This window comes from Tachyglossus aculeatus, chromosome 5 (assembly GCF_015852505.1).
Source record: "Tachyglossus aculeatus isolate mTacAcu1 chromosome 5, mTacAcu1.pri, whole genome shotgun sequence".
Taxonomy (NCBI): domain Eukaryota; kingdom Metazoa; phylum Chordata; class Mammalia; order Monotremata; family Tachyglossidae; genus Tachyglossus; species Tachyglossus aculeatus.
The window spans coordinates 72543817-72665712 of record NC_052070.1 but is presented as its reverse complement, the minus strand read 5'-3'; the positions used below and the strand labels follow the sequence as shown (position 1 = coordinate 72665712).

At 44.3% G+C, this 121896-nt stretch overlaps 1 protein-coding gene and 1 non-coding gene across 2 annotated transcripts; one reads left to right on the top strand and one right to left on the bottom strand.

The window, feature by feature from the left end:
- Nucleotides 1-5725: 5725 nt before the first annotated feature.
- On the bottom strand, nucleotides 5726-106622 carry ARIH1 (ariadne RBR E3 ubiquitin protein ligase 1). Its single transcript, XM_038746261.1, has 14 exons — nucleotides 106168-106622; nucleotides 64726-64793; nucleotides 48540-48684; nucleotides 33566-33658; nucleotides 32510-32565; nucleotides 26698-26764; nucleotides 22627-22733; nucleotides 21383-21425; nucleotides 20041-20112; nucleotides 14912-15042; nucleotides 14022-14079; nucleotides 12978-13238; nucleotides 10722-10834; nucleotides 5726-9004 (listed from the first exon to the last, which is right to left on the bottom strand). The coding sequence occupies exons 1-14, from the start codon at nucleotides 106558-106560 to the stop codon at nucleotides 8920-8922; spliced, it is 1692 nt and encodes a 563-aa protein (XP_038602189.1). The 5' UTR covers nucleotides 106561-106622; the 3' UTR covers nucleotides 5726-8919.
- On the top strand, nucleotides 37636-37778 carry LOC119929308. The gene has a single exon (XR_005451439.1). It is a non-coding gene; the product is annotated as a small nucleolar RNA SNORA7 (small nucleolar RNA).
- Nucleotides 106623-121896: the final 15274 nt, after the last annotated feature.

Below are 121896 nucleotides of genomic sequence, written 5' to 3'. Positions count from 1 at the left end.
ATTAAGCGCTGGGATAGATTCTAATAACGGGGGCATTAAGCGCTTACTATGTGCCCAGCGCTGTTCTATATTCATATGAATTAAAACATTAATTGCGCTATTTGGTAGGCACTTAACTTCTCTGTGCCCTAAATTACCTCATCTGTAAAATGGGGATTAAGATTGTGAGCCCTAAGTGGGACAACCTGATTACCATGTATCTATCCCACTGCTTAGAACAGTGCCTGGCACATAGTAAGTGCTTAACAAATACCGTAATTATTGTATTATTGGGTGGGGAGCAGGGAAGAGACGCTGTCTTCTAGTTTCCAGTCTTTCTGGTTTTATTTTATCCTTCTAAGTGCTCACTATTAGCCTTTCTCAAGGAAGTTCCATGACCTGGTGTAAGGACCATGGGCCTGAGAGTTCCTTGCCTGCTGTGTGACCCTGGGCAAACCACTTAACTTCTCTGTGCCCTAAGTGACCTCATCTGTAAAACGGGGATTAAGATTGTGAGCCCCAAGTGGGACAACCTGATTACCCTATATCTATCCCAGTGCTTAGAACAGTGCCTGGCACATAGTAAGCACTTAATAAATACCGTAATTATTGTTAGTATTATTGGGTGGGGAGAAAGGAAGAGAAGCTGTCTTCTAGTTTCCAGTCTTTCTGGTTTTATTTTATCCTTTTAAGTGCTCACTATTAGTCTTTCTCAAGGAAGTTCCATGACCTGGTGTAAGGACCATGGGCCTGAGAGTTCCTTGCCTGCTGTGTGACCCTGGGCAAACCACTTAACGTCTCTGTGCCCTAAATTACCTCATCTGTAAAATGGGGATTAAGATTGTGAGCCCCAAGTGGGACAACCTGATTACTTTGTATCTATCCCAGTGCTTAGAACAGTGCCTGGCACATAGTAAGCGCTTAACAAATACCGTAATTATTGTTAGTATTATTGGGTGGGGAGAAAGGAAGAGAAGCTGTCTTCTAGTTTCCAGTCTTTCTGGTTTTATTTTATCCTTTTAAGTGCTCACTATTAGCCTTTCTCAAGGAAGTTCCATGACCTGGTGTAAGGACCATGGGCCTGAGAGTTCCTTGCCTGCTGTGTGACCCTGGGCAAACCACTAAACTTCTCTGTGCCCTAAGTGACCTCATCTGTATAACGGGGATTAAGATTGTGAGCCCCAAGTGGGACAACCTGATTACCATGTATCTATCCCACTGCTTAGAACAGTGCCTGGCACATAGTAAGCGCTTAACACATACCGTAATTATTGTATTATTGGGTGGGGAGCAGGGAAGAGAAGCTGTCTTCTAGTTTCCAGTCTTTCTGGTTTTATTTTATCCTTTTAAGTGCTCACTATTAGCCTTTCTCAAGGAAGTTCCATGACCTGGTGTAAGGACCATGGGCCTGAGAGTTCCTCGCCTGCTGTGTGACCTTGGGCAAGTGACTTTATTGATCGATGCCTCTGTTTCCTCATCTGTAAAATGGGGATTCATGGCTGAAGCAGGAATCCTGCTCCCCAGGTCTTGAACCCCACCACGGAATCGGCCTGGGCTGGGCCGTCCCCGGTCCTCTGGTGCTCTTCTCCCACAAAGGCCCTGCCAGCCCCTAACCCCGAGGCACCTCCGTGGCCCTAAACAGGTAACAGAAACCTTCGCAAGCAGCTAGCTTTCTTCATTCTGTAAAGGATCTTAAGGAATGGAAATTCCATAACCTCCCTAGGTTAGTTTCAGTGATTTATTCCCCGATAGCAAATTCTTCCTCGTATCCACTCAAAATCTCTCCTGCTTTAAAGACATTTCCATGTTTGTCAGAGGAAATGGAAAGCAACTGCCTCTCCAAAACTCCCTTCATTCCCATTCAATATCCCTTGCCCTTTTCTACTCCAGGTGAAGGAAGTCTAATTCTTTAAATCTCAGAGGACCTAGGTTCCAGCCCAATTGGTCACCCTTCTTTGGGGCCTTCCCTGGTTTCTCTACAGCTTTTTCAAAATTATTGGTTTATTATATAACACTGCAATTGAGCAATGCAGAAAACACATCTACCAAATCTACCGTATTCTCTCCCAAGTGCCTGGGACAGTGCTCGGCATACAGTAAATGCTCAATAAACACTGTTGATTAAAAGATTGAAAATTTGGGGTCACCCAGTTCAAGGGCAGTAAAAACTTCTGCAAGCTGACAGATGGGCCTCACCCAAACCTAACAGGATGGGCACTCAACCTGGGACTATCAACTGTATATATCTATATATATCTATATATATAGATATATTATATATATATCTTTATATAGATATATCCATATATATATTATATATAGATATATCTATATATAGATATATCTATATACATATACACATATATGTATATGATATATATATGTATCAACTGTATATATATATATATATCCTGTATATATGTATATATGTTTGTACATATTTATTACTCTATTTTTATTTATTTTACTTGTACACATCTATTCTATTTATTTTATTTTGTTAGTATGTTTGGTTTTGTTCTCTGTCTCCCCCTTCTAGACTGTGAGCCCACTGTTGGGTAGGGACCGTCTCTAGATGTTGCCAACTTGTACTTCCCAAGCACTTAGTACAGTGCTCTGCACACAGTAAGCGCTCAATAAATACGATTGATTGATTGATTGATCAACTCAAACGGCAAATGTGTTCCCGGGGTCTGGAATGCAGACTGCTATCCACCGGGAATGACTCAATCAAGTCATTCCATAGGCCAAATCCCTGGAAGGAGAGACACCAAATTCCTCTTTCCTCCTGCTCCTTCCTCCCCTACCCAAGTCTTCTCTTTTCCATAATGGTTTCACGTCTGCACCCAAATACAGATTCTTAACTTTAAAGATGCCAAATGGTCTTCAAGGATGTAGGGTAACAAAACTTGCGGTTCTCATTCGAACATATTCACCAAAACATGTCCCTCCAATGATGCAAAACCAGCAAACATTAAGAATCAACTTAGTTTATCACAGTCGACTAGACACTAGCTCAATAGTCAAAGTTCTTCGTAATATTTCTCCATTTAAAGGGAGAAACAAAAAGGCTAATTTAGGGATCAGGACACCTGGAATCTAATCCCACCTTTGCCAATAGCCTATGTGATCTTGGACAAGCCACTTCATCTCTTTGGGCATGTTTCCTCATCTGAAAAAATGGGGAAAAGATACCCAGTTTAGTTCTGGGGCAGGAACTCCGTTCTGCTCTGATTATCTTACATCTACATCGTATTTAGCATTTAATAAACGTTTAATACCGTAACTGATTTAAAACTAAAAAGCACCCCATAATTCAAATCCAGGATAATTTTCCAGCAGACTTACGTTGCAGCTAAGAGAAACATAATCAAAAGCTTGCCCCATTTTTTCCTACTAAAAGTGACTCGAACAATTGTGCTTTAATTTTAGGAGGAAAAATGTATGAGAGTAACGTCCCTCCCTCCGTCCCCCCAGCACCACACCTGGGGGGTTACATTTAAGTGTCACTTTTGTCTCGGAAAAAATATCCCAAGAAATGCCAAGCCAGATAAAATCATTCAATTCTATTTCCTATTTAAGTCTGGTATTATGCCCCAAGGGTAATCCAATCTGGAAAACGGGCATCTCCACCATACTTCTGAAAGCGTTTGAGCTTCTTCTCAAAACAGTCACTGAATGGAATCAGATCTTAGGAGGGGACTGGGGAATGAAGTAGTTTGGAGTTTTCGGAGACTAGCTATAAGCATAATAAGTAAACCAAGTTTTAAGCGCTTAGTACAGTGCTCTGCACATAGTAAGCGCTCAATAAATACGATTGATTGATTGATTCTACCCAGCTCAGCTTGATGAGAGGCATCTCTACCCGAGTGTTGAAACATCCATAGCACAGTTCTACGGCAAACAGCATTTCATCAAGTCACTACTGCCGTTCCCTCTGCCAGGAGTAGCATGAACTCCTGGAAATTTGTGGGAGAGCCAAGGGGCTTGAAATTTCCAAATTAATTTAGATACGGAAGCTAATGCTCTACCTACCATCTTAGGAAATGAGAGTATGACCGCTACATTAATCTAGGGCACGAAAATACTCCTATAAAATTGTCTCTGCCTTTGGGGACAGACACTCCCCCATTATCTCCACTCTCTGAGGGTCATTGTTTCAGAGCTTAATCAGTAGTCAGAGGGAATGGACATGATATGCCCATTTCAAGGTTCATTTTCCACTTCATGTGCAACACTGTGACAAAGCAAAAAACTCCTCTCCTTCCCCTCATGTTATACTAGCTACTTTAAAATGGTGCCATCACTGATTACTACTTCAACCCTCCAAGATTTACCCTAGTGAAGAGCTGATATCCCATCAGTAGTTAACCGGAGAAATTGCTTGACTCTCTCACATAAGGGAATCACATTAAAAAAATTTAGTGGGCAAGTTTCCCAAGTTCACTGTATTTTATTTCTCTCGACAAACTAGGAAGCAACCCAGCCAATTCATGAAGTTTTAGAGAGAGGTCTGCTCAAAGCCCCCAGGGTTTTGCATTTTTCTCACCCCTCTTCCCTCTCCAGCATGGGTTTTTTCCTGTAACCCAGTCTTTTCTTTCTAAATCTTGTATCTATGGCACTGTTTCTCTAACTTGTACAATTTAGAAAAGCGATATTTTGAGGTATGAGTCGTTTTGCTCCTCAGCCTGGGAAAAGGCAAAACATCTGAAGTGGAGATCATTCAGTCCTGCACAGAAGTATGGACATTAGCCAGTCATTTAACTAATTAATAATAATTTAATTAATTAAGCCATAGGGCCTACCCTACAAAAAGGTAAAAAAAATCTTACTACTCACAGATGGCATCAAGGTGTTCCCAAAAATTATCAGGGATGTTGCAAATTTTCTCATTACCGTGTACTGCCCGGTACAATATCTAGGACAGCAAAAGTAACAAATCACTCGTACTCCAAATTTTGCACTGAGGTACTCTTGAACTATTTTTTTGTACAGAGTCATTCATGGAGAAATTGTTCTCCCTGGTCTCGAGTTTGGAATCACCGTAGAATCAAATACAGCACAGACTGGGAATCTGTCAAAACGGAAGCTTAATTGAGAGAAATGGGTCAGGAGAACCATACATCATGTTGGGACTCAGCGAGCAGAGACCCACAGCTTTAACCCTTGACAAGGAAAGCTCTTCCTCCACTCCGACCAAAACTAAAGCTCAGAAAAATCCATTGCTGAAATAACAAGAGGATGAACTTTAAAGGAATGCTTGGAAAAAATTAGGGGGTAAGATTTTTCCTCATTATCAAAACAGTTCTATGGGCATAAAAGAGACTGTAAGCTCCTTGTGGGCAGGGAACATGTCTACCAACTGTTATACTGTACTCTCCCAAGCGCTCCATACAGTGCTCTGCACGCAGTACGCACTCAATAAATACGATCGATTGAAATGAGAATAAGTGGCTCTATAAAGGTATTAATTCTAAGTTGGAAGAAAATGTTGTAGGGGTATAGTCAAAACTGCAAGTGGGGATTCTGCAAAAGTTTCTCAAGACTTCTGGGCTTGAGTAATTTGTGGGGAGAGAAAAGTAGGTCTCATTCACAGTTCATCTGGGAGAAATCAATTTTTGATTTTTTTTTTTTTTTTTAAATACCAAGTCAGAACAGTGAATAAGGCACATAATGCAAGAGGCCCCTTCTGGCCAGCAATACAATTTTTACTATAAAACAAAACATAAGTAACTAATGGAATAACAAAATAAAAGTTTATTTTATTAGAATTAGGAATGTTCTTTCCCTCTGGGCAACCTGAACAGTCCAGTTACAATGAAAATCTAAGAACAGTTATTTCCACAGCACAAGGTGCTCTCTATGCACAAAATTACAGGGTTAGGAGCATTAATCAATCCGCCGATCTGATTGTCTCACAATCCCCAAGTGCTTTAGAATGGGATTTGTAGCGACTTAGGACCTCAGGACACTGAGTAGAACTGAAGTTTCTTTACCTTCACTTGTACTAATTTCAGTTTCTAACAATGGTTGGACGACATTTAACACTACAGATTCAACCGTTTTGAAAACTGAAAGTCTGCCATTCCGGATGTGTGAGTGTGTGTGTGCGCGTGTGTGTTATTAAAAATTCAAGATTCACACAACTAGACTGCAGTGAATTACACAGAATTGGGGTTCCGATGACACACGCCACTCAACTTTGCTCTTGCGGTCCGCACCCTGAGTTCTGGGCTGGTACTTTCTTGTAAATGACTGAAATCCCACCTACTGCTCTATATATTGCTTTGAAAAAAGCATCCACTTTGCCGGTGACTGAATGTATCTGCCCTTGAATAAATGAGGAAAGACCCTTATATCTGAAAAGCGCCTTCTGTTTAAAAGGCAAGTATCAGTGGATTAGGGAAGCTGGAACACAATATGCGGAAGCGCCCAACCAGCTCCAGGCACTGAAGCCATCATTGAAAATAGTTAAAGCGTGGAGGATTTTGTCAAATCTGGAGGCAAATGCCATAACGGGTGGGGCCGTCGGCTCCAGATCGGACAGACCGTGTCGAAGTTATCGTCCTCACTCAATAATATCCTCAAATTGTCATCAGTACCGTAGCCGGGAAGCATTTCCATAAAGCAGTGTTCCTTCATCGCTGGGAGCTGAAGATACAAGCCGTTGCATACTGTTATTGGTGGCAAGGGGAGAGTTTAGAGAAGTGACTTTATTATACTCAAACCTAAAACCTGCAAAGTTAACCGGTAAGATAAAACACATGTAAAGCCATTGTAGAGACCAGCACATCCACGTAAAAAAACATCGGCTAACGTCCCTGATTCCCTCAAGGACGGGACCTCACTTCCACTCGCGTAAGTGTATTTCAGAGTTGCTGCGATTACCGAATGAGAAATGTAAAAGCACTTTAGGATAGCTCAGGTCTGCACCTACCCAGAAGGGAACGCAATCCTAAAAGATGGTCTGCTGAAAGAAGCAGCACAATATAGGCTAGACGCTCACGCTCACGATGATTCCCACTTCAGTTGGACGGTGAATGCCTTAAAGGATACCCACTTTCCGGAGGGAAATGCAGAGTGCGAGAGTAGATTCAGCAAAACCCCAGGAAGGGACAGAGGCTGAAGAAAACCAATGCCTAACTGAAGAAATAATATGCAGGGTGTCAGAAGTGGGGGAAAACCCACCTTACGTGGGCCGTTCACAGATGGAAGTCTCCAGGCGCAAAAGATTTAAAGGACAAGAGTAAGAGGTTCTCAGTTGAAATTGGTGTTTAATACCAAGACCTCTTTATCCATGATTTTTCACCATTCTTTTCCCCGCCCCACCCCGGCTTAAAGTGATGAAATAACAGATGAAGTTTAGGGAAGCTAACCTGGTGAAAAATACCACAGTTGGAATTGCCTAAACAGGTGTAAATTTAATAAAAACCACCACCAATCCTTTACTTTTAACATAGCTCTTGGTACAGAATTCATAAAAATGGACACCACAACTAAAATGAATCAATTATCCTAACCTCTTGAAGTTGAAAAGAGCAAGTCCAATGATTTCTATTTAAATGATAGATGAAAACATGATGTTCTTCAAGGCTGTTTGCTTTTATAATCGAACCAGCCTGACCAGGCAGGCAATTTCGCTCTAATCCTTTTCAAATTCACAATGATATACAGTGAACCCTTCTTTTAAAATAAAAAATAAAATAAAATTAAAAAACCCCCAGCAAAAACATTCTAATGGATACCTAAAAAAGGGAGCGGGGAGAAAAAAGCCCTAGCTGAAATCTTAATGGGGATTAAGTAGTGTTAAAAAGAATGAAGAAAAGTCTCCAATGGTTCCTCTGGAGAACCGACGCTCAGCTAACTGGAAGAGATATATGCCATCTTTAATAGAGACCACACAAAGATGCTTGATGTGGGCAAAACACAAGAGTGGCATCTGGAGCAATAAAAAAAAAAAAGAAAAAGAAAGAGGAAAAAAAAAAGAGGGCAAAGCTTCTATGTTCGAGCCTTTATCAGAACACTCCATTCACCCCAACTGCACTGCACGCCAGTTGAATCATTTTATGCCAGGAGTCGGAAATTCCAGGTGTGATGCCCACTGCCAGCAATGGATACACCAAAACTAGAAAGGGCAAAGAAGGGAAATCAAATTAAGCTAGTCGAGCCTTCCACAGAATCGCCAGACCAACACACCTGCCCCCCGGACCCTGGGAAAATAAAGCCAACTGAAAGAAAATGCACAGCAAATAGGCATAATCTTGAAGATTTTAAAGAATAAATATTTTTGTAATTAAACATTATGCAAACACGTGCCACGCTTGCTTTGTCCATGCATATGCGCTATATACAATTTTGAAAAATACTGTGTTGTCCTCTTGTTTTTAAAAGTCATATACAAAGTTTTCTCTCTGCTGCTGCTTACCCACTTCCCCTCCCCACTGTTTATCTTTACAGGGAGCCAATCCACATTCATTCTTGAATATGTGTGTGTTTGTGTGGTTGCGTGTGTGCGTGGTCAGGGGGAGGGGACGAGATCCCTTTCCAAAGTACATCAAAATGGCTGGGTTGGACATGAGAAGCAGTGTCAAGAAACTGTTTTAGATTTTATCTGTACTACACACAGGGGGAAAATAAAAGGAAAGAAAGTCAGCTTTGAGAATGAAGCTACGTTACAAGTTAAAGTTGGAGGGCTTTTTAGTGCGTCTGTCACACTTTTGTTGGCGGCCTAGAATACTGTTGTACAATGGTTTATCTACCTTTTTTATTACAATATAATTTACTTAAACTTTCCGTTAACAAAACAGAATTCCGGTACTACAGACCAGCGGTTTCAGCACAGGCTTACTGCCTCCTTTTTTTTTTTTTTCGTTTTTGTTTTAATTGCATGAGCACTCTAGATGGAAAAGTTTTCAGAGTTCATTATATGCAGAGCCATTCTCAGTCCTCAATGTACTCCCACAGGTCTTTCTCATAGCCTTCATGCACGTGCTGTAACAAAACCCTTCGTCGACTCTCACAGTATCTGCAGCAAATGAAGGGGGAGAAGGGGAAATAAATTGAGACCTTTGTTAGAACATTTTCAGTGATGAGTAAAAATGCCACAGTTCTTAAGAGATGAAATCGCGTGACCTAGACCCTGAGGTTATATATACCTTTTTACAGGCCACTAATATTCTCAGGAAATACTGAAAAATTAGGGAAGTCATATATAGGGTGGCATTGTGGGCCTGGACGTTGAGAAATCTACTTGCCTGCTGTGCGACCTCAAGCAAATCACAAGCTCTCTGGGCCTCAGTTTCCTCAACCCTGGGTGGGATAGGGAATGTCTGATCTGATTACCTAGTATCCACCCCTGTGCTTAATATAATGCTCAGCACATAATAAAGTGCCGAGCAAGAAGCAGCGTGGCTCGGCGGAAATGGCACGGGCTTTGGAGTCAGAGGTCATGGCTTCAAACCCCAGCTCTGCCAATTGTCAGCTGGGTGACTTTGGGCAAGTCACTTAACTTCTCTGGGCCTCAGTTACCTCATCTGTAAAATGGGGTTTAAGACTGTGAGCCCCCTGTGGGACAACCTGATCACCTTGTACCCTCCCCGGTGCTTTGCACGTAGTAAGTGCTTAATAAATGCCATTATTATTATTATTATTACTAGGTATCATGATTATCATTACCGAATTAGAATGTCTAGCTTTCATGTCTATTTTAAATTGGGGAGAGGACGGAAAATAGCCACTGGCGCCTCTTGATATATTATTGGCAGTATATCTGGTGTGACAAAAATGCGAGGAGGTACTAGGTAGTACTTTCGCTCTGTGCTTTCAATAAGTACTGGTGATGGTGGCTACAGCTGGGGTGGGGACATCAGTTTCCAGAGTTCATTTTAGGCCAAAGAAGGGGCCGAAAGAGGTTGGCGAGAGATAGAGGAAGGTCAGGACAGAATCTAGGAAATAAAAAAAATGTGATTTTGCCAAGGAAGGTATAAAACCAGGGAAAAGTCCAGAAACACATGCTGCAGTCATTGGGATCATCACAGTCAGCAATAATCCTGACAAGTTAACGCAAGGCTTTTCCCACAAGATAAGTAGAATTCCGTCCTGACCGTAAAGGATGGAAAATCTGGGAACGTTTAAAAGATATGGGAGCTCTCTTTCTCAGTACCATTGGAAAAGGCACCTACTGATTTACTTATTGGTGGCCTTAATGGTAACCTACCACCACAGAATTTGGAAGTTCACTTTTATTAAATCCACACAATTCTCAGTGGGAAATCAGCACTAGGGCCGGACTCTGATTTCATTCCCCTAGCCTAATGGCCACCCCGCCTCATATTCAGGCTCTTTCTTCCTTGCAAAGGCGGCAACTAAGTAGATATAGCTGATTTTAGACTGTGAGCCCACTGTTGGGTAGGGACTGTCTCTATATGTTGCCAACTTGTACTTCCCAAGCGCTTAGTACGGTGCTCTGCACACAGTAAGCGCTCAATAAATATGATTGATTGATTGATTGATATAGCTGAACTGAAGAGAAGAGTTGGCTGGTGGCATAAACAGCTGGACTTTACTCTCAGCAGCACTGCGATAAGTAAATCCTAGCCCGATGGGTACAAGCAGTCCATGAGAAACATGGCGGCGGCAGCTCAGTAACCGGATTTGCTTTCTCAAACCCATTATCACCTACCACATCAAAGCGGCACGGCTAGAAAAACTTACTTTTCAATACTGCCTGATGAACTGCTCACCTGTACTTATCCTGTACTTTCTGCTTTATGTCCTGCAGCGAATCTTGGGATATGTCTCGCTCCAGGTAGCCCGAAAGCACCTCTGTAGCATTCTCTAAGTCAGCTTGGTTATTCTGCAAAGAAGAGAGGGGGAAAAAAAAAAAAAGCTTTCTTCACTACACGAAATGCCCTTCAATGGCTCCCTCTTATTTTCCTCAGGCACAAGTTACTTATACTTCCTTGCCAAGAGGAAGGTCTCCTCCAAGAGGCCTTCCCTGACTGTGCTCTCATTTTCTCTTCTCCCACTCCCTTCTGCGTCGCCTCTGCTCTTGGATTAGCTCCCTTTATTCAACCATCCCTCCCTCGCAGCCCCACCGCACTTATGTACATAGTCATAATTCATTTATTTATATTATTGTCTGTCTCCCCTTCTAGACTGTAAGCTCGTTGTGGGCAGGGAACATATCTGCCAACTCCGTTATGAGAGCTTATCGCTCTGCACACGCTCAAATAAATATGACTGATTGCCTTCAGAGCCCTTTTTTTCACTTTTCTAAGCCTCCTTCTGCTTCTTGTCTCATCTTCTACTCCTGCTCGAACCCTAGGTTCAAATCAATTCCTTTTCAGTTTCTTCAGGGCCCTCACTCCACCTTCTGTGCTGTTATACTTGAGAGCTACAAATCACTTTCCTTTGTCCATTCAGCAACTTACTTCCCATTTGCCCGGAAATCTTTCCTCTCTTTTGAGAAATCTATCCTGTCAAAACTCTTTGAAAGGATTATATACCTTCACTAACTTATCTTCTTCACCTGATACAAAGAAGATATACAAGCATTCCTGCTTTACATGGGGCTGCATTCTGAGGAATAATGGCAACAAAAGCAATTTGGTACATTGTTTATGAAATCAAACACAAAACAACCTCAAATACCCAAAAGTAATGAAGAGAGGAAAGGGAATCCATGCAAGAGTTACTTTATTTAAATGATTTAAGCTACCAAAATTTCTTTTGTCCTCCTTCATTCAGGATAATTGCACCCCTCCCTTGTCTATTTGTACAAAGCCCAACTCCAGGCGGGCAATCAGGCACTCTAGACTCTAATTCTCTGTTGGGTGCATTTTTTAATTAGTCTGAAGAGACCAGGCATCTACCACTTTCTTTAAAAGATCAGGGCAGTTGGCCTGGGTTGCCGAAATAGAGCTGTGCTTTACTGGCTCCTCTCCTTCTCCCCACCACGACCAGGGACAAAGGGAGAATTCACTGGGTGGAAGAAGTCTGGCTCCTCAGAGTACTTAACGGTCATTTTCTGCATCCACGACTTATATTTTTCTTTTGTTCCCTTCCCTGGAATCGTGCCTGATTTGTTACTACTACTCTTGTAATGGAAAGTTTAAAATAAAAAGATAATTTAGAAAATCACTGGTACCTCATGTTTTACAAACGTCCCCTTAGACCCATTTCCTTTTATTGCTGTGGCAGCTTTGAAAAACGACGGTACTGGAGCAAGGCTGGAGCAGGAATCATACGAACCCTGGCTTCCTCGACCCTACGGTGTTCGCGCCACCAAATTTACTTCCTTTCGGAAAGCCTCCTTAGCGAGGACTGGTTATCGCGAGCTCCTGCACACGTACCAGGAATTTCTGACTCTTCAACACCCATCCAGCCACTTTCCCCAAGGACTGACAGGATGAATGGGGAAAACAGCGGGGAGTTTTACGGAGGAGCAGCAGCGAGGCAGGATTTCTGCAAGGCCCCTTTGCCAATCTGGGTTTTTCTAGGGATCAACAGAAGGCTGGGGCGAGGTCGACAGAGTGGGGCTCTGTTGTCTCTCCCCCGTACACACACAACCTATTCTGCTTTGGCATTAAGACAACCAGGGCAAATCCAGTAGGGTGGTATGAAAAGGAAGACCAGCCCCACCTACTCTCTGAAAGCCCCTTCCTCCCATGACCCACCACAGACATTTATCAGCTGCTCCACGGCATTCATCAGAAAGCTAACCGAATCCTTAGAGGGCATCTTTCTCGGGAAGTCGACCAATATTAAGAAATGACGTGATCCGCTAAGACCGTGTAAAATCCCTTAAATCGCACTACGAGCTCCCTGACCGCATTTTCACATTACACACCCGACTCTAGCATCGGGCCAACTGGAGGCTTTTACTATTTTCTTCCTCAAACAGACCCACGCTGAATAAATGTTACGCCGTTTGCATCTCAAGGCTCGGCCTGCCCGCCGGGATGAGAGTGACTTTCTTGCTCGGAATGCCCCCCTACCTCAAAGATGATGGACTGATTATTCTTTTTGAGGTAGAAGGCGAAGACGTAAGTGTACATGAGTGTGGCACGACACTGGCAGAGGACGTCGACTGCTTTCTTCAGGAACTGCACCTCAATCCAGGACATGTTGTGCTGCTGCATCTCCTCCATCTTCTGCTTCACCTGAGCATACAGTTTGTGCTCGAAGCGCAGACTCTGCATGTGGTTCATGTAGCGGTTGCAGTAGAACAGGTACCTCTGCAGGGCTGCTCGGGATCGCTGTGTTAATTCCCATTAGAAAAACAAAGACGACCGGAGAGTTAAAACAAAGCAGTGGTTGAAGGCAAATGGCTACCAAACTGGTGCACCACCTTCCTGACTCTTTGGGGTAGCCCACAGCCCCCAATTCCACAAAACATTCATTCACTCATTCATTCAATTGTATCTACTGAGCGCTTACTGTGTGCAGAGCACTGTACTAAGCGCTTGGGAAGTACAAGTTGGCAACATAGAGAGCCGGTCCCTACCCAACAGCGGGCTCACAGTCTAGAAGGGGAAGACAGACAACAAAACAAAACGTATTAACAAAATGGTAATCAGGTTACAGAGTCCTTTAACATTCACTTAAACGTTAATTCATTTACTAACAGAACTGTATTTGTGTTTTCCCAGTTGGAACCTACATTACTTTGTCAATATACTACCCCCTGCAGATAAAATATTCCAGAGCTACTAGACTACAGAGGATAAAGAGGATAAGTTTGCTTTCTTTCTGCCCCACCCCCAGCTTTACCTTAACGGAAGATCAGGTGTAAAAGAAACTACGGCTACGTGAAGTTTTGGAATTCAAGTAGTTTTAATAGGACAAATTTGTTCCCTTTTCTAAATCAACACGCTTACCCAATTCTTATGGCCAGAAACAACTGCAGTTGCACCCAAGAACTATCATATTTGCCCTTTAGCTATTGTAAATGAGCCATTTCAAGATCCCCAAAGGGGCTTCAACAAAATTATCTGTGGGCTTCCCTTCAAGTCTCCTTTCCCCAAAGGTTATGCACTCACCTCCTGTGCATCTCTGGCTGCCTTTGCATCATCCTCATTGTAGCGATTGCAGTTGTACCTTAAATAGGGATTAATTAAAGTTTACTGAAATGGTGGATGTGGTGGTGGTGGTGGGAGAAATCAAAGAACTACCCACCCCAGATGATCCAGATGATGAATTCCCCACATGCTTATGAGGACTGGGACCTGCTATACATTCCCAAGGCACTTTCTCTTTGCCAGACCCCCACACTAACTTTCCTCATAATAATAATAATGATGGTATTTGTTAAGCGCTTACTATGTGCAAAGCACTGTTCTAAGCCCTGGGGGGATACAAGATGATCAGGTTGTCCCACGTGGGGCTCACAGTCTAAATCCCCATTTTACAGATGAGGGAACTGAGGCACAGAAGTGAAGTGACTTGCCCAAAGTCACACAGCTGACAATCGGCGGGGCCGGGATTTGAACCCATGACCTCTGACTCCAAAGCCCGTGCTCTTTCCACTGATCCATGCTGCTTCTCTGCAGGTGACACCACTGCTCAGAAATAAGCCCTGGGCTCCCGGCTGACTCCGGCTGATCTAGAATTAAGGTTTGAGGCTTAGCATGGATCAGTCACCAGAATTTCAGCCCATTTAGAGCTCTACCAGAAGCTCCCAGGGTTACTTCCTCATTCCTGGGAAAGGGGATGTGGATGTACACTGTGGGCCTCAGATTATTTCCTCATTCCTTCCAGGTGATTCCTGGGAGCAGACAAAGGAAATGGCCCCACAATGGCCTGAGCGCTGGATATAGGATCACCTAGTCTTCCGAATTAACTACATCATTGCTCCCTCCTGTTGGCATAGTTACATAATTCTGGGGTGGAAGTGAAAGTATTTCCTTTGGCTTTTATTCCACCAATTTACCAGGCAGATCCGTGGGGCTCCCAAGGGCCAAGACACACCCAGCAAAATTCTGCTTTACAGTTCTGGTTACGGCAGACCATGTGATTGCAACCTCCATCCTTCTCAATGGTGACATGACACTTGGGACATTCCTATGAAGAGAAACAAAATGTTGTATCAAAGTTAACATGGTCAAGCAGAACTCACCTCAAAATAATTCTTACTCTTAGTGAAAGGGAGTGAAGAAAACAGAATTCACTTCTACCAAGTCTGTCTAAAAGTAACCAAAATACAGAGTAAAAACAAGGACTTTCTCATCTAGTTCCTGTTTACTTTGCCATATATTGAGCAGAACCCCAGTAAAAACACACAAAAACACAACTAGAACTTCCCCAGAGTTATTCAGGCAGACTTTTCTCCCCAGAGCAAGTTTTCACAGGAACCTTTTTTTTTAAATGGCACGATCAAAGTATCTAAAATAGTAATCAAAGAATCTAAAATAGCATCCCATAGTTTTCAAAGAACTTGCAAATGAATTACAGCTTGAATCAAATGATGATAATGATGATGGCATTTATTATGCACTTACTATGTGCAAAGCACTGTTCTAAGCGCTGGGGAGGTTACAAAGTGATCAGGTTGTCCCACGTGGGGCTCACAGTCTTAATCCCCATTTTACAGATGAGGTAACTGAGGCCCAGAGAAGTTAAGTGACTTGCCCAAAGCCACACAGCTGACAAGTGGAGGAGCTGGGATTTGAACCCATGACCTCTGACTCCAAAGCCCGTGCACTTTCCACTGAGCCACGCTGCTTACTCCAATAGTAAAATCAATAGTAAAAAATCAATAGTATTTATTGACCACCTAATGTGTGCAAATCACGGCCTTACATTCTTGGAAGAAACAGATTTAGAAGACAATTGTTTTATGGCATTTGTGTGTATGTATAGTATTTTATATATGCATAAAATCCCTGCCTTTAGAAATGGTAAATTAAATTTACCATTAGAAAGTTTCTGTCAGCTAAGGGAATCCATTCATTCAGTAACTTAGAATTGTCTTCCTCCTGCAGATACTCAATAGGAAGACAGAAAAGCTCACTGAATATTGATACCATCTTGCATTAACCTTAGGCGCAGAGGCTATTCCAATAAGAAACAAAAACAAGATTTGAAATTTCTAGGGAAAATTATTTTCCACTTAATTAAAAGGAAGCAATTAATGCCTTCCCCTCTATATATTCTTCCCAGGTAGTCCACTTTTAACAAGCAAATACACTTTGTTCGAACTCTCTTCCTCTCCCCATGAATATTCTCAACTCTAAAGTGAATATTCTCAACTCTAAAGCTCTTGGGGTTTAATGGAGATGGGATTTTTTTTCCCCTTTTTTTCCAGGTGCAGAAAGTAAGCTAAAGTTTAATCAAATCGCAGTTACTATTTGGCAGATCCAACGTTCTTGGAAGTACAACATACCCTCCAAAAGAGCCAGTTTTACAAGCTGTGCTCAAGGTTTCCTTGTTTAAATTAATAATAGGGAGGGTTTTTTTAAAAAAAAAATCCAGATTTATAGACAACATTCCTGGCTTGGGGTGAAAATATTTTGACTTTTTTTACAAGCAGAGTGGACCTGCTGGCAAAATTCATTCAATCACATTTACTGAGCACTTACTGTGTGCAGAGCACTGTACTAAGCACTCGGGAAGTACAAGTCGGCAACATATAGAGATGGTCCCTACCCAACAACGGGCTCACAGTCACGTCTGTAAGGCCACTTGGCTTCCAGTTCACCACACTGCCTTTTAGAAAACAATGAAAATAAAGGCTGATTTTACCACACTCTTCCTAGAGCTGGAAATCCTTTTAAATCCCTGGACCAAAGATCTCTTCATCTATATATCCTAAATGGGAAAACTCGGCAAACCATTTAGTTAACGGTAACCGTCAGTTTTAATTTGGTCTTTTTATAAGATTATTAACCCGAACCAAATACAGGTTGGGCACAATTGTATTGAACAGTACGGCCTAGTGAATAGAGCAGGGGCCTGAAAGTCCGGAGACCTGTGTTCTAATCCAGCTCTGCCATCTGCCTGCTGTGTAATCTCGGGTAAATGATGTCACTTTTCTGTGGCTCAATTACTTCATTAGTAAAATGAGGATGAAAGATCTGAGCCCCGGCTGGGGAAGAGATGGTGTCTAATCTGTTTCAATTGTATCTACCTCCAGCATTTACTGCAGTGCTTGGCGCATAGTAAGTGTCTGACACATAGTAAGTGCTTAACAACTACCACGGGTATTACCACTTGTCTCAAGAAAAACTAAGGTTTGTTGTCATTATAAACAGGGCCAAATATACTTCATTTAATCATTTTATATGCAGGAGAACTAAATATGATTAAGGTTGATGCTAATTAATGCAATAACTTCATGAAGTGAATATACTGGCTTCATCGGATCCGTGGAGGTCCAGATTCCAAGCCAGGCTATGATGGGTTATAGGTAATGACAGTGCTCTGCACACAGTAAGCGCTCAATAAATACAACTGATTGATTGACTAGAGTAGAAGTTCAAGGCTGATAATAAAGAGGCTTGCTCAACCATGTTTGATGAGGAAACTGCCAACTGGCAAACCTCCAAAGGACTTACAGACATTGACATCGTGCCAAATAACCTTCGGAAACCAAAGACGGTTGCTAGCATAAGGGCAGATGGGTGACAGGGTTTCAAAGGAAGCGATGTTTTTTTTCATAAAGGTTTTGCCTTCAAAGATTTAAACTTAGGGATGCCTCTTCGGACAAACTCCTCATTTTACAATTAATCAGTTGTACTTATCAAGAGCTTACTGTGCGAAGAGTACTGTACTAAGCGTTTCAGTTGGTAGACACATTCCCTGTCCAAAAGGTGCTCAGTCTAGAGGGGGAGACGGACGTTAAAGTAAATTATGGGTGTGTGCATAATGGTGAGTGGGGCGAATAAAGGGTACAGATCCAAGTGCAAGGGAAACGCAAATGGGAGAGGGATTAGGGGAAATGAGGACTAGGGAAAGGCTCCTGGAGATGTTATTTCAATAAGGCTTTGAAGGGGGAGAGAGTGATGGTCTTGTCGGATATGAAGAGGGAGGGAGTTCCAGGCCAGAGGCAGGACGTGGGCAAGGAGTCGGTGACTAGATAGACGAGATCGAGGAAGAATGAATAAGATGGGGTGGGAGGGGGGTTGTAGTAGGAAATTGAAGATAGGGGAGGGCTAGGGGATTGAGTGCTTTAAAAGAGTTTCCGTTTGATGGGGGAGTGGATGGGCAACCACTTTTTGAGGAGTGGGGAAATACGGACAGCACAATTTTTTATTTAGAAAAAGGTCCAGGTAGCAGAGTGAAGTGTGGAGGCAGAGCGAGAAGGCAGACAGGTCAGCAAAGAGGCTGATGTAATAGTCAAGGTGGGCTAGGCTAAGTGCTTGGACCAAAGTGGTAGGAGTTCAGCTGTAGAAGAAAGGGCAGATTTTTAGCAATCTTGTGAAGGCAGAATCGATAGGGTTTGGTGACATTTGACTATATGGGTGGAAGCAGCATGGCTCAGTGGAAAAAGCCCGGCCAAAGAGTCAGGTGACCTAGGTTCTAATCACGATCCACCATTAATTTGCTGTGTGGCCTTGACATATCACTTTTCTTCTCTATGCCTCAGGTCCCTCATCTGCAGAATGGGGGATTCAATAACTGTGCTCCCTCCTACTTAGAATGTGAGCCCCACGTGGGACCTGTTTATCTTCTATCTACCTCAGTGCTTAGTATATTGCTTGGCACAGAGTGTTTAACAAATACCAAAATTTTTTAATTATTATTACTAATATTGTTATTATTTCGAATAAGGGGGGAGTTGAGGATCATTCCAGGGTTACGGACTTTTGAGATAGGGTGGATGGCGGTGCTGTCTACAGTGATGGGAAAGTCACGGGGAGAACCCGGTTTGCGTGGGAAGATAAATTATGAGTTTTAATTCAGTCTAGATTTAAGACATGCAAATTTATGGTGAATCTTGACACCTTGAAGAATACTCAATTTTTCATACTAAAGCAGTTTTATTTGGCCACATGACCTTATAATGATCTCATGCTATTACATATGTATCAAACAGGAACTATCTCCCTTGAATATATCTCAGCCCTATTAGGCCAATATTTCTGGGAAGAAAGTTTAAAAGACACCAACGATACTCAATAAATTAGAAATCAAAGGTCTGAAAGTAGAACCGCGCACCCCACAAACGTATAATGATTTGAGAGGCAGCATGGCCTGGAGGGAAGAGCACAGGCATGGGGGTCAGAGGATCTGAGTTTTAATCCCCACTTTGCCACTTGTCTGCTGTGTGACTTTGGCCATGTCTCAGTTTCCCCATCAGTAAAACAGAAATTCAATGACCCGTTTTCCCTTGTATTTAGACTGTGAGACCCAGGTGGACAGGTCAAGTTTATTTCAAACCAGTGCCCTCTCCAACTTCTATTTTTCACAAAAAGAAAGCTAACATAAAGCTAGAATCTGAAAAATATCTTTCTTTTGTAAACTAAATATCTTCAGGGCAAGGACCACATACCAACTCTATTCTACTGTACCTTCCCAAGCGCTTACTTAGTACAGTGCTCTGACCATGTTAAACGCTCAATAAAAACCACTGATTGATATAGCGAGACCCAAGCCTTTTATATAATAAAATCTTAGCAGCTAGCTGTTCTATCAGTCTCCAGCTGGAATCTGGCCCAGCAGAAATGACTAACTCCTGAAAAGGCAATCTCAGGGGATTTTTCAAGGCAGTCATGAAAATTAATACAACATAGGCAAGTCACGAGTGGTATAAACATTATGTTAAGCACATCTGAGTAACAGACATACAGGAAAACACATTTGCTAAGAAAGCCGCACTGATCCATGGGCACTCTAGTACTGGTTTCCGTTGTCTCTGTCTTTCCTCTGAGCTTAACTGCGTGAGAAAGTTAGATATTTAATTCAATAAAAGATGATTTTGCTACTCCAAATAGGCTTGCGATAGCATTCACACGAAATCCTCTGAAACTTCCAGTTTTCCATTTCTAATTAGATAGCAGGAAGAATGAGAAAAAGGGAAGTCTCAGTACCATATCGTAGTTATTGAACGAACATACCAACCTTTGTGTTTGCTGCAATCCAATTGGATGTTTCACTGTCATCATCACACTTCTTAATCCATTTTTTTAACCACTGTTATGGAAAAAGTTGCAACAAAAAGCTTAGAAACAATAAGCACGCCTTTGAACTTACACCACAAACACTAAAAAGGCAAGAATAGCAAAGCATCGATGTTATGCTTTACTTGAGGGGAAAAAGACTAACAGTAATACCAAGCCCTTTTCTGTTCTGATTTACATGTCGTTTTCGGGTAACCCTCCAAGCAGCATGCATAGTTGATGGGGTGCTTTACAGTAAATGGAAATTACACTTTAAATGAACTACGCTAACTACACTATATTATTTGGAATGTTAGTTATAGAGGGGGAGAAAGAAATACATATTGTAAATCCAATCGTTAGAAATTTTCTTCTCATTCTCAGCGTTTTCTTGAGGTGTGCAAATAGTTTTAGAATACGCACAGGACAACTGCATAAGCTAATTTATCATTAAGATCGGTAACTTAATAATGTGGGCGGTTCTTTTATTTTGAATTAAAATGACAGAAACTTAACAATGAGGGTATTTCTAAATTGCACTTAAAGTGCCTTCTTTGGTACTGACCGGACTTTAGGCACAAAAATATCACTTTAAAATACGCTTAAAACACTTCTGCTTTAAGCTACCTACGTTAAGAGTTAAAGTAAAGCAAACCATCAGGGAGAAACTTGGAAAATAGATTTTAAAACTTTGTCAAATGCTTTTGCGGGGGGCTGTCATTCAGTACACTGCTTATATTAAGCAGAAGCAGCGTGAGAAGCAGCGTGGCTCAGTGGAAAAGAGCCCGGGCTTTGGTGTCAGGTCATGGGTTCGAATCCCGGCTCCGCCACATGTCTGCTGTGTGACCTTGGGCAAGTCAGTAACTTCTCTGAGCCTCAGTTACCTCATCTGTAAAATGGGGATTAAGACTGTGAGCCCCACGTGGGACAACCTGATCACCTTGCATCCCCCCAAGCGCTTAGAACAGTGCTCTGCACATAGCAAGCGCTTAACAAATGCCATTATTATTATTATTATTATTATTATTATTATTATTAAATCTTCACCACTGGACCAACTCCTTGTAAAAATGTACGGAAGCATCATTATTCCCCTCATTACTGAGGAATGTTACCCACATGCCTTAAGTACCACGTGCCAATGTGCTTCCAATGTAAACCAGGCCTGATTTTACATTTGGTGAGAGAGCCAAGCACCTGTGACTTACACCTTCTCACACACACACGAAGCTGCCATTTGTGGAGGTCAAGCAAGGGTTCTAAATACAAACATTTTCAGAAATGAATGCATCTGGCACACTCACCTTACACTTAACAGGATCGTGCCAATTTTCTCCACAGTTAAAGCTGCAAGTGACACAGAGGTAGTTAGGCACACTCTAACAGAACAAAATCACAAAACCTGGATTTCACTTAGCATCCTATGTTTCTCTTGACTATTATATCAACAGGAGCATGGAATTGGGCCTTTTAAGGCAATTTTAATTTTTTTCTTTAACCACTTTCTGAACGATGACTATTTGGAAGCCATTTTAAAAGTCAGGCTGGTTGGACCAAATAAAGATTTTAGGCCCAATGCTCCCCAGGGATTTGTTGCTTCCATTTTAGTAGTGAGGAAAAGTAATCCTTTAAATCCACTTCTTTCTTGGGCAAATTCTGGGCCTGTTTAGGAAGCTTGAGCATAGTCAAGTGATTATTTCAAGAGGATTAACCAAACAGTTCATAAGAAATTAAAGCAATGGCCATCTGGGCCTATAATTTAAAAAAAAAAAACCCTGAACAAAAACATCTCACACCTTGTCAGGTAAGACAAAGTAGACAAACTGCATTCCCACTGAAAGTGTATGGAATATAAATGTAACATATTTAAGTGAGGGTAATTCCCCTACCACATATAACCTGCCATAATGCATGCCAAAAAGTTTTCTTTTCTCTAATCACGTTTCCTATAGAATTAACTTCTGCTCAAACTTTAGTTGCTAATTAAAATGTGCTTTCAAAACCCTTAGTGCTTTACAACATTAGGGGGCAAGGTCTTTAATAATTTTTCATTCTAAAATGTATGGGCATTTATGAATTTTTTATATAAATTTCAAACGTCTTTAGCTTAATCAAAAGCATATCTCCTTCAAAAAGGCTGTTCTATGCTTATTTCTTCCCCTCCCCTCATCTGCTTCACAATTTGATAGAGCTAGAAAGAAGCTCTTCAATTAATTTGAAAGAATAGGAGTGTAACCCTGACCAATTAAAACTTCAACCATTAAAAATGAATATCATCTAAAAACATTACTTTTATCAGCAAGAAAGGAGAGAGAAAACATTTCAAGGTAGACACTTGTCCTTCTTACCCCCTAGAGCCTAATTCAATCGTTCTTGTTTAAAAAGAAAAAGAAAACGCGGACAAAATCGACGATCAAGATCGAGAACCTGCCTGTGTTAGAGACACAATGGTTCCCTGATAATCTGCTGAGAATGAGCAGGAAAATCAAGCAAAGCAGAAACTTTTTGGGGGGGCGGGAGGGAATATTATAGCCAACCATTAGCTTACCAAAACTGGCGCCCACATTTGCAGCGAACAGGCTTAGCATCAGGATACTGTACTTTAACAACATGGTGGCAGTCTGGGGCAGGACACCACTTTAACAGTCGATTGCACTAGAAAATAGTAAGTGAGGCCATAAGGTAGACTAGTCAAGAACTGAGGTCAATAAATTATGCTTATTTTCAACTTCATGCAACAGCACCCTTTATTTTAGTTTACCTTCACAAACAGTAGTAGTGATAGCATTGATTAAGGACTTCACTATAGCAACTGTTGGGAAAGGATACATTCCTTGTATATATGCTTGTACATATTTATTACTCTATTTATTTATTTATTTTACTTGTACCTATCTATTCTATTTATTTTATTTTGTTAGTATGTTTGGTTTTGTTCTCTGTGTCCCCCTTCTAGACTGTGAGCCCATTGTTGGGTAGGGACTGTCTCTATATGTTGCCAACTTGTATTTCCCAAGCGCTTAGTACAGTGCTCTGGGTAGGGACTGTCTCTATATGTTGCCAACTTGTACTTCCCAAGCGCTTAAGTACAGTGCTCTGCACACAGTAAGCGCTCAATAAATACGATTGATGATGATGCTGATGATGATGTAACAGCATCCTTTATTTTAGTTTACCTTCACAAACAGTAGTAGTGATAGCATTGATTAAGGACTTTACTATAGCAACTGTTGGGAAAGGATACATGCCCTGTATATATGCTTGTACATATTTATTACTCTATTTATTTATTTTACTTGTACACATCTATTCTATTTATTTTATTTTGTTCGTATGTTTGGTTTTGTTCTCTGTCTCCCCCTTCTACACTGTGAGCCCACTGTTGGGTAGGGACTGTCTCTAGATGTTGCCAACTTGTACTTCCCAAGCGCTTAGTACAGTGCTCTGCACACAGTAAGCGCTCAATAAATACGATTGATGATGATGATGATTCAGTGTAGGGGCTCACAGTCTATGGAGGAGGGAGAACAGGTTTTGAGTCCCCAATTTACAGATAAAGCAACTGAAGCAGACAGAAGTGAAGTGATTTGCCCAGGCTCACATATCACTGACCGATAATCAAAACAAAGCACATTAAATATTCATTCCTTCATTCAATCGTATTTATTGAGCGCTTACTGTGTGCACAGCACTCTATTAAGCGCTTGGGAAGTACAAGTTGGCAACATACAGAGACGGTCCCTACCCTACAGCGGGCTCACAGTCTAGAAAGGGGAGACAGACAACAAAACAAAACATGTGGACAGGTGTCAAGTCATCAGAATAAACAGAAGTAAAGCTAGATGCAAATCATTAACAAAATAAATAGAATAGTAAGTATGCATAAGTAAAATAAATAAATCTGTACAAACATATATACAGGTGCTGTGGGGAGGAGAAGGAGCTTGGGCGGGGGGGGATGGGGAGGAGGAGAGGAAAAAGGAGGCTCAAAGTGTGGGAAGGTTCCTGGAGGAGGTGAGCTCTCAGTAGAACTTTGAAGGGAGGAATCAATCAATCAATCAATCGTATTTATTGAGCGCTTACTGTGTGCAGTGTACTAAGTGCTTGGGAAGTACAAGTTGGCAACATATAGAGATGGTCCCTACCCAACAGTGGGCTCACAGTCTAGAAAGAAGGAAAGAGGAAGAGAGCTATCTTGGCGGATGTGCGGAGGGAGGGCATTCCAGGCCAGGGGGAGGACGTGGGCCGACGGCGGGACAGGCGAGAACGAGGCCCAGATTTCTCTTTACTTTCTCCGAGGATTCCCAGTGGATATTTAAAGGGCCCTTGCTCTTCTAAGTGCTAGCCCTGTCAATCAATGTTATTTATTGAGTGCTGTGCACACAGCATAGTCCTAAGCGCTTGGGACAGTACCATTCAACAGAGCCGATAGATATGTCCCCTGTCCGCAACGAAGTCAATACGATGTAATGGACTGGGAAGCAGCAGGGTGTAGTGGACAGAGCACGGGCCTGGGAATCACATGGTCATGGGTTCTAAACCCAGCTCTGCCACTTGTCTGCTGCGTGGCCTTGGGCAAGTCACTTCTCTGTGCCTCAGTTACCTCACCTGTAAAATGGGGATTATGACTGTGAGTCCCATGAGGGACAGGGACGGCGTCCACCACTTAGTACCGTGCTTGGCACGTAGTAAGCGCTTAACAAAAACCACAATTATTATTAGATCTGGGTGATGGGCTAGCCAAGCCTCGGTTGCTTAATATCCTGTTGGGTTCCAGCCTCAGTTGGGCCCCCAAGTCTTGTATGTGCGGGCAGAATCAACCTCTGGTCCTTTTTTCCCTATGTTTTCACAGCAGTTCTTTGAGGGGCATGTTTTTGCTACAGTTAAATTGCATTTCTTCTTCATAGAATTATCTAACCTTCTCATTCTTTTTGGAATGATTAATTCATATGTCTTCTCCTGTTCCACCTTGTAAGACACCCCCCCCATCTTCTCAGAATACGTTTAAGTCATCTAAGCCCTCATCACTGAGCAGTCTCAAGTACCTCATGAGCTCTTCACCTCTTTTTCTCAAACCTAAAATCAATTCAGACAAAGGTATCTTAAGGTGCACCCTCCAGGAAGTGCAATGAGAGAATTAAATATTGAAATGTTCTCTAAAGGACGCCCGCTTGGCACTACACATGGAATTTACTTCTTTCCTCTTTCATTAAACCCTTTCCATACTTTTTGAGAGAAAAGTCCTGCTCTTCGACAGAAGCCACCCATTTCAGTCTTCTTCACTAGTACATTTTATAAAGGTATTTTTATGAAGACTATAACACTGGCTTAACAGCTAATATTTTAAATGAGGTCTCTGCAGTACATCTTATTTATCCCCAGTCGGTTTGAAGGTGCAATTTTAACCAGTGTCTTCCTGAAGATATTTTTGCATTTAATTTTACCCTCCAGGCCAACAATTAAGTCTTCCTTAAGTTGCCTCCTCTAGGAAGTACGATAAAGTGATTAAATATGGAAAAAATATATGAAGGACATATATATTTAATACTCTCTTCAAACAATAGGAAATACAAGCAAAAAGTTCTGCTCTTTGACAGAAGCCACCCGTTTCAGTTTTCTTTCTTTACTAGTACATTTTATAAAGGTATTTTTACGAAATAACACTGGCTTAACAGCTAATAATTTAAATGAGGTCTCTGCAGTACATCTTATTTATCCCCAGTCGGTTTGAAGGCGCAATTTTAACCAGTGTCTTCCTGAAGATATTTTTGCATTTAATTTTACCCTCCAGGCCAACAATTAAGTCTTCCTTAAGTTGCCTCCTCTAGGAAGTACGATAAAGTGATTAAATATGGAAAAAATATATGAGGGAAATATATATTTAATACTCTCTTCAAACAATAGGAAATACAAGCAAAAAGTTCTGCTCTTTGACGGAAGCCACCCATTTCAGTTTTCTTTCTTTACTAGTACATTTTATAAAGGTATTTTTATGAAGACTATAACACTGGCTTAACAGATAATATTTTAAATGAGGTCTCTGCAGTACGTCTTATTTATCCCCAGTCGGTTTGAAGATGCAATTTTAACCAGTGTCTTCCTGAAGATATTTTTGCATTTAATTTTACCCTCCAGGACAACAATTAAGTCTTCCTTAAGTTGCCTCCTCTAGGAAGTACGATAAAGTGATTAAATATGGAAAAAATATATGAAGGAAATATACATTTAATACTCTTTTCAAACAATAGGAAATACAAGCAAAAAGTTCTGCTCTTTGACGGAAGCCACCCATTTCAGTTTTCTTTCTTCACTAGTACATTTTATAAGGGTATTTTTATGAAGACTATAACACTGGCTTAAGAGACAATATTTTAAATGAGGTCTCTGCAGTACATCTTATTTATCCCCAGTCGGTTTGAAGGTGAAGTTTTAACCAGTGTCTTCCTGAAGATATTTTTGCATTTAATTTTACCCTCCAGGCCAACAATTAAGTCTTCCTTAAGTTGCCTCCTCTAGGAAGTATGATAAAGTGATTAAATATGGAAAAATATATGAAGGAAATATATGTTTAATATTCTCTTTGAACAATAGGAAATACAAGCAAAGAAAAGCCACTTACCTCTACAAAGCTATTAGTTATTAAATGCTGGTACTTTAATTTAACTTTTGAATCTGTGATCAGGCGCCTATTAAAAGGAAAAAATGAAAACATGTATTGGAGATTTACATCAGTGACATTTACGCTCCACAATTATACAAAAAGCTCCCAAGTTTTGGTCTCGTTGACGCCTATGCATAAAAATTGAACCCGTGAGGGAAGGAGTTGGGAATAACACCATTTATATCCTGATTCTGAGATGAAATCTAGTAACACTAATGAAATACTTATTAACAGTATCATCTCCGTTCTTCTGGATTTGAAATCCCACTTCTGGGATATGCCCTTTCCCAGGAGTAAACCAGAGAATGGTGGTAACTTCTCGCTGTACCATCCTTTTAACTGAGGCTGGTAAAATTTATTAAAACTGTGCAACCAAATTGCTCTATTTACTACAACAAAAAAATAAGGACAGTGGAAACAGCACACAAAAAACTTTTGTTGTTGTCTGTCACACTGATACCTGTAAACGAGTTTTAATAAAGAAAATTCAAATGTTAAAAAAAACAACCCACAAGATCAAAAGTCTAACCTGCTCAGACCTAAACTCCAGTGAGTACTGAACAATAGATTCTAAGTAGTGATGAAACACCCTGAGCATTATCAAAGAAAGCAGTCTATGAAAGCAAGCTAAAGTTTAATACATCTCCTACCTCACGTAAGATGTCAATAGCTACCAAGCAGCCCGATTAGTAAAGGACCATAAACTCGGTATTTAAATCACATGCAATCTTGGAGTTTAGCAATTCAACAGATTCACATCTAGAAAAGAAGCAGTTTCCAACAGTAACTTCGGTTCTGACCACACCAGAACACAAAGCTTTTGTGCATACTTCCTCTCGCCGTCATATCCTTTGTTTGGAACTTCCTAGGTGTACTGTTTTTGGGCCCTGCACTTCCTCGAGGAGAATGAGCAGTCAGAAATCAGTTGATTCCATTGTGCTGCTGAACTCTCACAGACAGCAGAATTTACAGCCGTTCAGAAAAGAGAAACACTATAAGACAAATAAGATAAACACAGCCAAACAAACACGACAGAGACTTTTTAGCTTTCCATCTTTTCTACCCCCAGCAATTTCATTTGCAGTCTACACCTGGGGTCTAAACTGGACTTTCTCTACAGCTGGAGTAACTACCGGCAGCAATCAATTCGGTCGTCTTTTATAAGTGTCTACTTTTTTTAAGGTATTTGTTAAGCACTTGCTACGTGCCAGGCAATGGACTTAGCGCTGGGGTACGTACAAGCTAATCCCACGTGGGGTTCCCAGTCTCGATCCCCATTTTACAGATGGGGTAACTGAGGCCGAGAGAAGTAAAATGTCACACAGCAGACAAGTGCGGGAGGCAGGATTAGAACCCAGATCCTCCGCCCAGGCCCGTGCTCTACCCACTAGGCCGCACCGCTTCTGGGCGCCGAGCACGGGGCTAAGTGTAAGCAGTGGCGTTTCGTGCTTTTGGAGAGATCGCGGGGATCAACACACCCGGAAGGCAGTGTTGTTGTTGTTCTGTGTTGCTTCACAGGATCACCACTTGAATTTCAAACACTCCACCTCTTCCCTAATGGGTTTTATGTTTAAGGACCCAATTCAAAACTCAAGCTAATGCCAAGATAAGCATTAACAAGGCAGACACAGGTACGTTCTGCTATAGTTCTTGTCAAGGAGCCTTCCCTCTATGAAATGGGCAGTAGAGGCTCATTAAAGGACTGTCATTTTACATTTTTTCGCACTTTGTCATGCAAGAAGAGAAAAACTTTCCCTTTGAAACTGAAATCAGATTTCTTGAATTTTTTTACAAAAGTTCATTTCTAACGCAACTCCCCAAGCCAAGCGCGTAGTACAGTGCTCTGCACATAGTAAGCGCTCAATACGATTGATGATGATGATGATGATGAAAAATATGCATATAATGTACAATTTACCTGTGCTGAACCTCAACCTAGGATAGGCAGCGCCACAATCAGGGTCCGCTCCCTGCCAGGCTAAGCTCGTAAAGCAACACATGACACATTTCGGACACTTAGGTCAGCGGCTGACTGGGAGGCCTCTTTCCTGTTCACTCTCACACTTGGACCGAAAATTATTAACAGAGCAAAAGGACAAAGACACGGCCCAAAGATGGCCAGGCTCCCACTCTATGATGGCAAAAGTTACAGTGTGCATTCGGTCTCTTCCACCTCACCTCGTCCCTCACCCCGCCACGGCGCCTTGACGCGAACTCTCGGGAATTCGCCATGGCGGTCCCTCTCCGGGCAGTTTTGACCTGATCTGGACGAAATGGGACGGGGAGTAGGGCCAGTTTTGACTAAACCCTGACCTGTGTTGAGCAAGCAGATTCCTGGAGGAGTTTGGCGTTACTGGGCTCCGCTGATTACATGACGGCAAGCGGTAGTTCAGCACCAGGAATAAAGTGGCAGACTGCACTTAATACAGAAGAACACCACCTCCGGATGTAGGTTAAAGCAATTACTGACAGCATAAGCGAGGGTGACGGGGGGATAGAAAGAGATTACCTTCAGATTGTTTGAAGGTCTTGAAAGATTTTTACAGATACACACGTTCTGCCTCCCCAAGAATATAACTATTGGCTACTGCAGAAATGAAAAAATTCAGATCCAGCACAATTAGCTGCAAAAACAACAGCTTGTATGATTAAACCCCTGAGTAAAAACTGAGCTGGTCTTAAGGAATACACCTCTGCGTTGCTCCACAGAATCACCACTTGAATTTCAAACACTCCAACTCTTCCCTAATGGGTTTTACGTTTAAGGACACAATTCAAAACTCAAGCTAATGCCAAGATAAGCATTAACAAGGCAGAAACAGGTACGTTCTGCTATAGTTCTTGTCAAGGAGACTTCCCTCTATGAAATGGGCAGTAGAGGCTCATTAAGGGACTGACATTTTACATTTTTTCGCGCTTTGTCATGCAAGAAGAGAAAAACTTTCCCTTTGTAACTGAAATCAGATTTCTTGAATTATTTACAAAGGTTCATTTCTAATGCAACTCCCCAAGCCTATGAAAAATATGCATATAATTTACAATCAAATAGAAAAAGCAACTTCAATGTTGGTATCTCTGCTGCTATAAGCTTTAGGTTTGATCACCAAAAATTAACTATTAACCTGATCGGCATTATTTAAGATAATGGGGCCTCACAATAGCAGGGAGTACCTATTGAAGCTTTGATCAAGACAAAAGGAAACAATTCTTCTTCACGCAACAGTAAATGAGCGTGCAAACTCATCACCTCAGGAAGTTGCAAAATCCGAATGGGTTTACAAGCCCAAATTATGAAGATGGATACTCATCCTCCTTCTCGAAATAATAATATTTATAACTGTAGGATTTGTTAAGCACTATGTGCCAAGTGCTGTATTAAGTGCTGGGGCAGATACAACGAATGCTAGTTGGACACAATCCCTGTCCCACATGAGGCTCACAGTCTATGGGGGAAGGAGAACAACTCCTTAATCCTCATTTTGCTAATGAGGCAACTGAGGCACAGAGAAGTTAAGTGACTTGCCCATGGTCACAGAGCAACAGCCGGGCAGGTGCTGGAGCTGGGATTCCCCATCTACAGGCCCAGGATCTTTCCACTGGGCCACACTGTTTTGGTGACGCTGAGGAGACAGAATCTAGGGCTGAACTGACCTCTGGTCTAACATTTACGCTCTCATGGATAAATAAAAGCCATGGATAACTAAAAAACAAATCCAAATTTCACCTTTCCCCACCAAATCTTTTCACCAGAGCTATTAAGCAGCTGACTGGTTCACTTCTCTTTCCTTCCTCTGCCCTTTTCCCAGTTGAGCTTTGATTGAATCACAAAGGCAAATCCAAATTTCACCTTTCCCCACCAAATCTTTTCACCAGAGCTATTAAGCAGCTGACTGGTTCACTTCTCTTTCCTTACTCTGCCCTTTTCCCAGCTGAGCTATTATTGAATCACAAAGGCAAATCCAAATTTCACCTTTCCCCACCAAATCTTTTCACCAGCACTATTAAGCAGCTGACTGGTTCACTTCTCTTTCCTTACTCTGCCCTTTTTCCGGTTGAGCTATTATTGAATCACAAAGGCAGCAACAGCAGGGGTAATGAGAAGCAAAGGGCTTGGATAATCCACTTGCTGACAATCTGTCCATAAATAATCAAACTGTAGTTTAAATAGCATTGCTGTACAACAATGACAAATCTTAAGAGTATTTACTCCCAACAGCAGCTTTCCCTTTCAAGCCCAAATTTTTCAATATTGACATATAATTGTGTGTAGTGAGATGAACAGAGGCCTTCAAACGTGAGAGCTGAAAGGAGTTAGACTTTTTGTAAAATGAGGAAACAATGATGTAGAAAAGAAATACGTTTCACAATAAATATGGTTTCTATTAAACACTGCACTTATGTACATATCTATATCTATAACTTAAGCATTACACTTATGTACATATCTATAACATTTTAATGTCTGTCTACCCCTCTAAAGTGTAAACTCTCTGTATGTACATATGTACATACTTACATCTATAACTTCTATTAAGCATATACTCATGTACATATCTATATCTATAACGTATTTTTAGACTGTGAGCCCACTGTTGGGTAGGGACTGTCTCTATATGTTGCCAACTTGTACTTCCCAAGCGCTTAGTACAGTGCTCTGCACACAATAAGCGCTCAATAAATACGATTGGTTGATTGATTGATTTTAATGTCTGTCTCCCCCTCTAGAATGTAAGCTCTCTGTGAGCAGGGAATGTGTCTACTGATTTTTTCCCCCTATGGTATTTGTTAAGTACTTACTATGCGCCAAGCACTATGCACTGAGGTAGAATCAAGTTAATTGGGCTGGACACAGTCCCTGTCCCACATGAGGCTTACACTCTTAATCTCCGTTTTACACGAGGCCCAGAGAAATGAAGTGGCTTGCCCATGCTCTGTATAATAATAATAATAATAATAATAATAATAATACTAGCATGTGTTAAGTGCTTACTATGTGTGAAGCACCGTTCTAAGCACTGGGGGTGGATACACGGTGATCAGGTTGTCCCACGTGGGGTTCACAGTCTTAATCCCATTTTACAGATGAGGTAACAGGCTCAGAGAAGTTAAGTGACTTGCCCAAAATCTCACAGCAGGCAAGTGGCGGAGCCGGAATTAGAACCCAAGACATCTGACGCCCAAACCTGGGCTCTTTCCGAGTGCCACACTGCTTCTAAGCCATGCTGCTTCGCAAAACTGTTACACTGTACTCTCCCCACAGCTTAAAACAGTGAGAAAATGCTCACTAAATGAGTATTTGTAAATCATCCAGCTGTTGGCATATTCTATCACCTCCTTCAGGCTGCCTTGGAACCAGTTTCACTAGATTGGGCAAGAAGAAGCAAGAAAATCACAAATCTTCAAACATTTTATGAAAAAGAGAGGACTAAAATGAGTTTTCTGCATTATCTGTAAATCTTGGGTAACCTCTTTCCTGTCCACTGATAGCACGGATGATCACAGTTGGTTGCGCCAGAGTTCAGAGTTCAAAGTTCGCCTGCTTCTTTGATTCCTCAGTAACTGCAAACTAAATGTTTAGCAATTTCCTAAATGCCACAGATAAAAGTTGGATGTGTTCTGGCCAACTAGGACAGCAAAGGGATTTAGTGACCCACACCCCTTAGTAACTTGGAAGTGAAACAGTTTTGAGCAAGCGCTCTGAAAAACACAGTTTTTCCGGGTAGTCCAACAACAGAAAGTTAACATGCGGTCATCTAAACACAATACTTACATAACCGTGTTGTCGTCCACTAAGATGTCACAACCATGAGCGGGACAAGAGATAGTCTGAAAAATATTGAACGCAATTCAAAAATATACGTTGAGTTCTTCTGTAACACGAAAACGGGGGAGGGGGCTTCCTTTCCTGTCAAACCCCACATTAAGAAAACTTGTTATAGTTTGTGTGCCTTAACCAATCTCGTTAACATTTGCACAACCACTTCTCCTAAAACCGCATTGCTTTCTATCTAGACAGACGCACCTCGTCTGAAGAATATTCCCCTAGCTGCGCTCTATCCAAAATGCCTACTGAAATCATGAGAACTAAACATAGGGCAACTTTGAGGGATCTAGTGAAAAAACTTTAAGACCACAACTCAAAGTGTCATTTTTGTGTGCCTTCACCCCAAACCTCAGAGGAACAAATAGTGGACTTAAAATTTCAGAGCACAACGGCAACAGGGAAAAATCTCATTTTCAATCTCTCTTCCACACCCTTGGATTAAGGTTTGGGTCATCTCCTAGGATCCTAGGCCTATGGAGCCAGACTAAACCTAAAGGATTAGCCTGTTTTTCCAACATTCCTCCCATTTAGACCATTTAGGTTCAGGAGGACAAGTGCTCGCACATGGTTGCGGCCCCAAAAAGCGCATCCAGGGCCCCTGCCTGCCACGACAGCCCAGACTTGGCACGTGTGTGGCGGTCCCATTAGGTAAATCGGGCCAGGTTAGGTCAAATAATGCCTATAGTGTTATAGTGGATATTATGCAGTGGGGAAACTGGCCAACACATTCAGTTTGGGTACATAGCATTTGCATACTAATTTTTAATTTTCGTAACCACAAGGTGGGGAAGGGGGAGTTGACTGGAGTCAGAAAGAGAATGATTATCTATGTGGGGCTTGTTTGTTCATTTTCGAAAGTATTCTAGTATCCCCTTGCTAAGTCCGATATTAAAACTTGGACTGGAACTCGTTTCCACTTGGGTAAGGGCCTGAAGGCTGCAGGAGATAAAAATGCATTTGGTTAGTGGTGGCAATTTTCATACGAAGTAACAGCCTCTTTACCTGTCCCATGCCTTCCTCCATTATTTTGGTAGTTAAATATTCACTCCAGCACTGCATACAGAACTTATGCCCACACTCAAGGCCAGTGAAGTACTGCAACAAAAACAAAACATGGACTTTACAGCATCATTCGGTCTCATCGAGGCCCCTCTGAACATTGCGTTTATTTTAAGAATCACTCCCAGTGAATATTTTTTTTGAGATTCTGCTAAATACTATTGTTAAATCTCCATTATTAGCACCACGATTAGCTGGGGTAGTATTTATCAGCTCTGTGTGGCTCCTACGTGGCTAACAGTGGCACAGACTACTCAATCACCAGTTTTTAAAATGATTTCACTGCCTACATCCAATATCGTAAGAGTATCCTAGAAGAAAATTTCCACCCCCTCCCTCCCACTCCTTCTAGAAAGACAGTCAACTGAACTCCTAGGTTTGGGACATCCTGGGTAGGAATGTTGTTCCTTTCACTGATTAAAAGGTAGGAAAGAAAGGGCATTATCCTGAGTGAAGAAATATAACACATATATACATATATGTCATATATATAACATATATAAATATAAGACATATAAATATAATAAGAGTGGGATCCTCCAGAGAGTCTTTATCTCTTGAATGTTTTCTTGAATGTTCTCAAAAATAATCTGCAACAAAATCTCCCATGCTTGAGGCAGCACTAAACTTTTCCCAATGGCAAACTGCTTGCCTAGGTTAAGAAAACATATATAGTTGGAGTTTTCAGAGTTAATAATAATAATAATGATAGTATTTGTTAAGCTCTTACTACATGCAAAGCACTGTTCTAAGCACTGGAGAGGTTACAAGGTGATCAGAGTTGAACCAAGGGGTAGAAAAATGGTAAATGCCTCCAACGTGAATTGAAAGCCATCTAAAACAGAAATAAACCCAAGCTATTCCTGTAGCATGAAGGATATGAGCTAATGGTTACAGACCAGGAAAAGTATCTCATCTCTACTGACCACTCCAACAAATCCCTTACTCCAATATGTAGAAACAGCCCAAAAGCTCCATAATATGCACCATGCAGAAAGAGCACTGAAAACATAGTTTTGCCTCCACACACAACTGTGCTTATATCAGCACCTGGAATACTGCCAGGATTTTGCATCACTGTTTTAAAAAAGTTCCAGAGGACCTAGAGAAAAAAAAAAAACAACTACAGAGACAAGCAACTAGGATGACCAGGGAAGTGCAGCAACTTCTGTATGCAGAGAGGCTACAAAAAGTTGGTATGATTATCTTGTATCGATCCCATGGCACATAATAAGCACTTTAACAAATACCACTAATCGGATTATCATCAATCGTATTTATTGAGCGCTTACTGTGTGTAGAGCACTGTACTAAGCGCTTGGGAAGTACAAGTTGGCAACATATATTATTATTGTTATCCATGCAAATTGGAACTGTGGTTCAGATCCCAAGCACCTGACAGCCACTTTCACTAGGTAGGTTCAAGACAGACAAAAGTAGACACTTTGCTCAATGGGTAGTAAACATATAGTATGCACTCCAAGAAGATGTGCATGCAGCTGACAGCATTTAATTTAAAGCTTTTAGCTATATGCATGGCGAACCCGATAATGATAGGCTAATAGAGGGAAAAGTTAAGGATAAAGAGGACGGTAATCACCACATTCTTTTTTCTTCTTCTAAACAAAGATCTTTGGTGTCATTGGTGGCTACTGAATCCTGGGCTACATATAAGTCGATCATTTGATCTGAGTTGGTCTGGCACTATAATTTTCTTATGTTAGAAAAGTGAATTTTGCATGTGCAAATTCTACCTTGGATACTTTGCATTGATCAAAGGCATTCACTGGTCTGATGTGTGGACATGGTCATAGTTGACCATTGTAATTAAAGGAGGTGGCAGGAATCACGTTTTCAGTAGAGTGCTCTGCGCTCAGTAGGCGCTCAATACAATCGACTGATTCAAAGAACTCAATCTCTAAACCACTCGCCTCCATTATTTTCAGGAGAAATGGAAATACTCCACTGAATGTTGCCTAACATTTGCTTAACCCACCATTCTAAAGCACCTAGAATTTTACATATTGCTCCAGTTTCCATATTAATGTTCCAGAGATTTAACTCCCCATCTCATCATTCATATACACCCAACTGCCTAACTTTAAGAGACGAAAATATCCATTAAAAATTCTACTGTAATTAACCGTAATCTTTAACAAGGGAACAAAAAGGCAACATTGGTTGACACTGAATACGGGAGGGGGGAGTTTACATAAAAAACTAACTGCTAACATTTAACAAATCTACTGGAACTCACCATCTCTTCCTTTTATCATTCCCTTACGCGGATGAAGAGTCAGAGAACATTATTTCATTCATTCATTCGATCGTATTTATTGAGCGCTTACTTTGCGCGGAGCACTGCACTAAGCGCTTGGTTACTAGTTTGGAGACTTGATAGAAAGGACTATCAGCGTGGCTCAGTGGAAAGAGCACGGGCTTTGGAGTCAGAGGTCGTGAGTTCAAATCCCGGCTCCGCCAATTGTCAGCTGTGTGACTTTGGGCAAGTCACTTAACTTCTCTGTGCCTCAGTTAACTCATCTGTAAAATGGGAATTAAGACCGTGAGCCCCCCGTGGGACAACCTGATCACCTTGTAACTTCCCCAGCGCTTAGAACACACAGCAAGTGCCTAATAAATGCCATTATTATTATAATTTATATAATTTATATATTTATATAATTTATATAATTTATATATAACAATTACATATATTATGTATAACTATATAATTTATATATAATTTATAATAATTTATAATTTATATATTATTATAATGCTATTATTACAATTATAATATAATGTATTATAATTTATAATATATATAAATATAACATAATTGCATTATAAATGCCTAGACACCAAGGCCTAAATCTTCCAGATTTGGTGTTCAAGAATTTAGGTGCGGTCTCAAATAGGGTTATGAATGAATAAACAGTTAACAGAATTTTTGAAGGTGTATTACTAAGGAAATGATGTTCCCTCTGTGGCCTAATTCACATACATACTAATTGCCATCACTGGGCCAGACCAACTGACCATCCAGCACACTGGGCAAAAGGACTCTTGGAGGAACCAGGCGGCACCTGCCTTCCTCAGGATCCACCTTAACGTTTAGGGATGACCATCCAAACGCCCCTAACTTTCCCTCTAGAAACCCACTCAAGCACATTTTTTTGCATAAAATCTCTACACGATTCTCAATTAAGACGGCCTTCCATGCTGACCCTAGACATTAAAAAGCTTCATAGTTGGCAATACAGCCTGGGCGCGTGCCACTTAAAAAACATGGTCAGGTGTCTTCAATTTCAGTGGTGTGGGAGAAGAGAAAGTAATTCCTTCAGAGGTTGTCATTTCCGAGATAAAGTGCTTTTCCAGATACATCAACCTTCGCCTCATATCCAAGTTGAAGGCTGAGTAGGCAAGCAGAAACGGTTATGATAATGGATGAGAGAGAGAGACAGGATGCAGGGAAGGGAAGTATGAGTGATTTTTGAAAGAGGACCTCTACTTTTTTCCAACTTTTATCAATATCACATTCATGAACAGCTGCAGCCAAAAAAACATTTCCTTTTTATTTCTGCTGGCAGAAATAATTATTTGTTAATGCCTGTCCTCCACCTAGACCCCTCACCCCCCGCCATCCTCCCGTCTTACCTCCTTCCCTTCCCCACAGCACCTGTATATATGTTTGTACATATTTATTACTCTATTTATTTATTTTGCTTCTACATATCTATTCTACTTATTTTATTAATATGTTTGGTTCTGTTCTCTGTCTCCCCCTTCTACACTGTGAGCCCACTGTTGGGTAGGGACTGTCTCTATATGTTGCCAACTTGTACTTCCCACGCGCTTAGGGCAGTGCTCTGCACACAGTAAGCGCTCAATAAATACGATTGATTGATTGATTGATCTAGACTGTGAGTTCCTTGTGTGCTGGGAACTTGTCAACCAGCTGTATGGCACTGTACTCTCCCAATCTCTTAATATAGTGCTCTACACACAGTAATCCCCTCTCAGGGTTGCATCTGGAGAGTTTCCAGTACTCTACCAGTCTCGACCACGGAAGGGAGAGTCAAGCAGAGGCCTGTCCGTTCCACTCCGTTCCTAGTTTGGGCAGTGGCTAGCGAGTGGAAGACAATCTGCTACAAGTCAAACCTCACCTGCGCTGGGCAGCAGCGGCATGGGCGAAAGTCAAGGGCGGAGACTCAAGTCTACTGCACGGAAGGAGGCAATGGTAAGCCACTTCCATATTTTTCCAAGAAAACTCCATGGATACACTACCGGAACGACTGCTGATGGAGGTGGGGCATTCTGGGAGAGAGGTGTCCGCGGTGGCGCTATGGGTCGGAGATGACTCGACAACATAATAATAATAATAATGATGGTATTTATTAAGCGCTCACTATGTGCAAAGCTCTGTTCTAAGCGCTGGGGGGATACAAGGTGATGAGGTTGTCCCACGGGGGGCTCACAGTCTTAATCCCCATTTTCCAGATGAGGTAACCGAGGCCCAGAGAAGTGAAGTGACTTGCCCAAAGTCACACAGCTGACAGCTGGCGGAGCCGGGATTCGAACCCTTGACCTCTGACTCCAAAGCCCGGGCTCTTTCCACTGAGCCATGCTGCTTTTCGTATGAAAGAGGGGAGGGGGGGTGGGAATAGGGGGAGGGGGTGGGGGGGGACTGCCTCTCTTTATTGCTGAATTGTACTTCCCAAGCGCTTAGTCCAGTGCTCCGCACACAGTAAACCCGTCCTTTGGACTGTGAGCCCGTTGTTGGGTAGGGACTGTCTCTGTATGTTGCCAACTTGTACTTCCCAAGCGTTTAGTACAGTGCTCTGCACACAGTAAGCACTCAATACGACTGAATGAATGAATGAAAGTAAGCGCTCAATAAATACAACTGAATGAGTGAATAAGCGCTCAATAAATACGACAATGAATGAATGAAAGTAAGCCCTCAATAAATACAACTGAATGAGTGAATGGTGATAGGGGATGAAAGGTGTTTGTGGGGTGGGGGTGGGGGGGGGTCCTCTAGCTTGTGAGCCCTTTGTGGGCAGGGCTGGTCTCTGAACTGTACTTCCCAAGCGCTTAGTCCAGTGTTATGCGCGCAGTGAGCGCTTAGCACAGTGCTTGGTCCCGGGAAGCGTTTAACAAATGCCACTAAAGACGACTTTTATTTTCTTAATATGTTTGGTTTTGTTGTCTGTCTCCCGCTTCTAGGCTGCGTAAGACAAGACACACAGCAAGCTCTCAATAAACACCGCTGACTGATTATGGATACGCACACAAGCACTGTGGGGCGGAGGGTGGGGTGAATATCAAGTGCTTAAAAGGGTAGAGACCCAAGTGTGCAAAGATGATGCAGAAAGGAGGGGAAAAGAGGGTTTAGTCAGGGAGGGCATCTTGGAGGACATGTGATTTTAATTAGGTTTTAAAGGTGGGGAGAGGGGTAGTGTGCCATATGAAGAGGGAGGGGGTTCCAGACCGGAGCAAGGACACGGGCAAGTGGTCCGTGGTGAGTTAGATGAGAGTCTGTGGTGAGTTAGATGAGACCGAGATACAGTGAGTGGGTCAGCTGCTAGAGAAATGAAGTCATGAAGTGGGAAATTCATATTGATGTCTGTTTCCCCTCTAAGCTGTAAGCTCATTATGGGTAGGAAATGTGTCTACTAATATCTCTGGTACTGTACTCTCCCAAGTGCTTAGAACAGGGCTCTGCACATAGCAAAGGCAAGCAACGGCTTTAAAGCCAAGAGAGGGGTTTCCGTTGGATGCAGAGGTGGATGGGCAACCACTGGAGGGTCTTGAGTGGAGACATATGGTCTGAACAGTTGCTTAGGACATGATCCAGAGTGAGGCGACTGACTGGGGTGAGGAGAGACGGGGGAAGGGAGGTCTGTGAGAAGACTGACGCAGTAGTCAAGTTGGGACAAGTGCTCAGTACAGTGCTCTGCACATAGTAAGCGCTCAATAAACACGATTGATGAGGACAGGGTAACTGCCACGATCAGCATAGCAGCAATTTGGATGGAGAGGAAAGGGTGGATTTTAGCAATCTTCTGAAGGAATAAACAACAGGATTTGGTGACAGACTGCCGATATGGGCTGAATGAAAGAGCTGAGTCAATGACAATGCCATGGTTATTTACTATTAGAAGCAAAATTATTACTATGATTGGAGTATTTCTTAAGTGCTTACTATGTGTCAAGCACTCTTCTAAGTGGTGGGGTTAATTTCAAGTTAACTGGGTTGGACAGGGTCCCTGTATTACTTAGGGCTCACTATCTAAGTAGGAGGGAGAACAAGTACCTAATGCCCATTTTACAGTTGAGGAAACGGAAGCACAGAGGCATGGAGAAGTGCAAGCAATTGACAGATCATCATCATCAATCGTATTTATTGAGCACTTACTGTGTGCAAAGCACTGTACTAAGCGCTTAATCTGGGATTAGTATCTGATTCCCTGTCTCTGCTCTTTCAGTCATTCATTCAACTGTATTTATTGAGAACTTACTGTGTGCAGAGCACTGTACTAAGCACTTGAGAGAATACAACAATAAAGGGACACATTCCCTGGCCACAACGAGCTCACAGTCTAGAGGGGGAGAGGCAGACATTTCCATTAGGCCATGCTGCTTCTCCAAGTATGGGCCTGTGTTGTCTACAGTGAGGATAGGGGCACTGTCTACAGTGATGGGAAAGACGGGGGAGGACAAGGTTAGGGTGGGAAGAAAAGGAATTCTGTTTCGAACACGTTAAGTGGGACACTCCAGTAGGGAAGTCCTGAAGACAGGAGGAAATGTGAGACTGTAGAGGAAAGGGGACAGGGCTGGAGAGGAGGAGTTGGGAATCATCCACATAAAGATGAGAGTTGAAGCCATGGGAGTGAATGAATTCTCCCAAGGGAGTAGGTGTAGATGGAGAATAGAACGGGACTCAGAACTGAATCTTGAGGGTCTCACAGTGTTAGAGACTGAGGAGCCATCAGAGAGGTAAGAGGAGAAATATGAGGATGGTATCAGTGAAGCCACGATTCGATAATGTTTCAAGGAGGAGGTGGTCGACACTGTCGAAAGCAGCTGAGAGGTCGAGGAGGATTGGATTTGACAAGAAGGAGGTCATTGGAGACCTTATCTGAAGTGGAGAAGCCAGTGGAAAGTGGATGGCTGAAGATGGTGGTCAGGGACAGAGATCATCATCATCAATCGTATTTATTGAGCGCTTACTATGTGCAGAGCACTGTACTAAGCGCTTGGGAAGTACAAGTTGGCAACATATAGAGACGGTCCTGACCCAACAGTGGGCTCACAGTCTAAAAGGGGGAGACAGAGAACAAAACCAAACATACTAACAAAATAAGTAGAATAGATATGTACAAGTAAAATAGAGTAATAAATATGTACAAACATATATACATATATACAGGTGCTGTGGGGAAGGGAAGGAGGTAAGATGGGGGGGATGGAGAGATATCTCTCCCTGCAGGCAGCTCTCAGCTGAGATGCCTCAGTTGGCCCATCTAACTTTTCATTCATTCAGTTGTATTTCTTAAGCACTTACTGTGTGCAGAGCACTGTACTATGGCCCTGGGAAAGTACAACACAACAGCTTCTGCTGGGACACAGAAATCTCGCTCTGCTGAGCTGCCTCAGTCGGCCCAGGACCACCTAACATTGGAACCACTGCCCAACGCCTGCTGGTGACCCAAGGAATTTAATAATAATAATAATAATAATGGCATTTATTAAGTGCTTATTATGTGCAAAGCACTGTTCTAAGCGTTGGGGAGGTTACAAGGTGATCAGGTTGTCCCATGGGGAGCTCACACTCTTCATCCCCATTTTACAGGTGAGGGAACTGAGGCCCAGAGAAGTTAAGTAACTTGCCCAAAGTCACACAGCTGACAAGTGGCAGAGCCGGGATTTGAACTCACGACCTCTGACTCCAAAACCCGTGCTCTTTCCACTGAGCCGCCAGTTATTTTTTAAATTTTTATTCTGACGTGTAACAAGACCTCAGAATCAAAAAAAATTGTGTGTGTCTCAGTTCATCCCTATTCCGAAGAGGGCTTGCCCGCAGTGTCATCTGGGACAAAGATATTTAAAACACAAAAATCACCACTATGCACTAGCTTAAAAAAATTGCTCTTCCCATGTTACTGTATTTGAACTTCAAAACACATGCAGTCGGTTCTCCTCTAAAGGGAAGGCTTTGTTCTGGAGAAACAACACATCAAGGGAAACTTATGCCCTGACCGGTCCGTGTGCACCAACCCAACCGCTTCTTCCAACATCACAACACTCTCTGTTCAGACAGAAGCACATTGTCGGAAAAAAATGATCCCTAATTTCACATTACCGTTATATCCACAATGCACAGTGAAAATACACAATTGTGGGGGGGCATCAAGCTCGATGAATTTTAACAAGTTAACAGCCCAACTTTCCCAGAGAGAAAAATGATCATTAGCAGGTAGACCGTGTCTTATTTACTTATAAGTAGAGGGGAGTTTTATTTGACCCTTGGAAAGTTTCATCTGCCACAACACAAAGCTATGTGACGCTCATGCCAGAAGAATACCCGCCCAATTCTCACATTCAGACCTACCCTATTGCGGTGTTACCTCTCAAGTGAAATAGAAACTTTTAACTAAATGTTTTTACCAGATCCTACTAATCTGAATGTTGCTCATTCTGTGCTCTCTACTGAGAAATTCTCAGAACTGTTTTTAGCTTGCTAAGACTACACTGACATAAACACCATATTACCTAAGTCTCAGGAGGCTGCCATAATACCTCGCTTTTTTCCAGCAGACATTTTCCCAAGAAACAGACCCCCCATGATTTGGCTTGTCTAACAACCAGGTGAGCCATAAAGATGCTCAAGTTTCAAAACTCTGAAATCTGACTGTGAAAATCCTCCTGGCTTTACGGCAGAATGCCTTACGGTCAACTTTCCATGTGATTAAAGGAAGGCGTTTCTGGGAATTAAGGACTATCAGAATTATTAGAAAAAACTGTAACCGATTAATCAGTGGTATCTATTAGGTGCCTGTGTACAGAGCTGGAGAAGCAGCGTGGCTCAGAGCACGGGCTTTGGAGTCAGAGGTCATGGGTTCGAATCCCGGCCCTGCCACTTGTCAGCTGGGTGACTTCGGGCAAGTCACTTCACTTCTCTGGGCCTCAGTTCCCTCATCTGTAAAATGGGGATGAAGACTGTGAGCCCCCCGCGGGACAACCTGATCACCTTGTAACCTCCCCAGCGCTTAGGACAGTGCTTTGCACATAGTAAGCGCTTAATAAATGCTATCATTATTATTACATGGTGGGTAGAGTATAACAGTTAACATGCCCTCAAGGAGCCTGCAATCTAGTAAAATAGGTATTAACATAATTTACTGATGGGACTGATGCAAAAGGGCATATGTACATGAGTTGGTGCTTCAAAACTAATACGGCAAAACAGACCCTTAAGTGCTACACAAGTTGGGGCAGAAGTGCTGAGGGGGTGGGTTGGGGGCGGAGTACAACCTGGGAAAAAAAGGAGATTAATCAGGGAAGGCCTCCTGGAGTTGTAATTTCAGAAGGGCTTCAAAGATGGGGTGAGCTGTGGATTTGGAAGGGGAAGGAGAGTTCCAGGAAGGGCGTACAGGAATGTGCACTCTTGCTCATTGCCAGAGGTGGGAGAGAAGACAAGAGGAAATCTACAATGATAGTACGATCATTTTACAAGATCAACCGCTTTGGTCCTGTGCAAATATGGAAAGGGATTTATTGCCATGAGACTGTGGCAATAATGCCCTCCCTCTGCCCATCCGCCAAGCTAGCTCTCTTCCTCCCTTCAAGGCCCTGCTGAGAGCTCACCTCCTCCAAGAGGCCTTCCCAGACTGAGCCCCTTCCTTCCTCTCCCCCTCGTTCCCCTCTCCATTCCCCCATCTTACCTCCTTCCCTTCCCCACAGCACCTGTATATATGTATATATGTTTGTACATATTTATTACTCTATTTATTTATTTTACTTGTATATATCTATTCTATTTATTTTATTTTGTTAGTATGTTTGGTTTTGTTCTCTGTCTCCCCCTTTTAGACTGTGAGCCTACTGTTGGGTAGGGAGTGTCTCTAGATGTTGCCAATTTGTACTTCCCAAGCGCTTAGTACAGCGCTCTGCACATAGTAAGCGCTCAATAAATACGATTGATTGATTGATTGATTGATTGTGGGTTTGAATGAGACCAGGAGTCGTGCTTTGCACTCAGTAAGCGCTCAATAAATACAACTGAATGAATGACTGAATGAACGTTGGTGGTGGTTCTGTACTGTCCTGCTCAACTCACACCTCAGTCTTCTGGGACATGTCACGTTTGGGCTGGGAGAGTTAGAAACTCTGGGTTTCCCTCCTCAACAGGGCTGGCTTCAGATGGCAAGCAAAGTAAATGTTGGGTGTTTCTCTGTCTGTCTGCTTTGTACTTGTTAGGTGCTTAGTAGGTACCAGGCAGGCTCTATACTAAACGTCGGGGAAGATAGATGCTAATCAGACTGGACTCAGTCCATGTCCCACACAGGGCTTGCGGTCTGAATCCCCATTTTACAGGTGAGGTAACTGAGGCACAGATGAGTGATCTGCCCAAGGTCACGCAGCAAACAAGTGTCTGCCAACACTTAAAGAAAAATTGATGATTCATTCCAGTTTGAGATAAATGAGATTTGGGATTCATGGTTCAGTTTAAATATGAGTATTTAACCAGACTTCCTTCTGGGAAGTATTCAAACCATCAAAGCAGCTCATTGGAAAGAGATAATAATAATAATAATAATAATAATAGCATTTATTAAGCGCTTACTATGTGCAAAGCACTGTTCTAAGTGCTGGGGAGGTTACAAGGTGATCAGGTTGTCCCTCAGTGGGCTCACAGTTTTAATCCCCATTTGACAGATGAGGTAACTGAGGCACAGAGAAGTGAAGTGATTTGCCCAGTCACACAACTGACAATTGGCAGAGCCAGGATTTGAACCCACGACCTCCGACTCCAAGGACCGTGCTCTTGCCACTGAGCCACACTGTTTCTACAGTCCTCTAGACTGTAACCTTGTTGCGGGCAGGGGACGTACCTGCCAATTCTGTTATACTGTACTTGCCCAAGCACTTGGTAGAGTGTTCTGCCCTTAGTAAGCACTCCATAAATTCCACTGATGACGACGACGATGAAGAGGGGAAGCCTGGATTAGAACCCAGGTCCTTCTTACTCCCAGGCCCGTTCTCCATCCACAGAGCCATGCTGCTTCTCAAGTTTTTACAGCAGAATGTAAGCTTCCTTAGGTTAGGGATTGTATCTACTGACTCTACTGTGTGCTCAATAAATGCCGCCGATTGGCCTCGACCCACTTTTGTTGGCCACTGCTAGTAACATTAACAACATGGCAGCCTTATAAATACATCCACTACAGGTCCGCTGCATCCCCACTCAACTCCAGCTGCCTCTGATGTTGGGCAAGCAAAGCAGCCACCTTTGCTTAATTTCACCTTTCTTCTCCCCATTCCCAAATGTCACTCCTGCTGCCATCTGAACGAAGTCATCTCCACCTGGTTTCCCCTCCCTTCTGGTCCCTTTCCATCCCATCTCCAGTCCCGGAGGTTCCAGCAGCAGGGACGGGCGGCTTAATGACAAGAAGTGGGAGATGGTGGGAGTGACGGAGAGGCGGGTATACATCACAGCTAACCAGTCTGCCTCAGCAAGGCTAGGCACTACAGGGTCGTTGGGCCCACAAGGGACACCATGGCTGTTTTCTGATCCTTCCCTGCCCCACTTCTACTCTGTCCCTAGTGCCCAGGTACTGCCATTTACTGCCAGTCCTGGTGCCCATGCAAGTCCAGTACCCACCCTGCGTCTGCCATCCTCACATGCACCACCTCAGGGGCAGAAGTGGAAGCAGGAGTAGTGATACAGCCAGGAGCATCGTAAAAAACAAAAAAAGAGACCCAACAACAAAGGCTTCGAGCTTTCCATCAAGCTCCCACCCAACTATGAGCTGCGCCTTTTTTTTTCTTTTTACCTAATAGTGGTGTCACCCATACTCCAGCCCACCCCCTTCTTTTGAATGCCGCCATCGACCCCCGGCCCACGTCATCCCCCAGGCCTGGAATGCCCTCCCTCTGCCCATCCGCCAAGCTAGCTCTCTTCCTCCCTTCAAGACCCTGCTGAGAGCTCACCTCCTCCAGGAGGCCTTCCCAGACTGAGCCCCTTCTTTCCTCTCCCCCTCGTCCCCCTCTCCATCCCCCTGTCTTACCTCCTTCCCTTCCCCACAGCACCTGTATATATGTATATATGGTTGTACATGTTTATTACTCTATTTATTTATTTATTTTACTTGTACATTTCTATCCTACTTATTTTATTTTGTTGGTATGTTTGGTTCTGTTCTCTGTCTCCCCCTTTTAGACTGTGAGCCCACTGTTGGGTAGGGACTGTCTCTATGTGATGCTAATTTGTACTTCCCAAGCGCTTAGTACAGTGCTCTGCACATAGTAAGCGCTCAATAAATACGATTGATTGATTGATTGATTGAATGCATCCGTCTCAATCAAAACTTTCTCTCCTGAGGCTGGAAGGGCAGGAGGACTTGCTCCTCTTCAGCCAAGCCCTGGGCCCCTCTGATCTTTTATAGCAACTGCCACAAAGGCTGACTCTCAGGTGGGAAGTTGGAATGTGCCAGAGCCCCAAAAGATCCTTGCGCGGGGTGGGAGGGCCGGTGGGGCCACAGGGGCACACCCAAATCATTTCCACGGTGGGCAGCATCCACAGCGATCCACCTCACTCCACACGACGGCTCCAAAATGACAACCGTCACCCATCCAGCCAGACCCACGTGGGCGAGGGCAAGAGGTACTCCGATTGCACCCCGACCTTATCTGGTGGTTTGGGCTGATTCTGGGCAGGGGGAGTCAGTCTGGAACTGGAACTAGGAGGCCCCTTTTGCAAATTCGGCCCTCCCAGGCTGTAGTGATACAACAGCAGCAGGAACGAAGGCTGAGAAACGGTCCTCCAAAAAAATACGACATACAGAATCATCACACCACACTTCATACCCGGGGTGACGTGAGTATGTCACGCAGCATGATCAGGGGAGACAGACTTTGAATCCTGGCTTTGGGGTGGCCAAATATTTGAAGATCTTCTCAACCAGCTACTAGCCTGATTAACCAGACTACTAGTCTGGTCCAACTGACCCCATGTCAGACATCAAGGTAGGTTCGGGTGCCCTCAGTGACCCCCATCCACTCTGTGCCACGTTTGGCTTGGAAAAAGGAGGAGTTGGCCACCCACACAGGGGAAGGGAGTTTGCAAATGTGCAATGAGTTTGCTCACGCGATGAGGTCTCTAGGAAGGTCTCCACTGGAGGGGAAAGGAAGGCTCCTGGGGACATATTGTGGCATGCAACTTTGCAAATAACACTGCTTTCCATGGGAGCTCCTCCCCACGAATAAGTATCCAGCACCGAGGTTAGAGTGTCCCAAGGATTTGGATCAGAAACAAGTTGCCTATGAAAAAGCATTCTGTAAATAAATAAACGAAATTAAATACAAAAAATACACTGTCCCTGGTCAGATTCACCCCCCTTCAAAGGGAGTCGCTGTTTAGAGAAGGTTCTTTTCAGTATTGCAGGGAAGGTGAATAAAATGTTATGCTGGAGTTAAGACACAATAAATTTCTCAGCAACAGAGGGTGCTTTGTTGAAAGCTGAATTTAAGTAAATTATTTTTCGTATTAAAAATAGTTGCAGGGCAATTACTAGTCATATAATGACTTTATTATATAGTTACACCATTAGTTATTTTAACGTGATTGCTAAAAAGTTACAATGCTCAAATGAATTTGATATTTGGCAAATTCTAAGATTTAAGGACTTCTATTAATTATCAGGACACTTGCAGAAGTGACAACTAATTTGACTTAAAGCTCTTCCATTACTTCACTCCTCTCCAAAAAAACGCCTATTGTTCTTATTGCCACGGTCAAGATAGCCTGTGGCTTCAAGAGTTGCTGAACTGTAAGAATTTATAATAGCACTGATTGCATGAACAGGAAAAACTACTGTTGATCACGGCTCAAGAAAGCTACTTAAGAGAACGCTAATCCTGATTTTGCCTGTGCTTAAATGAAAAGCTACTTCAAGTTCTCATCTCCAATAAATTTAAGTAATAATAATAACAACAACTGTAGTATTTGTTAAGCACTCATTATACACCAAGCCCTGTAACTAAGTGCTGGGGTAGACATATGATAATTAGATAGGATGCAGCCCCCACCACTTCACAATCTATGTAGGGGCTCACAATCAATAATAATAATAATAATAATAATAATAATAATGATGATGATGATATTTGTTAAGTGGTTACTATGTGCCAAGCACTGTTTTAAGCACTGGAGTAGATATAAGGTAATCATGTTGTCCCATATGGACCTTAATGGTCTTAATCCCCATTTTACAGATGAGGTAACAGGCACAGAGAAGTTAAATGACTTGCTCAAAGTCACACAGCTGATAAATGGTGGAGTCAGGATTAGAACCCATGATCTCTGACTCCCAAGCCTGTGCTCTTTCCACTAAGCTATAGCAGAAGGGAGAACAGGAGGGAGAGGGAGAGAGGGAGAAAAAGGTAGAGACACAGAAGAGCTAAGGGACTTGTCCAGGGTCACAGAGCAGGCATTTTCATCTTTTACTTTATATACGGAAGTAATTCCACCCTTGCCTGCCTAGCAAAGATTTTTTTTCAAAGATATTCCTAAAATTGTCTTTTCTTGGTAAAACTTAAAAGCGGCTCCTAGAATTACTAGCCCTTGAACCTAAAATGTTGCATCAAATGAGATTAGAGAATTCCGAACTTTATCTTTCCAAATACTCACCGAATTGGGGTAGTTCAGGTAGCAGATCTGACACGGCATATCCTGTGCTGATGATCTTGTGTTCATCTGACGTGTTCGAGACTTTTTACTTGGATTGATTACATGGCATTCGGCAAACAGCTTCTCCAGGTTTCCATCGAAATACCTGCAGTAGGAAAAAGAGGATGAGAATCTTTTAGCATACTTTGAACTTTAAAAACTGCTATATTTTTATATTCTTCCACTGTCCACCTCCTCTCACTCCTCTACTCCAATGATCTCCGGCTTCAATCAATCAATCGCATTTATTGAGCGCTTACTGTGTGCAGAGCACTGTACTAAGTGCTTGGGAAGTACAAGTTGGCAACATATAGAGACAGTCCCTACCCAACAGTGGGCTCACAGTCACCCCATGTCATACACTCACAAACTTGGGCACACAACTGATTTTATAACCTCTAGACTCTGTACACTCTCCACCCTCACCAATTCTGAAATTCCTCTTTCAGACTACAACCTACTCACCGGCTCTCTCTCATATACCCATCTTCTACGCCTACCCCACGCCTCACAAATCTGTCCTGTTGCCCCACAGAGAATTCCGTTTTTTTAGACTCCCTCCAATATTCTATAGCCATCCAGCCCATTTGGTCTCCATACTCTAACTACCTTCTCCTGACACACAAATCTACGTACTCAACACCCCTCTTTCCAACTGAACTCAACTCCATTGCTCCCCTGCCCCTCCCCTGATCAGCTAACACTAACCCGCAACCCTGGATCACCTCCACATTACACTTCCTCTGTTCCTCGTGCAATCCAGACACCTCTCGGACCTTGTCCACCTTAAATTCATTCTTATCTGCTTCAGTTCGGCCCTCTCCTCTACCCAACAATACTTCTTCCTAATTTGCTCCCATAGTCCAGTCAGGATAGGATGAGAGATGAGGGGCAGCGGTTTGGATGGAGAGGAAAGGGCAGAACTTGGCGATGTTGTGGAGGAGAGACCGGCAGGTTTTGGTGACGGATTGGATGTGTGGGGTGAACGAGACAGCGGAATCGAGGATGACACCAAGGTTGTGGGCTTGTGAGACGGGAAGGATGGTAGTGCCGTCTACAGTGACAGGAAAGTCAGGGAGAGGGCAGGGTTTGGGGGAGAAGATAAGGAGTTCAGTCTTGGACATGTTGAGTTTTAGATGGCGGGCAGACATCCAGATGGAGATGTCCTGAAGGCAGGAGGAGATACGAGCCTGGACGGAGGGAGAGAGAGCAGGGAAGGAGATGTAGATTTGGGTGTCATCAGCGTAGGGATGATAGTTGAAGCCGTGGGAGCAAATGAGTTCACCAAGGGAGTGAATGTAGATAGAGAACAGAAGGGGACCAAGAACTGACCCTTAAGGAACCCCGAGAGTAAGGGGATGGGAAGGGGAGGAGGAACCCGCAAAGGAGACTGGATATTTTTACTTGGCTGTCTCACCAACACCTCAAACTCAACGTGTCCAAAACAGAACTCCTCATCTTCCCACCCAAACCCTGTCCTCCTCAACTTTTCCATCACTGCAGACAGCACCACCATCTTCCATCTCACAAGCCCGGAACCTTGGCATTATCCTCGCCTTATCGCTCTAATTCAACCCACTTATTCAATGTCACCAATCCTAACAATTTTATCTTCACATTACTAAAATTCACCCTTTCCTCCCCATCCCTACTGCTACCAGGCTGCTAACATTCTATTCCACCTTGACTCCTGCATCTGCTGACCTCCCAGCCTCCTGTCTCTCTGCACTCCATACCTTACTCTGCTACACAGATCATTTTTCTTAAAATAAAAAATAAACAAGACCATGTCTCCCCACTCCTCAAGAACTCCAACAGTTGCCCATCCACCTCCGCAATGAACAGAAACTCCTTACCATCAGTTTTAATGCATTCAATCCACTCTCCCCTCCTTTCTTACTTTGCCGAATTCCTACTAAAGCTCAGCACACTCATTTCACTCCTCTAATGCCAACCTACTCACAGTACCTCAGTCTCGTCTGTCTCACCACCAACCCCCTTGCCCACTGTCCTGACTCTGGCCTGGAATTCCCTCCCCCTGAATGTCTGACAGATCATCACCGTCCCCACTTTCAAAGCCTTATTAAAATTTCATCTCCTCCAAGAGGCCTTCCCTAAGACTTCATTTCCTCTTCTTCCTCTCCCTTCTGAGTTACCCTTGCACTTGTATTTGCACCCTTTAATCACCCCTCGCTCAACCCCAAAGCACTTATGCGGACATCCATAATTTATTTACATTAATGACCGCCACCTCTTCTAGACTAAGCTCCTTGTGGGCTTAGAAAGTATCTACCCACTGTTATATTGTACTCTCCTAAGTGCTCAGTACAGTGCCTTGCACAGCACACACTAAAATTTGATTGAGTATATAACTAAAGAGTGCATTTAAAAATCTCTATAAAAAAACAACTGTCCTTTTTATAAGCACTACCCCCACCGTACCATTTTTTACTTACAACCATGAGGCTTTCCAAGGAGGTGATATATACATTCCTGTCAGTAACATTTTCCCAATTTCTGTCAAAAAATTATTTTTTTCCTCACTGCAGATCAAACTACGAAATAGGGATTCAAAAGTAAGACCTCAAATTGTAGATTATGATGACCTAAATTTTACACAAAGAAATGTCACTAGCAGTTTCACTAAATACACTCAGTTGTTCAAGGTTTTGTGGTTTGTTTTTTCATAGTATTTGCTAAGCACTTTCTATGTGTCAGGCACTATGCTTTAAATAGATATTTTGGATACAATATCATTAAGGGAATGTTTCTCCCACGACTTATGTCCGTGTGGACAGAACAATGTGGTACTGGCAAAAATGGTTTGTGTTCCTGATATTCAAAGGGCACCTGCTGTAGCAGAAGTTTTCCGTAGCACAAGATTAATCAGGAATACAAACCCTGCATTATAGGAGAATGGGAGTGTAGGTTTGTTGCCATTTTATTACAGCATATTTAACAATATTATCTTTCTAAGGAGACTTCCACAAACACTCTAAGCAGGTCGTAAATTCCTCCTCCTACCCAAGAAACAAAAAATCTTGATAGACAGTGACATAAACATTTGTTACTCGCTAGGTTCCCCTGCCTCACAAGTGCAAAATAGTAGCTTTATCTCAAACATGAGACACTACAGTTGATGAATACCCTTGACCCAAACTTGCCAAAGTAGGTGTTTTATTAAAAAAAAAAAAGCTGGCTCTGTTAGCGTCTATATGGTGGAAAAACTTGAAAGCATTTTTCTAAAGTACAATCCACCCTCAAAGCAATCATAATCAACGACAACTTCAATGAATAGCTTAACCGGAAAGGAAGACTAAACACTGGCATTTATTGAGTGCTTACTGTGTGCAGGGCACCATGCTACAGGGTTGGGACATGATCCCTGCCCTGGAGCAGTTTACAATTGGGTGGGGGAAGAGATAGACACTAAAATAAATTACAGATAGGAGGAAGCAATAAAGATGTGTACAGAAGGAAATGGGGCAGGGGAGTGGTTTGGTATCCTGTGGAACCACCTGAAATGGCAGTGGGGGAAATACAATCCACTTATACACTTTAATAACAGGCTAAAAGTCAAGCGATGCTAAATGGGCTTTACTTAGGCCCATACTTTGGCTTGTAGTCTAAAGGAATGTTTCACTTCAATTTCTGCAATAAAGTATCGGAATAGAACGACGGCACAGAAACGTCCTAGTTGAATTCTTGTTACAGCGAAGGCCACCGATAAGAGGAAAATTTGCAAATTTGCAACCACTACCAGTAAGAACATAAAACTCAGCAGCCAGGGCCAACCCTCGCGGTGTGTGTGAAGGAATTTCAAGAAGCCGAAGTTGAACCTTTTTCCCTCCGCGTGGAAATTGTACGGCGGCAGGGTTCGCAAAAGTTGCTGCTGCTGACACTGCCACATTCAGGCACGGGGCCCTGGAGGGTCTCTTTGCCAGAAAGTGAGTTTCCAATCAATCAATCAATCAATCAATCAATCGTATTTATTGAGCGCTTACTGTGTGCAGAGCACTGTACTAAGCCCTTGGGAAGTACAAGTTGGCAACATATAGACACAGTCCCTACCCAACAGTGGGCTCACAGCCAGCTGCCCCACTTGCTCTCAAACAGCAAGGCCTGAGGCAACTGCCTGCCCTTGCCAGCAGCATCAGGGAACCAAATACTGAAGTGGATTTGGAAATAGAGCAAGAGTTTGAGGAAGATGACGTTACTACCAATCCAAAAAATAAAATGTTGTCTTGGGGTTGTTGTTTTTTTTTTTTTAGCAACTCTCTACAAACTACTCCGCTTGAGAGGTAGTTACGGTCAAAACTACCTCAGAGAAGCAGCGTGGTTCAGTGGAAAGAGCCCGGGCTTGGGAGTCAGAGGTCGTGGGTTCTAATCCCTGCTCCGCCACTTGTCAGCTTGTGACTTTGGGCAAGTCACTTAACTTCTCTCTGCCTCAGTTACCTCATCTGCAAAATGAGGGTGAAGACTGTGAGCTCCACTTGGGATAACCTGATTACCTTGTACCCGCCCCCCCCCGGCACTTAGAACAGTGCTTTGCATATAGTCAGCACTTGACGAATGCCATCATTAATTAATTAATTAATTAAAACTGAACTGGGAAGGAAAACAAAAGATATTCAGAAGGCATTAGCACAGCTTCAATTTTTTCCCCCAAAAGCCACAGGGAAAAATAGTAGTTGTTCTAGTATTTATGAAGCACTTACTGTGTGCAGAGTGCTGTTCTAAAAAGCCCAAAGTATACAGAGTTGGGAATAATGTACAGGAAGATACTTCCTAAGAAATGTAGTTGTACCAGAAGGATTACATTCAGCTGTGTGAGATATGTTTACAACAGGAATGAAATGGCAACTAAAAAGAACATCTGAACGTAATCCCCTCCTTGCCAAATCTAACAGACCCTATTCCACCCTAACCTTCCTTGATCTCTCAGTAGTCTAATATTGTGGGCCACCCCCTTTCTCTTGGAAACACTATCAAGCCTTGATTTCTCTAAAACTGTCTTTTTGATCTGGTTCTCCTCTTACGCCTCTGGCCTCCCTTACTGATTCCTTCTCTGTCTCTCATGGTGGGGAGGTGATGGGGGGGAAGGGGAGAGGAACAAGAGAAATGTGTCCCTCAAGGCTCAGTAGTTGGTCCAACTTACACCAACTTCCTTGGGGAGTTCATCCACTCCCACCTCTTCAAATACCATCTCTACACTGATAATTGCCACATCTACAATGCCAGTCCTGACCTCTTTCCCCTGCAAAATCACATTTCTTCCTTACCTTCAGAATATCTTCTACCTGGTTGTCCCTCTGACACCCCAAACTCAGCATGTCCAAAATGGAACTCATCTTCCCTCCCAAACCCTCTCCACCCCCAGAGTTTATTACTAATAAATATTAATGATTTCCAACTACAACCCAGTAGGCTCACTTTGCTCCTCTAATGCTAATCTACTCACTGTCCCTCGATCTCTTCTATCTCACTGCTGATCCCCCACTAACGTCTTACCTCTGGCCTGGAACTCTCTCCTCATTCATATCTGACAGATGATCACTCTCCCGACCTTAAAAGCCTTATTAAAAACACATCTCCTCCAATAAGCCTTCCCCAACCAAGCCCTTATTTACTCTTCTCCCTCCCCATTCTGCGTCACCCTTATGCTTGGATTTGTACCCTTTATTCACCCCACTCTCAGGACCTCAGCACTTAATATCTATCGGTAACTTATCTTAATGCCTGTCTCTTCCTGTAGACTGTAAGCTCCTTTTGGTCACGTCTACCAACTCTTGTAATATCCCTTCCCAAGGGCTTAGGTCAGTGCTCTGCACACAGAAAACATCCAATAAATACAACTGGTTGATAGTAATGATAGTGGTACATGATACCCTGTGACAAGCACTGTACTAAGCACTGCGGCAAATGCAAGAGAATCAAGTTAGACAAAGGCCCTTTCCCACATGGGGCTAAGTAGGAGAGAGAACAGGCATTTAATCCCCATTTTAAGGATGAGGAAACGGGCGCGTAGGTTAAGTGACTTGCCCATGGTCATGCATCAGGCAAATGGCAATAATAACAATAGAGATATTGGTTAAGTGTTTACTATGTGACGGGCACTGTACTAAGCACTGGGGCAGATACAAGCAAATCAGGTTGGACACAGCCCCTGTCCCTAATAGGGCTCATGGTGTTAATCCTCATTTAACATATGAGGCAACTGAGGCACACTGAAATGAAGTGACTCACCCAAGGTCACACAGCAGACAAGTGGAGGAGTTGGAATTAGTACCCGGGTCCTTCTGACCCCACCACAAACCATCACTGTTGGCACCACCACAAACCAACAACCATGACATTATCCTTGACTCACCTCTCTCTTTCCAACCTGCATAGTCAGTCCAAATCCCAACAGTCCTATTTTCCCATCTCCAGAATTCGCCCCTTCCTCTCCATCCAAAGTGGCACCGTACTCACCCAAACATCTGTCAAACCTCACCTCGACTACTAGCATCAACCTCCTTGCTGATCTTCCTGTATCCAGCCTTTCCTTCTCCAGTCCATAATTCACACTGTTGCCAGCATCATTTTTCTGAAACATTGTTCTCACTACTCTTCAAAAATTCCCAACCACCTCCTAACTATATCGGCTTTAAGGCATTCACTACTTATCCTCATTTCTTAGCCCACTACGAGCCAGGCTGTACACTTTTTTTATGGTATTTATTAAGCACTTCGTATGTGCCGAGCACTGTTCTAAGCCCTGGGGGAGATACAAGATTATCAGGTTGTCCCATGTGGGGTTCACAGTCTTCATCCCCATTTTACAGACAGGGTAACTGAGGCCCAGAGAAGTGAAATGACTTGCCCAAAGTCACACAGCTGACAAGTGGCCGAGTCGGCATTAGAACCCATGACCTCTGACTCTCAAGCCCGGGCTCTTGCCACGGAGCTACACACTTCACTCCTCTAATAACCGGCCTACTCAACATGCCTCTCTCACCTCTCGACATCATCCTCTTTCTCGTGGCTTTCCTACTGCGAGAGATTGTACCAACAAGGAAGTGGTTGGATGGAGAGGAAAGGGTGGATCTTGGTGATGTGGGGGTGAGACCGGCAAGTTTTGGTGATGGATTTGATGTGTGGGGTGAATGAGAGAGTGGAGTTTCTGTTTTCCAAGTAGCAGAGGGGATGAGGAATGGGAAATGGAATTTTCAGTGGTAATTTTAGTCCCTCTAACTTATAAAGCATTGTACTACATTTGGGAGACTAATAATAGTAATAGTGTATTAAGCGCTTACTATGGGCCAGGCACTGAGTACAATCAAGGGCCGATCTTGGTGATGTTGTGAACGTGAGACCGGCAGGCTCTGATGACGGACTGGGCACGTGGGGCGAATGAGAGAGCAGAGTCAAGGATGACACCAAGGTTGAGGGCTTGTGAGATGGGAAGAAAGGTTGTGTCGTCCACAGCGATGGGAAAGTCAGGGAGAGGACAGGGTTTGGGAGGGAAGATAAGGTGCTCTGTCTTAGACACGTTGAGTTTTAGGTGGTGGGAGGACATCCAGGTAGCGATGTCCTGAAGGCAGGAGGAGACACGAGCCTGAAGGGAGGGAGAAAGAGCAGGAGCAGAGATGTAGATTTGGGTGTCATCAGCGTAGATAGTTGAAGCCATGGGAGTGAATGAGTTCACCAAGGGAGTGAGTGTAGATAGAGAACAGAAGGGGACCGAGAACTGACCCTTGAGGAACCCCCACAGTAAGGGGATGGAAGGGGGAGGAGGAGCCCACAAAGGAGACTGAGAATTAATGGCCAGAGAGATAAGAGGAGAACCAGGAGAGGATGGAGTCTGTGAAGCCAAGGCTGGATAACGTGTTGAGGAGAAGGGGGTGGTCCACAGTGTCACAGGCAGCTCAGAGATTGAGGAGGATTAGGATGGAGTAGGGACCGTTGGATTTGGCAAGAAGGGGGTCACTGGTGGCCTTTGAGAGGGTGGTTTCAGTGGAGTGGAGGGGACAGAAGCCAGATTGGAGCGGGTCCAGGAGAGAGTTGGAGGAGAGGAATTCAAAGCAGCGAGTGTAGACGACTTGCTCCAGGAGTTTGGAGAGGAAGGGTAGGAGGGAGATGGGGGGATAACTGGAGGGGGCTGTGGGGTTGAGAGGGTTTTTTTAGGATGGGCGAGACACGGGCATGTTTGAAGGCAGGGGGGAAGAAGCCATTGGAGAGTGAGAGTTGAAGATGATAGTTAAGGAGGGGAAGAGGGAAGGGGCGAGAGTTTTTACCCACTTTTGGGTAGGGACCGTCTCTATATATAGTTGCCAACTTGTACTTTCCAAGCGCTTTAGTACGGTGCTCTGCACACAGTAAGCGCTCAATAAATACGATTGAATGAATGAATGAATAAGGTGCGGGGAATGGGGTCCGATGCACATATGGAGGGGGTGGCACTTGAGAGGAGGCAGCTCTCCTATGAAGACACTGCTGGGATATTTGTTAAGCTCTATGTGCCAGCCACTGTACTAAGCACTGGGGTGGATACAAGCAAATTAGGTTGGAAACAGTCCCTGTCCCATGTAGGGTTCAGTCTCAATCCCCATTTTACAGATGAGATAACTGAGGCAGAGAGAAGTAAGGTGACTTGCCCAAGGTCACACAACACAGAAGTGGTAGAGCTGGGATTAAAACCCATATCCTTCTGACTCCCATGCCCCTGCTCTATACACTATAATAATAATAATTATGGTATTTATTAGCGCTTACTATGTGCCAAGCACTGTTCTAAGCGCTGGAGCAGATACAAAGTAATCAGGTTGTCCCACGTGGGGCTCACAGTCTCAATCCTCATTTTACAGATGCCATGCTGCTTTTCTAGGAAATACAAAATCTTGCTCAAATTGCCATTAGGAACCCCAGAACAAGATTTCAAACAATTCCTGTCTACCTACTATGCTATTACTGTCTCTGGGCTGGTAAAATCAAGGGCTTAATATGAACTGGAAAGCCCAGAGTGAAATAAAACTTGTGTACTGTGTTCTTCGATACTTCAAAGGGAGAAAACAACCCCATCTACTTCAGTATGCTTTCTCTGGCAGCAATGCAAGGTTCAAAACAAGATTCAATACCCGCAGTTCTCCTCTAATACCAGGGTTTCATTCTTGGTGTTAGGAAAGAAAATATACATTGCAGTACCCATGCCCTGACTGACATTTCTGACATGCATGTAACATTCTTCCAACATTACATTTGGTGAAGGCAGATATGCACTGTCAAGGAAACTTTTCTAATTACCTAACGGCATTCTATCCATAATTTATAACGAAAATATACATTCTTGATCAGCCTTGGAAGCGTATTTCACTATATTAGGCCAGAACAGCTGGACTGGGGAACAGTTTTCTGCTAATACAAATCTATCTGGACTCAGAATGAAACAGTACTGTAAGCTCTAGACTGTAAGCTCATTGTGGGCAGGGAATGTGTCTGTTTACTCTCCCAAGCGCTTGGTACAGTGCTCTGCACACGGTAAGGGCTCAATAAATACAACTGACTGATTGACTGGAGGGTTACAGTTGTCCACACACGGGCGGTGGTGAACTTGAAATGAGTGTTACCATGCAGATTTTCCTTAATGTGGGGTCCTACAAGAATGCAACCGCACGTTATAAAAGTAGGGGTACATCTGTTAGGCAAAATGATCTTCTGCTCATCATCCCAGTCCCTTAGAGATAAAATTCAGGCAGAGGGCAAAAGAAAACCCATTTTGGATGAATAAAACTGAGCAAGAAATGCAATCCTGATCGGCTAGGATGCTTATTCCAGAAGCAAAATTTTATTTGGCCTTAATGTGCTTCCTTCAGATCTCACAAACAAACTGCACAGCCCATTTTCATAACAGGTAGTTCTTGCTGAAACAATAGGAAGCCCATTCTCTTAATTAATTGGGAATAAGGCTAACAAACAAAAGTTACATTTGGATCTTTTGATCACAACCAAAGCTCGATTCCTCCCAATTTTCTGAACAAGCTTCAGCTTGGTTAACCAAGACTCAAATAATTGACTCTACTATCTGTCCCTCACTTTATACTGAGAGGGCATTGTAGAAAAAAAAGAAAGATGGTGTTTTTGAAAAATGAACCTAGTTTTACATAGTACATGTTGAGATTAGGTTCTGGACCAATGAAGGGGATGCGTAATTAAGAACTGCTTAGTGCAGTGCTCTGCACACAGTAAGCGCTCAATAAATATGATTGAATGAATGAATGTACTGCTGAAACATAGTAGTGGAAGACTAACATGGTTATCACCATATTTAAAGATTCAGTTGTGTTATCAACGTGGGTTAGTTTATGAATTGTTTCCAAGTCCTAATTAAAAACAAAAACCAAAACAATAAATCAGTAAATAAAGACGGCATTTACAGCAAGGAAAACTCAAGAATGAACACGCAATGATACCATAATTTAGTGACAAAAGGCACCCATTCACAAACATTCTCTCCAAAAGACAGGAAAAACTGTGCTTCAGCTTTGAACAGTGGGACTTGAAGCTGATGCCCATTCTAGAAAAAAAAATATTCTAGTGCCGAGTGACTTCTAGTCTTCACTACTAACACGAAGCTGGAAAATAGGAAGCTGCTTGGCTCCCCACAGTTCTAAGGCCAGTCTGGTTCAATCCATCAATCAATCAATCGTATTTATTGAGCGCTTACTGTGTGCAGAGCACTGTACTAAGCGCTTGGGAAGTCCAAGTTGATGCTATCTGAAACTTCTGGACCTTGAAGGAGCCTGGTTCAGAACCCTTTTCCAGGGCCTTTAAGTGATGTGCAAATGAGCAGGAGGTCTGCCAAACCTCAGGGGCCACGCCAGTCAACAAATTAATGCTCTTCAACCCCTGGTCAATGAGCCTGGCCAGTTCTGAAACCTTAGGGCCTAAAAGAGGCATTCTCCGCCGCACCAGCAAATGGTTTTACGGAGTCCCCAATGGCCCCGAAAGTCTGACTGTTACCAGTCCAGTTCCAAGGCCGGGGGCAGAGGTCGGGGGAAAGGAGCAGCCATTAAATAATATTTGCTTCTAACGTCTACTCTCCCAAGCGCTTCATAAGAGTGCTCTGCAAATAGTAAATGCTCAATAAATACCACTGCTGATCGGGTTCTAATCCTGCCTCTGCCAAAGAATAATAACAATAATGATAATAATAATAGTCACAGTACTTGTTAGGTGCTTACTATCTGCCAGGCACAGTTCTAAGTGCTGGAGTAGATACAAGCCAATCAGGTTTGAGACAGTCCGAATCCCCATTTTACAGGTGAGGTTAATTAAGGCACAGCAAAGTGAAGTGACTTGCCCAAGGTCACAGAACAAACAAGTGGCAGAATGGGAATAAGAACCCAGGTCCTTCTGCCTCCCGGGCCTGTGCTCTATTCACTAAGCCAGGCTGCTTCCCTTCTCCCTTACTATTTGCCTGATATGTGACCTAACCTAAGTCACTTTAGCTTCTCTGTGCCTCAATTATCACCTCTGTAAAACGGGGATTAAGACTGTGAGCCATATGTGGGGCACGAACTGTGTGCAACCTGACTGTCTTGCATCTACCTCAGCGCATAGTATAATGCTTGGCACACGGTAACTGCTGAACAGATAATATTTAAAAATTTCAGTGAGTCGGATGGAGACATTCCACTAGCTGCAACTGGCTCCCTATGGTACAACTGTCACCAGTAGTCGTTCTCCAAACTGATTCAATTGGAAACACTCCCAGTGGCTGCAGACTCCAATCAGATGGAAGAAAGACTGTTTTTATCGCATGTGCTTGCTGGGTTGCCATGGAGAAGTTCCGTTTTCTGATCCATATTTGCCCACTAGCTCGACAGAATTCCATTACACACGAAGAAATACCTCGGCAAGTGATTTCCATCTGAGATATTTTCAGAACAAAATTCAAAGGATCAAGTTGTGGCTTTTCGATTTTCCTGGTAAAAGCTAAATATGAGCCAGAAAACATGCAGTCATTATTCATTAACAGAAGGTGCTACCGCAAACTCAAAATGCAACATTTGAAATAACATAGTTGGAATAACCAGGAGACAATCCCAAGATCATACTTCAAAAATCAAATAGACTATGTGTCTGCTTCCTTTCCCCACTCTTTTTTTAAAATGGTATCTGTGAAGCACTTTGTGTGGAGCACTGCTCTAAGCACTGGAGTAAATATATGTTAAGCAGGTCGGGGACGCCATTCCTGTCCCACACGGTGCTCACAATTTAAAATAATAATAATAATAATGGCATTTATTAAGCGCTTACTATGTGCAAAGCACTGTTCTAAGTGCTGGCAGGATACAAGGTGATGAGGTTGTCCCACGTGGGGCTCACAGTTTTCAGTCCCATTTTACAGATGAGGGAACTGAGGCCCAGAGAAGTTAAGTGACTTGCCCAAAGTCACACAGCTGACAAGTGGGGGAGCCGGGATTTGAACCCATGACCTCTGACTCCAAAGCCCGGGCTCTTTCCCACTGAGCCACGCTGCTTCTCTAAAGAAGAAGGAGAACAAATAGTTAATCCTCGTTCTGCAGGTGAGGCAACTGAGGCACTGAGAAGCTAATTGACTTGCCCAAGGTCACAGAGCAGGCAATCGGCTTAGCTGGAATTAGAACCCAGGTCCTCTGACTCTCGAGCCCATGCTCTTTCCACTATGCCATACAGCTATTCCGTAAGCCACGCTGCTTTTCTTAAATTCTCCCATCTATTCCTGAGGTTTGGCAAATTGCAAGGGGCAACAGCTCTGATTTTCAGGGATTAAAATACTACCTATCTCCCTTATGATATTAAGTCTACTGTTCAATAAAAATACTTCAGCCAGTTACTCGGGCTGGACTTTGCTAGAAGTGGAGAGCACCATAAGGACAGAAGAACAGTGCTTTGCACATAGTAAGCGCTTAACAAATGCCATCATTATATTATACGGCAATAATTGCTTTTGCATGAAAATTTGCACAGCCCGTTAAAGGCCCGCACAGGATGCAACTCTGCACCACAGCTTAGCCTGCCCTGGTTGAGTGAAACCCCTGACTTGAGGCGTCCAGTATCGGGCCCCTACTATGCCAAAAAGAAAGTAGGCATGGACACAATCCAAGATTGGCCCCACACCTTGCCTCTGGACGGCAGTTTCACAAATTCACTCTGTTTTCCTCTAGACTGTAAGTCTGTTACGGGCAGGTTCGTTCCTGCTGATTCTGTTGCACTGCATTTTCAGCTCTGCACATACGAAGAGCTCTATAGATACCACTGATTGATTGATTCATGGGTACGCAAATGTCCCGGTGAGCTTCTGGGATTTGTAATTAATAATAATTGTGGCATTCATTAAGCAATTAATACTCCCTAAACGCTGGGGTAGATACAAGATAATCAGGTCCCACACGGGGCTCACAGCCTGAGGAGGGACAACATACAATGAAACCCCATTTTGCAGATGAGGTAACTGAGGCAAAGAGATGTGATTTGCCCAAGGTCACACAGCAGGTACGTGGCAAAGCCAGAATTAGAACCCAGGTCCTCTGATTTTCAGTCTTCCACTGGAAGGTTTCCAGTCTTCCACTAGACCATACTGCTTCTCAGGGATCAGAGTGCTTCTTAGCAAACAGGTGGAACAACTGTGCAAGTGTGGAATTAGAGGTGCTGAACTGACTTGAGTGGTTGTTAAATCAATCAATGGTATGTACTGAGCACCTACTTTGGGCAAGGCACCGTACTAAGCATTTGAGAAAGTACAATGCAACAGAGTTGGCAGACGTGATTCCTGCCCACAAGGACCTTGCAAGATGCCTACTGTCAGTCAGTCAATAGTATTTATTGAGTGCTTACTATGTGCAGATGTACTAAACGCTTGGGAGAGTATGATAAAAACAAGATAAGGAACTCGAAATACATTTTAAAGTAATATTTTTCTAGCCAAGAAAAATGCAGCACATGCAGACTGGCCAAAGAACACCAGAACACCAGAAACATTACCAAATTCAATCAATCAATCAATCATATTTATTGAGCGCTTACTGTGTGCAGTGAAAGAGAAAAAAGTACAAAGGAACTTGTAACTGGAAGACCACAATTTCTTATCTGCAAGTTTAGCATTGCAGACTCTCATATAATTTTCACGGTTCTAATATTATTTAATTCCCAAAGGTGATTTGTATTTTCATCTTCCTGAAAAAATGTAAGTATAACAGCCTAGTTCAATAATCTCTACCTTTTTTTCCCTTTGAGTGGTATTTAAGTACTTATTATGTGCCATGCTCTGTACCAAGCACTGAGGTAGACAGAAAGTAATCACAGTCTTAATCTCATTTTATAGATGAGGAAACTGAGGCACAAAGAAACTAAGTGATTCGCCCAAAGTCACACAGCAGACGAGTGGCGGGGTCAAGATTAGAACTCAGGTCCTGGACTGGCAGGCCCGTGCCCTTTCCACTATGCCACCGTTTCTCGACAGGATAAAAGGAACAGTTCAAGTGGAGGTGGACGATGCTGCTGGGGTGGTTTTAAAAGCAGAGCAATAGAACTACTTGCTAACATGGCAATTCCATCCTTAAATCATTCCTCCCCTACACTCCTGGAGATGGGACCAAAACACCCATTCATCCTACCTACCCTAGGACTGAAATATCTATAAACTGGACATCATTTACACGCCATACCAAAATACTAAAAGACTGACTTTCAAAAAGAATTTTAATCTTTACCCAAATAAGAAAACAGACTGAGCTGTTGTCCTCTAAATTCTGATTGTCCCCTATTTTCCATTTACTTTTTCAATGGAGATTTTCCACGGGCTTCAAAAGTGCGCCAAAAAAATAATCATCCAAGATTTATCAACTGAAAATAAATCATCCGAGATTTATCAACCGAAAACTCCAAGCAGGGTGGTGACTGGAAATGAACATTTATCTACTTTTAGCAAACGGTGAAAGACATAACAAAAGAATGGTGCAAACCAAAGAGGCCAGTCAACTTCCGGCAGAAATATTAAACCCCGCTAGAGCACTGAATGACTAGTACTTTAAGATGAATTTTGCAAATTGCTGAGTGGGAAGTTAAACCTCTTTTCCAAATATGTTTTCAGGGGTGGGATATAACAAAAAAAGCTTAATTTCATCAGGGGTGGGATATAACAAAAAAAGCTTAATTTCATCTGGGCACCTTCTCTGAAAAGCGATGAGGGAGAGATGGCAGAAAAATGTCTCAGCGAACAAGAATTTCAACATTCCCAAAACTCGGATTCTAATTAGTGTTGTTAAGTTTCACCAAAATGTGATACTCTGGGAAATAACTACATCTTCCTCTTTCCTGTGAGGCAGTTCGGCAGAAAAGAAAAATCTTAGGCCATGCCTGCCAGGAAAACAAACCAGATTGCCAAAAGGTTAGTGTGTCATCCAGAAGGCACCCAAATATCATCATCAATCGTATTTACTGAGCGCTTACTGTGTGCAGAGCACTGTACTAAGCGCTTGGGAAGTATAAGTTGGCAACATATAGAGACAGTCCCTACCCAACAGTGGGCTCACAGTCTAAAAGATGCACCAGAAGGATTTGCCGTGACAGAGGCGTGCTCAAGCTTGTGCTAATCAAACAAGGCAATCTTTTGAACGGGAAGTTGCATTCTTCTGGCGATTTTGACACCTGTCTACATGTTTTGTTTTGTTGTCTGTCTTCCCCTTCTAGACTGTGAGCCCGCTGCTGGGTAGGGCCCGTCTCTCTATGTTGCCGACTTGTACTTCCCAAGCGCTTAGTACAGTGCTCTGCACACAGTAAGTGCTCAATAAATACAATTAAATGAATGAACAACAAAATTTCTGAAATATGTTTAGATGAGTCTTTGAAATGCCTTAGAAAAGCAGAATCCACATACAAAAGTCGCTCTATGGACAAGAAATCTATCAATGTAATATTTCAATCCTATACTGGCAAGTTTTTTTTTAATTTCAGCTTTTGAAAATGTTTTTTTAAACTGATTTAAGGGGTTAAAATGATTCTTTTCAATACTTGTTGCAAGTTGCTATTTAAATCAACATATTGTTCCATAAAAGGCTATTTTATACCAATGCAGCCCTAATGTTTATCAGAGAGAAGACTGGCACCACAGCTAACAGCTTACCGTTCCATCAGCTTCTCTTTATCCCAGTTGAAATGGCTAAGGAGTATTCTTGTGATCGTTGCTGGATTCTAGAGAGGGGAGGAAAAAAAGAATAAGGTCACTGAACAAATGAATCCATTATTAGTACGCTCCTAAGCTGAACCTGGTGATTAGAAAAATCCATATTATGAAACATCTCAAAATACTTAAGTCTTGGATGAAAGCTGAAGAATCAGCAGAAAGGTGATTAACTGGGACGCAGGCTAGTTGAGAAAATCAGAACCTTCGATAACTGAATTTCATTCATTCATTCATTCAATCGTATTTACTGAGCACTTACTGTGTGCAGAGCACTGTACTAAGCGCTTGGGAAGTACATGTTGGCAACATATAGAGACGGTCCCTACCCAACAACGGGCTCACAGTCTAGAAGAGGGAGACAGACAACGAAACAAAACATGTGGACAGGTGTCAAGTCACCAAAGCTAAATGCACATCATTAACAAAATAAATAGAATAGTAAATATGTACAAGTAAAATAAATAGAGCAATAAATCTGTATAAACATAAATACATGTGCTGTGGGGAGGGGAAGGAGGTAGGGCCGGGGGGATGGGGAGGAGGAGAGGAAAAAGGGGGCTCAGTCTGGGAAGGCCTCCTGGAGGAGGTGAGCTCTCAGTAGGGCTTTGAAGGGAGGAAGAGAGCTAGTTCGGTGGATGTGTGGAGGGAGGCCATTCCAGGCCAGGGGGAGAACGTGGGCCGGGGGTCGACGGCGGGACAGGCGAGAACGAGGTACAGTGAGGAGGTTAGAGACAGAGGAGTGGAGGGTGCGGGCTGGGCTGGAGAAGGAGAGAAGGGAGGTGAGGTAGGAGGGGGACAATGAAATGTGGGTCTTGTTCACATATTTGAATGCTTAAGAGAAATGAAAAGTGCAAGCTGGGGTATAATGGGAGAGAAGAGGGAATAAATAAAAGGAAGAGTTGATGGAGGGCCTTAAAGTCAATGATCAGGAATTTCTGCTTAACGGAGAGAGGTATGGGCATAGCCATTAAGGGTTTTAAAGAGTGGCGCGGTGAGTGCAGAATAACGTTTTATAATATTGTGCTGGCAACAACAGCGTGAAGAGGCTGCACAGGGTGACTGGTATGGGGGATGATACAGTAGCCCAGGCAGGATATGACAGTGTCGGACCCAAGGTGCCACCATTTGGATGGCGGGAAATGGGTGGATCCAGGAAGTGTCATGGAGGAAAAAACTGATTTAAATGAGACTAAATGTGGGAAGTCCAGGTTAATCATCATCATCATCAATCGTATTTATTGAGCGCTTACTGTGTGCACAGCACTGTACTAAGCGCTTGGGAAGTACAAGTTGGCAACATATAGAGACGGTCTACCCAACAGTGGGCTCACAGTCTAAAAGGGGGAAACAGAGAACAAAACCAAACATACGAACAATAGCAAGGCTGCAGGCTTCAAAGAGAGGAAGGGTGGTAGTGGTAACTATGATGGATGGGCAACTTAGGTAGAGGAGAGGACTTGAGGGGGAAGTTGAAGAGCTCAGTTTTAGACCTATCAAGCTCAAAGTGCTGTTGGAACATCCATAGAGTTGCAGAGACAAGAGCAAACGAGACACTACCGAGAAGATGAAAGGGTGGGTCTAATGTAACGGATTTGGGAGTCACCCTCAGAGAGGTGGTAGTTGAATAAGCTACCCAAGGGAGTTAGTGCAAAGAGTGAAGTGGAAAGTGGATAGAACAGAAGGGGACCAAGAGAATCAACGTGGCCAAGTGGAGAGAATAAAGGTCTGCTGCTCTACCGAGTGCTTGCTGTGTGACCTTGGGCAAGTCACTTAACTTCCTCGTGCCTCAGTTTCCTCAACTGTAAAATGGGGATACCTGCTCTCCCTCTTACTTAGTATGTGAGCCCCATGCAGAACAGGGAATGTGTCTGACATAATGTACTTGTACCTATCCCGGTGCTTAGAACAGGGTATGATACACAAGTGCTTAACAAATACCACAAGAAAAAAAAGAGTCCTGAGGGACACCCAGAGCAACACCCAGAGCTACAGGAGCGAGACGGAAGAGGAGCGAGTAAAAGTGACAGAGAAGCAGCCAAGAACCAAGGTCAGATAAGGCTTCTATGGACAAGAAGGGCACCTAGAGGGCCAAGAGGTCAAGGAGGATTAGAATAGAGATCATTAGATTTGGCAAGGAGGAAATCTTTGGTTACCTTGGAGACTGTGATCTCACGTAGTGAAACCAGTGTTTGAACTGTGCTTTTTAATATAGCCAAGTATAGATTCGGGTTTCTTGACCAGCAACTCACCAAACAATTCTGCCTCCGAATGGAGGCATCTGGGAGTGAAAGTCAATTAATTTTCTATATTGACCACATAGCCAAACCAATATCATTTTGACTGATTTTAAAAAAATGTTTTGGAAACCTCAAAGTGGGCGAGTGCCTGTCGGAGAAAGCCAAATTTGATGAATTGAAAGCCTGTTGATCTGAACCAGGCTCTGCTCCACAGATTTCACAGAACAAGCTTTAGTAGGGTGAAGCGAGGTCTGCAGGCTAGAGTGCCAAATAAAACCCCAAATCATCAATCGTATTTATTGAGCGCTTACTGTGTGCAGAGCACTGTACTAAGCGCTTGGGAAGTACAAGTTGGCAACATATAGAGACAGTTCCTGCCCAACAGTGGGCTCACAGTCTAAAAATGACAGAGTAAGATGGACCTTCCTGGACAAGACATATCCTGACTCATTGGCTCCAGTCAGCAGAGGGGCTGGAAATGATCTAGTTCTCAGGGATGAGATCAGGTGCTCACCTTTCCTAGCACTTAGAACAGTGCTCTGGATACAGGAGGTGTTCAATAAATACGATTGAATGAATGAGTCACATGGGGAATGTCTACTAGGCCTCACTTTCAGCAGATTCAATGAGCCTAAGTGCTCATTTTATATCAACATTTGCCAGCAGTAATCAAGCCCAGACCCATTTGTAGTTTTATCTGGGTCCCATCAAAGTATGGATTGGCTCAGTACCACAGTATGGAGCTGGAGCTAGGGCAGACCCTCAATTTCTTATCCATTCTGGGCTGCCTACCTTGGTTTGGGCTCTAGGCCTGAACCTCAGTCTGCCTTGGAGAAAGGAAGCCTGAAAAACCTTCCCTATCTGCCTCTTCAGAGCTCCAAGGGTTGTCCCAGGCTCTCCAGCTGTTGACACCATTAACTGAATGGGATAGATCTTTAATGACCAGGAAGAATGACGTAAAGGAAGTCGCTGGAAACTGGAAACCTGAAACCAATGAGCCAGTATAAATTACAGGGAATCCGGAGCACTTGGCCTGGCCGAGAGACACAATGGGGGCCTTGGGTCTAGAGTTATTATACCCAAGATCATTTAAGATTCAGGTGAGAAGTAAAGGCTCAAATTAGAGGGAAGTGAATACACGTTCATCTTGTGTGCAGAAAGAGTATTATTTGGGTATTCATTGATTTCTATAGTCTAACGTAGGCTGGAATAGGTTGCATTCTCTAAATGCGGAGCCCAGCATCATTATTTCTCCATCCTTGTTGAATCCCATGCCCACTGCCCACGCCAGTTGTTTCGGACATTTAACTCCCTCCTCAATCCCTTGCCCCTAATGACCTGGCCATGTACTATCCTGATAAAAACTGAAACCATGAAGTATGATCTCCCTAAAAATCTTCCCTCCTCCTCTCTGGTCTCTTTGCTCGAGTCCCCCCTTTGGCCTGGTACTCCGTCCCACTTCATAAGTCAAAACTTCATTCTCCCCACCTTTCAAAGCCTTATTAAAAATCACACCCCCTCAAAGAGGTTTTCTCTGACTCAGCCCTCATTTCTCCTACTCCCTCTCTCTCCAGCATCGCCTAGGCACTTGGATCTATACCCTTTGCACACCTGTTATTCACCCCACCCTCAGCCCTGCATGCACATATCCATAATTTATTTTAATATCTGCTTCCCCCTCTTAATTGTAAGCTTCTTATGGGCAGAAAACATGTCTATCACCTCTATTTCGGTACCCTCCCAAGCACTTAGCATGGTGTTCTGCACGCAGTAAGCACTCAATAAATAGTATTAAGGTAACAAACGGCAAGCTGATTGAGCGCTTTAAAAATCAATGGTTAGGAGTTTCTGTTTGATACGGAGATGGGAAGGCAACCACTGGAGACTCTTGAGGAGGGGGAAGATGTGGACTGGACTTTTTTTTAGAAAAATGACCTGGTCATCAGAGTAAAGTAAGGACAGGAGTGGGTAGAGGCAGAAGGCAGGGAGGTCAGCAAGGAGGCCTATGCAGTAGTCAAGGTATGATAGAACAAGCGCTTAGTACAGTGCTCTGCACACAGTAAGCACTCAATAAATATGATTGAATGAATGAATGAATAGTACTTGTTGACTACTTACTGTGTGCCAGGCACTATACTAAGTGCTGGGGTAGATCTACAAAAATCAGGTTGGACACTGTCCCTGTCCCACATGGGGCTTACTGTCTTAAATCCCCATTCTACAGGTAAGTTAACCGAGGCACAGCAGACAAGTGTGTGGGAAGCAGAATGACACAGTGGATAGAAATGGGCCTGAGAGTCAGAAGGTCATGAGTTCTAATCCCACCTTTGCCGCTTGTCTGCTGTGTGACTCTGGGCAAGTCTCTGTGACTCAGTTACTTTTCATTCATTCGTTAGTACTTATGGAGCACTTACTGTGTGCAGAGCACTGTACTAAGCGCTTGGGAAGTACAAATCAGCAACATATAGAGACGGTCCCTACCCAACAACAGGCTCACAGGCACAGTCATCTGTAAAATGGGGATTAAGACTGTGAGCCCTATGTGGGACAGAGACTCTGCCCTCCCTGATTTGCTTCTATCCACCCCAGTGCTTAGTACAGTTTCTGGCTCATAAGAAGTGCTTAACCAATACCATAATTATTATATTATATATAATTATTAGTAGTAGCAGTATTACTAGTAAGTGGCAGAGCCGGAATTAGAACCCAGGTTCTCCTGATTCCCAGGCCCGAGCCCTATCCATCAAGTCTCACTGCTCCTAAATAAAGGGATCAGCATAGTAACACTTTGGATGGAGAGGGAAGAGCAGATTTCAGCCTGTTGTTGGGTAGGGACCGTCCCTATATGTTGCCAACTTGTACTTCCCAAGTGCTTAATATAGTGCTCTGCACACAGGAAGCGCTCAAAACATACGATTGAATGAATGAATGAATTTGAGTGAAGTGTTCGAGCTGGACTGTAGTATGAAATCAGAGTAGGAAGGGGAGAGCTGAATGAGTGCTTGAAAGCCACAGATGCGGAGGTGGATGGGCACCGATTGGCAGTTTGGAAGAAATGGGGAGATGGGAACTGAACTGAAAAGGTCAAAAAGAGCAAGAGCCTGAAAGGTTACTTTCAAGCGGCCGAGTTCAAATAAAGCTGTTTCAGAAAGGGCTTAGTTAATCCCCCAGTCAGGTGCCCATGGCTTTGAGGTGGACAGCTGATGCACCAGATAAGATAGCTGACCGCCCTGATCTCCTGCTTCATTTCACTCATATTTAGGGTTCCAGCCTCGCCAAAATCCTGATGCCTTCTCTTTTCCCTCCTCCAAGTCATCACATCTCCCATTACTATTACTATGGTATTTGTTAAGTACTTACTAGGTGCCAGGCACCGTACTAAGCGCTGGGGGTGGATACAAGCAAATCAGGCTGGACACAGTCCCCGTCCCACAGGAGATCAGTCTCAATCCCCATTTTACAGATGAGGTACTTGAGGTACAGAGAAGTGAAGTGACTTGTCCGAGGTCACACAGCAGACCCTCACGCACCTTTCTCAAAACTACAGCTTCCCCTTTCTCACATCTCCTTCCAAAGCTCCTTTTTCATGGATCCCAAGCTGTGTTTCCCACAGCACCTTAAATGTCTGGGTCCCCCAGAGATTTGCCAATTTAGGTCCAATTATTTTATGCGGCAACCCTAGCTGCTCATATTATGAGGTAAACTCATTTGTTCAACCCAAAGTTTATAAAGGAAGAGCCAGGCATTTTACAGGGTTACAACTACATTTTGTTTAGGTATATACTTAAAATATAAGACATACAAGTGCAAACCTGTACTTTGGCCGTGAATACCTTTCCTGAGCTAGCCATAAAATCTTCAAAAGGATTAAGAATGTGCTAGGCTTTTGGCCTCCTTTAGATTAAACAAAAGCCAAAAGGTGATAGCAGTAGATGAATCACTTTTAAATCGTCTCATAAAAATGCCGGATTGCTATGTCGCTGAAATTCGAAGCATGTTTCTGGTAAGAAAATAGATCTCTTTACACAAATGTACACTGCAATTATTTTTTATCCTCTCGAAATAGGCTTGATTTACAGACAAGCCATGGATGCCTGAATAACTGTGTCCCTGCTGCCAGTCAGGGTTAAAAAAAAAAGGTGGGGGGGGGGCACCTTAATAATAATTTGTCTTTTAAATAATTGTTCTACCTTTACTGCTGCAACCTGCCTGTCCCCTTGCATTACTGAATTCATACTTCTAGAATTACCCATTAAGCACTGTAACAGACAGATGGACAGATCAATGGGCCGCAGAGGCACAGGTCAGACTGACACGCTTAAAAATTTTGTATGTGAGGGAGTGGAATCCAAAAGCTCTGCGCTGACTAGCCAAAAATATAAGTCTGGGACTGTGATGCCCAGCACAGTACTTCTCAAATGCAGCCATGGTGGCTTCGTTCAGATTTCCATGAGGAGGCCAAAGACAGGCCTGAGAGGCAGAGAGACGAAATGTAACAATCAATCAATCAATCGTATTTATTGAGCGCTTACTGTGTGCAGAGCACTGTAAAATGTATGTTAAAATACTATGTATGGTCCTATGGCATCTGCCGATTCTTCATCATTAGCTTAATTTTTACTTGAAAAATACCAAAATGTTCCCGTGGGCAGATACGTGGCCACAGTAAAATTTTCTCTGACAACGACTATCTGGACTTGGGCTGGTTTATCGGACTACTTCATCTTTTTTGATATAGACACAGAAAAGGTTAAGTAGACAATGAGATTCCAATATATGTTAATGGCCTCCACAACGAATGACTGGCTTTTGTCTTTAACCAACTATTATGCAATGGAAATTGCTCCTATTCCACTCAACTGCCATGGAATGCTTCTCATTTCACTGGTGGAAGGGAGTTGTCACTTGTGTCGATCCATGAATAAAAGACGGATCTCGGCATCTTATTCCATATTCCGCTTTCCTTTCAGTCCTTTCCCTTAAATTTACTTTAACAGCCTAATAACTCCTAATCCATTTTCTGGTGGGGCGAATCATCTCCCGATTTTGTACACGGGGAAAACCATCTTCTACAATTCTGTATACAAACTTTTATTTAGAATTCTACTCAAAAATTAAAAAAAAATAACTATCCTGGATCCATCTGGAATCTGACCCCATTTAATCTGGTTTCAAAGTTGGAGTTAAAATAAAACGGAGATCCATAACCACTACACTTTAAAACCCTTAAACTAGTGCTCCAATACCTTCACAAAATTTCAACTTGGGTTTTTGAAACACAAAACACTTTAACATCCTAAAGTTACTTTATCCAAGCAACTCCTTCTTTTTTTTTCCTAACCAAAGAGCTGTATCAATGGAAACAAAATATTATTATCATTATGACTGCCCGTGTTAAAGCACTTATGAGTCAAGCACTGTTCTAAATGCTGAGGTGGATACGATTTAATCGGAATGGAGATAAGAGCAGGGGCCTAGGACTCAGAAGGTCAAGGGTTCTAATCTAGGTTCCACTACTTGCCTGCTGTGTGACCTTGGGCAAGTCACTTTACTTCCCTGTGCCTCAGTTACCTCATCTGCAAAATGGGTATTGAGTCTGAGTCACACTTGGGACAGGGATTGTGTCCGACCCAATTTGCTTGATTCAACCTCAGCACTTTAGTACGGTGCCTGGAACATACTAAGCGCTTAACAAATGCTATTATTAAGTTGGACACAGTCCCTGTTCCACATGGGTCACTGCCTAAATAGACGGGAGAACAAGTATTTAATTTCCATTTACAGTGGAGGGAACCAAGATAAAGGGAAGTGACTGTACCAAGATAAAGGCAAATGGCAGAGCTGGGGTTAGAACCCAGAGCCTCTGACTCTGTTGCACTGTTCTCTATTCGAGCACTTGGTACAGTGCTCTGCAACACACAAAGTATCCCATGAATGTCACTAATTGATTGATTCCCAGGCCCGTGCTCAGGCCACGCTGCTCCTCTGATCAAGGAAGATAAACTTAAGAATACGGTGCTGCTACCTCCTCATTTGTGTCAGTTAACTTTGCCGGCAAATACATTTTATACCGCACTTCTTGGAAAGCTCAAAGGCAGACACGGTACACTCACACTGCCAGAATGTTTGTGTTGACCGTGTGTTTTAGAAAGAACGTCACCGTGGATTTAGAGAGCGCTTTCTCCCGACAACCCGTGCCTGATCTCAGACCCACGTCGAGGACTCCAACGTGAGCTCTCTGTAACCTAGGGTCTGTCGGACCCAGGCTGAGTACTGGGACATGAGTTTTTCTCCTGGTTGAGTCCTGCAAGAAGGCCACCTCTGTGTTACAGCAGAACTGGACGCACCCCCTTTTGGGTTGGATCGATCACGACGCACACTGGTGTGATTATTCAGCCACCTTTAAGCCAGACCCCCCACTCTTGGCTCTGAAAGGCCACCACTGGTGAAAATGAAAGCCAAGGTTGCTTGCTTCCTGGTGCGGAACTATATACTTGAAGGCCAGAGGCAATCATATTCACGGCTGCGATTCTAAGAAAAAGAACTAAGATGGAGCTGAGAAGAGGGGAAGGGAGAAAACACGCAAATGCAGTCACTTCTACTTTGGCATTACTGTTCTTGGGGTGGTGGAATGCCAGGGCACTGCCAACTGCACCAGGAAAGTTCGGAGTTCCTGTAGGCTGCTGTGGCTACCTTGGGGCCACACCAGATCTGGCCAATGGGCCACGTTTTGCCCAGCCTTGCTGTAGCATTTGGTACAATCGGGCAATTTCAAGTAGACTGGAAGACAGAACTGCTCTTTTTCTCCACTGACTCCAGTCCTTTATCCCTTCTCCCCCGCCTATTCCTTAAGAGTGAAAAATGCAGCTTACACTTCAGGTTCATGGCTGTTTAGTTTGATATAATTAGTCATATACACATATGCAATTTCAGGCCTAAACGAAAAACCTACAACTATTTTATTCAGGTGGTGTGCAACAAACTGCCTTTGTTACAGGTTGTGGAATGCCAGGGCACTGCCAACTGCACTAGGAAAGTTTGGAGTTCCTGTAGGCTGGTGTGGCTACCTTGGGGCCACACCAGATATGGCCAATGGGCCACATTTTACCCAGCCTTGCTGTAGCATTTGGTACAATCGGGCAATTTCAATTAGAACTGGAAGACAGAATTGCTATTTTTTCTCCACTGACTCCAGTCCTTTATTCCTTCTCCCCTGCCTATTCCTTAAGAGTGAAAAATGCAGCTTACACTTCAGGTTCATGGCTGTTTAGTTTGATATAATTAGTCATAAACACATATGCAATTTCAGGCCTAAACAAAAAAACCTACAACTATTTTATTCAGGTGGTGTGCAACAAACTGCCTTTGTTATAGGTTTAAATTACAATCAAGTGCTAGCTCATCACTTTTGTTTGCATGTGAATAGGCATACTTTACAGCTCTTCAAAGTAGCGGCTATTGAAAAAGTTCTGTAACACTGTAATAATAATAATAATAATAATAATGGCATTTATTAAGCACTTACTATGTGCAGAGCACTGTTCTAAGTGCTGGGGAATTTACAAGGTGATCAGGTTGTCTCACGTGGGGCTCACAGTCTTCACCCCCATTTTACAGACGAGGGAACTGAGGCCCAGAGAAGTTAAGTGACTTGCCCAAAGTCACACAGTTGACAAGTGGTGGAGCCAGGATTTGAACCCATGACCTCTGACTCCAAAGCCCGGGCTTTTTCCACTGAGCCACGGAACACGTTACTAATATTACTTGTCCTTTTAACAAATAGTTCACTTGCTCCTCATCCCTGCTGGATGGTCATTTTCCTTACATACAGAAGAAAAAATCACGTCAGCGATTGTGGTTTAGCTAAACATTTAATTAAATCACTGGGAAAATGGAGATTCCCATTATGACTTTAGGCAATTCTCAATCCTCAATAAAAGGTATATGTTCTTCAAATGGCATAATCAATGAAAATGAATTAGACCTAAGTCATAAGAAGTGGGTAAGTAGGATATTTGTGACAAAGCTGAAAAGGAGCTCTTCACTCAACCTGCTCAAGCCAGGAGTCATTTTCTTTCTTCATTTGTGGAGTGACTTCGATGACTAGAAACAAGGAACAGCACTTCAAGCTCTAATAATAATAATAATTGGCATTTGTTAAGCGCTTACTGTGTGCAAAGCACTGTTCTAAGCGCTGGGGAGGATACAGGGTGATCAGGTTGTCCCACGTGGGGCTCACAGCCTTAATCCCCATTTTACAGATGAGGGAACTGAGGCCCAGAGAAGTTAAGTGACTTGCCCAACATCACACAGCAGACATGTGGGGGAGTCGGAATTCGAACCCATGACCTTTGACTCCAAAGCCCGGGCTCTTTCCACTGAGCCACGCTGCTTCTCTAATGATTTCAGAAGGGTTTTCTACAGCTACGGGAAACCCCAAACTGTAACTCAGGTCTTACTGACAGGTAAGCAAGTTTTTCTGATATATTAACAAGTGAAACGAAGTTTACTGGGAACAAAATAAAAATAAAATTAGAGAGTCTGAAGTGCACACGGTGTCTTATTAAATAATACTTATTGAACATCTGGTTGTACATGACATTCACTCGTACAATGTTTCCAAAATGTTGGAACAATGTTTTGTTCTCTGTCTCCCCCTTTTAGACTGTGAGCCCACTATTGGGTAGGGACTGTCACTATATGTCGCCAACTTGTACTTCCCAAGCGCTTAGTACAGTGCTCTGCACACAGCAAGCGCTCAATAAATACAATTGATGATGATGATGAAAATATGACTCTGTTCGGGTAATTTAATATGCCCCAATTATTTGGCTCTTCAGTTCACCTGTAGGGAGGAGAGGAAAGGAGAGAGAGCTAAAAGAAGGAGGGGAAGTTAATTTATTCATTCATTCAGTCATGTTTATTGAGCACTTACTGTGTGCAGAGCACTGTACTAAGCGCTTGGAAAGTACAATTCAATAATAGAGAGAGACAATCCCCTCTCACAATGGGCTTACAGTCTAGAATAGGGGAAACAGATATCAAAACAAGTAAACAGGCATCAATATAAATAAATAGAATTATAGATCTATACACATCAAAACAAGTAAACAGGCATTAATATAAATAAATAGAATTATAGATATGCACACAAGTACTGCAGGGAGGCGGGTTAGGGCAAAGGGAGGGAGTTGGGGCAAGGGGGAGGAAAGGGGGAGCTGAGGAAAAGGGGGGCTTAGTCTGGGAAGGCCTCATGGAGGAGGTGAACCTTCAGTAGGGCTTTGAAGGGGAGAGAAGTGTGACTGCCGGATTTGAGGAGGGAGGTCATTCCAGACCAGAGGTAGGACGTGGGCCAGGGGTCAACTGTGGGACATTTGAGAACAAGGCACAGTGTTTTACATCATTATTATTTTTTTTTATTCCTTCATGCTCCTCCTTTTCACCTTATGCTCCTAAACCTACCTTTATTTTTTCCAGGACATTGTGGTCTCTAACCCTTAGCTATGATCACTCAATATCCATGTGATGTAAAATGTTCCTAATCCCATTTTGGGTATCTTAGAACACTGCAATTTTTTAAAATCAGTGTAACTATTTTTAAACCTCTCAATGTGTATTTATTTCTATTAAAAGCTCAACTCAGCCATAAGTCTGCTTGCTATTTGTATCTGTGATAGGGGAAAAAAATACCTTAAGCAATAAGCATAAATTAAAAAAATGTGAGATGACAGTATTTATTTCAAGCAATATTAAAGTCAGTATCTTAACAACTAGTTCAGGCTGATTCCCTTATATCTACCGCAGCCCTTAACGCAGTGCCTGGCACATAGTAAGTGCTTAACAAATGCCCATTTAAAAAAAAAAAAAAAGAAAAAACCTAAGCATCGAGGAGTTTTGGCAAGCAAGACATCGCTCACCTTTTTAGGCTTTGGGAAGTCAGCTAGCTTGAATAAAAGGAATCCCTTCTCAGTACCCAAAAGTACACTCACTCTACTTTGATAACTGTGATATATGTCACAATACTGTTAGAGTCCGCCCTTTCCGATCCAAACACGTACCCCAGACTGCCTCTGTCTCCTTACTGACTTCCCCCACTGCGGTCCACGCTTCATTCATTCATTCATTCAATTGTATTTATTGAGCGCTTACTGTCTGCACAGCACTGTACTAAGCGCTTGGGAAGTACAAGTTGGCAACATATAGAGATGGTCCCTACCCAACAGTGGGCTCACGGTCTAGAAGGGGGGAGACAGACAACAAAACTCTGGCACGGATCATTTTTCTAGAACAACTTTCAGTCCACGTCTCCTTATTCCTCAAGAAACTTCAATGGTTGCCCATCCACCTCTGCATCAAACAGAAACTCCTCACCACTGGCTTTAAAGCACTCAATCAGCTCACCCCCCTCCTGCTTTCCCTCACTGACCTCCTACTACGGCCCAGCCTGCACACTTTGCTCCGCTGACCCCTTTCCCAAATCCTCCCTCCGGCCTGGAACTTCCCCTTCCCCGACAAATACCAAATCACCACTCTCCCCATCTTCGAAGACTTCTTAAGGTCACATCTCCTCCAGGAGGCCTTCCTCAATTAAGCACCTACCCACACACTTTTTTGTGGCATTTGATAAGCGCTTACTATGTGCCGGGCACTGTTCTGTTGGGCTGGGATAGATGATAATAACAATGGCGTTTATTAAGCGCTTACTATGTGCAAAGCACTGTTCTAAGCGCTCGGGAGGTTACAAGGTGATCAGGTTGTCCCACGAGGGGCTCACACTCTGAATCCCCATTTTACAGGTAAGGTAACTGAGGCCCAGAGAAGTGAAGTGACTTCCCCAAAGTCACACAGCTTACAATTGGTGGAGCCGGGACTTGAACCCATGACCTCTGACCCTAAAGCCCGTGCTCTTTCCACTGAGCCATGCTGCTTCTAAGTACAAGATAGATAGATACAAGCTAATCAGACTGGATACAGTCCCTGTCCCACATGGGGCTCACAGTCTTAACCCCCATTTTACAGTTGAGGTAACTGAGGCCCAGAGAAGTGAAGTGACCTGCCCAAGGCCACACAGCAGCAAGTGGGCTGGGATTAGAACCCAGGTTCTTCTGATTCCCAGGCCTGTGTTCTATCCACTAAGCCATGTTGCTTCTCCCGGCTCCCTCTCCCTTTTGCGTCGTTTATGCACTTGGATCTGTGACCTATGGGTATTTGATACTGGCTCCTCAACCCCACACCACTTATGCTCATATCTATAGAATATATTTTAAAATATTTATTTATATTCATATTTGCCTCTTCCTCTAGACTTTAAGCTCCATGTGGGCAAGGAACATGTCTACCAATTCCCAAGAGCTTGGGGAACAGTACCTGCAAACAGTAAAGGCTGAATAAAGACCACAGGTGATGACGAAACAGTGCCATTTCTAGTCTAATATCATGAAGTTGTACTTTACCAAGTGCTTAATACAGTGCTCTACATGCAGTAAGTGCTCAATAAACACCACTGACTGAATCCAAGGACTGGGGAAAAGTAACCAAATCGAGCTGCACTTCCTCCTCTCCTCTGCAAGACCTCCGCTTCTAAAGGATCCTTCAAAAGGAGAAAGCTTTTAGTTGGGGACGGGAGTAGAAGCCTGCATGGCCTGCAGTGTTACAGAGCCTCAGAACTGCAGCATTTGGGCTTAGGTTTCGAAGAATGGAAGTGGTCTTGAGATGGACCAGGGGAGATGCTAAGCTTCTTTTCTGGTCCTATTTGGAAACGTTTTATTTTTTTCGGAGGGGGGCAGGAGGAGGAGGTATTCGCTAAGCACTTAACTATGTGCCAGGCTCTACATTAAGCGCTAGGGTAGATACAAGCTAGTCAGGTTGGACACAGTCCATGTTCCATCTGGAGTTCACCGCTTTAATCCCCATTTTACAGATGAGGGAACTGAAGCACAGAGAAGTTAAGTGACTTAGCTAAGGTCACACGGCAGACAAGTGGCGGAGCCAGTATTAAAACCCGGGCCCTTACCCCAGGGACTACTAGGCTTGTAATTCCAGTAGTCAGTTGGGACAAGCACAGACAGATGGACAGAAAGGCTCCCGTCATACGAGAGCCTTTCCCCTCCCAGCTGGGCTCAGCTTTATGCCAAAAATTTTGGGAGAGCAAATTAAAATCTCTCCATTATATGTTTAGGCCTACCACAGTACTCACCGATTCCTAAAATTCACCCTCAAATTTAATGTGCCACATGGCTGAAAGGTTTTACCTTCGAGATAGTCACCTCCTCCTATAATGCAGGAGTTGTGTTCCTGAAGAACCTGGCATTACAGAAAGTCTGTGTTAGAGTACTGGTACCTCACACAAGCCAAATTCCACTTCTTTCTACAAGGAATCGCGTTGCATCCAGATGGGATGGGCACTGTGGGAAGAATGTTCCCTGATTCAATAGCATTCTAACCAAAACCTACAACGAAGATGCTTGTTGTGAACTACATGCATGCAGGGCACCAACTATTCATTTGGAGTATGGAGGTGGACAGGTGGTGGGTGGATGGGTGGGTGTTGGGGGCTGCGCTGTCCTGGGAGTCAGGAGGTCATGGGTTCTAATCCTGGCTCCGCCACTTGTCTGCTGTGTGATCTTGGACAAGTCACGTCACTTCTCTGGGCCTCAGTTACTTCACCTGTAAAATGGGGACTGAGACTGTGAGTCTCTGTCCCACAGGGACTGTGTCTAATCTGATTTGCTTGTATCCACCCCGGCTCTTAGAACAGTATCTGGCACACAGTTAAGCACTTAACACATACCATAATTATTACTGTTATTAAGATGGGGGAAACTGAGGTGAGGTTTTCATGGGACAGGGGAGGAGCAAGAAAGACTGAAAGGAAGGTAAAAGAAGGAGGGGAAGAAGAAGAAAAGGTGGAAAAGGAGGAGTGTTTCCTTCATCAACTCACCTCTCTTTCTCACCAGGCCCTGGGGCTGGTCACAAGAGGCTCCATCCCCCCAGGCCCCACAGCCCACTTGCCTACCCTTGCCTCATGGGACCATTTAAGCCCCACTATCCCGCTAGCCATAACGCCGTCGAGGCTCCTGGGTTCCCACCCCAGCGGTATCTGCGAGGACCCTATCCCCAGCTGGCGAGGACAAGGAGGTGGGGTCCCCATCTTGGCGGCCGCCCTGATTCTTTTCCAAATCCAAAAGCAGTACGGGCTAGATATGCCACCCCGCCCGATACCAGTGGACTGAGTGCCTGTGTCTTCCTGTGCCATGGGATGTAAAGTGCTTTGTTGGCGATCCCAATCCTCAACACTGCTCACGATTTCATATGCCTAAGGGTGCACATACGCGTGAAACAAATCAAGAATAGAAGAGAACTCCAACTGTCCTAAAGGAATTCTCTCATCAGAAAACCTATTGCACTGTGCTAAGGATTAGTTTATTAAACACGAGAGCTAATTTATCAGAGCCAAGAAAAACGGCAGGGCACCTAATCTACTGGCCTACTTGCTGAGCTCTCCCAACGTACATAAGCCTTTCTTCAATATATGGAACCCTGAGAGGCCACCAATCCCACAAATGCCGCTACCATGACGATCTTCAAGGAGAAAGATCAGATAGCACTAATTACTGAACCATTTCATTACTCTCCAAGGCTGGAAAAGCCAAGGTATTCCTGAAGCATACTATTATTATTATTATTTTCCTATTTGTTAACTGTTTTAAGTGCTGGTCAGACACAGTCCCTGTCCCACTTGGGGCTCACAGTGTGAGGCACTGAATCCCCATTTTACAGATTCTACAGAAACTGAGGCAGAGAGAAGTTATATGACTTGCCGAAGGTGACGCGGCAGGAAACCATCAGAGACGGTATTAAAACCTAGGTCCTCTGACTCCTGGGCCAATGCTTTCCACTAGGCCACACTACCCAATTAAACACTTCGGGAATCAAAACGTGGCTTCCGATTCCATGGCCCAGTGGATACGATCTCGGCAACGCATTAGATACAGGAAAAGAGCAGGGAACAGACCAAGACCTCTCTTAATAAGATTTACATGGACTTTATGAAAACCTGTGACACCATTACTTGAGGCACAAGTCACTTCACTTCTCTGTTACCTCATCTCTAAAATGGGAATTAAGACTGTGAGCTCAGGAGGGATATGAACTGAGGACAAACTGACAATCTTGTATCTACTCCAGCGCTTAGTACAGTGCCTGGAACATAGTAAGCTCTTAACAAATGCCATAAAAACAATCAACATCAATAGATGTAATGGATAGAGTAAGAAGCTAGGAAGACCTGGGTTCTAATTTCAGCTCTGCCACTGGTCTGTTACGCGAACTTGGGCATGCGGGACATGGTGATTTTGACACCTGTCTACATGTTCTGTTTTGTTGTCTGTCTCCCGCTTCTAGACTGTGAGCCCATTGCTGGGTAGGGACCGTCTCTATATGTTGCCGACTTGTACTTCTCAAGTGCTTAGTACAGTGCTCTGCACACAGTAAGCGCTCAATAAATACGACAATGAATGAATAAATGAATGACTGTGTCCAACCTGATTAGCTTGTATCTACCCCAGCATTAGGTACAGTGCCTGGCATATAGTAAGAGCTTAAATACCATACAAAGAAAATAAAAATCAATAGACCTGGGCTCTGGGAATTATCTAGAAAATCTGATTGCCCTGAAAAGTTAACTGATTGAAATGGCATGGCTGGTCATGTCAGAGCCGGGGGTACCCTGACTATTTCTCATTGCCAATGAAGTAAGGCAGTTACGCATGATAATAATAATAATGATGGCATTTATTAAGTGCTTACTATGTGCAAAGCACTGTTCTAAGTGCTGGGGAGGTTATAAGGTGATCAGGTTGTCCCATGTGGGGCTCACAGTCTTAATCCCCATTTTACAGATGAGGTAACTGAGGCGCAGAGAAGTTAAGTGACTTGCCCAAAGTCACACAGCTGACAGCTGGCGGAGCCGGCATTTGAACCCATGACCACTGACTCCAAATCCCGTGCTCTTTCCACTGAGCCACGCTGCTTCTCTAGGCATGACGGGCCTGGACCTGTTTTAATTTCTTCTCGGTAGCCACTCTGAAAAGATCCAGACTGAGCCCCTTCCTTCCTCTCCCCCTCGTCCCCCTCTCCATCCCCCCATCTTACCTCCTTCCCTTCCCCACAGCACCTATATATATATGTATATATGTTTGTACAGATGTATTACTCTATTATTTATTTATTTTACTTGTACATATCTATTCTATTTATTTTATTTTGTTAGTATGTTTGGTTTTGTCTCCCCCTTTTAGACTGTGAGCCCACTGTTGGGTAGGGACTGTCTCTATATGTTGGCAATTTGTACTTCCCAAGCGCTTAGTACAGTGCTCTGCACACAGTAAGCGCTCAATAAATTCGATTGATGATGATGTGTCAAGAGAATGGAATACTGGAATACGATTCCAATCCTCTGGGAAATTTTTCCAACTCTGACTTAGCATCACAGTCCTAGAAATATTATTCAAGAATGGCTGGATGCAGACAACTGCACCCTAGACGCAGACATCCAAGAAAACCGGCAGATCATTTCAAACCGCTTCGCCAAATCACCCAGGCAAATGGGGCAGGGTGATAAGTCTACAGAAAATCCCAGGCAATGTATCGTCGGCCCGTACCGACAGCCGTGCTGGAATCTTTGGGCCGGATTGGCAGGTGATCCTGGGGTGGATAGAGGAACTAACTACAGTCCTAGCAGCCAGGGCAGTGCCCCTCACATTCTCTCGTCACGGCAAGCCATGAACTCCTGCAGTAAGGTGGGCAACACCCTGCTAAGTGCCAGTTACAGGCAGAACCAACACCAGAGCCTAGGTCACCCCATTTCCAAAGCAGTGAACTTTCCACTACACCAATGGCCATCGATCAATCACACTGACTGGGCGCTTACTGCAGGCAGGACGTTGTAGTAAGCTCTAAGGAATAATACAACATAACAGGGTTGGGAGACGTTCCCTGCCCACGACGAGCTTACAGTCTAACGCTAACCAAACAGCATTAAGGGAAGGCATCCTCATAACCAAACAGCTGGACTGGCAACCCACTAATTAATGCTATCACGGAATTTTGCCTCTAAAGGCAGCGCGCATTGACCAACGAAGTAACAATAGACACAACAGAGCTGAAAAATTGAATCAAGAGGGCCAGTACTTCCTTTGGGAGATGGTCCGAAGGAATTATGATGACAGCATGGTATTGGGCCCCAGACCAAATGACAGCTCTAAGGAGCTGTAGTCTTCTAACCTTCTCTACCTACAGTAACTCCGTCAGGGTCATTTGCAGGCCCTGATTCACACCTAAGGGGCAGCCCAGGATGAAGATCAATAAAGTCAGTCGCCAAGTTTCGAGGCGACGCTGACTGCATCACAACGGGACTGGTGGGACCTGTGACGTGGATGACAATCGGACACCCAAACAAGCCACAGTATGAGGAACAAATTATGGGAACCCGGGGGCAAAGACAGAGGAAGCATTTGATGGGCCAATATGACAAGAAGGGAATGATTTGGAGCTGAGGGTTTGTAAGGACTGCTGTGGGCAGGGAACATACCCACCAACTCGGTTATATTGTACCTTCCCAAGTGCTTAGTACAGTGCTCTGCACGCAATAAGCGCTCAATACATGATTCCCAGTGCAAAGACCTCTTGACTGAGAGGCAAGAGGATATGCAAAATAAGCACTCAATAAATGATTGACTGACAGAGGCAAGAGGATACACACTACCAGGGACTGCAAACAACAAACATGCCCTCCATGGATCTCTTCCCACCCACCCACAGCCCTGGATCGCCTCCACGCTACCACTTCCTCCACTCTTGTGCTTGAGCCACAGAACGTTGCTGATGGAAACTCCAGCATCAGACCATCTCATTCAGAATATAACCCCATTTACACGGCTTGCAGTGACTCTGCCCTCTCCTCCGCCCAGCAATAACTCTTCCTCATTCTTGACTTCCACGACCATTGTCCACACCCTCTTCAAACCCTGTTTACCTGTCCTCCTATCTCTTGCCGCGCCAGTGGCCTTGCCACTTATTTCATCAATAAAACTGAAATCATCGGGCACAATCTCTATAAAATCTCCCCTGCGCACCTCCAGTCCCTTCTACCCCTTGCCCCATCTTCGAGACTCCCATCCTTCCCAGCCGTAAACAGACCTCCGTGCCCCTCTTAAAATCTACCCGCTCCGACACTTTCCCTCTGCACCTTACTAAAACATTTCCCGGCTCCCTTTATGCCTTCTTCAACCACTCACTCTCCAATGGCTCCTCCCCTGATTTTAAACATGTTTATGTATCCCCTATCCGGAAAAAAAAAAAAAAACCCTCTCTTGGCCCCCTGTTCCCTCCAGATTCCTGGAACAAGTTGCTTACTCCCCCTTCCACTTCCTCTCCCTCCAATTATTCCTACAATCTGCCTTCTAACCCCTCCACCCTCCTAAAAATACCCTCCTAGAGGTCATCAATGACCTACTTGCCAACTGCAATGTCCTCTACTCCATCCATAGCCTCCTCAACCTCCCAGCTGACAATCCCCTTCTCTTGGAAACACATTTTTGAAAAACACTATTTCTTAAGTGCTTACGTGGCAAACGCTGTTCAAAGTGCTGGGATAGGTACAACTTAAGTTGGACACAGTCCCTATCCCACATGGAGATCACAGTCTAAGTTGGAAGGAGAACATGAGAACTGAGGCACAGAAGCTAAGTGACTTGCCCAAAGTCACACAGCAAGCAACTGGCAGAGCCGGGATTAGAACCCAAATCCTCTGACTCTCAGGACGTGCTTCCTCTACCAGGCCATGCGGCTTCCCCTGACTTAACGGATGCTCTCCTCTCCTAGTTCTAATTCTCTGGCTGCTCATTTTCAATCTCTTTCACTGGCTCCTTCCTCTGCCTCCCACCCCCTGCCTGGGGAAGTCCCTCAAGGCTCAGTTTTGGGCCCCCTATTCTCTATCTACACCCATTCCCTTGGAGAGCTCGATGGCTCCGACGACTTCCAACTACCATCTTTAGGTGGGTAATTCCTAACTGCACCTCTCCGGCACCGACCTCTCTCCTTCTCTGCATGTTCCCGTTTTCTCCTGCCTTCAACACATCACTATCTGGACATCTTGCTGACAACTCAAATTTAGCATGTCCCGAACAGAACTTTTTAGCTTCCCACTCAAACCTTGTCCTCCCCCCACCTTTCCCATCGCTGTAGACATCACTACTAACCTCTTTGTATCACAAGCCCCTAATCGTGGCATTCTCTGACTCATCTCATTCAACTCACGTATTCAATCTATCACCAAATCCGGTCGGTTTTTCCTTCAAAAATATCACTAAAATCCACCCTTTCCTCTCCATCCAAACTACTACGACCCTGATCCAAGCACTTAATGTCCCATCTTAAGTACCGTATCGGCTCCTCTCTGACCTCCCTCTGCCTCCTGTCTTCTCCTCATTCTGTTGCCCAGAACATTTTTCTAGAAAAAAAATTCTTTCCACGTCACCCCACTCTTCCACTGGTTGCCCATCTACCTCCATATCAAAAAGAAACGCCTTACCTTTGGCTTTAAAGCCCTCAATCCAACTCAGCCCCATCTTACCTCTCTGATTCCCTATTACAAACCCAGTCCGCACACTTCGTTCCTCCCCCCACCTCAGGTACAACTGACAACCACTCTCCACACTTTCAAAGGCTTACTAAGATCACATTTCCTCCAAAATGTATTTCACTGACTAGTTTTCATAATGGTATTTGTTAAGCAGTTACTATATGCCAGGCATGGTGCTAAGCACTGGGGTAGATATTAACTAATCAGGTTGGACATGGTCCATGTCACACATGGAGCTCATAGTCTTAATCCTCATTTTAAAGGTAACTGAGCCACAGAAGTTAAGTGACTTGCCCAAGGTCACACACCAGGCAAGTGGTTGACGCGGGACTAGAACACAGGTCCTTCTGACTCCCAGGGCCGTGCTTTTCCCACTAGGCCACTCTGCTTCTCATAATCCTTCCTCTCCCTTCTGCGTTTTCTATGCGCTTTAATCTGTGCTCATTAAGCACTTGATATTCACCCCATCCCTGCTCAGCCCCACAGTACTTATATTCATATCCATAATTTTGATGATTGCCTCCCCCTGTAGGACTGTAAGCTCGTCGTGGGCTGGGAATGTCTATCAACCCTGTCTGTACTTTCCCAAGCTCATTCATTCATTCAATCGTATTTATTGAGCGCTTATTGTGTGCAGAGCACTGTACTAAGCACTTGGGAAGTACAAGTTGGCAACATATAGAAACGGTCCCTACCCAACAGCAGGCTCACAGTCTAGAAGCTCACAGTACAGTGCTCTGCACACAGCAACTGCTCAATAAGTATCACTGTCAGACGTATTTTTGGAATAAGGGAGTACTAAAATCCGGAAAAATGTTCCCACTATTCTCATATTCTACAGAGAGAATTTGAGACTATAAATTCATATGTGGTTGTTTATATTCAAATAAGATTTTACTGCCATTGTATTACAGCTCAAGAGGGCACCATACACAAATTACGCTATTGTGTTTAGAGAGCAAAATGTATAAGCAGAGAGAAGCAGCGTGAACTAGTACTAATGATGGTATCTGTTAAGCACTTACTACGCGCCAACAGTGGAAAGGTCACTGACTTGGGAGTCAGAGGACCTGGGTTCTAATCCCAGCAGTGCCCCATGCTTGCTTCATAACCTTGGGCGAGTCAGCTGACTTCCCTCTACCGCAGTTTCCTCATCTGTAAAATGGGGATTCAGAACCTGTCCTCCCTCCTACTTAGAGGGTGAGCCCCATGTGGGGCAGTGACCGGATCCAATCCGATTATCTGGTATCTATCGCAGTATTTAAAAAAGTGCTTGGCACATACTAAGCCCTTAATACCATGATGATTATTATTATTATTATTATTATTATTAAATCTAACAGTTTGAGAATGGAGAATTTTAAGAGTTTTAAGGGACCCACACTCCAGGCTCAGGGAAAAATAATTTCTGCTAACAGTAAAGCTATTCTTAGTCCCATCTAAGCATGAATGCTCTGGTTATTCTATTTATTTTATTTGTACATGTTTATTCTATTTATTTATTTTGTTTTGTTGTCTGTCTCCCCCTTCTAGACTGTGAGCCCACTGTTGGGTAGGGACCGTCTCTGTATGTTGCCAACTTGGACTTCCCAAGCGCTTAGTACAGTGCTCTGCACACAGTAAGCGTTCAATAAATACGATTGAATGAATGAATGAATAGGAAAATATACTCATTAATGCTTCATTATCCAAGGCATATTATACCACAAACTGTTAAATCATCTGACATCAATTAACTATGCTCGGAATTTCTATTGTACATAGAAAATACTGAAAGGCACCAGAAGCCTCGGTCAAATCAGGTGCCTAACACGGCCAAAAGTTCTTGCTGAGTTTCAACTTTATTTTTTCCAAGCTCCAGAGTTGGCTTTCATATGAACACAAACTCCGGTTGTTATCCGAGTTTCAGAAGACAAGGCCTTTTCTCTACCTCCAGACTCAAGTCTGTTGGCGATGTAAACCAACTGAAGAGGGCATGGATTCCTGGGTCCTGTTCTGGCCTTAGAGGGGAATGTCCTCCCCCATTCACTCTCCGAGGATCAGAAACAGGTGGGGGTCCCATTCAATCGTATTTATTGAGTGCTTACTGTGTGCAGAACACTGTACTAAGCGCTTGTGAAGTTCAGGTTGGCAACATATAGAGACGGTCCCTACCCAACACTAGGCTCACAGTCTAGAAGGGGGAGACAGAGAACAAAACAAAACATATTAACAAAATAAAATAAATAGAATATGTACAAATAAAAGAAATAGAGTAATAAATACGTACAAACATATACACAGGTGATATACATATATCCCAGCCAACCTCTCTAATCATGGAAGCTTCTTCTCAGCTGGAGGGTGAAAAAAAGGCCATGAGAAGAGGGTAGCAGAAGCTAGAGTGGCATAGCGTACTGAGAAGCAGTGTGGCTCAGTGGAAAGAGCACAGGCTTAGGAGTCAGAGGTCATGGGTTCAAATCCCGACTCCACCAATTGTCAGCTGCGTGACTCTGGGCAAGTCACTTAACTTCTCTGTGCCCCAGTTCCCTCATCTGTAGAATGGGGAGGAAGACTGTGAGCCCCACGTGGGACAACCTCATCACCTTGTAACCTCCCCAGCGCTTAGAACAGTGCTTTGCACATACTAAGCGCCTAATAAATGCCATCATTATTATTATTATAGCAGATAAAGCACGGGCCTGGGCGTCAGAAGGTCATGGGTTCTAATCCGGCTCCACCACTTGTCTGCTGTGTGAACCTGGGCAAGTCATTTCACTGCTCTGTGCCTCAGTTACCTCATCTGTAAAATGGGGACTGAGACGGCGAGCCCCACATGGGACAGGGACTGTGTCCAACTTGATTTGCTTGCAGCCACCCCGGCGCTTAGTACAGTGCCTGGGACACAGTAAGCACTTAACAAATACTATCATTAGTACTAGTCTAGCCTAGGGCCTGCCTGCTCATCCTGGCACTTGCCATCACGTCCTCCTGCCCTGACATTTTACATGACCATTTCTGCCCTTCCAAGGACTAAGGGCTGACATTGCTGGTATCCACTTTCTTCCAAACGCCCTCTCCTAGACGTGAACAGGCAGGCCTTACGAGACCCCAGTAAGTCAGAAGCGATCACCCAAAAATCCAACAATCAACAGCATTTATTGAGCACTTGCTATGTGCAGAGCACTGTTCTACGTACTTGGGAGAACATGGTTAGTTACATGAGAAAAATGTGACCATTCCGATCCCTATAAGCTGGAGAGCCACATGGAAGTGAGATGCCCATTCTTGTCCCAGTCTCATCCCAGCTCAAGACCAGCCTACCAACAAGGAATGCAGAGGCAACATTGAGACCCAGGATAAAGACACCACGGGCTAGTATCTTTACCCTTCTCCCACGCCATGTGTGCCATCTGCGCAAGACATGTGTGCTCCGATCATTGGAAATGCAGAGGCAACAATTTTAATGAAGTTAAGAGAAAAGCATTCGGTCCAAGGGGGAAAAAAAAAAAGATGGGACAGCAGCATTTTTCACCTTGGACACGGTGTTAATAAAGACGGATCAAATTCATTCCAAAACTGTTTTAAATATTCTCCATGAATTAGTCTGCGAGGAGCTATCTGAAAATAAAAGCCAAAGTGTGCATTTCAGTACACCCTGAATTTGATTAACTCAAATTGCATGCGATTAGCCGAATGACTAATCTGATTTAGCTTTACCTTTAAAGTTTTACCTTTTTGGAGGTAGACAATGAAAGAAATTTACATTTTGCCATGCGTTATGAATTATACATAATGGAAGTTTGAAAGCAGAAACAGTTTCACTAATGCAGCCGGGAGCTGAGTTCCACACCAATCAGTTCTCTCTTCTTAGTGTGTATTTCCACTATGCATTCTGAATAGAATATTGCTGGAGGGTAAGGGAATGCTCTTTCAACAAAGTTTACCTGTCTGGATAGAACTCAATGGGAATGTCAGAAGAAAAGGCTGTTTTGAGTGTGGGTCACATGACCCCAACATTAAAGGGGAGGCGAAACAATAAAAAAAATTCTACATCTACAGGAAAAAACAGGCACCTAAACAAACCAGAGTTCCTTCTGATTCTCATTTGTGCAGGCAAGAGACACTTCTGAACTACGAATCTGTAATTTCTCTAGGATGACAGCTAATCATTCAGTAATATTACAAGTTGGCCTGCCACTGGACACTCCAGGGTCCATCCCAAAACCAATTCAAGGCCCCAGTCTGACCACAGGAGGGGATGGAAGCGACACGGCGTAATGGATAGGGCACAGGCCTGGGAGTTGGAAGGTCATGGGTTCTCATCCCGGCTCCACCACTTGTCTGCTGTGTGATCTTGGGCCAGTCATTTCACTTCTCTGGACCTCAGTTCCCTCATCTGTAAAATTGGGATTGAGACGGTGAGCCCCACATGGGACAGGGACTGTGTCCGACTCAATTTGCTTGTCTACCCCGGCACTTGGTATGGTGTCCAACACATAGTAAGCACTTAAATATCATATTATTATTATTATTATTATTATTATTAAATTTGGAGGAGGGAGGGGAGGCATAAGGGAGCATGGCTCCATTAGCTCAAGGCTGCTCTAAGAGTTAAGAGGTAGGTTCTAGGGCAGGACAGGCCTATACTATACCCCTTAATCGATGGAATGGAGTGGTAAGACAAATGAGAGCAGAGTGTCTCTGTGTGTGTATGTATGTATGTATGTATTAGAAAGAGAGACAGACAGATAGAAACAGAGACAGAGAGAGGCCTCCCCCGTAAACTGTGAGCTCCATGGGGGACCGAGACAGTATCCGATCTAATTAGCGTGTACCTACCCCAGTGTCTAGCACAGCGCCTGGCATATGGGAAGTGCTCAATTCTATCACCCTCATCCACAATCACTGTGACACCCCACCTCTTGGAGCCAAAACTGGAAGGATGCTAGCAAAGGTTTCAGAGCCATCGTCCAGAGGAAAGCGTGTGCTGCAAACTGAAAAAGGATTTCTCTTTTCTTTCACTGAGGGGAGGTGGAAATGGAGCCACGAATGCCTTTTTGGAAACTAACTGCAAGATAGAGTTTTGGGGAGAGTCACCTCACCACTAAAGAGCAAGGCCCAGCCGAGCCCAAAGCTTAGCAAACATTATACGGTCAACCTCCATTATAACGTTGAACAAATTTTTCATTCAATCGTATTCATTGAGCGCCTTACTGTGTACAAGGCACTGTACTAAGCGCTTGCACTGTACTCTTTGTGAGGACACGACTGAATTTTAATGCTGGCATTCTTTACAGCACTTCACAGGAGAGCATTGGTTGAGCATCTTGGACACACCAGGGCTCATGGCACCAACACCCACCGCTTCTATGTTTTACAGTTACTGTAGTTCCCCCTCAAATAGCTACAATATTGTATCTTACTTATTTGATCCTTACCGTACAGCAAATGTCAAATAAGCCTGGGTGGGCAGGGACTGTCTCTATTGCCGAACTGTACTTTCCAAGTGCTTCGTACAGTGTTCTGCACACAGTAAGCGCTCAATAAGTACGATGACATGAACGAATGAAACAGTGAAAATCGTGGCACTGTTCAGGAGAGCAATAATACAGCCGGGCCAGGTGCGACTGAGTGGCTTTGGAGCAGGGTGAGTGAGTGAGCAACTAGCAAGCAGGGAGTTAAATCAGATGTACTGCAGTACTGTACATTTGCAAAGCTTTTGGCAAGGCCTTTTTTTATTCCTGAATGAATACACATGTTAACACTTCACTGTTTTAAAATCTTAGTCTTTTTATTATTGGTCCATACTTCCACTGTTCTTCGATTCTGCAAGTTAATAGTCTAGGCTATATTGTGTTTACCACTGTTGAAAACCACCATCATATAGTTTGGGTCAACTATTTGGATCTTGGGACCTTGGGACTATATTAATCCACTTTATATTAATTTCCTATCAATTCCGAGAATTCATTTAGCACTCAATTGCTTTCGTGGACTCAATGAAGAATGCTAGCCAGGGGTTGTCATGCTTTCGACACTTGAAAAGTTCTGCCCCTTGAAGGAACATCTTGAAGGTAATTTGAATCACTGAATAACCTAAATTTTATTGATTGAATATTATCTCTTCAGCCGACAGCTGATATACTTTTATACTTTCCTAATGAAAAACAGAGGGAAATTCTTTGTGAAGTCCAGCTAGCTTTTTTTAAAATAGCATATTGGCTAAATCAATGTCAGCGATGGCATACTTTTAGTGCTTGTCCAAATGTGCTAAATATTTTTTCTAGCAAAGAAATGCCTAAAGAATTTTATGAGACGCTCCCAAAAGATACAACTGTTCTGACCGATTTTTTTACCGTTTTAGGCAAAATCTACTCAAAGTTCAACTAAGAATTAACTCAACTAGAGGAAGAATAAAGTCACGCTGAATGAATGTTGGTTAGAAGAAAAAGGGAAATAGGAAAAACAAAGCAGAATTTAAATAAGCATGCATTTCCTAAGGGTCCGCGATTTTCTACCACGTTTCTATTTATAAATGAAATGAAAAAGGCGATGCATATCCAAATGAAGCCCAAGAACACGCTCATCTAAGTTAAACTCTACCAAAGGAGGTCATAGACATCTCTTCTTATTTTTCAGATGTCCAAAGAGTCTTATCTGTTTAAAATAGTTTAGGGTCTTCTTATCTGAAGGGAGGGGACCACTTAACTTCCTTTACAACCACTTAACTTTCTTTACAATGATCCCTATACTAGAAGAGTAAAATTATAGCATCGGCTGCACCCCAGAAAGTCTAGGGTGGGTTTTTTTTATTAGTTTATAATGTAACAGAATTGGTAGACACGTTCCCTACCTACAGTGGGCTTACGGTCTCATTCTGCTGTCTGGATCATTTTTCTAAAAAAGGGTCTATCCCTGTCTCCCCACTCCTCAAGAAACCTCCAGTGACCACCCATCTACCTCCACATCAAACAGAAACCCCTTGCGGGTGGCTGTCGATCGAGTCACTCCCCCCTATCTCTCACCTCAATGATCTACTACAGTCCAGCCAGCACGATTTGCTCCTCTTGCGCCAGCTTGCTCACTGTGCCCCCATCATCACCAATCGCATTTATTGAGCGCTTACTGTGTGCAGAGCACTGTACTAAGCGCTTGGGAAGTACAAGTTGGTAACATATAGAGACAGTCCCTACCCAGCAGTGGGCTCACAGTCTAACCGACCCCTTGGCCATGTCCCCCCTCTAGCCTGGAACCCCCTGCTCCTCCATCTGTGATAGACCACCAATCTCCCCACCTTCAAACCTTATTAAGGTCACATCTCCTCCAAGAGGCCTTCTACGATTAGGCTTCTCTTCCCCAGCTCCCTCTCCCTTTTGAGTCTAATATGCACTTGAATCCGCACCCTGTGGGCATTTGATATTCACCACACCCTCAGCCCCAGAGCACTTATGTGCATATCCTTAAATCTGTAAATTATTTATTTATATTGATGTCTGTCTCTCTCCCTAGACTGTAAGCTCGATGTGGGCAGGGAACTCATCTATTAACACTGCTCTACCGTTCTCTCCCAGGTGTTCCAAACAGTGCTCTACACCCCATCTGATTGATTGCACTCTGAATTTTCAAATTATCAGTTTCCCAAAGAGACTAAAGCTAAGAGTTACCCTCAGATCCTTCTTTCCTCGCCTTCCCGCCTTGACGCTATTCTAATGACAGTGCCTGCCTGCCTCCTTGTGACTCTGATCTTCCATACCAAAGTTCGAGTAGTAGTATTAGGACTTTCCTACTGACAAAAAGAACAAAAAATCAAGTGAAAGCAACTTTTCGATTTTTTTATTATCGTTTGTGGCTGAATACCAACCCACTCTTTCATGGCACAGCTTATAACCCCCTTAAACCACCTACGGCTGGGAAGACTTTGCCCTACATTTTTGTACCAAGTTAGATGCCTTGATCTAGATTACGGAAGTCCTAACTAAGCTCTGAGAACTATGACCTAATGATACAGCGGCTGAATGCTAGCCCTCGCCCTAAGGATCAATAACTACGACGCAAAAACAAATAACGAAGGTTCAACTTTCTTGAAAAGAAACTGCTCTTTGACTGGTCACGGGAATTTGAGAAATGGAGCCATGCAATTTCAATACTTTTTTCCTTCCCAATACTTCTGCTTATTGTGCTTATTTTTCTCTGAAAAACAGACAATACCAAATCGAATTGTTAGATCATTCAACTACACTCCCGCTCAGGCAGGAGAAAATCCTACAAGAGAACACTTCCTAGCGGCGATTTCTACTCAAACAACTAGTATATTCAGTGTACCTGAAAGCACTTTAGATTTATCACACCGGGACAGCATAAAAGAGGAAAAAAATAAGAATGCGTAGATGGACAACGTAATGTGAATAAGCGATAACACTCAACCCTATAAAGGCTCCAGCAACTCAACGAACATGACCAGTCAAGAAACAGCTTCAAACTGAATGAAAAAGGAGAACCATCCCATTGAGAAGTTAATTTAAATTAGAGGTTATGGTTTTAGAAACAAGGTCTGATATTTTATTTGTACATATTTATTCTATTTTATTTTGTTAATATGTTTTGTTCTGTTGTCTGTCTCCCTCTTCTAGACTGTGAGCCCGCGGTTGGGTAGGGACCGTCTCTATATGTTGCCAACTTGTACTTCCCAAGCGCTTACTACAGTGCTCTGCACACAGTAAGCGCTCAATAAATACGATTGAATGAACGAATGATATACACTACAAACACATCAAAATCTAATATTAAAAAAAAAAACAACCACACAGGAAAGATATTCTGTCAACAGATGCAAAGACAACTCAATTTCCGGCATTTTCCCCAAGTAGAATGGAATCCAACCTCCTCCCCAAAAGCGTACTCATTACTGTGAGATGTACTACACCCTTAAGATAGACTGCACAACAACAACTCCTCTCTAGGAATGTATTATGAATGTATCAGTCATATGCAATACCTGTTCTCCCTCCCTCTTAGACAGTGGGGCCCACGTGGGACGGGGACTGTGTCCGGCCTGATTATCTTGCATCTATCCCAGTGCCTAGAACGGTGGTTGATATATAGTAAGAGCTTAACAAATGCCATCATAATTTGCCAGCCATCTCCACAGAGGCTTCTCCCCAGCTCTGCAAAGAGTAGGCGCTCAATAAATAGGACTGATTGATTAGGACCTAATGCAGCACTTCACCATTCAGTGAGACTGGGGAACTTTTTGATTTTGAGAAAGGCAAAGCACTACGTCAGGTTATCGAGGGAAGCTGATGAAATCTCCACCCTATCTGACTTGCTTTGGTCTGGGACGAGTGGCCTGTGGGCACTTTTGAGGTCTTGGAAATGGCCCAGGCTACTCATCCTGAACCCTCGGAGGCAGCAAGATGCCCGGTTTGGGACACAGCACAGGGGTCCCCAAAATCGGACTGAAAACAACGAATCAATAGGCATCTATTACATGCAAGTGGCTGAAACACAGACGGCCTGAGGTCTCAGTTCTAGAAGTCCAGTTAAACCAAAAGAACAACAGACCTATCTACCAAAGGAACAGCACTGGAAAAAGTAAAGGCAGGAGCTCAGCAGGGATAAGCCCAGGCCTTTACCGCTCAACAAAAAGTAGATAAGATATTCAAATGCCCCAATATTTTGATAAAACCAACCCTGAGAGCTTTTTCGGAACGACAAAGGTAGAAATGCGAACAGACCATTTGGCAGCACTAAAGAGCAGCCTGATCAGAAAATCCTCCTTCTAGAAAAATCTATCACATCTCTACAAGTAGAATAACCGATTCTCTCCTTTCAAAAAGTATCTTCAAAAAGAGTAAAAGCTAAACTGCAGTAGTCTACCTCCACGTCAGAAAAGTTTAGGCCCTTAACCAATTTCACTGCTATATTCACTCATGCCTCAGATGTGGGGATGGGGCCAAAAGCTGGAAGAAAAAAAAAAAGAAGTCAGAAAGTCGGTTTTGATGCAACCATTTGAAAATAGGCTGCAATTGAGTCATGAGTTTAAAAATATTGGATGATCCAAAAGGTGTTAAATGAAGCAAACCACTAAGTTGAAAGTTGTAGGCCCCTGTCTGTTCTGACAGGATGTAACAAACAGCAAATTAATCCGGAGGCCCTGCCAAAAAGAGCAAAGAGTCCTTACACAAACTATTCACGCACTCATATTTAATGGTCCAAGAACCGAAGAATAGGTTCTTAAATTTCAGAAAAACGAAACTCCAACGCAATGACACTTCAGCTGACCTGCTGAACTGGAGAGACACACTACAGGTTTGGGATTTTTCCTCAGAGTTCTCTTTTAAATCGGCCTGCTGGGAAACCAAAAATACCAGTCAGCTATTCGCGCTACCTTTCATGAGAATCTAGGAGTGTGCTGAGTTACACAAATGGAACAGAGATTTGAGGTGAGGATCTAGAGGAAACGGTTGATATCACAAACAGGGAGCTCTCTGAAAAATGTTTTCAAACACTGCACTGTCATCTCAAGAGGCCATGAATAAATGCTTTTAATCTATTTTCGAAAACAGAAATCCGTTTTTCACTGGCTACCTTATCTGAGTGCCAGTCATGGAAATATGAACACAAAGTACACCATTTATTGTTTTTAACCCATCTTCTGTCAAAAAAAAAAAAGTTCAGAACCAAGTAGTCATTGCCAAGTAATGTGTACGCTATTTGTCTACTTGGGTTTAAAATTTCATTTAGTAAGAGCTAGCGGGGTTTCTGTGGCTTGCTTTGTTTTCCTCCGTTTCACTGAATCAAGGCCTAATTTGGATCTTCCCCAACATCGCTCATCTTGATCAGGTCTATTATTAAAAATATTTTCCCAACAAATGAAAACTTCTTTTTAATTTCCTGCAGCTCGATTCAGGGCTGACCCGTGAGAAAAGGAGGGTTAGAAAGGGAGGTGGTTATCAACACGAACAAAGCGCGTGAAAGGAAGAAGTTGCCGGTGAAAGAGGTCCAAATTCATGCTTGGGTTTCACAGAAGCTCCTGGATAAGAGCTATTGTTTGTTGTTTTAAAAAAAGGCTGAGAGGCGGAGTGGATGGCCTGGTCTCCCCAACGCCTCGATTTGCCCCTGCGAGGGCTAGTGCGACGGTAAACTTTGCCTACCAATCATCATCAATCGCATTTATTGAGCGCTTACTATGTGCAGAGCACTGTACTAAGCGCTTGGGAAGTACAAATTGGCAACATTTAGAGACAGTCCCTACCCAACAGTGGGCTACCAATCTTCGTTTGGGAGGGAGGAAATGGAGCAGTCAATGGTATTTATTGAGCGCTCACTGCAGGCAGAGCAGTGTAGTAGGCGCTTGGAGAGAGTCCAATACAGTAGGGTGGAAGTTCCACCAGGAACTTCCAGATGGCCTCGCCCGGTCACTGAAAAGGCCCAGGAAGAGATTTTTTTTTTAAAAAAAGCATTTTTCCTCCCCGGAAGAAGAAGGGAGGCCTACCAACCCCTCTTTCAAGAAATAATACCCATTCCCTTCTCCCTTGTATCCACCCGGTGCTTAATACAGTGCCTGGCACTTGGGAAGCACCTGACAGATACAGTAATTATTACTATAACTTGAAAATCTGTGCTGCTTTCCAGGTGGCTCAACCACACCCCCTCCTCCAAATCGCTGCAGCTGAACCGTGCCCGGTTACTTGTACATATCTATCCTATTTATTTTATTTTGTTAGTATGCTTGGTTTTGTTCTCTGTCTCCCCCTTTTAGACTGTGAGCCCACTGTTGGGTAGGGACTGTCTCTATATGTTGCCAATTTGTACTTCCCAAGCGCTTAGTACAGTGCTCTGCACATAGTAAGCGCTCAATAAATACGATTGATGATGATTGGGGTGTCGGGCCCTCCGAGGCTTGGAAGCCTTTTTAGGGGGGAGGGGGTCAAGTTGCGGTCCCCGGGCTTTCCCGCCGCATCCAGGCCCCTCTTGGGTTGAATGAATGGTCTGCCTGTTGCCAAACTGTCCTTTCCAAGCGCTTAGTCCAGTGCTCTGCACACAGTAAGCGCTCAACAAATACGACTGAATGAACGAATTGTCTCTATCTGTTCTGAACCGTCCTTTCCAAGCTTTTAGCCCAGTACTCTGCACATAGTAGGTGCTCAATAAATACGACTGGATGAACGAATTGTCTCTATCTGTCACCGACCTGTCCTTTCCAAGCGCTTAGTCCCGTGCTCTGCACACAGCAGGCGCTCCATAAATACGAGTGAATGGACGAATTGTCTCTATCTGTGGCCGTGCTGTCCTTTGAAAGCGCTTAGTCCAGTGCTCTCCACACAGTAGGCGCTCAATAAATACGACTGGATGAACGAATTGTCTCTGTTGTCGAACTGTCCTTTCCAAGCGCTTAGTCCACTGCTCCGCACACAGTGGGTGCTCAACAAATATGACTGGATGAACGAATTGTCTCTATCTGTTGCCGACCTGTCCTTTCCAAGTGCTTAGTCCAGTGCTCTCCACACAGTAGAGAAGCAGCGTGACTCAGTGGAAAGAGCACGGGCTTTGGAGTCGGAGGTCATGGGTTCAAATCCCGGCTCCGCCAACTGTCAGCTGTGTGACTTTGGGAAAGTCACTTAACTTCTCTGTGCCTCAGTTACCTCATCTGTAAAATGGGGATTAAGACTGTGAGCCCCCCGTGGGACAACCTGATCACCTTGTAACCTCCCCAGAGCTTAGAACAGTGCTTTGCCCCTCCCTCCTCCTTGCTGACTTAAGCAGAACTCTGTTTGTACAGATTTACTACTCTATTTATTTTACTTATACATATTTACTATTCTATTTCTTTTATTCTGTTAATATGTTTTGTTTTGTTGTCTGTCTCCCCCGTCTAGACTGTGAGCCCGCTGTTGGGTAGGGACCGTCTCTATCTGTTGCCCACTTGTACTTCCCAAGCGCTTAGTACAGTGCTCTGCACACAGTAAGCACTCAATAAATACGATTGAATGAATGAATGAATGAAACAGTAAGCACTCAATAAATGCCATCATTATTAGTAGTAGTAGGCGCTCAATAAATACGATTGAATGAATGGTCTGTTGCTGAACTGTCCTTTCCAAGTGCTTAGTCCAGTGCTCTGCACACAGTAAGCGCTCAATAAATATGATCGAATGACTGGTCTGTTGCCGAACTGTCCTTTCCAAGCGCTTGGTCCAGTGCTCCGCACACAGTGGGTGCTCAATAAATATGATTGAATGCACGAACTGTCTCTCATCTGTTGCCGAACTGTCCTTTCCAAGCGCTTGGTCCGGTGCTCCGCACACAAGGGGAGGCCGAGGATGCGCCCGCCCCTCCCCCTGGGGGATCCCACCTCGCACCCCGAAATCCGGCGGGGGGCAATGGGACACACACGCACGCGCGCACACACACACACACACACACACACACACACACACACACACCGGCGGTGGGTGAGAACCCACAAAAAAGGCAGGCCGGTGGACGGGGGCAGGTTGAAGGCCCGGCCTCCGGCCTAGTCATTCATTCACTCACTCATTCAATCGTACTTATTGAGCGCTTGCTGTGTGCAGAGCACTGGACTAAGTGCTTGGGAAGTACAAGTTGGCAACATATAGAGACGTCCCTACCCAACAGCGGGCTCACAGTCTAGAGGGGGGAGACGAACAACAAAACGCAACATATTAACCAAATAAAATAAATGGAATAAATATGTACAAGTAAAATAGATCAATAAAGAGTAATAAATATGTACCAACATCTATACAGGTGCTGTGGGGAGGGGAAGGAGGTAAGGCGGGGAGGGATGGGGAGGGGGAAGAGGGGGAGAGGAAGGAGGGGGCTCAGTCTGGGAAGGCCTTCTGGAGGAGGTGATCTCTCATGCATGCATTCAATCGTATTGATTGAGCGCTTACTGTGTGCAGAGCACTGGACTAAACGCTTGGGAAGTACAAGTGGGCAACATCTAGAGATGGTCCCTACCCAACAGCGGGCTCACAGTCTAGAAGGGGGAGAAAGACAACAAGACAAAACATATTAACCAATAAAATAAATGGAATAAATATGTACGAGTAAAATAGATAAAGAGTAATAAATCTGTACAAACATTTATACAGGTGCTGTGGGGAGGGGAAGGTGGTAAGGCGGGGGGATAGGCCTCCTCCTCATTCATTCATTCAATCTTATTTATTGAGCGCTTACTGTGTGCAGAGCACTGGACTAAGCGCTCGGGAAGTACAAGTTGGCAACATCTAGAGACAGTCCCCACCCAACAGCGGGCTCACAGTCTAGAAGGGGGAGGCGGGCAACAAAACGAAACATATTAACCAAATAAAATAAATACGTACGAGTAAAATAGATAAAGAGTAACAAATCTGTATAAACATATATACAAGTGCTGTGGGGAGGGGAAGGAGGCAAGGCGGGGGGGATAGTCCTCCTCCTCGTCCTCATTCATTCATTCAATCGTATTTATTGCACGCTTACTGCGTGCAGAGCACTGAACTAAGCGCTTGGGAAGTACAAGCTGGCAACATATAGAGACGGTCCCTACCCAACAGCGGGCTCACAGTCTAGAAGGGGGAGACGGGCAACAAAACAAAACATATTAACCAAATGAAATAAATCCGTACGAGTAAGGTAAAGAGTAATAAATCCATACAAACATATATACAGGTGCTGTGGGCCCAATAAAAGGAATGGAATATATATGCACGAGTAAGATAAAGAGTAATAAATCCGTACGAACATATATATAGGTGGTGCGGGGAGGGGATGGAGGTAAGGCGGCGGGGGGGGGGGGAATAAATACGCACATATATACAGGCGCAATAAAGAGTAATAAAGCCGTAGAAACATATATACAGGTGGTGTGGGGAGGGGAAGGAGGTAAGGTGGGTTGAATAAATACGCATATATACAGGTGCAATAAAGAGTAATAAATCTGTAGAAACATATATACAGGTGGTGTGGGGAGGGTAAGGAGGTTGGGCGGGGGGAATAAATATGCACATATATACACGTGCAATAGAGAGTAATAAATCTGTAGAAACATATATACAGGTGGTGTGGGGAGGGGAAGGAGGTAAGGCGGGGGGGAATAAATACGCACATATATACAGGTGCAATAAAGAGTAATAAATCTGTAGAAGCATATATACAGGTGGTGTGGGGAGTCTTTTAGACTGTGAGCCCACTGTTGGGTAGGGACTGTCTCTATATGTTGCCAACTTGTACTTCCCAAGCGCTTCAGCGTGGCTCAGTGACAAGAGCCCGGGCTTTGGAGTCGGAGGTCATGGGTTCGAATCCCACCTCCGCCACATGTCTGCTGTGTGACCTTGGGCAAGTCACTTAAATTCTCAGAGCCTCAGTTTCCCTATCTGTAAAATGGGGATGAGGACTGTGAGCCCCACGTGGGACATCTTGATCACCTTGTATCCCCCCCACCCCCTCAGCGCTTAGGACAGTGCTTTGCGCATAGTAAATGCTTAACAAATACCATCATCATCATCAGTCGTATTTATTGAGCGCTTACTGTGTGCAGAGCACTATACTAAGCGCTTGGGAAGTACAAGTTGGCAACATATAGAGACAGTCCCTACCCAACAGTGGGCTCATCATCGTGAGCCCCTCGTCGCCCTCTCCATCCTTCCCATCTTACCTCCTTCCCTTCCCCACAGCACCTGTATATATGTATATATGTTTGTACATATTTGTTGCTCTATTTATTTATTTATTTTACTTGTGCATATCTATTCTATTTATTTTATTTTGTTAGTATGTTTGGTTTTGTTCTGTCTCCCCCTTTTAGACTGCGAGCCCACTGTTGGATAGGGACTGTCTCTATATGTTGCCAACTTGTACTTCCCAAGTGCTTAGTCCAGTGCTCTGCACACAGTAAGTGCTCAATAAATATGACTGATTGACTGATTGACACCTTGATCACCCTGTATCCCCCCCCAGCGCTTAGGATGGTGCTTTGCACATAGTAAGCGCTTAACAAATACCATCATCATCATCATTAGTCCAGTGCTCTGCACACAGTAAGCACTCAATAAATACAACTGACTGATTGACTGATTGACACCTTGATCACCTTGTATCCCCCCTGCGCTTAGAACAGTGCTTTGCACATAGTAAGCGCTTAACAAATACCATCATCATTAGTCCAGCGCTCTGCACACATTAAACGCTCAACAAATACCATCATCAATCAATCAATCGTATTTATTGAGCACTTACTGTGTGCAGAGCACTGTACTAAGCGCTTGGGAAGTACAAGTTGGCAACATATAGAGACAGTTCCTCCCCAACAGTGGGCTCATCGTCATTAGTACGGTGCTCTGGGGATCCTTTCCCCACAGCACCTGTATATATGTATATATGTTTGTACATATTTATTACTCTACTTATTTATTTATTTTACTTGTACCTATCTATTCCATTTATTTTATTTTGTTAGTATGTTTGGTTTTGTTGTCTGTCTCCCCCTTCTAGATTGTGAGCCCACTGTTAGGTAGGGACTGTCTCTATATGTTGCCAGCTTGTCCTTCCCAGGCGCTTAGCCCAGTGCTCTGCACACAGTAAGCGCTCAATAAATACGATTGATTGATGGATTGATTGACACCCTGATCACCTTGTATCCCCCCCAGCGCTTAGGACGGTGCTTTGCACATAGTAAGCGCTTAACAAACACCACCATCATCATCATTAGTCCAGCGCTCTGCACACAGTATGCGCTCACTAAATACGATTGATTGATTGACTGACACCTTGATCACCTTGTATCCCCCCCCCCCAGCGCTTAGAACGGTGCTTTGCACATAGTAAGCGCTTAACAGATACCATTATCATCATCATCATTAGTCCAGCGCTCTGCACACAGTAAGCGCTCAATAAATACGATTGATTAACAAATACCATCATCATCATCAGTACAGTGCTCTGCACACAGTAAGCGCTCAATAAATAGTAAGCGCTTAACAAATACCATCATCAATCAATCAATCGTATTTACTGAGCGCTTCCTGTGTGCGGAGCACTGTACTAAGCGTTTGGGAAGTACAAGTTGGCGACATCTAGAGGCAGTCCCTACCCAACAGTGGGCTCATCGTCCTTAGTCCGGTGCTCTGCACACGGTAAGCGCTCACTCAATACGATTGATTAACAAATACCATCATCATCATCAATACAGTGCTCTGCACACAGTAAGCGCTCAACAAATATCATCATCAATCGTATTTATTGAGCGCTTACTGTTTGCGGAGCGCTGTACTAAGGGCTTGGGAAGTACAAGTTGGCAACATCTAGAGACAGTCCCTACCCAACAGTGGGCTCATAATCGTGAGCCCCTCGTTCCCCTCTCCATCCCCCGCATCTTACCTCCTTCCCTTCCCCACAGCACCGGTATATATGTATATATGTTTGTACATATTTATTACTCTATTTATTTATTTATTTTACTTGTACCTACCTATTCTATTTATTTTATTTTGTTAGTCTGGTTTTGTTGTCTGTCTCCCCCTTCTCGACTGTGAGCCCACTGTTGGGTAGGGACTGTCTCTATATGTTGCCAATTTGTACTTCCCAAGCGCTTAGTACAGTGCTCTGCACATAGTAAGCGCTCAGTAAATACGATTGATGATGATGACGATTACTCTATTTTACTTGTACCTATCTATTCTATTTATTTTATTTTGTTAGTCTGGTTTTGTTGTCTGTCTCCCCCTCCTAGACTGCGAGCCCGCTGTTGGGTAGGGACCGTCTCTAGATGTTGCCCGCTTGTCCTTCCCAGGCGCTTAGCCCAGTGCTCCGCACACAGTAAGCGCTCAATAAATACGATTGATTGATTGATTAACAAATACCATCATCATCAGTACAGTGCTCTGCACACAGTAGTCGCTCAACAAATAGTAAGCGCTTAACAAATACCATCATCACCACCAATCGTATTTATGGAGCGCTTACTGTGAGCGGAGCGCTGTACTAAGGGCTTGGGAAGTACAAGTTGGCAACATCTAGAGGCAGTCCCTACCCAACAGTGGGCTCATCATCGTGAGCCCCTCGTCCCCCTCTCCATCCCCCCCGTCTTACCTCCTTCCCTTCCCCACGGCACCTGTATATATGCATATATGTTTGTACATATTTATTACTCTATTTACTTATTTATTTATTTTATTTGTACATATCTATTCTATTTATTTTATTTTGTTAGTCTGGTTTTGTTCTGTCTCCCCCTTTTCGACTGTGCGCCCACTGTTGGGTAGGGACTGTATATGTTGCCAGTTTGTACTTCCCAAGCGCTTAGTACAGTGCTCTGCACATAGTAAGCACTCAATAAATACGATTGATGATGATGATGACGATTACTCTATTTTACTTGTACCTATCTATTCTATTTATTTTGTTAACATGTTTTGTTTTGCTGCCTGTCTCCCCCTCCTAGACTGTGAGCCCGCTGTTGGGTAGGGCCCGTCTCTAGATGTTGCCCGCTTGTCCTTCCCGGGCGCTTAGCCCAGCGCTCCGCACACAGTACGCGCTCAATCAATACGATTGATTGATTGATTAACAAACACCATCATCATCAGTCCAGTGCTCTGCACACAGTAATCGCTCAACAAATACCCTCATCATCACCAATCGTATTTATTGAGCGCTTCCTGTGAGCGGAGCGCTGGACTAAGCGCTCGGGGAAGTACAAGTTGGCAACATCTAGAGGCAGTCCCTACCCAACAGCGGGCTCATCATCGTGAGCCCCTCGTCCCCCTCTCCATCCTCCCCATCTTACCTCCTTCCCTTCCCCACAGCACCAGTATATATGTATAGACGTTTGTACATATTTATTACTCTATTTTACTTGTACCTATCTATTCCATTTATTTCATTTTGCCAGTATGTTTGGCTTTGTTCTCCGTCTCCCCCTTTTAGACTGTGAGCCCCATGTTGGGTAGGGCCCGTCTCTAGGTGTTGCCCGCTTGTCCTTCCCGGGCGCTTAGCCCAGCGCTCCGCACACAGTACGCGCTCAATCAATACGATTGATTGATTGATTAACAAACACCATCACCATCAGTCCAGTGCTCTGCACACAGTAATCGCTCAACAAATACCCTCATCGTCACCAATCGTATTTATTGAGCGCTTCCTGTGAGCGGAGCGCTGGACTAAGGGCCCGGGGAAGTACAAGTTGGCAACATCTAGAGGCGGTCCCTACCCAACGGCGGGCTCATCCGCCCACAGTAAGCGCTCAATCAATAGGATTGATTGATTGAAGTAGGAGGAGGCCTTCCCAGACTGAGCCCCTTCTTTCCTCTCCCCCTCGTCCCCCTCTCCATCCCCCCGTCTTACCTCCTTCCCTTCCCCACAGCACCTGTATATATGTATATATGGTTGTACATATTTATTACTCTATTTATTTATTTTACTTGTACATTTCTATCCTACTTATTTTATTTTGTTGGTATGTTTGGTTCTGTTCTCCGTCTCCCCCTTTTAGACTGTGAGCCCACTGTTGGGTAGGGACTGTCTCTATATGTTGCCAACTTGTCTTTCCCAAGCGCTTAGTCCAGTGCTCTGCACACAGTAAGCGCTCAATAAATACGATTGATGATGATGACTTGGGTTCCCGCTCCCCATCCCCCCCACCTTACCTCCTTCCCCCTCCCCACAGCACCTGTATATATGTATATATGGTTGTACATATTTATTACTCTATTTATTTTGCTTGTACATTTCTATCCTACTTATTTTGTTGGTATGCTTGGTTCTGTTCTCTGTCTCCCCCTTTTAGACTGTGAGCCCACTGTTGGGTAGGGCCTGTCTCTATGTGACGCCAATTTGTACTTCCCAAGCGCTTAGTCCAGTGCTCTGCACATAGTAAGCGCTCAATAAATACGATTGATTGATTCTGTTCTCTGTCTCCCCCTTTTAGACCGTGAGCCCACTGTTGGGTAGGGCCTGTCTCTATGTGACGCCAATTTGTACTTCCCAAGCGCTTAGTCCAGTGCTCTGCACATAGTAAGCGCTCAATCAATACGATTGATTGATTGATTGATTCTGTTCTCTGTCTCCCCCTTTTAGACCGTGAGCCCACTGTTGGGTAGGGCCTGTCTCTATGTGACGCCAATTTGTACTTCCCAAGCGCTTAGTCCAGTGCTCTGCACATAGTAAGCGCTCAATAAATACGATTGATTGATTGATTGATTCTGTTCTCTGTCTCCCCCTTTTAGACCGTGAGCCCACTGTTGGGTAGGGCCTGTCTCTATGTGACGCCAATTTGTACTTCCCAAGCGCTTAGTCCAGTGCTCTGCGCATAGTAAGCGCTCAATCAATACGATTGATTGATTGATTGATTCTGTTCTCTGTCTCCCCCTTTTAGACCGTGAGCCCACTGTTGGGTAGGGCCTGTCTCTATGTGACGCCAATTTGTACTTCCCAAGCGCTCAGTCCAGTGCTCTGCACACGGTAAGCGCTCAATAAATACGATTGATTGATTGATTGATCGACCGATTGGGGGAGGCTCACCTGGATGACCTCGTTGACCTCCCGGATGCATTCCACCATGTGCTGCAGGATCTGCTCGGCGGTGAGCACCTCGTAGCGGTAGTCGTCGTCCTGGTCGTGGCCGGGGCCTCCTCCGGGGCCCAGGGAGCTTCCTCCTCCTCCTCCCCCTCCTCCTCCTCCTCCTCCGCCGGTCTCCCCGCCGAGCAGTCCGTCCCTCTGCCCGCCGCCGCCGCCCAGGCCGGGCTCCACCAGCTCCACCTCGCCCAGGTCCAGGTTCTCGTCGGCGGCGGCGGCGGCGTCGTCGTCGTCGTCCTCGTCGTCGTCGTCGTCGTCGTCGTCGTCGGCGCCGCTGTCCTCCTCGCTGCACTCCTCGTCCTCGTCGAACTCGTAGTTGTAGCCCTCGTCCGAGTCCATGGCGCGAGGCCCGGGCGGCGGGGGGGGGGGACGGGCCGCGGGGACGGGAAGGGGACGGGAAGGGACGGGAAGGGACGGGAAGGGGACGGGGAACGGCGGCGGAGGAGGAGGAGGAGGAGGGAAGGAGGGGATGAGGGGGGACAGAAAACGAGCCCGGGCCCCGCCGCCGCCGCCTCAGACGCCTCAGCCGCCTCAGCCGCCGCCGCCGCCGCTGAGCCAACAAAGGGGCGTGCGTCACCGCGTCGCCCTACGTCATCACGTCGCCGACGCGCCGCCGCCCCTGCGCGGGGTCCCTGGAAACCCCCGCGGCCCCGACGCGCCCCTCCCCTCACGTCATTCAGTCATCATCCTCCTCAATCGTGTTTATTGAGCGCTTACTGTGTGCGGAGCCCTGCGCTGAGCGCTTGGGAAGGACAAATTGGCAACGTATGGAGACGGCCCCTACCCAACGGTGGGCTCACGGTCTACAATTCGTTCCATCGTATTGACCGTGGGCGGAGCGCTGGACTGAGCGCTGGTCAGGCGTCATCATCAATGCTCTGCACATAGTAAGCGCTCAGTAAATAGGATTGATGATGATGATGATGATGATGATGGACTATGCGCTTGGGAAGGACAAGTTGGCAACATATATTGCAACGTATGGGGTCCCTGGAAAACCCCCCTCCCACCCGCCCTCACGTCATTCATTCATTCCGTCGTATTGACCGTGCGCGGCGCACTGGATTAAGCGCTGGTCATTCATCATCAATCGTATTTATTGAGCGCCTAGTGTGTGCGGAGCGCTGGACTAAGCGCTTGGGAAGGACAAGTTGGCAACATGTATTGCTACATATGGGGTCCCTGGAAACCCCCCCACCCTCACGTCATTCATTCATTCCGTCGTATTGACCGTGTGCGGAGCGCTGGGCTAAGCGCTTGGGAAGGACAAGTTGGCAACATGTATTGCTACGTATGGGGCCCCTGGAAACCCCCCCCCTCCCTCACGTCATTCATTCATTCCGTCGTATTGACCGTGTGCGGAGCGCTGGGCTAAGCGCTTGGGAAGGACAAGTTGGCAACATATATTGCAACATAGGGGGTCCCTGGAAACCCCCGCGGCCCTGCCGCGGCCCCCCCCCGCCCGCCCGCCCTCACGTCATTCATTCATTCCGTCGTATTGACCGTGCGCGGCGCACTGGATTAAGCGCTGGTCATTCATCATCAATCGTATTTATTGAGCGCCTACTGTGTGCGGAGCGCTGGACTAAGCGCTTGGGAAGGACAAGTTCGCAACATATATTGCAACGTATGGGGTCCCTGGAAACCCCCCCTCCCTCACGTCATTCATTCATTCCATCGTATTGGCCGTGTGCGGAGCGCTGGGCTAAGCGCTTGGGAAGGACAACTTGGCAACATATATTGCAACGTATGGGGTCCCTGGAAACCCCCCCTCCCCCTCCCTCCCGTCATTCATTCATTCCATCGTATTGACCGTGCGCGGCGCACTGGATTAAGCGCTGGTCAGTCATCATCATCATCAATCGTATTTATTGAGCGCCTACTGTGTGCAGAGCACTGGACTAAGCGCTTGGGAAGGACAAGTTGGCAACATATATTGCAACGTACGGGGTCCCTGGAAACCGCCCCCCCCACCTCACGTCATTCATTCATTCCATCGTATTGACCGTGCGCGGAGCGCTGGACTAAGCGCTGGTCAGTCATCATCATCATATCATCATCATCAATCGTATTTATGGAGCGCCTACTGTGTGCAGAGCGCTGGACTAAGCGCTTGGGAAGGACAAGTTGGCAACATATATTGCAACATATGGGGTCCCTGGAAACCCCCCCTCCCTCACGTCATTCATTCATTCCGTCGTATTGACCGTGTGCGGAGCGCTGGACTAAGCGCTTGGGAAGGACAAGTTGGCAACATATATTGCAACATAGGGGGTCCCTGGAAACCCCCCCTCCCTCACGTCATTCATTCATTCCGTCGTATTGACCGTGTGCGGAGCGCTGGACTAAGCGCTTGGGAAGGACAAGTTGGCAACATATATTGCAACATAGGGGGTCCCTGGAAACCCCCCCTCCCTCACGTCATTCATTCATTCCGTCGTATTGACCGTGTGCGGAGCGCTGGACTAAGCGCTTGGGAAGGACAAGTTGGCAACATATATTGCAACATAGGGGGTCCCTGGAAACCCCCCCTCCCTCACGTCATTCATTCATTCCGTCGTATTGACCGTGTGCGGAGCGCTGGACTAAGCGCTTGGGAAGGACAAGTTGGCAACATATATTGCAACGTATGGGGTCCCTGGAAACCCCCCTCCCACCCGCCCTCACGTCATTCATTCATTCCATCGTATTGACCGTGTGCGGAGCGCTGGACTAAGCGCTGGTCATTCATCATCAATCGTATTTATTGAGCGCCTACCGTGTGCGGAGCGCTGGACTAAGCACTTGGGAAGGACAAGTTGGCAACATATGGGGTCCCTGGAAACCCCCCCTCCCTCACGTCATTCATTCCTTCCATCGTATTGACCGTGTGCGGAGCGCTGGACTAAGCGCTGGTCAGGCGTCATCATCAATGCTCTGCACATAGTAAGCGCTCAATAAATACGATTGATGATGATGATGGACTAAGCGCTTGGACAAGTTGGTAACATGTTGCAACATATGGGGCCCCTCCCCCTCCCTCACGTCATTCATTCATTCCGTCGTATTGACCGTGCGCGGCGCACTGGATTAAGCGCTGGTCATTCGTCATCAATCGTATTTATTGAGCGCCTACTGTGTGCAGAGCACTGGACTAAGCGCTTGGGAGGGACAAGTTGGCAACATATATTGCAACATATGGGGTCCCTGGAAACCCCCCCCCCTCACGTCATTCATTCATTCCATCGTATTGACCGTGTGCGGAGCGCTGGGGTAAGCGCTTGGGAAGGACAACTTGGCAACATATATTGCAACGTATGGGGGTCCCTGGAAACCCCCCCTCCCTCACGTCATCCATTCATTCCATCGTATTGACCGTGTGCGGAGCGCTGGGCTAAGCGCTTGAGAAGGACAACTTGGCAACATATATTGCAACATAGGGGGTCCCTGGAAACCCCCGCGGCCCCGTCGCGGCCCCCCGCCTCCCCTCACGTCATTCATTCATTCCATCGTATTGACCGTGTGCAGAGCGCTGGACTAAGCGCTGGTCAGTCATCATCATCAATGCTCTGCACATAGTAAGCGCTCAATAAATACGATTGATGATGATGATGATGACGGACTAAGCGCTTGGGAAGGACAAGTTGGCAACATATGGGGTCCCTGGAAACCCCCCCTCCCTCCCGTCATTCATTCATTCCATCGTATTGACCGTGCGCGGAGCGCTGGACTAAGCGCTGGTCAGGCGTCATCATCAATGCTCTGCACATAGTAAGCGCTCAGTAAATAGGATTGATGATGATGATGATGATGATGGACTAAGCGCTTGGGAAGGACAAGTTGGCAACATATATTGCAACGTATGGGGTCCCTGGAAAACCCCCCTCCCACCCGCCCTCACGTCATTCATTCATTCCGTCGTATTGACCGTGCGCGGCGCACTGGATTAAGCGCTGGTCATTCGTCATCAATCGTATTTATGGAGCGCCTACTGTGTGCAGAGCACTGGACTAAGCGCTTGGGAGGGACAAGTTGGCAACATATATTGCAACATATGGGGTCCCTGGAAACCCCCCCCTCCCTCACGTCATTCATTCATTCCATCGTATTGACTGTGTGCGGAGCGCTGGACTAAGCGCTTGGGAAGGACAACTTGGCAACATATATTGCAACGTATGGGGGTCCCTGGAAACCCCCCCTCCCTCACGTCATTCATTCATTCCATCGTATTGGCCGTGTGCGGAGCGCTGGGCTAAACGCTTGGGAAGGACAACTTGGCAACATATATTGCAACGTATGGGGTCCCTGGAAACCCCCCCTCCCCCTCCCTCCCGTCATTCATTCATTCCATCGTACTGACTGTGTGCGGAGCATTGGACTAAACGCTGGTCATTCATCATCATCATCAATCGTATTTATTGAGCGCTCACTGTGTGCAGAGCACTGGACTAAGCGCTTGGGAAGGACAAATTGGCAACATATATTGCAACATATGGGGTCCCTGGAAACCCCCCCTCCCTCACGTCATTCATTCATTCCATCGTATTGACCGTGCGCGGAGCGCTGTACTAAGCGCTGGTCATTCATCATCATCATCATCATCAATGCTCTGCACATAGTAAGCGCTCAATAAATACGATTGATGGTGATGATGATGGACTAAGCGCTTGGGAAGGACAAGTTGGCAACATATATTGCAACGTATGGGGTCCCTGGAAACCCCCCTCCCACCCGCCCTCACGTCATTCATTCATTCCATCGTATTGACTGTGTGCGGAGCGCTGGACTAAGCGCTGGTCAGTCATCATCATCATCAATCGTATTTATTGAGCGCTCACTGTGTGCAGAGCACTGGACTAAGCGCTTGGGAAGGACAAGTTGGCAACATATATTGCAACGTATGGGGTCCCTGGAAACCCCACCTCCCCCACGTCATTCATTCATTCCATCGTATTGACCGTGCGCGGAGCGCTGTACTAAGCGCTGGTCATTCATCATCATCATCATCAATGCTCTGCACATAGTAAGCGCTCAATAAATACGATTGATGATGATGATGATGATGGACTAAGCGCTTGGGAAGGACAAGTTGGCAACATATATTGCAACATATGGGGTCCCTGGAACCCCCCCCCCCACGTCATTCATTCATTCCATCGTATTGACCGTGCGCGGAGCGCTGGACTAAGCGCTGGTCAGTCATCATCATCATCAATGCTTTGCACATAGTAAACGCTCAATAAATACGATTGATGATGATGGACTAAGCGATTGGGAAGGACAAGTTGGCAACATATATTGCAACATATGGGGTCCCTGGAACCCCCCCACCTCCCTCCCGTCATTCATTCATTCCATCGTATTGACCGTGTGCGGAGCGCTGGACTAAGCGCTGGTCATTCATCATCATCATCATCATCAATCGTATTTATTGAGCGCTTACTGTTTGCAGAGCACTGGACTAAGCACTTGGGAAGGACAAGTTGGCAACATAGAGAGACGGTCCCTACCCAGCAGTGGGCTCACAGTATAAAAGGGGGAGACAGAGAACAAAACCAAACGTACTAACAAAATAAAGTAAATAGAATAGATATGTACAAGTAAAATAAATAAATAGAGTAATAAATATGTACAAACATATATACATATATACAGGTGCTGTGGGGAAGGGAAGGAGGTAAGATGGGGGGGTGGAGAGGGGGACGAGGGGGAGAGGAAGGAAGGGGCTCAGTCTGGGAAGGCCTCCTGGAGGAGGTGAGCTCTCAGCGGAGCTCTGGACTAAGCGCTGGTCATTCATCATCATCATCAATCGTATTTATTGAGCGCTTCCTGTGTGCAGAGCACTGGACTAAGAGCTTGGGAAGGACAAGTTGGCAACATATACTGACTATTCTATTTATTTTATTTTGTTAGTATGTTTGGTTTTGTTCTCTGTCTCCCCCTTTTAGACTGTGAGCCGACTGTTGGGTAGGGACTGTCTCTAGATGTTGCCAACTTGGACTTCCCAAGCGCTTAGTCCAGTGCTCCGCACACAGTAAGCGCTCAATAAATACGATTGATGATGATGATGATGATGACTGTGTGCGGAGCACTGGACTAAGCGCTGGGGAAGGACGAGTGGGCAACATCTAGGGACGGTCCCTACCCAACGGGCAACAGAACTTCAACGTTTTAACCAAATAAAATCAATAGAATAAATATGGGCAAGCAAAATAGAGTAAGGAATGCGGACCAACTGGGGGGTGCTGTGGGGAGGGGAAGGAGGTAAGGCCGGGGGGGGGATAAGTCCTCCTCCTCTTCCTTATTCATTCAATCGTATTTATTGAGCGCTTACTGTGTGCGGAGCACTGGACTAAGCGCTTGGGAAGTACAAGTTGGCAACATATAGAGACAGTCATCATCATCATCATCATCAATCGTATTTATTGAGCGCTTACTATGTGCAGAACACTGTACTAAGCGCTTGGGAAGTACAAGTTGGCAACATATAGAGACAGTCCCTCCCCAACAGTGGGCTCTCAGTCTAGAAGGGGGAGGCGGACAACAAAACGAAACGTATTAGCCAAATAAAATCAATAGAATAAATATGGACAAGCAAAATAGAGTAATCAATACGTACGAACTGGGGGGTGCTGTGGGGAGGGGAAGGAGGTAAAGCTGGGGGGATAGTCCTCCTCCTCCTCCTCATTCATTCATTCAATCGTATTTATTGAGCGCTGACTGTGTGCGGAGCACTGTACTAAGCGCTTGGGAAGTCCAAGTTGGCAACATATAGAGACAGTCCCTCCCCAACAGTGGGCTCTCAGTCTAGAAGGGGGAGGCGGACAACAAAACGAAACGTATTAGCCAAATAAAATCAATAGAATAAATATGGACAAGCAAAATAGAGTAATCAATACGTACGAACTGGGGGGTGCTGTGGGGAGGGGAAGGAGGTAAAGCTGGGGGGATAGTCCTCCTCCTCCTCCTCATTCATTCATTCAATCGTATTTATTGAGCGCTGACTGTGTGCGGAGCACTGTACTAAGCGCTTGGGAAGTCCAAGTTGGCAACATATAGAGACAGTCCCTACCCAACAGTGGGCTCTCAGTCTAGAAGGGGGAGGCGGACAACAAAACTGAACGTATTAGCCAAATAAAATCAATAGAATAAATATGGAGAAGCAAAATAGAGTGATAAATACGGACGAACTGGGGGGTGCTGTGGGGAAGGGAAGGAGGTAAAGCGGGGGGGATAGTCCTCCTCCTCCTCCTCATTCATTCATTCAATCGTATTTATTGAGCGCTGACTGTGTGCGGAGCACTGGACTAGGCGCTGGGGAAGGACAGGTGAGCAACATATAGAGACGGTCCCTACCCAACAGTGGGCTCACATATTAACAAAATAAAATCAATAGAATAAATATGTACAAGCAAAATAGAGTAATAAATACGTACGAACTGGGGGGTGCTGTGGGGAGGGGAAGGAGGTAAGGCGGGGAGGGGATAGTCCTCCTCATTCTTTCATTCAATCGTATTTATTGAGCGCTGACTGTGTGCGGAGCACTGGACTAAGCGCTGGGGAAGGACGAGTGGGCAACATCTAGGGACGGTCCCCACCCAACGGACAACAAAACTTAAACGTATTAACCAAATAAAATCAATAGAATAAATATGGACAAGCAAAATAGAGTAATAAATATGTACAGACTGGGGGGTGCTGTGGGGAGGGGAAGGAGGTAAAGCGGGAGGGATAGTCCTCCTCCTCCTCCTCCTCCTCCTCACTCATTCAATCGTATTTATTGAGCGCTTACTGTGTGCAGAGCACTGGACTAAGCGCTTGGGAAATACAAGCTGGCAACAACTAGAGACGGTCCCTACCCAACAGCGGGCTCACAGTCTAGAAGGGGAAGGCAGACAACAAAGCAAAACGTATAAACCAAATAAAATGAATAGAATATGTACAAGTAAAATAAATAAATAGAGTAATAAATACGTACAAACATATACATATATGCAGGTGATGTGGGGAGGTGAAGGAGGTAAGGCGGGGGGATAGGCCTCCTCCTCCTATTCATTCATTCATTCAATCGTATTTATTGAGCGTTGACTGTGCCGAGCACTGTACTAAGCGCTTGGGAAGGATAAGTGGGCAAGGTGCTGTGGGGAGGGGAAGGAGGTAAGGCGGGGGGGGTAGGCCTCCTCCTCCTCCTCATTCATTCATTCATTCATTCAATCGTATTGATTGAGCGCTGACTGTGTGCGGAGCACTGGACTAAGCGCTTGGGAAGGACAAGTGAGCAACATCTAGAGACGGTCCCTCCCCAACAGCGGGCTCACAGTCTAGAAGGGGGAGACAGACAACAAAACAAAACATATTAACAAAATAAAATAAATAGAATAAATATGTACAAGCAAAATAGAGTAATAAATACGTACAAACATATATGACATATACACAGGTGCTGTGGGGAGGCGAAGGAGGTAAGGCGGGGGGGATAGGCCTCCTCCTTCTCCTCATTCATTCAATCGTACTGATTGAGCGCTGACTGTGTGCAGAGCACTGGACTAAGCACTTGGGAACTACAAGTTGGCAACATCTAAAAAGAGTCCCTACCCAACAGCGGGCTCACAGTCTAGAAGGGGGAGACGGACAACAAAACAAAACATATTAACCAAATAAAATAAATAGAATAAATATGTACAAGTAAAATAAATAAATAGAGTAATAAATACGTACAAACATATATACAGGAGCTGTGGGGAGGGGAAGGAGGTAAGGCGGGGGGAATAGTCCTCCTCCTCCTCCTCCTTTTTCATTCATTCATTCAATCGTATTGATTGAGCGCTTACTGTGTGCGGAGCACTGTACTAAGCGCTTGGGAAGTACAAGTGGGCAACATCTAGAGACGGTCCCTACCCAACAGCGGGCTCACAGTCTAGAAGGGGGAGACAGACAACAAAACAAAACATATGAACCAAATAAAATAAATAGAATAAATATGTACAAGTAAAATAGAGTAATAAATACGTACAAACATATATACATATATACAGGTGCTGTGGGGAGGGGAAGGAGGTAAGGCGGGGGGTTGGGGAGGGGGAGGAGGGGGCTCAGTCTGGGAAGACCTCCTGGAGGAGGTGAGCTCTCATTCATTCATTCAATCGTATTGATTGAGCGCTTACTGTCCTACTGGACTACGTGCTTGGAAAGTAGAATTCAGCCATAAAGAGAGAGAAGCTCTGCCCATGCCGGGCTTACAGTCTAGAAGGCACTGGGGTGGATACAAGCAAATCGAGTTGGACCCAATCCTTGTCCCACGTGGGGCTCACAGTCTCAATCCCCATTTTACAGATGAGGTCACTGAGGCACAGGGGAGTTAAGTGACTTGCCCAAGGTCACATAGCAGACAAGTGGCAGGGCCGGCTTTTGAAGTGCTGACCTTCTGATTTCCATATCCAGCTCAAGAATCAATCATATTTATTGAGCGCTTACTGTGTGCAGAGCACTCTACTAAGCGCTTGGGAAGTACAAGTTGGCAACATATAGAGACAGTCAATCAATCAATCAATCAATCGTATTTATTGAGCGCTTACTGTGTGCAGAGCACTGGGCTAAGCGCTTGGGAAGTACAAGTTGGCAACATATAGAGACAGTCCCTACCCAACAGTGGGCTCACAGTCTAGAAGGGGGAGACAGAGAACAAAACCAAACATATTAACAAAATAAAATAAATAGGATAGATATGTACAAGTAAAATAAATAAATAAATAGAGTAATAAATATGTACAAATATATATACATATATACAGGTGCTGTGGGGAAGGGAAGGAGGTAAGATGGGGGGATGGAGGGGGGACGAGGGGGAGAGGAAGGAGGGGGCTCAGTCTGGGAAGGCCTCCTGGAGGAGGTGAGCTCTCAGCAGGGCCTTGAAGGGAGGAAGAGAGCTAGCTTGGCGGATGGGCAGAGGGAGGGCATTCCAGGCCCGGGGGATGACGTGGGCCGGGGGTCGATGGCGGGGCAGGCGAGAAAAAGGCACGGTGAGGAGATTAGCGGCAGAGGAGCGGAGAGTGCGGGCCGCGCTGTAGAAGGAGAGAAGGGAGGTGAGGTAGGAGGGGGCGAGGTGACGGACAGCCTTGAAGCCCAGGGTGAGGAGTTTCTGCCTGATGCGCAGATTGATTGGTAGCCACCGGAGATTTTTGAGGAGGGGAGTAACATGCCCAGAGCGTTTCTGCACAAAGATGATCCGGATAAGTATTATTATTACTACTATACTTGTTAAGCTATTACTATGTGCCAAGCACTGTTCTAAGCACTGGCGTAGATACAAGTTAATAAGGTTGGACATAGCCCCTTGTCGCATATGGGGCTCAAACTCTTAATCCCCATTTAATGATAAGGTAATTGAGGCCCTAAGTGACTAGCCCAAGGTCACACAGTAGACATGTGGTGGAGCCAGAATTAGAACCCGGGTCCTTCGGACTCCCAGGCCTATGCTCTATGCACTAAGCCATGGTGCTTCACTTGTCTACCGTGTGGCCTTGGGCAAGTCACTTCTCTTCCCCGTGCCTCGGTTACCTCATCTGTCAAATGGGGATTTAAACTGGGAACTCCAGGTTGGACAAGGACGGTGTCCAACCTGATTAGCTTGTATCTACCCCAGCGCTTATAGCGTTGCTTGACACATAGTAACCACTTAGCAAATATCATTATTATAATTATTATTATTAGAGGAGGAAAATTTGAGGCCTGGGTTGTAGTAGGAAATCACTGAGGGAAATTGGGAGGGGGACGGCCGAGTGCCTTAAGGTTAAGACTTGTCTCACTTAACTTGTCTAAGTTAAGACTTGCTTAGAGAAGCAGCGTGGCTCAGTGGAAAGAGCCTGGGCTTGGGACTCAGAGGTCGTGGGTTCTAATCCCGACTCCGCCGCTTGTCTGCTGTGTGACTTTGGGCAAGTCACTTCACTTCTCTGGGCCTCAGTTCCCTCATCTGTAAAATGGGGATGAAGACGGTGAGCCCCACGTGGAACAACCTGATTACCTCGTGTCTCCCCCAGTGCTTAGAACATTGCTTCGCACATAGTAAGTGCTTAACCAAGACCATCATTATTATTATTAACTAGGCCAGAGGCTTTTCAATGGGTCCTGGGACTCATCATCATCATCATCATCAATCGTGTTTATTGAGCGCTTACTGTGTGCAGAGCACTGTACTAAGCGCTTGGGAAGTACAAAATGGCAACATATAGAGACAGTCCCTACCCAGCAGCGGGCTCACAGTCTAAAAGGGGGAGACAGAGAACAAAACCAAACATACTAACAAAATAAATAGAATAGATATGTACAAGTAAGATAAATAAATAAATACAGTAATAAATATGTACAAACATATACTCCTTATGACACTTGGAATTACATGAGAGAATTCAACTGTTAGGATAGCAGCTGCTAGTTGCCGGCCTCCCTGGTGATGTGAAGCTTTGGGAATCCAGCAAGAAAGGCATCAGCATCCGCCCAAACTGTGGGAAGAGAATTGGCCCTGCTGCACTTACCACCAACTTCTCAAAGTTTCACATCTTATAGGAGGGCAGCAAGAAGCGTCCTCAGAAACCCCACCTCCTATTGCTCCATTTGCTTGACTGCATTTCATGTTAATCTAATAACAATAATAATAATAATGGCATTTATTAAGTGCTTACTACGTGCAAAGCACTGTTCTAAGCACCGTGGAGGTTACAAGGTGATCAGGTTGTCCCACGGGGGGCTCACAGTAATCCCCATTTTTCCCATGGGGTAACTGAGGCACAGAGAAGTTAAATGACTTGCCCAAAGTCACACAGCAGACAAGTGGCGGACCTGGGATTAGAACCCAGGTCCTTCTGACACCCAGGCCCATGCTCTATCCACTAGGCCACACTGCTTCTCAACCTTCATATTAGAACCCAGACCAACCTGACCCAAGCCAGGTAGCCAAGCGCTTAGTACAGTGCTCTGCACACAGTAAGCGCTCAATAAATACGATTGAATGAATAGCCCTGGGAAAATTTGGGGTCCGGCGCTCTAAGACTCTTAAATTTAATTTTAGCCAGTTACAGAGCGAAAGGTTTTGAAAAGTGTCTTTTAATTTCTACTACAGAACTGTTTTTAAGGGTGCCTGAATCCACAAATGACCTCCCCCACACTTAAGTCCCAACATGGATTGCATGTTGCCATTTTAAAGACAAATGCCACTTCTAAAAACCTACTGAGGTAGCTGGACCGAAGCCGAAGGTAAGTTCCAGGTTTTTGGCGGACCGCTTAGGAGCTGCAGTCGGCTCACCCAAATACAGCTGAATTTTGTGTTCTTTCCTATCCAGCGGTGAGCCCTTGCAAGGTTGTTTTTTGGTTTCACTGTACTCAACAGAACAATCATACCATTTATTTGCTTGGCTAACGTCCTGAATTCAGGCCAGGTTACTAATGCTTATCAAGGTAAACCAGCATAACTACTTCCCTTTGGTCCCAACTGTTTACAAGGCAGATTGATAATGGCCCACATGATTTGTTTTCTTAATTGATAGGCACTGCAAGGTGGCCACATGTATTATCTCTATTTTAGCTGCTGCGGGGAAGACTAGGTACTTCTACAGCACTGCACGAACCACAATCTGGAGAGGATGTCGAGTCAAAGCGTTCAAAATGGGCAGAATAGACGGCCGTGATTTCTCTAGGTAGGAAGCATGATCTAGATCCAAGGACTGGGAAGCGAGGAATGCCACTCCTAGTTAATCAATCAATCAATCAATCGTATTTATTGAGCGCTTACTGTGTGCAGAGCACTGTATTAAGCGCTTGGGAAGTACAAGTTGGCAACATATAGAGACAGTCCGTACCCAACAGTGGGCTCACAGTCTAAAAGGGGGAGACAGAGAACAAAACCAAACATACTAACAAAATAAAATAGAATAGATATGTACAAGTAAAATAAATAAATAGAGTAATAAATATATACAAACATATATACATATATACAGGTGCTGTGGGGAAGGGAAGGAGGTAAGATGGGGGGATGGAGGGGGGACAAGGGGGAGAGGAAGGAAGGGGCTCAGTCTGGGAAGGCCTCCTGGAGGAGGTGAGCTCTCAGTAGGGCCTTCTAGCTCTGACTTTTTTGATACCTTGGGCAAGTCGATTATCTCCCTCTACCTTAGTTCACCCTTCAGGCTTCCTAAAAAAAAAAAATCCTATTTTTGAAACCTCCCAACTGGCTTAAAAGTATTTAGATTAAAAAATGTCATCAATTACTAGATACGTTTTATGGTATCTGTTGAATGGTTACTATTTGTCGAACATAATCAGGTTGGATACAGTCCCTGCCCCCCGTAAGGCTCACAGCCTAAGCCAGTGCCAGAGAGGAGTGATGTGGTTTCTCACAATCCATCACATTCAACCAGAGCAGCAGTTTGGCCGGGAATTTTACCTTGCCCTCCAAGGACTGCAGAAGATCCAACTGTGAGCCCGCTGTTGGGTAGGGACCGTCTGTATATGTTGCCAACTTGTACTTCCCAAGCGCTTAGTACAGGGCTCTGCACACAGTAAGCGCTCAATAAATACGATTGAATGAATCCAATTGGAGTCACCAGTTCTGGTTCTGGCCAACTTGGTTCCCACCCAAGCGCCTCACTTCTGCCAAAGCCCTGGAAAGCTATTTATCTATTAAACACAACACTGTAGAGAGGACCTTACAACCTAAAGCGGCATTTACAAGCTGAAGCAATAGGTTCTTTAGAGTCAAATGAGAAAAGAGATACCATAGGAATTCCTAGACCAGATCATGGAAATGGAGGCTCTGCCAACCTCCAAGAAAGCCAAAGCACCACGAGGGAAAAAAAAAAAACCCAACCAGATAAAAAGCAATCAAAGCCAATTACTTCTCCTCCAAACTCCAAAATTGAGTTAGTGACCATGAGCAACTACTTTATTTCCACTGAATACAAGACAAGAAAAAGCTGCAGGAAAGATTTGGGTTTAACGGAAAGAACTGCTCGATTTTAGAGTTCTGGTTGTGATACTTCCTCTGGATAAACTTAATTTTTAAAAGTCTACTTAGTGAGGCTCCCAAGGTCCCTTTCGGGCCAGCAATTTTGAAAATGCCAAGAAGTTTACCAATTGCGACTATTTTCCAGCTAAAATTCAGCCTATATTATGCAGAAAAGAAAAATAATTAATCTTTCTCCTGGCCCCTGCCTCCCTCCCTCACCCCCTTACTCCCTCAGAGTCCTCACAGGTTGTTTGGGGCAGGGCCTGAGAACATGCCAAATTCTATTCTCAGTCCATCCCAAGTTCAGCCGGTGACCTTAAATAAGATTTGCGACCTCTGAATGCCTTTCTTCAAAATGGTATTTACTTGTAGATGAGGTGTAATAAACACCACCTCTCCGGGATGTTGAAAGTCTTAATTAATGTTAACACACGTTAAGATGCTCAGGCAGAGATTACTACAGAAATGCAAAGAAGCATTATTATTGTTTTTAAGCTGCTAAGGATATTAGTATCTTCCCGTGATTTCGATAAGCACGGGATGACCAGTACTTGTCTGCACTACCGTACCATGAATTTTTTGAACCCTGTCTTTACACTGATATGCATTGATTATGAAAAATATAACTCACCCAAATTCTACTGAACAACCTTTGCAAATTTAAACAAACAGTGCTTGTCAATCTTTTTACACACTTGAAATTGTCTCTGAGGCTTCCCTAACCATTCAGAAAAAGATTCAAAGCGGCAGAGGAGATAGTGAACTATGGGGTTATCTTCAATCCTTTTCCAAAAAAGAAAAATACCTCCAGTGATCGGTGGGAAGTAGCATTTTGGTTTGACTATTCCTACGTACTATGTGTTTTATGTTTACTTGGTTCTCCCACTTTCAGACTGCAAATTCCTTGAGGACAGTGATCTGATTTTCCTCTAGTAATTTTCTTCAGCTCCTAGGACAATGTGTCCTTTCTGTGTTTCGGAAAGAAGGCCCCAAATACAATCTCGTTCATTTGGTCCACACTTAGTAGAGGTCCAAATAAATGATTACCAGAATCATCATAGCAGGATTTTGTGTATATCAAAACATATGTGCATATCTATAAATTTATGTGCCTATCTATGAATTATTCATATTAATGTCTGTTTCCCCATGTATACCATAGGCTCATTGTGGGCAGGAAACGTGTCTACCAACCATGTTGCATTGTACTCTCCCAAGCATTGGTACAGTGCTCTGCACACAGTAAATGTTCAATAAATCCCATTGATCAATGGCGGGCCTTGGCAGACGGGAGGCAGTTCAGTCAGTCATATTTATCGAGCGCTTCCTGTGTGCCTAGTACTGGACTAAGCGTTTGATAATGGGTTCAAATCCCGTCTCCGCCAATTGTCAGCTGTGTGACCTTGGGCAAGTCACTTCACTTCTCTGGGCCTCAGTTACCTCATCTGGAAAAAGGGGGTGAAGACTGTGAGCCCCCCGTGGGACAACCTGATCCCCTTGTATCCTCTCCAGTGCTTACAACAGTGCTTTGTACATAGTAAGCGCTTAACAAATGTCATAAAAAGCGTGGCTCAGTGGAAAGAGCCCGGGCTTTGGAATCAGAGGTCATGGGTTCAAATCCCGGCTCTGCCAACACAGCTGACAAGCTGTGTGACTTTGGGCAAGTCACTTAACGCCTCAGTTACCTCACCTGTAAAATG

What these genes read in the sequence shown, in the direction of transcription:
- ARIH1 (XM_038746261.1), bottom strand. Translation starts at nt 106,560, where the DNA reads ATGGACTCGGACGAGGGCTACAACTACGAGTTCGACGAGGACGAGGAG. An exon ending in TGGAGGAAGGCATGGGACAG is followed by an intron (nt 32,566 to 33,565) that starts GTAAAGAGGCTG and finishes AATATTTTTCAG; the next exon opens with ACTATCTCTTGTCCCGCTCA. An exon ending in GTGGACGACAACACGGTTAT is followed by an intron (nt 26,765 to 32,509) that starts GTAAGTATTGTG and finishes TCCTTTTAATAG; the next exon opens with GCGCCTGATCACAGATTCAA.